General features: G+C 41.2%; 1 protein-coding gene and 1 non-coding gene across 2 annotated transcripts; both read left to right on the forward strand.

The window, feature by feature from the left end:
- Nucleotides 1-36934: 36934 nt before the first annotated feature.
- ARHGEF12 (Rho guanine nucleotide exchange factor 12) lies at nucleotides 36935-98707 on the forward strand. Its single transcript, XM_068989062.1, has 37 exons — nucleotides 36935-36960; nucleotides 37612-37661; nucleotides 41068-41125; nucleotides 43626-43804; nucleotides 45126-45203; nucleotides 45395-45514; nucleotides 47002-47142; nucleotides 52663-52737; nucleotides 54809-54901; nucleotides 56487-56597; nucleotides 56878-56976; nucleotides 62999-63041; nucleotides 63329-63434; nucleotides 63886-64023; nucleotides 64653-64685; nucleotides 64995-65109; nucleotides 65753-65858; nucleotides 67269-67481; nucleotides 74661-74793; nucleotides 75089-75124; nucleotides 75452-75606; nucleotides 76852-76998; nucleotides 78287-78372; nucleotides 81158-81283; nucleotides 82885-82999; nucleotides 84282-84382; nucleotides 86227-86304; nucleotides 87417-87492; nucleotides 87997-88164; nucleotides 89666-89753; nucleotides 90396-90482; nucleotides 90607-90686; nucleotides 90983-91216; nucleotides 93445-93915; nucleotides 95105-95421; nucleotides 96548-96617; nucleotides 97720-98707. The coding sequence occupies exons 2-37, from the start codon at nucleotides 37623-37625 to the stop codon at nucleotides 97728-97730; spliced, it is 4326 nt and encodes a 1441-aa protein (XP_068845163.1). The 5' UTR covers nucleotides 36935-36960; nucleotides 37612-37622; the 3' UTR covers nucleotides 97731-98707.
- Nucleotides 98708-102832: 4125 nt separating this feature from the next.
- TRNAS-GGA (transfer RNA serine (anticodon GGA)) lies at nucleotides 102833-102904 on the forward strand. Its single transcript has one exon. It is a non-coding gene; the product is annotated as a tRNA-Ser (tRNA).
- Nucleotides 102905-144179: the final 41275 nt, after the last annotated feature.

The raw sequence follows: 144179 nt of genomic DNA on the forward strand, positions 1-144179 counted from the left end.
TATGTTAATGTAAATTCTTGTTGGGAAACATCCACATCCCAGGTTAGAAGACCTTTATCTCTCTATCTCATTTTTATTGTCACAAGCAAATCCTGAAAGAGGGTATTGTGAAACAAGGTTAAGATTTAAATTTCTACCTATAATATAAGGGGAAAAATTGGAAGCAGTGACAGATTTTATTTTCTTGGGCTTCAAAATCACTGCGGATGGTGACTGCAGCCATGAAATTAAAAGACGCTTGCTCCTTGGGAGGAAAGCTATGACAAACCTAGACAGCATATTAAAAAGCAGAGACATCACTTTGCTGACAAAGATCCATATAGTCAAAGCTATGGCTTTTCCAGTAGTCATGTGTGGATATGAGAGTTGGGCAGAAAGAAGGCTGAGTGCCAAAGAATTGATGCTTTTGAGTTGTGGTGCTGGAGAAGACTCTTGAGAGTCCCTTGGACAACAAGGAGATCAAACCAGTCAATCCTAAAGGAAATCAACCCTGAATATTCATTGGAAGAACTGATGCTGAAGCTGAAGCTCCAATACTTTGGCCACTTGGTGCAAAGAGCCAATTCATTGGAAAAGACCCTGATGCTGGGAAAAATTGAAGGCAGAAGAAGGGGACGACAGAGGATGAGATGATTTGATAGCATCACCAACTCAATGGACATGAGTTTGGGCAAACTTCAGGAGATAGTGGACAGAGTAGCCTGGCATGCTGCAGTCCATGGGGTTGCAAAGAGTCAGGCATAACAACTTTGCAGTTGACCAACAACAACCCTGTCTAAAGAAAATCATGCATTGACCCTATAAGTCCTAAGATTATTCTGTAGAGTCCAGTTTCTTGCTGATTTTTGTTTAATGTGTTTGATGTTTTGATTGGTGTTGAATGGTATGAGAATACTTAAGTAGTTCGAAGGTCTCAGACTTTTTTCAGGTTTTTTTTAACCCCCTCCCCCCCCCCGCCCTTTTTTGAGTAATTTGAAGTCTTAAAAAGACACTGTAAGTTAATAGTGATACTCATGATCTCAAAGGAAATTTAGTTAGAAACCTTACAGGAAATACTCAGAAAAGTGATAAAGTTCCAGATGATCAATAAAGAGATGAAAGTTTAATAAGCTGTTATTTTCTGTTATGACTTACTTTTCCCAGTTCAGAAGCAACCATTATGAAATGTATAATATCTCTAACAGAGAATTAAAATAATTTAGAATTAACTATTTGATTTGTCAAAGTATGTCCACAAAAACAAGAGACATTTGCCTAGCATCTGTCTTATATTTGAAATTCTTCAGTAAAAGTGGCAGTATACTAAGCTATGTTTAAAAAGTTAATTTGAGATCTTACATTACATTCTAGTGAATCATTTTTGGATCTACACCGAGCTGAGCTCCTTGTTCCTTGTCATGCTGTGGTTTGTATTGCAGGGTCCAGGAGTTTAAAACTAATAACACCATGAAAAATTCTCCATGACTCATCCTGTCAGCTGTAGCTTCTGCTTTAGAGTCTTTCTGATAGAACTAATTATTGTTTTATTGCCAGCTCTGCTAAACTTTTCATGCTTTGGATCTGTATGCTAACAAAAAAGCACAGTGGTAGATAATGTTCAGACTCTTTTTGTTGTCTAGAACCAAAATTTTTAGTTCTTTTAGCAACTCTGAGCTTGACCAGTTATAAATTATAGGTGGCAAAAGTATTTATGACTGGTATTTTGGTTTTTCCTTTTTTTTGGTGGGAGGGAAGTGGTGGTGGTTGTTTACTGCTTTTGGTTCTGTGTGTCTTGCTGTCCAGAAACGTAAAGATTCAGTTGACAGTCGGCTGACGTCGGTACTGTGCTCGGAATCGCATGCTTTTCGGTACTGCGTATTGTAGGCAAACGTCCTTATAGCTTTGTTTATTATTTTGTGAAAAATGAGATAATAACTTGAGCTAACTTGTTCATATTCATGTTAGAGTACTTTCAAAATTAAGTGCTCTGCTTCAGGTTATTTAAATTAGTTTTTAGAAATAGATAAATGAAAAACTCAGTTTACGTCCAGGACACAGACTACCTTAATCATTCTTAATATTTTAAAGGAGATGAGGAAATGCTGGACTCTTTACTAAATGGCAAGTAAAGTCAATGTAATTTCACTTTGTTTAAAAAAAATCACTGATCTTACTTGCCAGAATTAAAAGTTTTGGTTATAATCTGATTTTTTATCTTACCCTGTAGCAACTAGGGAATTTGGTAACTTGAGTATTGACATTAATTTTATATAATATGTCTTGGCAAGTTAAGTTTATAGTTTCATCATAGGCTTTGAACTATGCATTTCTATGGATTTTACTGAGCTAAAAAGCTATTTGAATAATGTTAGTCTTTATTTTTCTTTTCTATTGAATTTGAAGTCATGCCACTAAAATTCAGAATTTATATTTGTTCTTCCTGATTATTGTTGTTCAGTCACTCAGTCATGTCCAACTCTTTGCAACCCCATGGACTGCAGCACACAAGGCTTCCCTGTCCTTCACCATCTCATGTTCAAGCTCATGTCCATTGAGTCTGTGATGCCAGCCAGCCATCTCATCCTCTGTTATCCCGTTCTCCTCCTGCCTTCAATCATTCTCAGAATCCAATGGGTCCAATCCAAAGAGTCTTTTCCAATGAGTTGGTTCTTTGCATCAGTGGCTAAAGTATTGGAGGTTCAGCTTCAACATCAGTCCTTCCAGTGCATATTCAGGATTGATTTCCTTTAGAATTGACTGGTTTGATCTCCTTGCTGTCCAAAGGACTCTCAGAAGTCTTCTTCAGCACCACAGTTTGAAGGCATCAGTTTTGCAGTGCTCAGCCTTTTTTATTGTCCAGCTCTCATATCTGTACACGACTATTGGAAAAACAATAGCTTTGTCTATATGGATGTTTGTAGGCAAAGTAATGTCTGTTTTAAATATGCTGTCTAGGTTTGTCATTGCTTTTCTTCCAAGGAGCAAGTGTCTTTTAATTTCATGGCTGCAGTCACCATCCACAGTGATTTTGGAGCCCAAGAAAATAAAGTCTGTCACTGTTTCCAGTATTTCCCCATCTATTTGGCATGAAATGATGGGACCAGATGCCATGATCTTAGTTTTGTGTATATTGAATTTTAAGCCAACTTTTTCATTCTCATCTGTCACCTTCATCAAGAGGCTTTTTAGTTCCTCTTCGCTTTCTGTCATTAGGATGGTATCATCTGCGTATCTGAGGTCATTGATATTTCTCCCCACAGTCTCGATTCCAGGTTGTGATTCATCTTCCCCAGCATTTCAGGTGGTGTACTCTATATTCCCCAGTGGCTCAGACAGTAAAGGATTCGCCTGCAATTCAGGAGACCTAAGTTCGATCTCTGGGTCAGGAAGATTCCCTGGAGAAAGAAATGGTAACCCACTCCAGTATTCTTGCCTGGAACAATCGCATGGATGGAGGAGCCTAGCAGGCTACAGTCCATGGGGTTACAAAGAGTTGGACATGACTGAGCGACTAATATACTTCTGCATATAAGTTAAATATAAGTTAAATGAGGTTGACAATATACAACCTTGACATACTCCTTGCCCAATTTTGAACTAGTCCATTGTTCCATGTCCAGATCTGCAGAAGGCAGATAAGATGGTCTGGTATTCTCATCTCTTTAAGAATTTTCTGTAGTTTGCTGTGATCTACATAGTCAAAGGCTTTAACATAGTCAATGAAGCAGAAGTAGATGTTTTTCTAGAATACTCTAGCTTCTTCTATGATCCAGTGGATGTTGGCAATTTGATCTCTGGTTCCTCTGCTTTTTCTAAATTCAGCTTTTACTTTTGCGAGTACTTGATTCACAGACTGTTGAAGTCTAGCTAGAAGGGTTTTAAGCATTACTTTGCTAGCATTTGAAATGAGTGCAATTGTATGGTAGTTTGAACATTCTTTGGCATTGCCCTTCTTGGGATTGGAATGAAAACTGACATTTTTTGCAGTACTGTGGCCACTGCTGAAGTTTTCCTAATTTTCTGGCATATTGAGGGCCGCACTTTCACAGCATCATCTTTTAGGATTTGAAATAGCTCAGCTGGAATTCCATCACCTCCACTAGCTTTGCTCATAGTGATGCTTCCTAAAGCCCACTTGATTTCACATTCCAGGGTGTCTGGTTCTAGGTGAGTGATCACACCATCATGGTTATCCGAGTCATTAAGATCTTTTTTGTATAATTCTTCTGTGTATTATTGCCACCTCTTCTTAATATCTTCTGCTTCTGTCAGGTCCTTTTTTGTGCCCATCTCTGCATGAAATGTTCCCTAGGTATCTCTAATTTTCTATGAGAGATCCCTAGTCTGTGCTATTCTATTGTTTTCCTCTGTTCCATTGCATTGTTCACTCAAAAAGGCTTTCTCATCTCTCCTTGCTCTTCTCTGGAACTCTGCATTCAGATGGTCTATCTTTCCTTTTCTCCTTTGCCTTTGTCTTCTCTTTTCTTCTCAGCTATTTGTAAGGCCTCCTCAGACCACCATGTTGCCTTTTTGCATTTCCTTTTCTTGGGGGTGTTTTTGATCACTGCCTCCTGTATAGTGTTACAAACATCTGTCCATATTTCTGTTCATATTTCTTCACTCTATCAGATCTAATCCCTTGAATCTATTTGTCACCACCACATCTGTCCATATTTCTGTTCATATTTCTTCACTCTATCAGATCTAATCCCTTGAATCTATTTGTCACCACCACTGTATAAGCATAAGGGATTTGATATTGGTCATACCTGAATGACAGTTAGTAATGTCACTGCTGCTGCTGCTAAGTCACTTCAGTCATGTCCGACTCTGTGCCACCCCACAGACGGCAGCCCACCAGGCTCCGCTGTCCCTGGGCAAGAACACTGGAGTGGGTTGCTATTTCCTTCTCCAGTGCATGAAAGTGAAAAGTGAAAGTGAGGTCACTGAGTCGTGTCCAACTCTCAGCGACCCCATGGACTGCAGCCCACCAGGCTCCTCCATCCATGGGATTTTCCAGGCAAGAGTACTGGAGTGGGGTGCCATCGCCTTCTCCGTCCTAATAGCTACTAGTAATTAAATGCTTAATATGCGCAAGGCAGTGCTTCTTATTTAATGCTTTTCATTTTATGATTTACTCCTCAAAACGAAGTGGTGAGTTCGGTATTAGTATTATCACTGTTCTACAAATGATTCTTAGCGAGGTTAAGCAACTTGCCCAAGTTCAAATACCTTTTCATTGTAAAACCAAAATATGAACCTTGTGTTTTTTCTGAGGAGTCCTTGAACCTAAGGTGTTGAGATCACATGTAATTCTCATTGACTGTACTATAAACAGTACTTTGGCCACCTGATGCGAAGAGCTGACTCATTGGAAAGGACCCTGATGCTGGGAAAGATCGAGGGTAGGAGGAGAAGGGGGCAGCCGAGGATGAGATGGTTAGGTAGCATCACCGACTCAATGGACATGAGTTTGAGCAGCTCCGGGAGGTAGTGAAGGACTGGGAACCTGGTGTGCTGCAGTCCATGGGGTCGCCAAGAGTTGGAGATGACATAGAGACTGAACAATGACAGGACTGTAACAATACTGGAATAGTCTGTTTTTTGCACTGATGTTTATTATCATTTTATGAGGAACTGAGCCTAAAAATTATCTTAATTGTTAACCTGTTTTGCAGAATTCTTTGTCTAGTAACTTTACTCACTGAAGTGATTTTTCTCTTGCATTTTAATGTTACTAAAATCAGGATGTATGTTACAATGGAATTTTTGAGAATTCTAAATTTAGTAGCTAACATTGTTTGAATGTTAATAAAAGCTTGACCACTCTCCAGTGTAGGAGAAATTTTCTTAACTTCCTCCCCTTCATTTCAGTCATCCATTATTAAGAATCAACCAGATCTCAAATTCCTCATCATAACTAAACCCAGGGGAGAAAAATCTAATATCTTAGAGGAAACAGAATAGGAATTAAGGTTTGCCTGTGATATCCCCATTTCTTCTTTCAGAATGCTTCTCATTGGAGTGGTATCCAAAGGCTAGCTTTTGTCTCACCAAAATCAATAAAAGGAAAATATGATTTCTAGTAGGCTATTTATTACAAGCAAATATGTCGTAACACATCACTTCAGCACTTCCTTGCATTTTTTTTAATCCAGAAGAAATTCTCTGTAATAGTCTTAAAGCTTTTAGGTTTTACCATTTCTCTTTTTAAAAAAATTTATTTATTTTTGTCTGCACTGGGTCTTCGTTGATGCGTGCACATTTCTCTAGTTGCGGAGAGCAGGGACTACTCTTTGTTGAGGTGCACGGACTTCTCATCACTGTGGCTTCTCTTGTTGCAGAGGACGGGCTCAGTACTTGTGGCACATGGGCTTAGTTGCTCCACAGCATGTGGGATCTTCTCAGACCAGGAATTGAACCCGTGTCCTCTGCACTGGCAGGCAGATTCTTTGCCACTGAGCCATCAGGGAAGCCCTGAGTTTTTAAATCTTAAAAACAGTTATGACATCATGTATATGTATATATGTATGATAGAATCATTAAACCTGGCTAAGAAATGAAAGTCTTATTCCAATATATATATTAATTGCAGGTTAGGGTTGTTTAATTACCGAATAACATTTCCCTCTACACTATTTAACATATCGGGAGAAGTGTGAAAATAAAAAATTGGGGGAGGCCTCTGTACCTTGGAACCTAATGATTTAATACTAGAGCTCAGAACTAACAAAGAAAAGGCATCCTGAGTCAAGTGAGTCAATGTATTGTGACATTTAAGGCCCTTGGTTAGGATTTTTGGCATGCAAGTATGCTTAGATGACAGAGGATGAGATAGTTAGATGGCATCACCAACTCAATGGACACGAGTTTGAGCAAGCTCCGGGAGATGATGAAGGACAGGGAAGCCTGGTATGCTGCAGTCCATGTGTGCATGCATGCTGAATCACTTCAGTTGTATCCAACTCTGCAGCTCCATGGACTGTGACCCTCCAGATTCTCTGTCCATGGGATTCTTCAGGCAAGAATACTGGAGCAAATTGCCACGCCCTTCTCCAGGGGATCTTCCCAACCTGGAAATCAAACTCGTGTCTGCCTGTGTCTCCTGCATTGCAGGCGAATTCTTTTCCCACTAAGCCACCTGGGAATCTGCAGTCCATGGGGTCGGAAAAAGTCAGATACAACTTAGGGACCGAACAACAACCAAGGCACCTTATCCCAGTGGCTCAAACTCCTGGGAACCCTTTGGTTTATCTGTTACGATTCTTCATATTGGCACTTTGACTTTGTCATATATCTAGCAAAATACATCTAGACATATATAAATAAACACAAACATATTTATTGTTGGCTAAATGTCCAAGTCATCAACAGGATATTTTCAAAATCCAGACACATTTGATTAACTAGCCACATCTAATGTTATGTCAGCATTCACACACAGCTGTTTCTACTTAAATATCTAACCAGATGAAATTTTAACAGTTTTATGATTGGACTACACAATGGACAGGGACTTGGAAATATGGGATTTTTGTACACCAGAACTGTTTTATCAGCCTAGTGTTGGGATACTATGTTGCTTAGAATATGGCCATTTCTCAGCCTTTAGCCTCCCTTTCTGTAGCATTTAGTACTAGTATCTCTTCTTTGTTGGGCCCTAGGACAGCCCTTTCTCTGTCGTGATTTATCTTCTTTATCTCCTTCATCAGCTCTCACATCCTTTCTCAGTTGTTCAGAAACTAGGTTTCTTTTCCCCAGGATTTGATCCTTGGTGTTTTCTCTTTAGGTGCTGTTTTAAAGTCAGTGACCGTCAGTAGGTTGGTGACACAAATCTACAGCTCTGGCCTCAAGTTTTTCTTTGGGGTTCCAGCTTTCTGCTTCTAGCTGTCTCATTACATCTCCATGTCAGTATCCAGGAGGCGGTAGTGATTTTACAAAACTGTGGGATTCTGTTGGTGATGTTCTTAGCTAGAGCTGGTGGAAGAAGGCCCTTGACTTTGTTACTTACATGCATATACAACGTCACATGCGTATGTACATGTATATTTGTTTGTTTTACCACATATTTTAAAGTGGAATTTGGTGATTAGAGAAAAAGTATTGTGATGTAAATATTTTCTTGAAAAATTTCTTTGTATTTGGGGACTGTGGTAAGTCAATTGCAATAAGGAAGTTGTACTATGAGGTGGCCCTTCTTATTTCATTTTTGTCCTCTTTCCTTTCCTTTCCATTCCCTTGGAAGAGAAAATAGCTCAGGAAACTGGCTTACAATCAGTAGTCTGGGAACTTCCGGTTTCTTTACCAGAATCTCCCTGGATGATGCAGTTTCTGACGCAAGCGGCATTGTCCTGGGATAGGAGTTTTTAATACAATGGTTGTCAGGCCGAGTGGCTAAGGTTGCTAACTGCAGGTATTATCCTTTGCAGAAATTCAGTTGGGAATTCTTTACTGCCAACTTTTATGTTCATCTTTTTTAAAAAAATTATTTTAATTGGAGGATAATTACTTTACAATATTGTGATAGCTTTTGTGATTCTTTCAGTCTAAATCCCATTACCTCCCTCCTCCTCCAGCAAGTAAGGATGGACTACTTAGGAACTCTTATTTCTGAAGATTTTATAATCTTTTGTAATCAATATATTCTTTAGAGAAGTGTCCTCTCTCTTAGTCCAGAACCTCTATTTCTTGTCATGCCTACCTGGGTTGTAAGTTAATATTCTGTAACTTATTAGGGACGTTTTTAGAGTCTCTTTTTTCTTTAGATCAATTTTAATTTATATGGGAATTAAAGGGAATTATAATTAAAGTTATATTTAGACTAAGTTTTCTTTTTAAGCTAAACTACCTCCATGCCAAATAAAATAGTCAAGTATCAGTTTTATGTTTATTTCTTCCTGCCCTTAATAATGTGCTTCCCTGGTGGCTCAGTGGTACAGAATCTGCCTGCAATGCAGGAGACACGGGTTCTATCCCTGGGTGAGGAAGATCCCCTGGAGAAGGAAATGGCAATCCATTCCAGTGTTCTTGCCTGGGAAATCCCATGAACAGAGGAGCCTGGTGGGCTACAGTGCATGGAGTCACAAAAAAAGTCGGACACAACTTAGCGACTAAACAACAACCCTTACTAATAGTCTTAAAAAAATTTTACTGATATTCTTAATAAACCCTGTTCTTATTACCTAGCCTAAATAATCTTTACATGAAATAGTATAGGTTGAGATAATTATAGAAACGACAAAGATGAGAAGAAGAATGGAAGTGTGAGAACATTCCTTTAGACTTAGGTTAGTGTTTATGTATAGCGTCAAATTCTTATCAGGAAGCCTCCAGAAATATTCTTTTAAAAAGACAACCAGGAGGAAAAGTTGTAGTTCTTCTTGCTTACAGAACTGAAAAAAATGTTAAAGTACCTTTTGTTTTCTACTTTTGGACCTTGTTTGTACTAACTAATAGTACTTCAGTTGTAGTTTTTTCTAGATATCTGTTATTACAGAAATAATTGAATGGGGAATATTTATGTTAAACATAAATAATTAAAGATCTTGATTTGATCATGATCAAAGGTTAGACACAGACCAATAGAGCAGTAATCAGGACCCAGATATTTTGGATGGGGAAAGGTGAAGAAGGAACTTTCTTTCTAGGAAAAGTAAATATAATATTTATATTATAATATTTATAATAGTGACATTTTTCTAGCTTCCATTTTTTAAGTCTGTAAAATAGAAATAATATCCTCATAGATATTTTTAGAATTAAAGAATAATATATGTGAACAGTTTAGAATAGTGCTTAGCATCTGCTAAGCCCTCAATAAATGTAGCTATTGCTATTATTATTTGGATTTTTAAAAAGAGAACCCATACTCAGGGACAGCTGATGGTAAATGCACCTGCAATTTAAGATTTAACAAAGTAGTTGACATTAGAAAATGTATCCAGTTCCACTTGTTTGTTGAATTTTGCCTTGTGGAAAAGTTAGTACAAGATTTAAATCCCTTATTCTGGTTTTATAGAATTAATAAACTTAATAACAATCTTACAAGTGAAATAACTACATCTAATCTTTTTGTTTTTTCTTTGTTTCAGGTTTCCCCTCAAAAAACCTATAAGGTAAGTTGTTCAGTTGCACTTCATATGTTTAGGTTCAATGTTACTTAGAAGTGTTCCTTTGAAATTATGGTGTATTTTCGTGGTTTTAGAAAATGTGGATTTAAGTAGTTTAAAATTTCAAAATGTTTTACAAGTTTGAAATATAACAGGTGTTGCATATTTTTTCTGGAAGATGGCATTATTTTGATAACATTTCTAATGTTTTTAATATAAGCATTTTAAAAATTTGTTCAAATTGATACTTAAGGTCACTCCCTATGAAGAGATTTAATTTCAAAATCTTTTGTGGCTGTTTTAAGTTGTGAGTAGCTTGGGGAGTGTAAATGGATTGCCAGTTTTGATGTGTTGTATAACTTGGGTGACTATAACTGCCTTTAGTTAATGAACTTTGGCAAACTGAATTAGTTACCCTAAGAAAGTAAAGGAAAAAAAATCCAAAATGTCCAGATATTTCTGTGTCTGTATCTATATCTTCATATTTATTCATTTCCTGGGATTAAGTGCCTCTTCCTGAGTACTTGTTCTTCAGCATCTCTTTTCTCTCTGATCTTAATTGTCATAAATATTATTTAAAATGTAGATAGTGTATCATTCCTAATTATTATGATACTTTTATCATGTTTTAGTGATGGCATAGTCCAAGGTACCAATGCTCATCTTGGCATTTCAGTTAATTAGTAATGTATGTGTTACAGTAGTGGTCTTATTTGCTACCCAGTCATTATCTGATCAAGTGTAATATGGTAGGGCATAGAAAAAACAATCATTCTAATGTCATCTGGGGCTTGCAAAAAATATGTCTGTGGCACGAACTGTAGGCAGGCTTTAAAAGAGCCTTGCCTAAGATTTTTTTTTTAAACTGTTCTCATCTATGCTGTATTTACACACTGTTTTTGAACCTGACCATAGTAAACACAGGTTTGGGGACTATGTTTAATTACTTTTCAGTACTGTTTTTTTATCTGTTAAATTTGAATAATAGTGATCAACCTGTGAAAACCACTAAGAGATTTTAAGCAGTTATTTCTCAGAATAAAATACACCTTATTACTAAATGCTGTGCTGTGCTTAGTCACACAGTCTTGTCCACCTCTTTGTGACCCCATGAACTGTTGCCTGCCAGGCTCCTCTGTCCATGGGATTCTCCAGGCAAAACTACTCTAGTAGTCTTCCTCCAGGGGATCTTCCCAACCCAGTGTCGAACCTAGGTCTCCCACATTGCAGGCGGATTCTTTACTGATTGAGCCACCAGGGAAGCTCAAGAATAATGGAATGGGTAGCCTATCCCTTCTCCAGGGAGTCTTCCCTACCCAGGAGTCGAACTGGGGTCTCCTGCATTGCAGGCAGATTCTTTACCAGCTGAGCTACCAGGGAAGCCCTTATTGGTAAATACTGCTCATTATTTTAAAGCACTTTTTGTAACCAGTTAAGTAGACTCTGTATTAAACATAGCACAGATGAATTTTAAAACATTTTGAAAAATATGAATTAGGTTTATGAGACCTAAGGTAAACTCATTTATTGGTTTCTCTTTGTAAGACGCACCTGGGATTTTTAAATTGTTTTTGTTACAGTGACTTTTTTTTGGTAGTAAATATTTAATTGCTTTTATTTAACTTAGGCATGGAAGTATTTTGAACCGAGAGTCACCAACAGATAAGAAGCAGAAAGTTGAGCGCAGTACATCACATGATTTTGACCCCACAGGTAACACACTTTGTTCTGCCAAAGAATACTGAGGCTGGTGAAGTTTCGAATAATACACCTTCAGCTACATGACTGCCTGTGACACCCAGGAGTAGCTGTTCGATCTATTTAAGACTTTCCTTCCTCTTCAGCTACATAGTATGAAACCTTTGCACTCAGAAGGAATACAGGCATTTTTAACTTTCAACACTATGGATTCTACTATGGAAGCATCATTGCAGACTGTGTTATATTTTTAAATAATAATGATAATAGAAATAGTTATATCATAATTGGTCAGACCAAGGACTTAGTAGCAAGGTAAATCGTAGGAATGAACAGTAGTATGTTTATGAAACCAACATTATAATCAAGGCTATAACCACTACATATTCTGTAGTCAATTAAAAATTCAGATATGATCACAGTAAGTTGGAGAATTAGATAAAATAATTCAAAGTTAATGATTGTCTCACTTTAGAGTAAGTAGATGAATAGAAATCCCTTTTTCTTCAAAAAGTATTCTAAACTCAGAGCTGTCTTTCAACTTCAGTAGTGTTGGTATTTCCTAGAATTTTCATGCTAGCGTACTTTTGACTATTTATATTCTTAATTTTGTATATAGGTTGAACCCTTCTTGTAATATATAGGCTTTGGTTTTCCCTTGTAAACTCACTCAGTATTTAATTTATAAAAATTACTTGATAAATTTGCTTTTGTCATTTGAAATTTATTCTCTGTGCATATACTGTTTTGTTCACTTAGACATTCCCATGACAAAAGATAAAGTAAGTAAATACTAAGATCTCAGATACATAAATATAAGGTATCTATTTTTAGATATTTTCACTTAGAAATAACTTTTAATAGAGTGTTTTTTGTATCCAAGATGTTTCATAGTTTAGTGTAAACCGCTAGGGCACTTTGAAAAACATAAATATTACCTGGTAAGGGAAGAATGAGAAGTGAACAGCTACTGAACCTTGGGTGGTAGGTTAAAAATGAAATCCCGGTCATCAATTTAGGAGGCTTTGGTGGTGGGAGTATGTAATATGTAACTTCTGGATCTCTTATTAAGAAATAATTCTTTGTTTTTGACACCTCATTTTGATGTCATAGGACTCCAAGGCTTTCATTTATTGATTAGTTTTGTCTTGATAACTAGGGTCACAAAGTTTCTGTCCTGTACTCATCGAAGCCATTAAAGTCTTATTAGATTGACTTACTCTGTATGTTCATCTGTGATGTGCCCATCTCCAAAGACAGATTAGCAAAGTGGAACCCAGTGTTTCACAATGAGATTATTACAGCTTTTAGTGCTTTTGTCATCTCTACAATTGTCAGATAATATATTTTGTAGAATTCTCATGTGTTGTTTTGTTTGAACATATTTTTATTGCACTGTCTTTTCTTCGACAAATCTAAAATGTCATTACCTGTGCTGTTCGTGACTATTCTAAGGGCTGTCACCTGTGATGTTCATACTTTGTGTTTGCACGATTTAACTTGATCATGACTCATTCTTTTTTTTTTCCCCCCCATGAATTTTCCCCCTTACATTTGGTCTCCATATTTTCTATATCTCTCTCCTTTTCTCCCACTCTTGTGCAGATAGCTCCTCCAAGAAGACAAAGTCTAGTTCAGAGGAGAGTAGATCCGAGATATATGGTAAGCTAATGTAGCCAATTCAGCCTTGCACCTTTGGAGCTTGCTTCATGCTGTTTCATTTTTCTTTTTTTAACTGCAGTCTTCCTGTGTCTGCTCTGCATGGCATGACCTCCTGCAGGGAAAGGGAGCCTGGGGTTTTAATGTGGCTGTGATGTGGAAGCTTAAGATTGCTAGAAACTAACATTATAGAGGAAGAACAGGTACACTGCCCGTCTTCTCTTTCATCTTGTTTATGTCAGGAAGGTGATCTCTAAGGTGTTTGGGTTGAGTTTCTCCAAATAACATGAATGAGCTTTGAATTCTTGGCGTTTTCTTCCCGTGTCCCATTGGCAGAGTTTGGATCATGTGGAATTACATCATTCCTACCCGTCTTCTCCTCTCAGTCTAGTACCAGTGTAGTCTAGATGTGTTAGCAGCTCTTCAGAATTTTTATTTTATTTTTATTGTTTCTTTCTTTTTAATTGCCTCATCATCTGGAAGTGCTGTTCTTGTATAATTTATCTACAACAGCAAAAATAACTTAAATGTCTTATTTTTGTAGATGAAGAATGTCTCTGCCTTTCATAAGTCTCCCCAAAGCTTATTCTGAATGGGAAAATTTCAAAATGGCACCTCTAAAAAATAATCTCCACAAAGAGCAGGTTTAACCTGAATGGTCAAGTCTTGCAGCAGATGCTTGAAACGCTAATATTTCCAGGCTGTATTCTGTCTTCCAAAGATAACATAAACCCTGTTTGTGTAGTTCAGACATATTTTTCTTTTTCCTTTGCATAATTTTACCTGTCCTCTTTTCTTGTTTTGGCATCTAATTAGTGTTTTGAGAAAAGTGAATAAGAGAAGCACTGCCTGGAACCTAGACTTCTAAAATAATCTTTGAAAGACTAATAAGTTTTTCTTTTTTAGGAAGATTCGAAATTTGGCCTCAAAGAAAAACCAGGTCTTCTTCAATAGAGCAAAATCTATCAAGTATAAGGTTCTCCAGGTGCAGCTGTTTCCTAGCTTGATTAATACATGAAAGGAAAAAATATGTAAAAATGCCCCCTTTCTCTTTTAAGACACTTGAACACATACTGTCAGATACTGTTTAGTATTATGAGGCCTGTGTTTGGTTATAAATCAGTTAATGCTTCTGTGTTAGGTACATACCCATAGTTCTTTGCTTCGGTTTATGTGACTAGTACATTTTCTGTGCAGTTTAAACCTTTTACATTAGTTCAGCAGGAAATGTGTACCATGCCATATGGCATGTCAGATTCATGTTTTTTTCTTCCTTCCAAAGTATTTGGCTCCTCATAATTTCTTGAGACTCTGTCTTTCTGTTCTATATAAAGAGCTTCCTATGGTTTATTCTCTCTTTAGGAATGTGAACACTCTCTTTATAGCACCATTCTTTTCCAGTAACCTTTGCAGTGTTGTAATTTCATCTCCCCCTCATTTTCCTAGATCTGTGGTATGTATGCTGTTTGCTTTGGATGAGACTAACAATTTAGGAATCCATGGCTAGAAATAGTATACTAATATTTTTCTTACCAGCGATAGGAATACTAACACTAGTTCAGACATGCCATTGGCTTGGTAGTAATAGAAACATTTTAAGTGGTAATGGGGAAGTAAGGTGTGGCTTCTCTGTGTTTGTTTCTTGAGAACCCTTGAAATACCTTTTTTGGAAGGAACTAAGCCATGAGTTCTCAAAAAGCACTTTCGAGAGGGATGACTTGATCAGAACAGAGTTAGCATGCTAACTTAAATCTCGTTGACATTACAAATATTTTATCACCAGTGTGAATAGACTTCTTCAGACTCTGTGCAATTAGCGTGGGTGAAAAGGAGTATCTGGAGAGTTTTGGAAAGTTTAGAAATACTGGAGTATGACTTGAGTAGAATCATAGCAACCGATGACATTGCTTTAGTGTAGGGTCTCTTAAGCAAGGAGATCCAACCAGTCCATCCTAAAGGAAGTCAGTCCTGAATATTCATTGGAAGGACTGATGCTGAAGCTGAAACTTCAATACTTTGGCCACCTGATGCAAAGAACTGACTCATTTGAAAAGACCCTGATGCTGGGAAAGATTGAAGGCGGGAGGAGAAGGGGACAACAGAGGATGGGATGGTTGGATGGCATCACTGACACAATGGACATGAGTTTGAATAAACCCTGGGAGTTGGTGATGGACAGGGAGCCCTGGCGTGCTGCACTCCTTGAGGTTGGAAAGAGTCGGACATGACTGAGCGACTGAACTGAACTGAGGATCTCTTAACAAGCCTACTTTTAACTTTTGAGATTATCTTCTCTTGGGGTAAAATTTGTTAGCTGGATACTTCACACAGATACTCGTCATTCACTTACAAATTATTTATTTTAAATTTTCCTAGCCATTTTTAGAGCCATTTTGTGAGATGGATTTACTTTGCTCATTTTAAGAGGAAATCAAATGTTTGTTTTGTATTCACTTCTTTGTTAAACTTCTGCCCAGTGCAGTAGGTCAATATTTGTTCCTTTTCCCCTTATTTTCCTCTCAGAACATTTTGGAGTCTTTTGACCATATACAGATATATTTTCTGATCTGCAATTTTAATGATATTTAATTTTATGTTTTCCTTACTGTAATGGAGAAATTTTGTGCTGTTTGAGGAATGTGAGAAATTTAGCAAGGGAATTTTGAGTTAAACTACAGCTTCTCCCTGATTTCTGTCTTGGTATCCTAAAAAGATCTCAGCTGATGATATTATGTATAAGAAAATAAGCTATGTCTTTTTGAATCTGTGTTAGTTCGCTGGGACTTCTATAGCAAAACACTAGAGACTTGACTTAAACAAGAGTTTTATTTTCTCAGTTTGGAGACTAAAAATGTGAGATCAGGCTGCCAGCAGCTGCCAGCATTAGTCAGGTTCTGATGAGAGCTCTTCTCCTGGTTTAAAGATGGTCACCATCTTGCTTCGTGCTTGCGTGGTGTTTACATTGGTGCAAGCGTGTGTAGAGGGGGAAAGAGAGAACAAGCTCTTTGGTATCTCGTAAGGATACTAATCCCAGCATGAGAGCCTCACTCTTAATGATCTTGAAAGTGAAAGTGAAGTCGCTCAGTCGTGTCCGACTCTTTGGGACCCCGTGAACTGTAGCCAACCAGGCTCCTCCGTCCATGGGAGTCTCCAGGCAAGAATACTGGAGTGGATTGCCATTTCCTTCTTCAGGGGATCTTATTGACCCAGGGATCGAACTTAGATCTCCTGCATTGCAGGCAGACGCTTTAACCTCTGAGCCACTGGGGAACTTAACCCTAATTCCTCCTCAAAGGACTCATTCATCTCCAAATCCTGTCATGTTGAGGGTTAGGACTCAGCATATGAATTTTGTGGGGGTGACACAGACATTCAGTCCATAACAGAAGCAAATTGTTACTACTTGAAATATCCTGATTTAGATATTTAGAGTGTGATTTTTTAAGTTCATATTTTTTTTCCTGACTTCTCATATCTATAAAATGAGAAGTTCTTGGTTTGATTTTTACTCCCACCAAGTTATCATTCTCTCTGTTTTTTCAACTTTGTAAAGAGCATTCTACACCATGAGGACCATCTGTGTCCTCATAAGTCACTCACTGATTAACTTCTTAAATTCTGACTGCTGAACACATACTCTCTGGGAGGTAAATCAAAACAATCTAACTTGAAAATTTGTAAACTTTTTCTCAGTTCTCACCTTCCCCTTGAGACATTAGGCAGTGATGATACCCTATCTTTGGTGTATATAATATTAGTCTACCCTTTCCTTTTCTCTTTATGTTGGTTTTGTCTTTTCTGTATTTATTTTTCCTTCTTCTAAATTTAGGCATAACCCAAGTTTGTCCCTGGTCTTTTTCTGTTTCCAGTCTCATATTTATAACAATTCGCTGCTTACTTCCACTCTATCCTTCGAATCCAAATGACCAGTCTGGGATTTATCCGTGGTAACTATGGCTGGAGATTGATTTCCCTGTGTCTTCTAGTAGCACCGTCACTTTTCTGTTCGCTTAGTTTCTTAAATCTCCCTTGACTTCTCCCTTTCTCTTTTCCTCTGCTGTCAGCTGCTTGCCACGTTTCATTGGTTCTCCCATCACATTATTTTTCACCCCTTACTGCATGGTTCCATCTTGGCAGCTTTGTTCAGTTTTTCATTATGTCATTAGACTTATTTAATAGGCTAGACTCATAAGTTTCTTTCATGCTGATTTCACATTGATTCACTTCCTCTTCATTTTTCTGTATTCAATCAGATTGGTATCACTGAAGTAAGGATTTAGTCATTCACTTTTTAGGAAAGTGCAAATAGTTATTACGATATGCCGTGATTTGTTTCCAACTCATCATTCTCCATTAATCTACTACTTTTCACCTAAAGGAACCAGACTGTCCCCCAAATTTTCATTTCTTCATATATGACTTGGTACTTTTTCTTTGCTCGTGCCATCCCCATTGTTTTGAATGGTTTGTCTCCTATAACTCCCTGTTAGAATCCTCCTCACCCTTCAAGGCCTGTGTTCAAATACTACCTCTTCCATATGACTTTCCTAAGTTTGCTGAGTTTTTAAACAATTGCTTTTGTTGTCTGACATCCTGTTAACATCCTGCTTTATGTTAAGTTGTTCATATTTATATTCATCTTTACATCTTCCATAATGCCTGACACACTGGAATCACTCATTGAGTGAATGGTTGTTGAGATTGGTATGCATTGTTTTAGTAAAGAGGATTAATGGAATAAAATTGTTGATTCATTTAAATTGGATTCTTCCTTTCTCTGAAAAATTTTAAGGTAGAAGAAAATGTAACTTTGAAGAGAGACTAACTGTTGGTTATAAAAGAAAGAAATTGATATATTTGGAACTTAAGGCCCTTCTTGCTGGCAGCATTGTGCATTTAGAATCAAGAAACTTCTTAATCAAAGGATTATCTAAGGTCTAACTCATAAAACATGTATGTCTGGCAGCAGTTTAAAAATGAGCTGTTTTTATGGGGTTGCACATGGTCTTTCTCCACACCCTTCCCTGAAGCTAATTCTTAAGAGGTGAGACTTAGAGAAGTTTGGTCATGTAAAAAAATCAAAGATGAAGAAAGACTAATGTGCTTTCCCTGAAGTAAATGCAGTTTGAAAGGTTTAGCATGTTGCTTTGCATATTTACACTACGTTTTCATTAATTTTCTATTTGGCAATATAGTTGCCAAGTTTTTCAAGGAATATATTGTAGTGAAACCTCAGAGTACTTTTTCACCTTTTTTAGAATACCTGAAAGACTTCTTCCCCTCCCTATGGTAAACCATTATAAAGACTTAATTTTTTTTCACTTTCAATCCTTGGTATTTAACTTTTGAGTAAGAAACAGTTTTGCATTGGAAAGGGGGATTAAGGAGGTGGAGTAAAAGGATGTGAAGTTCACCTACCCCTAAAAGCACATGAAAAATACCATCTACATGTAGAAAAATTCTCACTGAAAACAAACTGGAAACTGGCAGAACAAGTGTACAACCAAGGCTGCAAGAAAGATTCTCACGTAATTGGGTAGGATGGGAAGAAACACTGAGCTGAGACCTCTGCCCCTAGGAAGGACCTAAGAGGAAGAGGGAAGGAGTGTGGGTGGACACTCACCCTGGGAAGTAAGCAGTTGGAGCCACGGGCTGGGAATCATAGTTCTGGGGTCCTCTGTAGAGGAGGCAAGCCCCCTTGGCTGCTTGGTGAACCAGTGGGACAAAGAGAAAGGCTGGAAAAGCCTGGACTCCACTGTGAGGAGTACGTGGGTACTGGCTTGCTAACAAGAAACACACTTAAAAAGGAACAGAGCCATTTCAAGCCTGACTACCAGGGATTCTGCTCTAGCAACCTGGGAGTGGACCCCACCCCGACAAGGCAACAGTGTCTACCACTGAGAAGAGAGGAAATCCCACCTTAAGTCCTGTGCAGGCCAGGACTAATACCAACCACCAACACCAGCGTGTGCACCCCCTATCAAGGTGATCATGGCTAGCACATCCTGAGGAAAAATGTATCTGGCATCTACATCAAGTTCAGCCTCCACACCAGAGACAATAGGCATAAACAGTCTACATGGGGATGCTGCTGTGTAAAAACATCCTTCAAGACCACAGTGGATAACTTAACACCTAAATTCAGAGACAGAGTTAAGTAAAATGGGAAGGCAGAGGAACTACCCTCAAAAGAGCAAGGAACTACCCTGAAATAATAAATAATGAAACAGAAGTAATCAGTCTACTGGTAAATGAATTCAAAAATTTTATAATAAAAATGTTAACTGAACTAAGAAAGAGAATTGATCTAAGCACAGATAATTTCTAGAACCAATAAAGATCCAATAAAAAATAGATAATTCAGATTTCCACTTGGAACTCTGGTCTGAAGTGTCTAGTGCAAGGCCTCCACATGTGATTCCCTATGAGCACGTGAAACTAGACAAAGCACGAAGGAAAAAAGAACACAGGCACGAGTCATCCCTAAAAAGAAATCAACAAAAACCACTCAATCAGCCTTTCCCTCCAAGGACAAAATCCAAAAGGAAGAAGGAATAAAGCCTGACCTCAAGTGGAGCAAGTTAGAAAAAATGATGAAAAGACAGAAATACAGTACAAATGAAAGAACAAGGTAGAAACTCAAAGACCAAATAAACGGAGAGGAAATAAGCAATCTACCTGAAAGAGAATTCAGAATAATGATAGTAAAGATGCTCTGAAGACTTGAAAATAGGGAAAATGCAAGAAACATTTGACACCGTTAATATAATCACCAAGGACATAGAAAAAGTAAGAAGCAAACAGAGATGGGGAACACATTTACTGAAATGAAAAATACTCTAGAAGGAACCAATAGCAGAGTAACTGAGGCAGAGGAATGGATAAGTGAGCTGGAAGATGGAATGGTAGAAATAAGTGCTGAGGAGCAGAATAGAGGGAAAAGAATGAAAAGAATTGAGGATAGCCTCAGAGACCTTTGGGACAATATTAAACTCACTGGCATTCAAGTTATAGGGGTCACGACTTAGCAGCAGCAGCAGAGGAAGAAGAAAAACAGAAAGGCACTGAAAACATTTTTTAAGAAATTAGATCAAGACCAAGAAGCACAGAGAGTCCCTTACAGGAGAAACATGTTGAGACACACATTAATCAAGCTGACAGAGATTAAGCACAAAGAAAGAATATTAAAAGCAGCAAAGGAAAAGCAACAAGTAACATACAAGGAAAAACTCGTATGTTTAACAGCAGATCTTTTAGTAGAAACCCTGCAGGCCAGAAGGGAATGGCAAGATATATTTAAAGTACTGAAAGAGAAAAATCTACAACCAAGATTACTATGCTTGGCAAAGATCTCATCCAAAATAGATGGAGAACTCAAAAGTTTTACAGACAAGCAGAGGCTAAGAGAATTGAGCACCACCAAACTAATCCTGCAACAAATACTGAAGGGACTTATATAGCCAGTAAACACACAAGAAAGACCTACAAAAACAAACCCAAAACAATCAAGAAAATGCCAGTAGGAACATATGTATCACTAATCACCTTGAATATAAATGGATTAATGCACCAACCAAAAGATACAGACTGACTGGATACAAAAATAAGACCCTACAAGAGACCCACTGCTGCCTAGAGAGACCCACTTCAGACCTAGAGACACATACAGACTGAAGGCAAAAGGATGGAAAAAGATATTCCATGTGAATGGAAACCAAAAGAAATTTGAAGTGGCAGTCCTTATTTCAGACAAAAATAGACTTTAAAGAATATTATAAGAGACAAAGAAGGATACTACATAATGATCAAGGGATTACTCCAAGAAGACATAACAATTGTAAATATTTATGCACCCAACATAGGAGTACCTTGGTACATAAGGCAAACACTAACAGACATAAGAGGGGAAATCGACAGTAATACTATAATAGTAGGGGACTTTGACACCGCATTTACACCAATGGACAGATCATCAAGATAGAGAATCAATAAGGAAGCACAAACCTTAAGTGAAACATTAGACCAAATGGACCTAATTGATATCTTCAGGACTTTCCATCCAAATGCAGAAGAATACACTTTCTTCTCAAGTGCACATGGGACATTCTCTAGGATAGACCACATCTTGGGTCACAAATCAAGCCTCAGTAAATCTATGAAAATTGAAATCATATCAGGTATCTTCTCTGACCACTACACTATGAGACTAGATATTAACTAGGAAAAAAAAAAAAACAGCAGAAAACAGAAATTCATGGAGATTAAACGATACATTACTAAATAACAAAGAGGTTACTGAAGAAATAAGGGAAATCAAAAGATTCCTAGAAACAAATGACAGTGAAAACACAATGAATGACCTAAAACCTATGGGCTCAGCAAAAGCAGTTCTAAGAGGGAAGCTCATAGCAACACAACCGTACCTTAGGAAACAAGAAAAGCATTGAAGAGACAACTTAATTCTACACCTAAAGAAGCTAGAAAAAGAAAACAGAGAAAAGCCCCAAAGTCAGCAGAAGGAAAGAAATCCTAAATATCAGAGCAGAAATAAATGAAAAAGAAATGAAATGTTACCAAAGATTAATAAAACTAAAACCTGGTTCTTTGAGAAGATAAACAAAATTGACAAAACATTAGCCAGACACATCAAGAAAAAAAGGGAGAAAAGTCAGATCAACAGAATTAGAAATGAAAAAGAAGTTACAACAGATAACACAGAAACACAAAGGATCATAAGAGAATATTGTAAGCAACTATATGCTAATAAAATTGACAACCTAGAGGAAATGGACAGATTCTTAGAAAAGTTCAATCTCCCAAGACTGAACCAGGAAGAAATAGAAATTATGAACAACCCAGTTACAAACATTGAAATTGAAACTGTGATTTTAAAAAAACTCCCCCCAAAACAAAACCCCAGGGCCAGATGGCTTCACAGGCGAATTCTATCAAACATTTAGAGAAGACCTAATGCCTATTTTTCTGAAACTTTTTCAAAAATTGCAGATGAAAGAACACTTCCAAACTCATTCTGCGAGGCCGAAATCACCCTGATACCAAAACCAGGCAAAGTAAAAGATGCTCAGTCGCGGCTGACTCTTTGTGACCCCATGGACAGTCCATGGAATTCTCCAGGCCAGAATACTGGAGTGGGTAGTCGTTTCCTTCTCCAGGGGATCTTCCCAACCCAGGGATCGAACCCAAGTCTCCCACATTACAGGTGGATTCTTTATCAGCTAAGCTGCCAGAGAAGCCACGATACCAGACAAATACAACACACAAAAAGTAAATTACAGGCCTATATCATTGATGAACATAGATGCAAAAATCCTCAACAAAATTCTAGCAAACAGAATTCAGCAACACATTAAAAAGCTCATACACCATGATCAAGTCAGATTTATTCCAGGGAGGCAAGGATTCTTCAGTATGTGCAGATCAATCAATGTGATACACCATATTAACAAATTGAAAGTTAAAAACCATATGATCATCTCAATAGATGCAGAAAAAGAAAAGCCTTTGACAAAATTCAGCACCTGTTTATGATAAAAATGCTTCAAAAAAGGGGCATGGAAGGAACCTACCTCAGCATAGTAAAGACCGTATGTGATAAGCCCACAGCAAACATTATTTTCAGTGGTGAGAAACTAAAAGCATTCCTGCTAAGATCAGGAACATGACAGTGGTGTCCACTTTGACCACTGTTATTCAATATAGTTTTGGAAGTCCTAGCTACCACAATTAGAGAAGGAAAAAAATTAAAAGTAATCCAGATTGGAAATGAAGTAAAACTTTCACTGTTTGCAGATGACATGATACTATACATAGAAAACCCTAAAGAAACTATCAGAAAATTACTAGAGCTAATCATTGAATTCAGCAAAATCACAGAATACAAGGTCAGTACACAGAAATCACTTGCATTCCTATATACTGACAGTGAAAAATCAGAAAGAGAAATTAAGGAATCAATCCCATTCACCATTGTAACAAAAAGAATAAAATATCTAGGAATAAACCTACCTAGGGAGACAAAAGACCTGTATATGGAAAATTATAAGACACTGATGAATCAAAAACGATGTTAACAGAGTATTGTGAAAATGACTGTACTACCTGATGCAATCTACAGATTGAATGCAATCCCTATCAAACTGTCAGTGGCATTTTTCACAGAATTTGAACAAAAAGTTTCACAATTCATATGGAAACACAAAAGACCTCGAATAGCCAAAGCAGTCTTGAGAAAGAAGAATGGAGCTGGAGGAATCAACCTTCCTGACTTCAGACTATACTACAAAGCTACAGTCATCAAGACAGTATGGTACTGGAACAAAAGCAGAAACATAGACCAGTGGAACAAGATAGAGAGTTAAACCCATGCACCTATGGGTACCTTAGTTTTGACAAAGGAGGTGAGAATATACAACAGGGAAAGATAGCCTCTTCAGTAGGTGGTGCTGGGAAAACTGGACAGTTCAGTTCAGTTGCTCAGTCGTGTCTAACTCTTTGCGACCCTATGAACGGCGGCACCCCAGGCCTCCCTATCCATCACTAACTCCCGGAGTTTACCCAAACTCATGTCCATTGAGGTGGTGATGCCATCCAACCATCTCATCCTCTGTCGTCCCCTTCTCCTCCTGCCCTCAGTCTTTCCCAGCATTCGGGGTCTTTTCAGATGAGTCAGCTCTTTGCATCAGGTGGCCAAAGTGCTGGAGTTTCAACTTCAACATCAGTCCTTCCAGTGAAAACCCAGGACTGATCTCCTTTAGAATGGACTGGTTGGATCTCCCTGCAGTCCAAGGGATTCTCAAGAGTCTTCTCCAACACCACAGTTCAAAAGCATCAGTTCTTCAGTGTTCAGCTTTCTTTATAGTCCAACACTCATATCCATACATGACTACTGGAAAAACCATAGCCTTGACTAGATGGACTTTTTACTATGCTGTCTTGGCTGGTCATAACTTTCCTCCCAAGGAGTAAGTGTCTTTTAATTTCATGGCTGCAGTCACCATCTGCAGTGATTCTGAAGCCCTGAAAAATAAAGACAGCCACTGTTTCCCCATCTATTTTCCATGAAGTGATGGGACCAGATTCCATGATCTTTGTTTTCTGAATGTTGAACTTTAAGCCAACTTTTTCACTCTCCTCTTTCACTTTCATCAAGAGGCTCTTTAGTTCTTCTTCACTTTCTGCCATAAGGGTGGTGTCATCTGCATATCTGAGGTTATTGATATTTCTCCTGGCAATCTTGATTCCAGATTGTGCTTCCTCCACCCAGCGTCTCTCATGATATACTCTGCATGTAAGTTAGATAAGCAGGGTGACAATCTGCAGCCTTGATGTACTCCTTTTCCTATTTGGAACCAGTCTGTTGTTCCATGTCCAGTTCTACTGTTGCTTCCTGACCTGCATATAGGTTTCTCAAGCTGCAGGTCAGGTGGTCTGGTATTCCCATTTCCTTCATTACCCTGATAGAAAAACCAAAGACACTATAAAAAATTACAGGCCAACATCTTTGATTAATATAGATATAAAATGAATGTAAATACAAAATATTAACAAATTAAAGCTTAAACAATACACAAACAGGATCATATGTTATGATCAAGGTGTATTTATTCTAAGGTCACAGGAATGGTTCAGTGTACACAAATCCATGTGATACACCACAATAACAAAAGAAGAGACAAAAATTACATGATCATCTCAATAGATGCAGAGAAGGCATTTCCCAAAATCAAGATCCATTCATGATAAAAACTCCTATCAAAGTGAGTATAGTGGAAATATGTCTCAACATAGTAAAGGCCACTTAAGAGAAACACACAATAATACTCAATGGTGAGAAATTGAAAGCCTTCCTGCTAAATTCAAAATCAAGGCAAGGATGCTCACTCTCACTGCTTCTAACATTCTGTTGGAAGTCCCAGCCACAGCAGTCCGACAAAAAAATTTTTAAAAAAGAAAAGATATATAAAATAATAGGGAAGAGGGGAAACTGTCACTCTTTGCATATGACATGATACTTTATATAGAGAACCCTAAATTCTGCACTAAAATACTGCTAGAACCAATCAACAAATTGAGGAAGATTGCAGGATACAAGGTTAACGTACTGAAATCTGTTGCATTTCTACTATACACTAATAATGAAATATCAGAGAAAGTAAAAAAAGACAGTTCCATTTAAGATCACGTCAAAATAATAAAATAACTAGGAATAAACCTAAGCAAGGAAGTGAAAGACCTATATTCTAAAAAACTGTAAAACAGTGATGAAGGAAATTGAAGATGATTCAAAGAAGTAGAAAGATATTCCAGACTCTTAGATTGAAAGAATTAATATTATTAAAATAGCCATATTGCTCAAAGCAATCTACAGATTTAAGTGCAATCAGAATACACAAGATATTTTCTGCAGAACTAGAACAAATAATCCTAAAGTGTTTATGGAATAACCAATGACCTCAAATTGCCAAACCAATTCTGAGACAAAAGAACAAACTGGAGGTATAATCCTCTCAAACTTCAAACTATACTCCAAAGCTGTAGTAGTCAGGACAGCATGGTATTGGCATAAAAACAAATGCATAGATCAATGGCAAAGAATAGAGAGCCCAGAAATAAATCTACACATCTACAGTCAATTAATCTATAACAAAGTGGGCAAGATAAACAATAGAGAAAAGATAATCTCTTCAAGTGATCCTGGGAAAGCTGGATGACCATATGTAAATCAATGAAACGATAACATTCCTTCATACCATATACAAAAATAAAGTCAAAATGGTTTAAAGACCTAAATCTAAGACCTAAAACCATAAAATTGCTAGAAGAGAGCATTGAATACTCTTTGACATAAATTGTAGCAAAATTTTCTTGGATAAGTCTCCTAAGGCAAAAGAAATAAGAGCAGAAATAAACAAATGAGACCTAAATAAACTCAAAAGCTTTTGCACAGCGAAGGAAAACATCAACAAAACAAAAAGACAACCTGTGGAATGGGAAAAAATACTTGCAAATGATGTGACAACAAGGGGTTAATATCCAAAATATACAAAGAACTCATTACAATTTAACATCAAGGAAAAAACAATTCAGTCAAAAAATGTGCAGAAGACTTGAATAGCCATTTTTCAAAGGAAATATGTAGATGGCTAACAGGCACGTGAAACAGTGCTCATCACTGCTGCTTATTAAGAAATGCTCATCAAAACCACAATGAGGTATTACCTCATACCTGTCAGAATGACAACCATTAAAAAGTCAACAAATAACAGATGTTAGAGAAGCTGTGGAGAAAAGGGGACCCTTGTACACCGTTGAGGGAAATGTCACTTGGTACAGGCACTGTGGAAGACAGTTTGAGTTCCTTAAAAAACTAAAAATAGAACTACTGTATGATTCAGCAGTTCCACTCCTGGGTATATGGCTGAAAAAACAGAAATGCTAATTGGAAAAGACAATGCACCACAGTGTTCATAGCAGCACTATTTATAATAGCCAAGATGTGGAACCAGCTCAAGTGCTTGCCAACAAATGATTGGATTAAGAAGATGCACCAGTACAGGAACTATGTTCAATATGTTGTAATAACCTATAATGGAAAATAATATGAAGAATAAATATGTATATAACTGAATCACTTAGTTGTACACCTGAAACTAACACAATATTTTGAACCAACTTTTATAAATCATGCTCGTGCTCAGTTGCTAAGCCATGTCTGACTTTTGGGACCCCCATGGAGCCCATGGGACCCCCTGTAGCCCACCAGGCCCTGTCCATAGGGTTTCTCAGGCAAGAATACTGGAGTCAGTTGCTATTTCCTTCTCCAGGGAATCTTCCCGACCCAGGCATTGTCAGGCGGGTTGTTTATCACTGAGCCATCAACTATACTTCAGTTTTTAAAAAGAATATCATGTATGTATACAGAGAGGAATATCATAACACACATCAAAGAATATTATTCAGCCATGAAAAATGAAATAATGCCATTTGCAGCCACATGGATAGACCTAGAAAGCATTATGCATAGTGAAATAAGTCAGACAGAGAAGGGCAAAGACTACATGATATAACTTATATGTGGAATCTAAAAACAATACAGATGAATGTATATACAAAACAGAGTCACAGATACAGAAAACAAACTTTTGGTTACCAAAGGAAAGAGGGAAGGGAGGAAGTACAGATTTGAGGTATGGAATTAATAGATACAAACTACTGTATATAAAATAGATAAACAAGGATATACTCTATAGCATAGGGAAGTATACTGAGAATCTTGTAATAACCTGTAATGGAATATAATCTGCAAAAACACTGTTTAACTATGCTGTATGCCTGAAATTAACAGAATTTGTAAATTAATAGTACTTCAGTAAAAAAGCATTAAAAAAAAAGCCACAGTATTTTAACAGGAAAACATCTCCTTTGTTTATAAAGGGGAAAATATTAGGAGAGGATAATATTTACATAAATTTGATAGACTGTCTACTTTTACTTCATTGATAACATGAAGCATGACATTTATTATCAGCTTCCAGGTGAAATACCATATTCCTTAAAAGACCAGAAATAAAGAAAAACTTATTTGTAACTAGAGTTATTTTAGGGTAGATAGAGAATCAACTTAGTTAGAATTCAGGGCAGAAGGTTAGTGTCTGTATAGGAGTATTTCCTCACTTCACATAGTTTTCAGGGATATGATTTTACTTTTTCTTGAAAAATGACTTGAGTATGATATATTTATAAAATAGGTTCAAATTAGTAAATATTCATTGAGCACCGATTATATGCCAGGTACTATGGTAAGGGATAGATTAAAAGGTAAGAGGAGACTGTTCCTGCTTTCTGGAAGTTCACAGTCGGGCACAGAAGAAACCCTTTTTTGTAAGTATGATAATAGAGATGTGCCCTTGATTACCAGTGCTCCATATGCAGTTATTAATAGTTGTGAGAAAAGAAATCTTCATATGGCACTAAGGATAGTAAGAGTAAAGAAATATTCCTGTGACTGAATCTCAGATTTAGGTTATCATTACCTTACTCATTGAACACTGTCTCTGCCTGTCTTCATACAAAGTACGTGGTTACAGTTCATGTTAAAGTCATTTTGTGACCTTATAAAAACTTGTATTCAGAGATAAACACATTTGTATGGTGATTATAGTTAATAATCTTTATACCAGAGAATAAGGGAATTAGAAAAATAAACCAGCAAACAGCAAACAAACCATGGACAATATGTGTTGTAAGAACCAGAAAAAGTTAACATGCTCAAAGTTTTTTTTTTTTTAGTTAATAAAATTTGGAAATAGACATTCTATAATTAGGAGTCCATTTTTTAATCATCCTTCTTTAATAACATATTGGGCCTGTTGTTTTATCATATTCTTGGAGAAGGCAGTGGCAACCCACTCCAGTACTCTTGCCTAGAGGATTCCATGGGCAGAGGAGCCTGGTAGGGTGAAGTCCATGGGGTCACGAAGAGTCAGATATGACTGAGCGACTTCACTTTCACTTTTCACTTTGATGCATTGGAGAAGGAAATGGCAACCCACTCCAGTGTTCTTGCCTGGAGAATCCCAGGGACGGGGGAGCCTGGTGGGCTGCCGTCTATGGGCCCTATCTGTTTCTTTATTATCCTTCCTCACCAAGATTTTAAGTTCTTTGAGAGCAAAGACTTCCAGTAGTTTTGTGTTGCTCATAACACCTGCAGATTACAGTGTTAAATAACTAGTAGATGCTTAATACAAATTTTCCCAAAAAAGTAAATGCTTTTTGTCAAAAAAGACATTTCAAAAATACGACTAGTTAGTACTGGTGATGTCAGTACTATGGCTTCCTATTTTGTAAGAGTGGTGAATTTGTGAATTTAAATACTGTTTAGTACTTAGTGGAATTTATCCTCTGTGGTGGGTTAAAGCACCTTCTGGTCTACAATAAGTAGAACATTTCAATAATTTGAATTCTATAGATCCTGAATTGGCTACTTATGTATGTTTTCTTTTTTATCGGTGGCCTAGTAATTCTTAGATGTTCAAATATGTCAGACTCTCAGACTGGTAGATGGACTTAAAATAATAACAAGTGGACAGTATAATGGTGTTAAGGAGAAGAAAGAGATGGATATGATGTGCACATTGCTGTTTCTTCTTTGCTCTTTATCTTTTCCTTTCAATGTAGCATCAAAGGGGAAAGTTATCACATGGAATAAATTTGAATTTGAGAATACAGGTGTTCAGTATTCTGAAGTAACCCTAATATTTTTTCAATACTTAGCAGTCTTATTAGGACCCTAAGCATATTTGCTAAAATTAACTGTGTGTTGGTATTTTTTTTTTTTTTATCTCTGATCACCTCCCGTTCTAAGTTTCCATCCATCTCTAGACTCCTGTTGGAGAAGGAAATAGCAACCCACTCCAGTATTCTTGCCTAGAGAATCCTGTGGACAGAGGAGCCTGGTGGACTGCTGACCATAGGGTCACACAGAGTCAGACACGACTGAAAAGACTTAGCAGCAACAGCAACCAGACTCCTGTGTATTTCTGATACTCATTAATTCATTAGCAATTTTAAAAATTTCCTTTTATTCCAGAACATTTACCAGGTCCTGAGATAAGCTGGTAAACAAGGCAGTGCCCCTGAATCCTTAAAAGTATGTAATCTAATAAGAGGATAAATACAAATCACTTGTGACTGGTAAAGATGCTCTGAAAGTAAACAGAGGGTGCAGTGGTAGTTAGGATGGGACACCTAACCCAGTCTTGATATTTAGGAAAAATTTTATAAGAGAAGATGATTTGTTTCCTGAGGCCTTCTTACTTTCTCTCATCTTCTAAAGTTATTATAAGAAGCTCTGTAAAATGTCCGTATTCCGTAACCAATCTCAAAGTAATTTGCTGGTCGATTAAAACAAAATTCAGACAAAGACATAAATGAGGACTGACTCTACTAAGCATTATTTACATTAATGATATGAGTTCGTTGACACAAAAGTATTTTTAAATGATTTTTAATTGATGGCATAGGTAATATATTTCTGAGTAGGAAAATCCAAGGGCAACTCACCCCTAATCATAATAAAGTAATAACTCACATTTATTAGCCCTTAGTATTTGTCAGACATTAAGCTAGAGACTTTAGGTTCATTATATTCAAGTGAAATACACAAATAGAGCAAACTCTTAATGTCCATTACTCCTCTCATTGTGTACAAACACTCGATTTTCTACAGGAACCTGAAAGAGAGTCTGCTTAAGATCAGTGGCTTAGCAAGCAAACATCAATATTAGAATCCTCTAACTCACTGATTTTCAGCCCTTTGGAACTGAGGGGGATGGTTATAGCATGAAAAAATACATATTCAGTGTTGCAGCTCTCTTGACTTCTGATATTCAAAAATTCAAAATAGCTAATTTATTTTGATATTTCAAATGACTGTAAAGAAACTCATCAGATATTTTATGTTTCTAAAGCTAGGTTTGCATTTTAAAAACTTCCTGTATAACATCATTTTCTGATACTTACATTTATTGTATTATGTACTAGAAATTATAATAAAGAATGTCTTTTTCAGTGATTTTATGCATTCATACTCGTTTCTGTTTAGAATTTTTCCTAATTACTTGAAGGAAGCAACATTAAACAAAAATGATTAAATTCTGATCTTTACTCTGCCCACATTACAGTTTCCTATTTTGGAAGCGTGGTGAATTTGTGAATTCAAATACTGTTCAGTACTTGGTAGACTCTAGAATTGAGGTCTCATTTTTTTGAAGTTGAAAGTTAACTTTTTTGAGATCCAATTTACATAAAATACGATGCACTCATATTAAGTATACAATTCAATAAGTCTTGACAGCTACATATTCATACAGCCATTACCTTAATTAAGATACAGAACATTTCCATCAACCCAAAAAGTTGTTTCATGTATCTCATGCAGTCATTCTTACCTCTCCATCCGTCTTGTCCCTAGGCAACCACTAATCTGCGTTTTGTTACTATAGTTGACTTTTTTCCTTGTTCTACATTGGAATCATGTAATATTTATAGTCTTTTGTATCTTCCATCTTTTGCTTAGTGTGATGTTTTTGTGATCCATATTTGTTGCATGTGTGAGTAGTTCCTTACTTTTTTTTCTTGCTAAGTAGTGTTTTATTATAATGGATATATGACTGTTTTTTAAAGAATCTATTTGTCTGTTAGTGGACAGTTGACAGAACATGGTCCGCTGAAGAAGGGAATGGCAAACCACTTCAGTATTCTTGCCTTGAGAACCCCATGAACAGTATGAATAGGCAAAAAGATAGGACACTGAAAGATGAACTTCCCAGGTCGGTAGTTGCCCAGTATGCTACTGGAGATCAATGGAGAAATAACTCCAGAAAGAATGAAGGGATGGAGCTAAAGGAAAAACAACACCCAGTTGTGGATGTGACTGGTGATAGAAGCAAGGTCCGATGCTGTACAGAGCAGTATTGCATAGGAACCTGGGATGTCACATCCATGAAATCAAGGCAGATTGGAAGTGATCACACAGGAGATGGCAAGAGTGAACATTGACATTCTAGGAATTAGCAAACTTAAGATGGACTGGAATGGGTGAATTTAATTCAGATGACCATTATATCTACTACTGTGGGCAGGAATCCCTTAGAAGAAATGGAGTAGCCATCATAGTCAACAAGAGTCTGAAATGCAGTACTTGGATGCAGTCTCAAAAATGACAGAATGATCTCTGTTCGTTTCCAAGGCAAACCATTCAATATCACAGTAATCCAAGTCTATGCCCCAACCAGTAACACTGAAGAAGCTGAAGTTGAACAGTTCTGTGAAGACCTACAAGACCTTCTAGAACTAACACCCAAAAAAGATGTCCTTTTCATTATAGGGGAGTAAACACGAAAGTAGGAAGTCAAGAAACACCTGGAGTAACAGGCAAATTAGGCCTTGGAGTACGGAATGAAGCAGGGCAAAGGCTAATAGAGTTCTGCCAAGAGAACACACTGGTCATAGCAAACACCCTCTTCCAACAACACAAGAGAAGACTCTACACATGCACATCACCAGATGGTCAACACCAAAATCAGCTTGATTATATTCTTTGCAGCCAGAGATGGAGAAGCACTATATAGTCAGCAAAAACAAGACTGGGAGCTGACTGTGGCTCCGATCATGAACTCCTTATTGCCAAATTCAAACTTAAATTGAAGACAGTGGGGAAACCACTAGACCATTCAGGTATGACCTATATCAAATCCCTTATGACTAACAGTGGAAGTGAGAAATAGATTTAACGGTCTAGATCTGATAGACAGAGTGCCTGATGAACTATGGATGGAGGTTTGTGACATTGTACAGGAGACAGGAATCAAGACCATCCCGAAGAAAAAGAAATGCAAAAAAGCAAAATGGCTATCTGGGGAGGCCTTACAAATAGCTGTGAAAAGAAGAGAAGTGAAAAGCAAAGGAGAAAAAGGAAAGATATGCCCATTTGAATGCAGAGTTCCAAAGAATAGCAAGGAGAGATAAGAAAGCCTTCCTCAGCGATCAATTCAAAGAAATAGAGGAAAACAACAGAATGGGAAAGACTACAGATCTCCTCAAGAAGATTAGAGATACCAAGGGAACATTTCATGCAAAGATGGGCTCAGTAAAGGACAGAAATGGTATGGACCTCACAGAAGCAGAAGATATTAAGAAGAGGTGGCAAGAATACAGAAAAACTTTATAAAAAAGATCTTCACGACCCAGATAATGATGATGGTGTGATCACTCACCTAGAGCCAGACATCTGGAATGTGAAGTCATGTGGTCCTTAGGAAGCATCACTATGAACAAAGCTAGTGGAGGTGATGGAATTCCAGTTGAGCTTTTGGCAAATCCTAAAAGATGATGCTGTGAAAGTGCTGCACTCAATATGCCAGCAAATTTGGAAAACTCAGCAGTGGCCACAGGACTGGAAAAGGTCAGTTTTCATTCCAATCCCAAAGAAAGGCAATGCCAAAGAATGCTCAAACTACCACACAATTGCACTCATCTCACAAGCTAGTAAAGCAATGCTCAAAATTCTCCAAGCGAGGCTTCAGCAATACGTGAACCGTGAACTTCGAGATGTTCAAGGTGATTTTAGAAAAGGCAGAGGAACGAGAGATCAAATTGCCAACATCCACTGGATCATCGAAAAAGCAAGAGAGTTCCAGGAAAATATCTATTTCTGCTTTATTGACTATGCCAAAGCCTTTGACTGTGTGGATCACAATAAACTGTGGAAAAGCCTGAAAGAGATGGGAATATCAGACCACCTGACCTGCAGCTTGAGAAGCCTGTATCCAAGTCGGGAGGCAGCAGTAAGAACTGGACATGGAACAACAGACTGGTTCCAAATAGGAAAAGGAGTATGTCAAGCTGTATACTGTCACCCTGCTTATTTAACTTATATGCAGAGTACATCATGAGAAATGCTGGGCTGGAAGAAGCACAAGCTGGAATCAAGATTGCCGGGAGAAATATCAATAACCTCAGATATGCTGATGACACCACCCTTATGGCAGAAAATGAATTAAAGAGCCTCTTGATGAAGGTGAAAGAGAAGAGTCAAAAAGTTGGCTTGAAGCTCAATTCAGAAAACTAAGATCATGGCATCCAGTCCCATCACTCCATGGGAAATAGATGGGGAAACAGTGGAAACAGTGACTGACTTTATTTTGGGGGGCTCCAAAATCACTGCAGATAGTGATTGCAGCCATGAAATTAAAAGACACTTACTCCTTGGAAAGAAAGTTATGACCAGCCAAGACAGCATATTGAAAAGCAGAGACATTACTTTGTCAACAAAGGTCCGTCTAGTCAGGGTTACAGTTTTTCCAGTAGTCATGTATGGATGTGAGAGTTGGACTATAAAGAAAGCTGAGTACCGAAGAATTGATGCTTTTGAACTGTGGTGTTGGAGAAGACTCTTGAGAGTCCCTTGGACTGCAAGGAGATCCAGCCAGTCCATTCTGAAGGAGATCAGCCCTGGGTGTTCATTGGAAGGACTGATGTTGAAGCTGAAACTCCAGTACTTTGGCCACCTGATGCAAAGAGCTGACTCATCGGAAAAGACCCTGATGCTGGGAAAGATTGAGGGCAGGAGGAGAAGGGGGACAACAGAGGATGAGATGGTTGGATGGCATCATCGACTCAATGGACATGAGTTTGGGTAGACTGTGGGAGTTGGAGATGGACAGGGAGGCCTGGGGTGCTGCACAGTTCATGGGGTCGCAAAGAGTCGGACACGACTGAGCAACTGTACTTAACTGAGTTGTTTTTAGTTTTTCACTCTTAATGAGGAAAATTGCTGAGAACATTTTTTTTTTTTACCAGCCTTTATGTGGACATGAGCTTTCATTCCTCTTAGGAGTGAAGATGTTGGGGCATATGTAATTATATACTTTAAGAAATTTCTACCATCTAACATTCCCACCAGCATTGTATGAGAGTTCCAGTTGTTCCACACCCTTTCTGGTACCTGGTATTATCTGTCTTTTCATTTTTAGCCATTGGTTAGTATATAGTGGTGTCTCTTTGTGTTTTAACTTGCATTTTCCTGAAGACAGCAGATGTTGAGTACCTTTGCATGTGCTTATTGGCCACTGATGCATCTTTGTGTGTGATGTATTTTTTCAAACCTTTTGTCCCTTTAAAATATGTCTTCCATTATTGGATTGTAGAGTTGTTTTTTTAAAAAAATAAGAATCTGGATACAAGTGCTTTATCAGTAATTTGTATTACAAATATTTTCTCCCAGTCTGTGGCTTGCTTTTTCATTTTCTTATTACTGTCTTTAGGAAAGCAATTATTTAAAATTTTGAATCTAATATCCTGGGTTTTTCTTTTATGATTGGTGCGTTTTGCATCCTGAAAGTGCTCTGCCCATCCTAAGGTCTTGAAGATTTGTTCCTATGTGTTCTTATGAAAAGTTTTAGCTTTTATCTTGAGGTTCATGGTTTGTTGTAAGTTAATAAATTAAGGTCTAAGATTCCTCTTTTCCATTTAGGGATCCAGTTATTCTAGTTTGTCGTCTGTAGTAGGCTCATGTGTGCTGTGCTTATTCACTCAGTCGTGTCCGACTCTGCAACCCCATAGACTGTAGCCTGCCAGGCTTCTCTGTCCAAGGGGATTCTCTAGGCTAGAACACTGGAGTGGGTTGCCATGCCCTCCTCCAGGGGATTTTCCCAACCCAGTGCTCGAACCCAGGTCTACCTCATCACAGGCAGTTTCTTTACTGTGTAAGCCACCAAGGAAGCTCATACTTGTGTCATTTCATAGCAAGAACTTTGCACGTATATTCATTAACATGCAGTCTTTAGCACTTCCTTTGTTTTGTACATCAAACTTATTTAAAAGATCATGCCTCTGTATAAAAATATTAATTTTGAAGTAGTTTTTATTTGCTAGTCATCATTACACTTGTGTTATTTTTGTATATTGTTTTTATATATTTATTTTTGGTGAAGCATTTGGATTCTGTAAAGCTGGAAGTATATATTAAACCTTTGGCTAACACAGAATTCAGTATCTCCCGATCTTGCTCTATGATAAAAACAGCCCTGGGCACTAATCAGGGTTCTGTTTTATCCCTGTTCCTTTGGTTGTGGTCTTCTTTCTCTCATCTTACCTTGACAATTTTTGTTTGCTGTTTAACTGGAAGGAAAACAAATTCTCTGTAGGAATCAGGTAAGTATATGAAAGAAAGAAAAGAGCTGGTTAAGCTCACAAGTTCTTTTATCTTTTCTACTGTATTTTCTTTTTATTATTTCTGAAGGCCAAAGTGTTTCTTTCCTTTGGACTTTTCAGAAGAGCCACAGGTACTCTCTAAGCATTCCTTTCTTTTTAATGGTCTGTTTTTCTGAATATGTGTTTTTGAGAGTAATACTGAACTTCTCTAGAGTTTACCATGGGCTGCTTCTAGCCTAATGTCCCAGAAAGTTCGATTGTCTTGGGTTTAAATACCATTTAGAGCACTTAAGAACACAATGAAGTGGGGGTAGAATTTTATATTACAAATAAATTGCATAGACTTGAATGGGCTTCCGTCTGTCTCCTCTCTAATACTTTACCTTTTCCAGTTCGCCTTAGCTATTTTTAATCCTGGAGCAATTCTACTCTACCTTTCCTTTGAGAAACCGATATATATGACTCTGTGATATTCTTGTGTTTGTTTTGCTTATGGGGTTAGTGCTCTTTATTTTTGACATGGGTTTCATGTGCTACTTTGTGTTTCTCCAGGTTCATTACTAATAATGTGATTATTGACTTTTTTTCCCCTCTGTTTTCTCTTTCCTTCTCTCGCTATCCTGTGGTTCTTGTGCAGGTCTTGTTCAGCGTTGTGTGATCATCCAGAAGGATGACAATGGATTTGGGCTGACGGTCAGTGGAGACAACCCAGTGTTCGTACAGTCTGTCAAAGAAGGCAAGGCATTTTTAAAAAACAGTCTTGTCACTGGGAGCAAACAGAGTAAGAATAGAAAAGCTTAAATAATGTCCATTGCTTAGAATAAAACAATCACATAATTATAGGTCATATGGCCTTACTGTACTAGATTTGTTTTCAGTGTTAGTTATAGGCGCGAATTTATCCTGGTTGACTTCCTTTTGCATTTTATGGAAAGAAAAAAGTTCTTGTATGTTTTAGAAAAATCACATGACTCTTCAGTCATGATACTGTAAGCATCATTACTTATAGAAGTTTGTATAATTTTTTTTCTTCATGGCACCGGAGATATTTAGGTAGTGACAGATTAAAGAAATGGTCGTAGGCTCAAAAAATATGTCTTTTCCCCTCAAATGACTGTAATATCTTATACTACTGCAATATTACCATAATATTGAATACTTTCTTTATGTTAGTTGCTGTAATTTGAGTGAGATACTTTGGTACTTTTTAATCTCCATTTTACAGGGGATATTGAGTCTTAGAGTGAGAAAAAAAAATAAAATAAAATCTGACCATGGTCACCCAGCTAGTGAGTGGCAGAAGCAGGATTGGGACCTTGTCTGTCTGACTTTACAATCCATGTTTTTAACTATTTTGTTACATGCTTCTCTTTTGAGAAGATTGTCAGTGAATGTAAATGAATTACATTTTAAGAATTAATTTCTATTACAGATGGAGCAGCCATGCGGGCTGGAGTACAGACAGGTGATCGAATCATCAAGGTAAGGAAAAGACTGCTAGGAAGTTTATGATAGAAATATAAAGCAGCATATATTAGCCATATTTTAATTTTTTAGCTTGAATTTTTATTAAAAGCTACACATTATAGATGATGGATTTATTGACTATAAAACATTATTTCATTTATCTTAATATTAATGTTACCCTTTACTGTAAAGCATAATAAAAGTTTTGAATAAATAGAGTCACGTGTGTTCTTGGGCAGGAGAGTAGCTCACTGTTATAAAGATCTTATTTCTCCAAGGTAATCTCTTAGCAAGAAGTTGTCATCATAATATATTAATAAATTTGGGAGGTGTGCCGTTCCTTGTCAAACTTCCAAATGACTATTTCTTCTAAACAAATTTTGCAAAGCTATTATGGGAAGAGGTAAGCGGGAGGTGAGATGGTGTAGATTAATTTGAAGCAAGTGACTGTAGTATAAATATGGATCTCTCTGTGGAACACAATAGAGGGTCCAGAAACAGGCCTTGAGTCTTGATCAGTAGAGTAAGTATGGATTAGTCACTAATTATTAGGCAACTGACTAATGTGATTACTTAAAATCAAATTACTGTACAGGAAAAGACATAACATATTTACAAAGAACTATCTGGAAATACATATTTGAAACGTATTATAGACTATAATATAAAGAACACTTTTAAATTACTAACAAAAGAATAAATAGTCTAATAGAAAGATGGGCAAAGAATTTTATCAGGCAATTCCCCAGAGTAATTGAAATAAGTAATATATCAATGAGGATATGTCCAGTCTCACTGATAGCAAAGAAGTAGAAATATATTTGGTAAAATAGGTAAAAATATATTTGCTTGTCAGGAATTTTAAAGACTGCCAGGTACTCCTTGGAAGAAAAGTTATGACCAACCTAGATAGCATATTCAAAAGCAGAGACATTACTTTGCCAACAAAGGTCCATCTAGTCAAGGCTGTGGTTTTTCCAGTGGTCATGTATGGATGTGAGAGTTGGACTGTGAAGAAAGCTGAGCGCTGAAGAATTGATGCTTTTGAACTGTGGTGTTGGAGAAGACTCTTGAGAGTCCTTTGGACTGCAAGGAGGTCCAACCAGTCCATTCTAAAGGAGATCAGCCCTGGATGTTCTTTGGAAGGAATGATGCTAAAGCTGAAACTCCAATACTTTGGCCAGCTCATGTGAAGAGTTGAGGAAAGACTTTTCATTGGAAAAGACTGATGCTGGGAGAGACTAGGGGCAAGAGGAAAAGGGGACGACAGAGGATGAGATGGCTGGATGGCATCGCTGACTCGATGGATGTGAGTCTGAGTGAACTCCGGGAGTTGGTGATGGACAGGGAAGGCCTGGCATGCTGCCGTTCATGGGGTCACAGAGAGTCGGACATGACTGAGCAACTGAACTGAACTGAACTGAACTGAATATACATTTGATATAGTTTGGGAATGGTACCATGGCTACTCTTATAAACTTGTGAATATAAATTAGGTAAAACCTATTTGGATGGAAATTTGTGAATATATATCAAAAGTTACATATTTTTAGAAAGTATATAAACTTTGACCACAGTTTTGCTTTAGGAACTTGTCTAAGGAAATGGTGTTCAAATGTGAAGTGATATGTGTATAGGAAAATTTACTTAAGCTTTATCACTTTGAAAACTTGTAAACAATCTAAAAATGCATAAACTGAGGGCTAGAGAAATAAATTGAAGAAGAAGATGGCAACCCACTCCAGTATTTTGCCTGGAGAGTCCCAGGGACGGAGGAGCCTGGTGGGCTGCTGTCTATGGGGTTGCACAGGGTCGGACATGACTGAAGCGACTTAGCAGCAGCAGAGAAATAAATTGCATTACATCTCCAGCTCTTAAAAAGAGTAGATTAGGTCTGTTTGTACCTATATTGAAAGGCATCCATAATACAATAAAACAGTATTTTTTTTATTTGCAGAAAAAGACAGTTATAATGTGTGTGTATGCTTGTCTGTATATCTGGTGTGTGTATATTAGAATAGCATCTCAAATATTAAGCATCATGCTTAATAGTGATTGTCTCTGGTGGGCATGACAAGTGTACTTTTGCTTCGATTTTATACCCTGATAAATTTGAACTTGTAAAAATTAGTATTACTTGCCTCAGAAAAAATAATGTTAATATTAGATCCATGTTTGATATTTTTACTTTAATTTCTCTGGCTTAGTGGAAATTCTGGAGAATGCTTCCTACATTTAGCCTGTCTGAAAATTTAATTTTCTCTGTAAAGATTAGGATATGATCAGAAAACAAAAAGTAAATTGAATATTATTGTAGAATATTGGTTATTCATCTTTTGAAAAATGTATTATGCTTTTGGAAACCAATGAATTTGCATAGCGAGCTTTTCTATTTGCAAGGGTTCTTCACTGTGAAGGATTTGTGTATCTGTTGCGTAGTATATTTGATCATTTTTCATGGTGAATAAGCTATAATGTCCTTTAAATCAAGGCCTTTTTTGGTGCTCAAGTTCATTTTGTTGCTGAGTATACCTTATAGAGGGCTTCGCTGGTGGTGCTAGTGGTGAAGATACTGCCTGCCAATGCAGGAGACATAAGAGACAGGGATTTGATCCCTGGGTCGGGAAGATCCCCTGGAGGGGGACATGGCAACCCACTCCAGTCTTGCTGCCTGAAGGATCCCGTGGACAGAGTAGTCTGGCGGGCTGCAGTCCATAGGGTCACACAGAGTCAGATACAACTGAAGTGACTTTGCATGCATGCACACACATATACCTTGTAGAATAGTGGTAAAAGTGAATATTGAAGCAGATATATACACGTTTTAATATAGGCCTGTTTCAGTTCAGTTCAGTCGGTCAGTCGTGTCCGACCCTTTGTGACCCCATGAATTGCAGCATGCCAGGCCTCCCTGTCCATCACCATTTCCCGGAGTTCACCCAAACCCACGTCCATCGAGTTCGTGATGCCATCCAGCCATCTCATCCTCTGTCGTCCCCTTCTCCTCCTGCCCCCAATCCCTCCCAGCATCAGAGTCTTTTCCAATGAGTCAACTCTTCGCATGAGGTGGCCAAAGTATTGGAGTTTCAGCTTTAGCATCATTCCTTCCAAAGAAATCCCAGGGCTGATCTCCTTCAGAATGGACTGGTTGGATCTCCTTGCTGTCCAAAGGACTCTGAAGAGTCCTCTCCAACACCACAGTTCAAAAACATCAATTCTTCGGCATTCAGCTTTCTTTATAGTCCAACTCTCACATCCATACATGACCGCAGGAAAAACCATAGCCTTGACTAGACGGACCTTTGTTGGCCTGTTCACTATATTATAATTGGTTGTATTGTGTATAACAATTCCTAAAGTCAGTTTATCCATTGTCTCAATTAGAATGTATTTGACACACACTGTTTTCATTTTTTTATAGGTGAATGGAACTCTGGTGACTCATTCAAACCATTTGGAAGTGGTGAAGCTAATCAAATGTAGGTGAATGTTATTCTCAGTTTTGTTTTCTGAAACCCTTAAAGCAAAGATCAGCAAACATTTTCAGCAACAGGCCAGATAGTAATTTTTTTAGGCTTTGTGGGCCAGATAGTTTGCCACTTGACTCTCATTATAGTGTAAAAGCAGGCATAGACAATACATCAGTGAATGGACATGGCTGTGTTTCAGTGAAACTTTATTCGCCAGAATAACCTGTGGGTTGAATTTAGTCCTTCGGCTGGAGTTTACTGACCCCTATGTTAAAGTCTGAGGTGAAAATTCTTAACTTACTAATAACTATCTTTAGTCTCTGGTGGCTCAGACAGAAAAGAATCCACCTGCTATACAGGAGACCCAGGTTTGGTCCCTCAGTTGGAAAGCTGTCCTGGAGAAGGAAATAGCCACCCACTCCAGTCTTCTTGCCTGGGGAATTGCTGTGGACAGAAAAGACTGGCGGGCTACAGTCCATGGGGTCACAAAGAGTTGGGCACAGCTGAGTGACTAACACTTTGGCTTTTTTTCACTTCATCTTTAGTCCACTTCATATATACGGTTGATTATAATGTCCCTGTCATTCTTGGTTGTATTGAAAACATTTGAAAGAAATGGATGAGTTGACCTGAAAGAGAATAGGTTAAAAAATCAGACACAATGGCTGGATGAACTGAAATGGAACTTCAAGTAACATAGTCATATTCTATCAGATAAGTAAATGATTAAATAATCCAGAGGAGTGATCTTCTCTTGGAAATCCCCAGGGTTAAGAATTTATTATCTTCTGTATCAGACTATTCCACGGGATGGTAGGCTACAGTTAAGAGACAGGTGTTTGTGGTCAAGCAGAAACACTACTTCTTTATTTAATATTACTTCTTTTCAGTAAGTGGACATCTTTAAAACAAATTTAATACACTGGAATCTTTCTTGGCCTTATTATTGCTTAGATAAATTACCCCGTGAATTCCTTTACGTTTTCATCAGAGTACTAGTGCTCTAAATCTGTCACTTTGTTCTTAGTGTCTAACTTTAGTACATTTTAAAAAGAAATGGGAAGATCAGAATTAGATCCTCATACTTGAATAAATTTGGTTACTTAGTTAATGAGACTGTGACTTTTTTAATGTACAATATAAATATGCACTAAATAGTGCATATTTGTATATAGTATTAGTACATATTTATATACTAAATAAAATATATAAATATAAATTTATAGTAAATTTTTATGTACTGTATAAATACTGTTTATGATAATAAATATATGCCTGTTAACTGTGTTCCAATATCAGTTTTACTTAAATCCTTGGACTATAGCAGTAGATTACTTATCCAATAACAAGAGCCTAGCTGAAAACTCAAAATAAGAATAAAACAGTCTAAGTATTGAAAACAGATATAAATTTGAAATGCCTAAACCCTGTGTACTATACTTGTAGCAGAGTTCCCTCATGTCCTACTTTTCAGTGCAGAAAAAGTAGGACATGATAAAGGTGATTTCAAATCAAACTTGTTTAAAAATATCTAAAGAAGGAAAGGGAAGAACCAGGAAGCTTTGAGAGACAAACATGGATAAGTCAGCAAGATACATCAGATGACTTTGTGACAATCACAAAGTGTTTTTGATTGAAAAACTTTAAAAGTGTATAAAGTCTCCCCCGTATCACAGCATTAATGACTTAAGTGTAAAAAAAATTTTTTTTAGAACCAGAAACACTGAAATAATTGCCATTGAGTTTCATGGAAGAGTAAGTGGAAAGAAACACTATGAAATACAATTTAAAGTATAAGAGAAAAGTTTTGTCATTAAAGATCAGTTATCTAGAAAAGTTATTTATTTGGAAAGTGTTATTTTTGATTCTAGATAAATAATGAATATCTGTGGTTGAGTCTCTGGTTATGGGTAACTTTGCTTTCTATAGTTTTTTCCCTTGTAAAATACCTACTCAATTTGTCTTTTCCTCCAAATTTTTAAAATGAAAACTTACTGCTTACTTTTTGTGGCTTTTTTCTCTCTCTCTCTTTTTTTTTTTTTTTTGTCACACTCATTTTTTAAAGTTAACTTAAAATTTCATCATTACAGAGTTAGTTAAGCCTTGCCTAATTAGTGTCATCTTAATATGGTGATTTTTTAAATTTCCATTTGAGAAATTAAACATAGCCATTAGTAGATGGTTGATAACAACTCATTCATATCTAAATTTTAAAAAATTATTGGGGTTATAAATCTTACTTGCTTTTAAGTAATATCCCATCTTACGAGTAATAATTTGTTATCTGAATTTTGCATTGTCCTTTTAGATTTGTAGGGGAGTCATAAAAGAGATATGGCAGATTGGATTCTTTTTCTGTCGAGAAATGATTAGCCAGCAGATGATGAAACTTTCTCACATAACTAGATCTTTTAGAACTATCAAAGATTAAGTAGTAAAATGCTGTAAAATTTTTTTTGACAATGTTACTCCCCCTTTCCTCCCCTTTCTACCTTCTCTCTCCCCGAAGCTGGTTCCTATGTAGCTCTCACTGTTCAGGGACGCCCACCTGGGTCGCCCCAGATTCCACTTGCTGATTCTGAAGTAGAGCCATCAGTCACTGGACATATGTCTCCCATCATGACATCCCCTCATTCACCTGGAGCATCTGGGAATATGGAGAGAATTACTAGTCCTGTGCTCATGGGGGTAAGAGTGGGAAAATGTCTCTGTAAATGTCCAGTTATATAATGAATGACGCCTTTGCTTTATGTTAATAGTTTCAAAGTGTTGAATTGCTAAACAAAGTTTAAGATTCCAGAAAATAATTTGCTGATGATAAAAAAATTATATAATGATTGGAATGATTGCAGAATATTGGGATGGCAGATTTAATTCAAGTACTTACCATCTACAATACAGTGTACCTCCCACAAAAATATAATTAAGATATCTGTGGTCAAGGTCCTTTGTCTTCTTAGAATATATATTCTAAGAGGAAAGGGGTTTTTTGTTTATTGTGTTTCCCCAAAGTTTGCAATATTGCTTGGCATATGGTGCTAGATACTTAATAAACCTTTGTTGTTTGCGATTGAATCAAGGGTATGCAGGTAATGATACTGCACAGGCAGAATGTTGACATTATTAGAAGGAAAATATTAAGTTCTGTGAGGTTTCAAAGAAGGGAGAAAGCACATCCAGTTGTGATAAGGAAGGACTTTATGGAAAGCTGTTATTTGAAATGAGCTTTGAAGAGCAGTTAACATTCAAGTGGTGGCAGTGAAGGTCAGGGGGAGGAAGTCAACCCAGGTAGAGAGAGTAGGATAAACAAAGGTAAAGAGCCAAGAAAGCATCAAGTATTGGGGAGAAATAGCCAGGATTTTTGTTTGGCTGGTGCTTGTTAAAGATTTATATGGTAGGAGACAAGCTTGGAAAAGTAAGACTATTTATTTTGAAGAGTCTCAACAATGAAGCTAATTTACATGTAACTGGATCATTAAGGATATAGTACATATTTTTTGACTGATGTGATTATAGCAAGATTTTAGGAAGACTAATTTGATAAAATATTATAGGGTTATAAAACTGGGAAAAATGGCAGGAGATGAGTTAGGGAGTGGTCTTAATACTTCAGGTAGGAAATACTGGGAATTTGAGCCATGCAAGGAATTTGATAGTAAAGATCCAAAGGAGGGCAAAGTATAAGATAACTATTCTTATATTTAAGTCAACTTCATTTCTCCAACTGATATTAACATTTAGTGTTTTTTGAACCTGATATTAACATTTTAGTGTTTTTTATCAAAAGTGAGATAGAAAGGTTGAAATTTCCCTGTAACCTTTTATCTTCAGTGTCATGTCTGAAAGCTTGGTGTCATAACCACCGGAAATAAAGAAAATCCTGATAGGTATTGAAAATTGGATCTGAAATGTAACATTGTATGAGTCATTTTCAATACATATTTTAGCTTCACTTTCCTTGTATTGATTCTTGGTTTTTGGTTTGTTTGTTTGTTTTATCTTTTTCTAGGAAGAAAACAATGTGGTTCATAACCAGAAAGTAGAAATTCTGAGAAAAATGTTACGGAAAGAACAGGAACGGCTTCAGGTACTAAGTTAGAAATGGGACTGTTTACAGGCCAGTAAAAACATGAGTGGGCGTAGTTGAGTTGGTACTTATCCTAATCAGACACTATTGGTAATCAGTGCCGTCAGCTGTTTTATTGATTGAGAATGGACTTTTCAGATACTTTCTTGACATAAGTAGTTAATTCCTGAAACATTTTTCTAACTTCTCAGCTTCTGCAGGAAGACTACAACCGAACACCTGCTCAGAGATTGCTGAAAGAGATCCAGGAGGCCAAGAAACACATTCCTCAGCTGCAAGAGCAGTTGTCCAAAGCCACGGGCTCCGCTCAGGTGACATCACTGTTAACAGTGCTGCGCGCCATTTTGCAGGAGAGTTTTCTTCTGGGAGTGAGTCAGACGGTGTTGCAGTTGCCCTTTTTAAAGGTTTTTTTTCCTAGTATAGGCCAACAGGATGTCCTGTGTAGGATGTTACAGAAATAATGGTCAACTAAAAAAAAAGTGAAAAAAAAAAAAAAGAAAAGAAATGTGGGCCTCTGATTGTTTGGTCATGATATCATGCTTCTTTGTTCCACAGTAATTTTAGAATGAATTGAGTGTTTTTGCTTTGATAATGACAAATTACTGAAATGTATTTAGATACATTTTGAGGTTTATTCTGCCATTTGGAAACAGACCGGCAATTATATTTGAAGTGGGGATATATAATTTTTCTTACTTAATCTGCAGAACAACCCTCTGAGATTAGATATTACTGTTGTTTCCCCTCATTTTACATAAACACTTAAACTTGGATAAGTTAAATAACTTGTCTGTGGTCATGTAGCTAAATGGAACTTGGAACTGGAATTTAAACTCAGTCTGACAAATTTAAAGCACATTCATGTTCTTAATGACTATATTTTTATTTTAATTTAAAAATGGATTTGCTATATAGGTGTAAGTTATGAAGATGATGGTCTCATTAGAAGAATAACTCAACATTATATGTCAACCAGATTTATATTCTGTAATGTTTAGATTTGGTATATGGAGAAATGAGCTGCTTATTTGTTATTCTTCATGAGTTAGATCTGTAGGTGCACACAGAAATCATCTATCCTAATCTGCTCATTTTAAAGTTAAAAAAAATCATGCCATGGTTGAGAAGACTAGGGCCTAAATTGGTTAAATGACTCATACAAGATCACACATTTTTAAGGCCTCTTGACTTCCGGGTTCAGTGTACTTTTCATTACACATTTTTTGTTTGTTTCTTTTAGTCCCATTAGCTATATGAAGTTTTGAGTATTCTGCCTTAGTAATAATTGACATAAGTAATGTTTTATGTTGTTGTTACTACTGAGCAAAGACAATCTTACTCAGTTCCAAGAGTAAAACTGTGATTCCTAATTTAAAAACTTAGAATAATTTGCAGTATAGCACTGCATCCCAGAATTGGCAATTTATTGAAGTTGTAGAGTGTTGGAAGGCAATTAACCACAAGTTATAGTGTCATAATCTTTACTAACAGGCAGGGAATATAAATTATGTAAGTTAAACTATTTTATCTTTTTGCTTTTATTTGGAAGTTTGAATATTTATTCTCTTTATTGAAATATCCCTGTCTTCAAGGTCATGCCATTTTAGAGCCACAGAATTAGTAGTTATTTATGCCTTTGACTTTTAGAACTTTTAGAGCATTCTTGATCGCATCAAACTGGCCAACTTTTTACAGTCTCCATTGAGGTTGCAGTGTGACTCTTTCTTTATGTGGTCAATAATGAAAGAGTTTTTTTTTGTTGTTTGTTTTTAATGTATGTGTGCCTAATCTGTTTTAGGATGGAGCTGTAGTTACATCCTCCAAGCCATTAGGTGATGGGCTAGCAGTCGGTGAAGGAGAAGCAGATGCTGGTGATGGGCCAGGCAGGCTTGACTATGGCAGCGGAGACGCTTCTCGGCCTAGGAGTGACAGTGCCGATGTAAGTGTTCTGCACTTTTATTTTGTTGTATTTTTCTCTACAGCCCCACTTCCAGATACGATTGTAAGTTATAGGAACTACAGGTGTTCTTTTTACTTTCTTTTTATCGCCATCATCTTTTTAATTAATTAATTTAATTGGAGGCTAATTACTTTACAATATTGTAGTGGTTTTTGCCATACACTGACGTGAATCAGCCATGGGTGTACATGTGCCCCCCATCCTGAAACCCACCTCCCACCTCCCTCCCCATCCCATCCCTCAGGGTTGCCATCATCTTTAATATAGCAATTTGATGAGCAGAAATTCTGGACCCTGTTGTATATGAGCTTTTAATTCCAGAGTTCACTTTTTCCCTTGGACACCATTGCCAAATGTTTCTTTTAAGGAGATGGAATTTCCCAGCAGGCGTCTTGTTTGTGGGTAGAGAAGTTAATAATGCCGGTGCTTTCTTACTGAACCGAGAGGCCAACTGTTGATATCTTTAAGAGCATGTTAATATTCCATTTGTGGTCAGAGTGACTCAGTCTTGAATCATGGGGCACTTTGCCATTTCAAAGAGGAAAAGCCTTAGTCCTCTTAGACTTCAGTTAATAGCCCATGTTTAGTAATGCTTTCTTGATTAACCCAAAAATTGCCAGATGAACATGGATAATTGTTAAGATGATAAACTATTTTAAGCTGAATATGATGTAGTGTCACAGTTATATGAATACTTAAAAGCTAAGTTCAGTGTTATATACTCAGCAATACTTTGTAAGTAGTATGCAGTAATAGGAATAATTACTTCAAAATAGATCACCCTTCTTAAAAGTGATGAAGAAAATAATCTGTTGTAAGTCAGTGTTTTTTTTCAATGTGGGTCATAAAATCAGTTTAGTGGGTTGGGGCCAGTATTTTTTTAAAAAAAGAATAGAATAGGAAATAAGAGTGCTTTGCATGTAGAGGAGGTAAGTGTTACTTTTTGTGACTTTTGTTGTATACACACATGCACACATTGTGTACATTTGTACACATGAATAGCCGTGTGTGTGTGTGTGTGTGTGCACACGTTGGTTAATAATGTAAAATTTCTCTTAGTGGAGGTTGTAAAAAAAAATTGAAAGCCACTGGTCTAAACCACTATCATTTAGGGTATCTTGATGCTTAGGCCCAGTGACTCAGTTCCTTGTGCAAGGAACATTTGAGGATATCTTTATTTTGAAAGATATTAATAGGAGTTTTATGATTAGGTAGGCTAATTGTCTTGATGAAAGATTTCAATTTTGCCTCAAGAAAAGAATTATAGTAGCTTACATTTATTGAGCATATGTATTAATACCATCAGCTATAATAGGTGTTACATATTTTTTATCTTAGTTAATTCTCAGAACAGCCTGATGAAGTAGTACTATAGTTATTACTTAAACAAAAGAAAAAACTGAGGCCAAAGCGAGTTAGCTAACTTGCCAAACTTACTCAGCTAGTAAGTGATTGCCTCTACCTAATTTCAAAAGACCAGCACTCGAAGGCTCCAAGGTCTGAAAATGCATTACATTTTGGGAGAGCCTTGAACATTTTGCAGGTGTACTAGGATTATATTAATAGATAAAATGGCTGGGCAGAGTCTTGAGTTCAAGTTATAACTTGAACTGCTTCTGGGAATCCTCACATCGCTTCTGTTGGATTCAGTGCTGCATCTCCTCTCTGTTTTCATGGCTTATCTCTCCCATTAGATGTTTCTAGTGGTAGGTGTTTCTAAGTTTAGATGTCTCTAAACTTGCTCTCAAAGCAACACACCCATCATATTTGACTTTATATCTACGACGACAGTGAGATTGTAGGAATTCAGAACAAGTGATACAAATGAAAAACTTGAATTTTATCTTATTTACAGAAATGTTAACCATAAAATCTGTGGCTTAGAAATATCACTTTATGAAATACAGAGTGAACTGGCAAGTGTAGAAACAGGCATTCCAGTGAATTCAGACTGTTCGACATGTGTCTGGTGTTGAATTGGTCTTTGAACAAGAGTGAATGAGTAGAGTTTGGGCTGTATCTTGCATGCAGAAGAGAGGCACAGCCAGAAACATGTCCGTGTCGAAAATGAATTGAAGTGAATAGACAGGGAGATCAGTAAGAAAAGAAGACTGCTTGGCCTAAGAGGAACTTGACAAATGTGTGTTAAGTAGCTGATAAATTGTCACCATTTATTGAATACCTACTTTGTGACAGTACATGTACCTAATGCTTTACAGTTACTTTTTAACTCTCATAGTAATCTTAAAAAAGCAGATGTCACCGTTTTATAGATGAGGCAATTGAGGCCAAACAAGTGGATGTCGTGGAAATCCACAAGAGACAACACAGTGAAGACTATTCACTGAACACATAACAAACTCATGTCATTCCTGCAGGTGTCTTTTTGAAGCTAGAGATTTGCTGCTTTTAGCTTACGGATTTCAATGTTTGTCTCAGTTGTACTGTATTAAGATTGTAGGAACCAATCAGTGCCTTACATTTTTTCCATTTTCTGCTCCTTCTTATAGAATAATCTCCTTATTGTGTTTGTGATATCATTAGCATTGTGAAATTCCCTGCTCTTGCTCACCTCAGAGAAGGCTTTAAAGAATACTCACATGCCCATGGATGTACTTCTCATAAGAGAAGCTCAGTTCAGTTCAGTCATGTCCGACTCTGCGACCCCATGGACTGCAGCATGTCAGGCTCCCCTGTCCATCATCAACTCCCAGAGCTTGCTCAAACTTGTGTCCATCAAGTTGGTCATGCCATCCAGCCATCTCATCCTCTGTCGTCCTCTTATCCTCCTGCCTTCAATCTTTCCCAGCATCAGGTCCTTTTCTAATGAGTCAGTTCTTCATACCAGGTGGCCAAAGTATTGGAGCTTGAGCTTCAGCATCAGTCCTTCCAGTGAATATTCAGGACTGATTTTCTTTGATCGCAAATTATCATCTAAAACTTAGAGCATTTGCCTCTTTGATTTTCATTTTGCAGCTGACGTTTAATTTAAAAGTTACTTTGAGGAATTTCCCTGGTGATCCAGTGGTTAGGAATCCACCTGCCAATGTAAGGGACAGAGGTTTCATCCCTGGTCCAGGAACTGAGATCCCACATGCTGCAAGGCAATTAAACCCACGTGCCACAGCTACTGAGCCCATACTCTAGAGCCCGCGTGCCAGAGCTATTGAGCCCACATACCACAACTGCTGACGACTGTGTGCCTAGAGCCCAAGCTTCACAACAGGAGAAGCCACTGCAATGAGAAGCCTGCTCACCTCAATTAGAGAGAAGCCCCCACACACAACTAAAGAAAGCCCACGAGCAGCAACAGAGACCTAGTGCAGCCAAAAGTAAATAAATAATTTAAAAATAAGTTATTTTGAAAAATTCCAAACTTACTCAGAAATAGACTAAGATAATAAACTCCCGCATGTACCTAATCACCCAGCTCAGAGTCATCAACAAGTGCTTAAACTTACTTTTGTGTGTATTCCTTCATTCCTCGTTCTCTCCATATACTGGATATTTTAAAGTAAATCCAAGATATTATTTCGTTAACATGCATCTTTGGGAGGAAGAAAAGACTTAAAAAGTTAGAGCCATAGTGAAGTGAAGTGAAGTCGCTCAGTCGTGTCCGACTCTTTGCGACCCCATGGACGGTAGCCTACCAGGCTCCTCTGTCCATGAGATTTTCCAGGCAATAGTCCTGGAGTGGATTGCCATTTCCTTCTCCAGGGGATCTTCCCAACCCAGGGATCGAACCCAGGTCTCCCGCACTGTAGACAGACGCTTTACCATCTGAGCCACCAGGGAAGTTATCAAATCTTCATTAATATTTTCTTAATATGCAATGTGATTCGCCTAATAGTCTTATAATAATCTTTTTACAGTAGGTTTATTTGAGTCAGGATCCAGTCAACAGCTTCAGTCTTTGGTGGATAAATCTCTTAATTTATGATTGTTCCCTCCTCTTTTTTTTTTTTCTTACAATTTTTTTTGTTAAACTGGGTTATATGTCCAATAGAACTATCCACATTCTAATTGTATTTTCATGGAGGTGTTTAGCATGTTTCTCTGGTATATATTTCCTGAAAATTGATAGTAAGATCTAGAGTCTTGAAAAGATTAAGGATTGAGGGTTGTTGTTTGGCAAGAACAATTCATGGGTGGTACTGTGTATATCCTGTTACATCACATTAGGAGGAGAATATCTGGTTGTCTTTTTACAATTGTTAAGTTTGTATAAGGTATGCAGATTAAATCAGCATAATTCCTTCCTTATAAATTTCTCCACTAAGTTTTTATCTGACGTTTTTACTTCCATTGTTAGCAAAAATACCTGCATCCATTATTTAATAAGGGATTTCAAAATGATATAATTTGTCATTCTTCCTGTATTCATTAAATGGAATTATTTTATAAAGAATTTTCCCTTCTAGCTTTTAAGTTGCTGTAAAATATAGCTTATATGGGAAATTCAGAATAAATATTTGATTATTTTCCCTTATGTATCTGTTTTCAGAAGAATTGGTGCCCTGACATACTCTGAAGGTCACTAAATATGGGGATCTTTACACACGTGTGTAGATGTGTAATATTTTGAATTCATAGATTTTTAACCTGTTTCTTACTGTATTTCAGTCCATTACAGTCATTTTTCTTTTTGATACTTACTAAATTGTCCCTTTTGAGGGGACTAGTGCACTCCTTCTTAAGTTGTCTTCTGTGTTCTTTAGACATGACTCCCCAGTAGCATAGGTTTCTTTCTTTTCGGTGTGATAAGATTATTCTAGCTTGATCTGTCCTACCTGTTAACCTAGAGTCATCCATTTCTCCCAGCTGGGGCTTATATTTGAAATTACTGTTCTCTCTCTCTTATACGTGTTATATATACAGATAGCATATATCTTCTGTATAGGCGTTCACACAAAAATCTCTTGCCTCGCATTTTCACCTGCTCTGAAGAATGGCTCCCATTGCTTGGAGTGTTCCTCATCTGCCAGAATTGAAGCTCTGTGTATCATATAGTGTGTATTTTACATTAGGTCATCCCAAACATACCATGTAAATTTTATAAGAATCCATAAATCAGTTTACATAAGGTGGTAACATAAAAATAGAAGCTCATTTTCCTTCATATAAATAGGCTAAAATGCTTTTAACTTGGATAGAAAGAATAGTTTGGGACAGAGGGATTTAGAGGAAGTAGAGTTTGATTTTGACTTAATGAGCTTGAAATATGTAATATATCTGATTAGAATTACTTGATAGAAATTAACCCGCAAGCCTGAAGATGAAATTATTTTATAAACATAAGACTTAAAAGCCTAATGAATAAGTGACTTGCCAAAGTCAGGTAAAAAGTAGCAGAGCCAAGTATTATATGAAAGATATTTAATAGTTTCAAACACAGATGTGACATTCAGAACATTATTCTTTCACATTGCTCTTTCTTATCTCCTTTGGTGGGCCTGTTGAAATGAACACGTCATTTTTTGGTTTTTTAATTTTCATTAGAGTCCCAAGAGTGGCTTGAAAGAGAAGATTTATCTAGAGGAAAACCCAGAGAAGAGTGAAGCAGTTCAGGACACTGTGAGTATAAAATCAATGAAATGATAGTGACTTTCCTTATACTTAAATGACAGACATAACTGATATGTGTGTGTATATGTTTTTTTTTTTTAATTTGGAGAAAAAGCTTAAACTTATTAAAGGAATTTAATAAAGATTGGAAAATAGCCTCTCCATAGTTAGTATTATGTGGTTAAATTTTTGTATAGTAAAATACAAATAACATAAAATATACAATTTAACCATTTTTAAGTTCATTTTGTCATTAAGTTAGATTCACATCATTTTGCAACCATCAGTACCTCTATCTCGCAAACCTTTTCACCTTCCCCAACTGAAACTTGGTGTCTACTAAACACTAACTTCCATTATCTTCTCTCTCCAGCCCTGGCAAACCCATTCTACTTTCTGTTCCTTCGAATCTGACTGGGAACCGCATAATAAGTAGAATATGTAATATTTGTCCTTCTGTGGCCAGCTTATTTCACTGAGCATAATGTCTTCAAGTTTGATCAGTGAGTTAGCATGTAGCAGAATCTCCTTCCTTTTTAAGGCTGAATAATAATCCATTGTGTGTGTATACCACATTTGGTTTATCCAGTCATTCATCAGTGAACACTTGGGTTGTTTCCACCTTCTGGCTATCATAAATAATGCTACTCTGAACATGGATGTATAAATAACCATTTAAGTTTTTCCTTCAGTTCTTTTGAGTATATAATCAGAAATGGAGTTGCTAGATCTTGTAAATCCCTAATTGAATATTTTTAGCATTCTGATTTTATTTTTTTAAGATTAGGACTTGTATAAAGTTTTATAGTAAAAGATTTAATAGCATATTATGATTCATTTGTTAGTAGCAACATAAGAACTGTTGAAAAATCAGAAACCTCAAGTCTGCTGTAAAATGAAAAGTTGTCTCACTAATACTCTAAACAAATAAAATTTCTGCTTCACCTGATTTTTTAAAAAAATATTAAAGCCTTGTGGTTTTAAAAGCAAGAGTACAGAAAGGCAGAATCAAGTTTAGGCAATGCAAATACTTAGAGTTGCAACACACTTAATGAAGAAAAACTGCAGCTATGTGTTTATTAGTCACTTAATTTATAGCTTGTGGGTCCATGTACATAGTTTCAGCTGTAACTGCTGTACAGATAACTCCCATGTCACCATAGCCTCACTCCCTTTGCTCAGCCCCAGATCCTGCAGCATTCAACTGTCAGGTTTGAGCCAAACTCATTTTTTTCATATTTGCTCCAAATTTACTGTTTCTGCTAGTACTGTATGATCTTTCATTTCTGTATTTGTGGTATTCAAATATCCCATACTTTTTGCATTATACACTAATGTTCCAACACTCCCCTTTTCATGCTAAATCCAAATGTGTAAGTGAATTGACACGTGGATGATCTATTGCATAGGAATGAGGGCTGCCAGCCTACAATTTATTTTTACAGTCTTGTTACCATCGTTTCTATAGCAGTGTTTGTGTGATTACTTGAACATTTTATTGCATTATGCCAATGATTTTCAACCAGGAATGATTTTGTCCCTCGGGGCACATTTGGCAAGGTCTGGAAACATTTTTGATCGTCATGACTGGGAGGCTGCTCCTGGCATCTAGTGGGTGGGCAGTGGCCAAGTATGCTGCTCCGTACCCTACAGTGCATAGGACAGCCCCCACAATGAAGAATCGTCTGGCCCAAAATGTCAACAGTGCCATTTTTCCTTTGTCCTGTTGCCTTCATTCACTGTTAAAAATTGTAACTGTTTGTGTAAGCCAGTTTAATTTCTTTCTGTACCAAGGTCTAAATATATATGAAACAATAAATGAAGCCTACAGAGAGGGATTAGAACCGGATAAACAAGGGTGTATAAACAGAGGATGTTTATTATTTCTAGGGGAAGTGTTTTCTCCCCCTCCCCTTGACCAAGAAACAATCAATACTGGTAAATTTGAGAACCACTTTGAAAATAAAATACCTAAAGAAAAGGAAAAGAAACCCAGTCAGTTTAGTGAACCATGTCTTTTTCTGTCTCTGAAATTGACCACCAGGCAATTTTTCTGTCCCTTCTCTATGAATGTTTCCAGGACACTCAGTCACTTGTTGGGAGTCCCTCTACCCGTGTGGCACCTCATATTATTGGAGCAGAGGACGATGACTTTGGTAGTGAACATGAACAGGTGATGACTTTTTCTTTCTAAAAAACAAATTATTAATTTTCTAAGATGTTTGATTTATTGCAAAAATGAACAGTTTCTGGAGATTGAAATTATATTTATAAGGATTTGAAGCTCAAGTCTTAGAACTAAGATTAATTGTTCAATTGCTTGGGTTAATTGCTTATTTTAGCTTTGACCAATAGAAATGGCCTTGCTCTTGAAGCTGATAAGAAGTCATTGATTTTTACCTAAGTATTTTATCTTTGGAGAAGGGGGATGTTCTTACAAATTAAAAAAAAATTTTCAAATTCTTGTTGTTGATTGATGGTATATAGGAATGTGATTGGCTTTATTCTTGTCCTTATTAGTAAGCTCACGTGATCTTTTAGTAAACCTACTTCAAAGAGGTTTTTAAAATAACTTCTTAAGATTTTTCTATGTAAATAACTGTGACAGTTTTTATTTCCTTGTTTCCCAGAGTTTATCTTTTATTTCTTGTTATTACCTTTACTGCGCTAGTTAGGATATCCAGTATAAGGCTGAATCACTATGGTGAGACAGGGCATCCTGGCCTTCTTGGCCTTATTCTCAATCTTAGGAAGAATGCATTCAGTCATTTATTATTAATATGATGTTAGCCATAGGTTTTTGTAGATACTTCTTTTTAATTGAGGAAGTTTCCTTCTATTTTTAGTTTGATAGGAGTTTTATCATGAATAGAGGTTGAATTTTGTTGAATGACTGAGATCATCATATGTTATTAAATTTACATTATATTAATGTAGTTTACGTGTAACTAAATATAATGGTAAATTACATTAATTGATGTCATTAGCGTTTTGAAACAGCTGTTCCTGTTTCATTCCTGAGAGAACCCCAATTGGTCATAATTTATTTTCCTTTTTCCAGTATTGCTGGATTCAATCCTATTATTTTGCTGAGGACTTTTGTGTGTGTTTATTGGGGATAGTAGTCTGTAGTTTTCTTTTTTTATAATATCTTTGCTTTTGATAGTTGGTTGATGCTGAGCTCTTAGATCTGAGTTGAGAAGTCTTAGTCCTCTTATATTTTCTGAAAGAGATTGTGCAGAATGGGTGTTACTTGTTTAGATTAACTTACATGATTCTAGGTTAAGGTCAACTCTTGCTGCTTTCTGTGTTCATTGCAGTTTGGAAACATACAAGTATTCTAGGAGTTGTCTTATTTAAAATCACACAACTCCATTTCCTACCACCATCTCTGTGATGAGCCTAAAAGGAAGACACCTATTTTGTTATTAGGCAAAAAGCCTCCCTTTACATTTTTAGAAGTGTTATTAACCTGTTTTTTTCGTGTACTGATTTGTGTGAGCTCTTTGATAATTATATTCTGGACTTGCATTCTCCCAGGATGGTCTTTCTTCTAACCTGTTCCCAAGAGATTATTTTCAGAGGAAGAGATTATATAGCCTATGTTGCTTATAATAAATTCTAGTGAAGTTTTTTTAAACCTTGAATTTTTTAGGAAAGGTCAAAGTGAAATTGGGATAGTCATATTTAACTGAGATGACATGACATTTTGCATTTATGTGTTGGTGTTACTGATGTCTATTTATTTATTTTTCTAGATCAATGGGCAGTGCAGCTGTTTTCAGAGCATTGAACTGCTAAAATCTCGCCCTGCTCACTTGGCTGTCTTCTTACACCATGTAGTTTCCCAGTTTGACCCTGCAACATTGGTAATGTATTTCATGATTTAGCCAGTTTAGAGTTCTTAATTGATTCAAATACCATGAAAGTTTTCAGTTTTAGCAAGATGGGTAGATAGACTTCTGTCAGTTTTCTAAATTAGATATCAAAGATGATTGAAATGTTACTAATTTATTTTTTAAAGGCTTGGTTATATGGTGATAACTACGTTGTTCATGGTGACCTGCTTGTTTCAGACATTTCTACTCAACGAGGATCTAGCAGAGGACATTTTTCATGATTTCTTCCCCATTTCTTTCTCTACTACAGCTCTGTTATCTCTATTCAGACCTATATAAACAGACCAATTCCAAGGAGACCCGTCGTGTCTTCCTTGAGTTCCATCAGTTCTTCCTGGATCGATCTGCTGTAAGTTACCAAGTTAATATTACAACCTTTGCTTCAGTACACTGAATTATTGGCCTCTTACTTCCGGTCTTCCCTCCCATGTTTTTGGACTTTATTGTGCTTTCTGACGTCTGTATTATATATCAATTATTGATTACTCATGACCGTTATTTTTTTATCATTTCTAAGTTAGTTATAGGCATATAAATTCTCAAAATAGGTTTTAAGGGATATATATATATATAGGTTTATATATATGCATATTTAGGATAACGGAATGAAAAAGAGAATACAATATATATGTATATACATAAATATACATATATATTAAGATCCAAAGGTTCGTACTTGTATCATTGGACTCTGGTTGGCCTCTTTGAAGTTTGGAGGCCCAGTTTAACTAAAAAGGGATGGAAAAGATCTTACTCATATAAATGATGGTAGATAATAGTAGTGTTTTATTTTACCAATAGAAATCTTAATAAGGTTTTTAAACTAATGCGTTTTATTATTAGCCTTGCTCTAGGATAAATAACCGCCCTTAATACGTCTCTGATAATCATGCTGCATGTCTCTAGTCCTTTCATATTTGCAGTTCTCTTAGTTGACTGTTTCACACCTTCTCTCTTTTAAACTCTCCATCAATTCCTCTCCTGTTCTTTTCTCAACTGATGATCTTGCTGTTTTTTTTGAGAAATTTAAAGCATACAGAAGATAACTTCTACCAGAGGTATCACCCTACCTCTGTCATACCTTATGCTTGACCCTCTCTCCTGATGATATGTAGGAATTTTTCTACTTTTAGTTCAAGACTGCCTGTTCCCCTATTTATCCAGATCGTGTTTTCTTATACCTACTCAAAGGCGCTACTCTAGCAAACGTACCCCTTCTCTCCTGCATCATCAGTTCTTTTGTTTTCTACTGAATCAGTCCTGTTAGTGTGCAGACATGGTTATTTCTCCCATCTTAAACAAACTCACACAGAAACATTTTGGCTCCTCCTCTTCCTCCAGCACTTGCCCTGTATTCTTTGTATTTTATTACAAAGCTGCCTCTACATCTCAGTTCAGTTCAGTTTAGTTGCTCAGTCGTGTCCGACTCTTTGCGACCCCATGAATCGCAGCACGCCAGGCCTCCCTAACCATCACCAACTCCCAGAGTTCACTCAAACTCATGTCTATCAAGTCGGTGATGCCATCCAGCCATCTCATCCTCTGTTGTCCCCTTCTCCTCCTGCCCCCAATCCCTCCCAGCATCAGAGTCTTTTCCAATGAGTCAACTCTTCACATGAGGTAGCCAAAGTATTGGAGTTTCAACATTAGCATCAGTCCTTCCAGTGAACACCCAGGACTGATTTCCTTTAGATGGACTGGTTGGATCTCCTTGCAGTCCAAGGGACTCTCAAGAGTCTTCTCCAACACCACAGTTCAAAAGCATCAATTCTTCGGTGCTCAGCTTTCTTCACAGACCAACTCTCACATCCATACATGACCACTGGAAAAACCACAGCCTTGACTAGACAGACCCTTGTTGGCAAAGTAATGTCTCTGCTTTTTCACATGCCATCTAGGCTGGTCATAACTTTCCTTCCAAGGAGTAAGCGTCTTTTAATTTCATGGCTGCAGACATCATCTGCAGTGATTTTGAAGCCCCAAAATAAAGTCTGACACTGTTTCCACTGTTTCCCCATCTATTTCCCATGAAGTGTTGGGACCAGATGCCATGATCTTTGTTTTCTGAATGTTGAGCTTTAAGCCAACTTTTTCACTCTCCTCTTTCACTTTCATCAAGAGGCTTTTTAGTTCCTCTTCACTTTCTGCCATAAGGGTGGTGTCATCTGCATATCTGAGGTTATTGATATTTCTCCCAGCAATCTTGATTCCAGCTTGTGCTTCTTCCAGCCTCACGTTTTTCATGATGTACTCTGCATATAAGTTAAATAAGCAGGGTGACAATATACAGCCTTGACGTACTCCTTTTCCTATTTGGAACCAGTCTGTTGTTCCATGTCCAGTTCTAACTGTTGCTTCCTGACCTGCGTACAGGTTTCTCAAGAGGCAGATCAGGTGGTCTGGTATTCCCATCTCTTTCAGAATTTTCCAGTTATTGTGATCCACACAGTCAAAGGCTTTGGCATAGTCAACAAAGCAGAAATAGATGTTTTTCTGGAACTCTCTTCCTTTTTCAGTGATCCAGTGGATGTTGGCAATTTGATCTCTCATTCCTCTGCCTTTTCTAAAAGCAGCTTGAACATCTGGAAGTTCACAGTTCATGTATTGCTGAAGCCTGGCTTGGAGAATTTTGAGCATTACTTTACTAGTGTGTAAGATGAGTGCAATTGTGCAGTAGTTTGAGCATTCTTTGGCATTGCCTTTCTTTGGGATTGGAATGAAAACTGACCTTTTCCAGTCCTGTGGCCACTGCTGAGTTTTCCAGATTTGCTGGCATATTGAGTGCAGCACTTTCACAGCATCATCTTTCAGGATTTGAAAGAGCTCAACTGGAATTCCATCACCTCCACTAGCTTTGTTCGTAGTGATGCTTTCTAAGGCCCACTTGACTTCACATTCCAGGATGTCTGGCTCTAGGTGAGTGATCACACCATCGTCATTATCTGGGTCGTGAAGATCTTTTTTGTACAGTTCTTCTGTGTATTCTTGACACCTCTTCTTAATATCTTCTGCTTCTGTGAGGTCCATACCATTTCTGTCCTTTATCGAGCCCATCTTTGCATGAAATGTTCCCTTGTTATCTCTAATTTTCTTCAAGAGATCTCTAGTCTTTCCCATTCTGTTGTTTTCCTCTATTTCTTTGAATTGATCGCTGAGGAAGGCTTTCTTACCTTTCCTTGCTATTCTTTGCAACTCTGCATTCACATGCTTACATGTTTCCTTTTCTCCTTTGCTTTTCGCTTCTCTTCTTTTCACAGCTATTTGTAAGGCCTCCCCAGACATCCATTTTGCTTTTTTGCATTTCTTTTCCATGGGGATGGTCTTAATCCTTGTCTCGTGTACAATGTCAGGAACCTCTGTCCATAGTTCATCAGTCACTCTATCAGATCTAGTCCCTTGAATCTATTTCTCACTTCCACTGTATAATCATAAGGGATTTGATTTAGGCCATACCTGAATGGTCTAGTGGTTTCCCCACTGTCTTCAATTTAAGTTTGAATTTGGCAATAAGGAGTTCATGATCTGAGCCACAGTCAGCTCCCAGTCTTGTTTTTGCTGATTGTATAGAGCTTCTCCATCTTTGGCTGCAAAGGATATAATCAGTCTGATTTTGGTGTTGACCACCTGGTGACGTCCATGTGTAGAATCTTCTCTTGTGTTGTTGGAAGAGAGTGTTTGTTATGACCAGTGCGTTCTCTTGGCAAAACTCTATTAGCCTTTGCCCTGCTTCATTCCATACTCCAAGGCCAAATTTGCCTGTTACTCCAGGTGTTTCTTGACTTCCTACTTTTGCATTCCAGTCCCCTAGAATGAAAAGGACATCTTTTTTGGGTGTTAGTTCTAAAAGGTCTTGTAGATCTTCATAGAACCATTCAACTTCAGCTTCTTTAGCATTACTGGTTGGGGCATAGACTTGGATTACTGTGATATTGAATGGTTTGCCTTGGAAATGAACAGAGATCATTCTGTTGTTTTGCATCCAAGTACTGCATTTCGGACTCTTCTGTTGACTCTGATGGCTACTCCATTTCTCCTAAGGGATTCCTGCCCACAGTAGTAGATATTATAGTCATCTGAGTTAAATTCACCCATTCCAGTCCGTTTTAGTTCGCTGATTCCTAGAATGTTGATGTTCACTTTTGCCATCTCCTGTTTGACCACTTCCAATTTGCCTTGATTTCATGGATGTGACATTCCAGGTTCCTGTGCAATATTGCTCTTTACAGCATCGGACCTTGCTTCTATCACCAGTCACATCCACAGCGGGGTATTGTTTTCTCTTTGGTTCCATCCCTTCATTCTTTCTGGAGTTATTTCTCTACTGATCTCCAGTAGCATATTGGGTACCTACCGACCTGGGGAGTTCCCCTTTCAGTGCCATCTCAGTTTACTTAAACTTTCATCCCCCTTGCTTTCTGTCACCTTTCCTGTGTTATTTTTGTCCACAGAATTTATATTTTTTTCTTTATTTTATCTGTCTATATTCCTGCTCTTCTGCCCTGAATGTAAGCTCCATTAGGGCAGATGTCTTTTGTTCTGTTTGTTCACTGCTGTTTCCCCAAAACTGAATAGATCCTGACAGAGTGGTCACTGAGATAGTTGCTGAGTGGATTAGTTAGGGTTCTGATTATAATGCCATTGTTTAAAATATTACACATTATATTTATTAAGATGATTTTCTTCAATGAAGAAATGACAGTATACTGGTTTATATAAACTTGACATTTCTTAAGAGCATTCCATGCTAAGGCACAGAATGTGCCTTTAGATCAGGTGATTTCTTATATTTTGCTGCTCGTGGTCTATATAAGCTTATTAACATCAAAGTGTAAGAACCCTGCTAGATTAATTTCCTAATTATTCTTTTATGCTGCCAGGGGGAGGTGATCAGTCTCCAATCCTCAGCTCAGGCTGAGGGCCCTTCGACCAGATTCCTGCGTCCAGGACTGGGGGACTAGAAAAACAGGGAAGGATAGGAAGTGTTAAGGAGAGGAAAGGGAGAGGGAAGGGGAGAGAAGTCAATAAAGTCTCTTGTTCCTTACCGTTCAGGGCACTCTGGCCAGTTGTCCTCGTCAGGAAAAGACCAGGGAGAAAAGGGTCCCAGTTGTGGCCGCTGGGTCTGGTCCACTGGCAGGCAAGCTGGCCCCTGAGTACCCCGAGTGGTCAGGATGTCAGTCTCAGCCAAGAAAAGTCCCATCTGGGTCGCCATTTCTTGCAGGAAGGAGGACCTCTTCCAGGGCCCGAAACTGGGCTCTTGTCTAACACTTGGAAATGAATTGTCTGAGGAGACACATGTGCTGACAAAGCAAGAGATTTTATTGGGAAAGGGTACCCGGGTGGAGAGCAGTAGGGTAAGGGAACCCAGGAGAACAGCTCTGCCACGTGGCTCTTTTATGCCACAGGTGATATTATTTCATATAAATACCCACATACAGAAATGAACATATATATACTTTCTTACATTTGTGCTAGAAGTACTTCTGGAAAGTTGGCTTGAGCTACTTTATGGCAACCTCAGATAAAGAGAAAGCTTTGAAATTCATTTTAACTGCTCTTCAAATAAATATTAGAGCTCTCTTAATTTTTAGCAGTAACTTATTTTCAGATGTAAAACTTCAGATCTTACATTAATTTTTTTTTTAATGAGACATTTCCCAAATTAACAGGAGAAAATTATCTGGTAATGGGCTCACAGACTGCAGTTGTCATGTGAAAAAACATAGCTAAGAAGAAGTTAATTATGACATGGTCATCTTATTTCAGTAGTAAAAACTGCAGATGTAAGAACTAGAGATTTGAGACTCCAGAGCTTCAACATTGATATCCAGCACTTTCTCGTTGGGAACATGACTTCTTATGAGGGTTCTTTAGCTTTATATACCAATATGATTGGGAATATCATGGTCTTCAGTGTGAGTGTCTCAAATACAGTGAATAAAATTGTTATACATGAGTAAATTTTTCATATGGTAATCTACATATAGTTTAGGTTTTTACCTATATTGATTCAAACAGTGTGTGACCAATTAGCTTAACCAGTGATTCTCGAAAGCCCAACCAATATTCATTCATTCTAGAAAGCCAAAGCCAACAGGAATAAATAAGGCACAAAAGCATTCAGTCATCTAGTAAAACAGATTTTAGGTATTTCCTTTATAACATGATCGTTGGGGAGTGGGCTTATTTTCAAGTTCAAACCATAGACTATTCCAAAGCTGGGAAATTTAGATGGGTGGTACCCCAAAAATGAGCTTATACATGAATATACTTATAGGTATTCAAGTTTTTTCTCTTTATTTTGTGTAAGTACTGATATGGATCCTGAAAGACCCTTAGTGCTATTTCACTTTTTGTTTGCGTTTTTGTTTTAGCACCTGAAGGTTTCTGTTCCTGATGAAATATCAGTAGATCTAGGTAAGTCTGGAGCACCAATGTGCTAGAGGATTGCATCTCTGTAGATAGGTAGCTCAGCTCTTCTCTAGAGGTTTTACCTGTTACACAGTGACTAGTAGGTCATATGAATCACAACAGTAAAAGAGCCTATAATACATGTAAGAGTAAACAAAATGTGAGTTCTAAGATTAAAATACTTAAAATATATTATCTCTTTATCTTACTTCAAGTTAAGTTGACACCAAGTAGTGCCAGTTACAATGCACAGAATGTGCCTTTAGATCAGGTGATTTCTTGTATTTATGCAGAAAAAAGACGACCAGAGCTTATTCCTGAGGATCTACATCGCCACTATATCCAAACTATGCAAGAAAGAGTCCACCCAGAAGTTCAGAGGCACTTGGAAGATTTTCGGTAAGCCTTGTGGGTCGACAGAAGCTGATATGGTTGTCCTGAATTAATTTTCTTTTTAGGTAGGAACAAGTTATACATTCCTTGGCATAACATATGGTCTCTGTCATTACTAAAACCTAATGAACTTCTGGCGTCGAAAGGTTGGCATGGTACTGAGAGTGCATGGTCCCCTTTCCTTATGGCTGGCAGGAATTGAGCTTAGTAGCTGTCTGTGCCAAGTGTGTCCTTCAAGATATGTGTTCTGTTGAGTGACTTCCTCTAGAATTTTCTTCCTCCAGTGTCCCAGGTGACATGGGCCCCCACACAGAAAACTGTGACATTTTACCTGTTGCTAGAAATTCATAACTATGGAAACTCTGATGAAGCATCTCCAGAGGGAGATAGTACCCTCTAGGTAACTCAGGAAATTACCCTCTAGGCTACCTCAGGAAATTTCTCCTATTCCCTTTAGGCAGAAGCGCAGCATGGGGCTGACCTTGGCTGAAAGCGAACTGACTAAACTTGATGTAGAGCGAGACAAGGACCGGTTAACTTTGGAGAAAGAACGGGCATGTGCAGAACAGATTGTTGCCAAAATTGAAGAAGTGTTGTAAGTAATAGAAATACATGTAGAAACGCCCTCTCTACTGAGATGATAATTTTGTGTAAAGTACATTTGAACAAATTTAGAAGGTCTGTCAGGTTGTTTATGTAGAGCCGTTTGCCTTGTGATAATACTAAAGTTTATGCTGATATCGTAGATGACATTCTTGTATTTCTTTTTCTGGGTATTGCTAAAATGAGTAACTGTAGAATTTCTAACTGATCAAAAACAGGTCGAATACTTACATTGGCTTTAATTCACAGGCTTTGGAAGTATTTCTTGCTATAAAACATTTATAGCATGTTGATGATGAAAAAGTGATCCTTCAGGGATCACACTTTTTCTGATACATCATTCCAGGTGACAGAGACTTAGAGCGGGTCCTGAAACATTGACTGCGCCACAGGGGCTTCCCTGGGGGCCCAGATGGCAGAGAATCTGCCTGCAGTGTGGGAGACCTGGGTTTGATCCCTGGGTCAGCAAGATCCCCTGGAGAAGGGAATGGCTATCCACTGCAGTATTCTTGCCTGGAGAATTCCATGGGCTTGACTCTGTTTTGTTGATCAGTTGTCTGAGTTTAGTAACAACTCTTTTATTAAACTGTAATATTTCATTTTAAATGCTTTTATTTTTAGGATGACTGCTCAGGCTGTAGAAGAAGAAAAGAGGTAATGAAACAATTTTTTCCTAGAATTTTAAGGACCAAAAAAGAAACTGTCTTTTCTCCTGTCCTAAATTTAGATTTATTTCTTTTAACTTAAAAATACAGACTGTTTCTAGTGGCTTGTATTTTATGTGACTAATATTCTAGTATCTGAGTAGAATCTTTACTGGTCACAGTAAATGGATAGCTCTTTATTTTTCACTTGATAAATTCTAAGACTTTCAGCATGGGGGTTTTGGAAGTCATTTGATATCTTTATTTACCCACTGTCCCTTCCCAGAAGTCTTATTTTACTTAATCCTTTCTCCCCAAGTTCGACAATGCAATATGTTATTCTCATGTATATGAAACATTTGGGAGTAAAAGTGAAAGAACCTCGAAATTTGGAGCACAAGCGAGGTCGCATTGGATTCCTTCCAAAAATCAAGGTAAAACTGGAATAATAATAGTGTGTTCAGGTTGCCATGCTTCTTATATCTGACTGCAGGGCTTTCCTTCTTCTTAGTGTTTATTTTTTCAGCAAGTTAGTGCTAAGCATGCCAGCAGGAATGAGATACGGTCCCTGTTCTCAAGAAACTCAAAATCCAGTGAGAAATCCAGACGTACGAACTGTTAGATGATATGAAAAGTGAAAACAAGAGTTTACACAGAGAGCTATCCTCAGCTTTGTTTCGACCCCGTGCTTTACTTTTACGGTTCCTCTCAGTGTTTATAATTGTTTATGTTGGTAGATTGTAGAGCTGGATGAAGATAAGGACCTCCTTCGTTGTACCCCATCTTTTAGCATAGTGCCTTCAGACATTATTAGTTTAGCAAATATTATTCAAGAGATGAATGAGTTACTTAAAACAAGCTCCCAGTAAATGTGTTATAAAAATACCTTTTACTTTCCAAAATTGTCAGCTCTGGAGGGTTTGAAAAGGCGTCTTGAGTTTGAAGTGTACATAGTGCTGTGTGCCAGCTTCCAACGAGTGCCCTTTGTGTGTCTTTCATTTACATGTGGCCAGTTTCTTTCAACTTGACCACTAGAATTATGTGTCTCTTACCTCTTTGATTGTACCTTGATTCCAGCAAAGTATGAAGAAAGATAGAGAAGGCGAAGAAAAGGGGAAGCGAAGAGGATTCACCAGCATCTTGGGACCCCCTAGGAGACCAAGCCGCCACGACAACAGTGCAAGTATGTTGAAGTCTGAAATGCCGCATTCCCACCATTCCGTGCCGTCTTCTTATCAGAGGCTTATTCAGCTAGGCAGGGTTGCTGGAGAAGGATGTTCTAGAAATGTTTCCACTGAACCTCCACTGTTTCTATTCAGTGTCATTTCTAACGGAACCCCCGGTGTTCAGTTAGACTTCACAGTTGTCATAAGTGTTTAATGGCAGTAGAACATCCCATCAGCTGTTCATAAGATAATTTACTCACCTCTTCTGATTTCGTTGCATTCACTTTCTGATTGTTAAATTTATAAAACAAAATGTACATGAACTTCACCTTCATACTTTGTCTTTTTGTACATGTGTGACTCATTTTCGCCATACTTAAACTGGTCTCCACCTCTCCACTGTGCTTTATTTCCTGCTGTCCCTCCACGCTCAGGCCTAATGGAGAGTTGCTCTCCTGGAGAGGGCTACAGGAGAAGTAGAGGCGGTGCTGTGGGAGAGAAATTAGGTCCTGCAGTGGTCCTCACACTGGGCAGCACCACATTTGAAGATACTGGCACAGCTGGAGTTGGGGGCAGCTGTTGTGATCCAGCAAACCTGAGTGTCCCACCCTGTGAAGAATCCTCATTCAAATGTCAGTGGTGCCCCTTGTTGAGAAACACTGAGAAGAAGAAGGAAATCTTTAAAGAAGAGGTTGAGGAGAATGGAAAATTTAACCATCTGTTAAAGGGATTCAGAGGAAGAATTGTAGGAGTTCGGGAAGGAAGAATTTTAGGATTAGAGATGTATACAGCTATGTGAAGATGTGCACGGCTATGGGGTGCTTCTCATGGTAACTGATGTACACACTGGTAACAGGCAGGGTGGGGATTATTCTGCATGGTCTCTGAGGCATGTCATGATGGAGAAATTGTGAGTGTTAGGGAGGAGTGGCGTAGGGGCTTGCTAAGAGTTCACAGAGCCAGCGGGCTTCATCTTCACTCTGACAGAGGAATACAGCTTTGTGGTGTGTCCATCTCTGTCTGTCGGTATCCCCTCCCCGCTCCCCCCCCCCCACCCACCCCCCACCGGCCACCCATTGCTGGTCTTCTCAGCTCCTTTTCTCATGACCCTTCTTCCTCTGCCTCTTCTCTCTCCCCCTCATCTTCTACCATCTCCCACCCTTTACTCATCCTCCTCTTTCAACCTCCCCTGCCTTTCTCTCTCTCTCTCTCTCTCTCTACCTCCCACCTCCTTCCTTCTCTTTCTTTCTTCCTTACTTTTTTTTCTCCCTTCCTTCCTATCTTTATCTATCTCTCCCTCTCTTCCTCACTCTATGTAATTTATGTTATATGTTTCTAAGGCCCACCATGTTCTTTCTAAGCTCTTTTCATCATCTATTTTAAAGCTGTTTTGCCACGTGATTTATTAACCATTGCTTTCTGTTCAGTTGGCAGAGCCATGGAACTACAGAAGCAGCGCCACCCTAAGCACTTGTCCACGCCCTCATCTGTGAGTCCTGAACCTCAGGATTCTGCGAAGTTGCGCCAGGGTGGATTAGCAAGCGAAGGAGCAGACATTGGCTACCTGCCAGCCAATTCCACGTCCTCCATGGTTTCAGGGGCCACTCTTTCCCAGGAAGGAGGGAAAGAGAATGATATGGGTGAGCTAATGCTGTCATTCGACTTAGCTAAGCATCAGGATTTTAAAACAACTATACTAAGAAATAGAAGGGCAGATTATTTGAATCAGGACTGAGTCACAGTTTAAAGATTTTAGTATTCTATAACCAGTGACAAATCTACTCTGAATGGTAATTTTGAGTTATTATCCATTCAGAAAATATTTATGGAGTTTTCTGTCAGGCATTATCTCTGTAGCAGATGTTATCATGTGATTATTGTACATAGATTTTTGCCACATGCAGCTTAGCCTTCTGGGGAAGTAGTCATAAATATCATAAATAAAATATTCAAGTTGTGGGGAGTGTTGAGAGAACTGATCAGAAGTTAGAAGCATATACGGTAGGTCCTTGTTGTTGTTTATCTATTTTATATATGCTGCTAAGTTGCTTCAATAGTGTCCGACTCTGTCGAACCCCGTGGACTGCAGCCTGCCAGGCTCCTCTGTCCATGGGATTTTCCAGGCAAGAGTACTGGAGTGGGGTGTCATTGCCTTCTCCTGTAACTGCATAGGGATATACCAATTCAGCTTACTGCTGTGGGGGAAAAACACCATTTAAGGAGACATGAAGACAAAGCACAAACCCGACTAAGGGCACACATGGTGTGGACCACAGCACGGCTATGACCAGAGCAAGTGGCCGGGGGACCGGGAAGGGAAGATGGATGGGTAAACTACAGCCTTGGGTCTGGATTGATGACGACTAAGCAGACGACAGGATGAGACAGGAAATCAAAACCAATGGTGAAAGCAGACAAACCGCCAGAGCACTCCAACAGCAAGGAAAACATACAGAACTGTTCTTTCACAAATACTCGGACAGAAATCAAGCAAGAAACCGCAGAGAAATCGTCAATGAATTTTAAATATCAGCTAATTAGCCAGTGATGCAAATTATAAAAACAGTGTGTCAAAAGACCACAAAATGGACTAGTTACTTCACAGGCTGCTAAAATGATTCACGGTTAATTTAATTATAAGCTGACTAACCATGCAGCTAATATGAAATGGGTGGTAACAGAAAAAAGAGATAATACAAGTCCAGTAACAAAGCAGAGTATTGTACACGTGATTTCATGGGGTAAATAGCAATGCACTCACAAAACCTAAGCTAAACACGCAAGAAAGCTGGAACATGTGCTTTAGAGCTGCACACTGTGTCACCAAAAGCCCTATTTTATATATGGTAGTATGTATATCAGTAATAATTATTCTGTATTTAAGAATGTTATCAATATAAAATTGATAGAATAAAAACAACAAAAAATAAGAAAAGTAAAAGTAAGTTAGAGGCAGATATGTTTATATAGGGTGCATCTAAAGAAGACTTTTAAAAAATCTGAGATACTGGGTTTGTTTTTTTTTAATACTAAGGGGAAGCCAATTGAGAGAAAGAGGTTAAAAATGTGGGAAATGGACTGTATGACCAATAGAAAAAAGTTTTGAGAAGGAGAGAAGCAGTGCTATGCAGAGTATATGTGAAGGGCAAGGTTATTAGCTGAGAGTGAGGATTTAGTGAGAAGGGCAAGAGGATTTAAAGAGTAAAGAAAGATAGGAAGTAATTGTAGGTAATTGAGAAAAGAGCTTATTACCGTATTTCTTCATACTTGTTATAATTGGTTTCTTAAGCAAGTGAGCTGGGAGAATTAGGTCCTTGTATTTGGAGAGGGAAATACCCGTTTGTATTGGTGATTTTGGAAGCAGTTCAATTTCTGGTATGACAAAACCAAGAGTGGATCTGTGGGAGTGGTCACTGGGGTGGCATAGAGGGGGTTACTAGTGATGAAGCAGGGGAGGCGCCAAGGAGCCAAAGGTTTAGATATGTTTATAGACTTAGATTTTGTGGTGGCTGCGTTTGATAATAGCATGGAGAGGAAAATTGTGAGCCAGCAGCCAAAGGTTCAGTGTTGCTAGACGGCTCTTGGTAATGACAACGTGACATTATTCAGAGAGTGAGCGCCTCAGTGGAGCAAGGGGTTTTTATAACAAAGTAGGATAATAGTCTAAAAGTAGTCCTTAGGAAAAAGAAGAGTCGCTGTCTCATCACCCTGCAGTACATAGTGTATGACAGAAACATCAGTCTCTCTTTGAGGGACCTGAAGCAGAAGACAAAGAAGTAGCGGTGATATTTGTAGAAAAGCCTGGAGGTTCAGTCTTACATGGAATTCTGAAGATGTTGGACTGAGTAATGCCTTAATTCATGGCTGTCGTGTCTCACTGAAATAAAAGAACAGTAGATAATGAATAAACAACAAACAAAAAGAGAAAAGAAGCCGAGGAAGAGAAGGTATTCTTATTCATAAGAGATTTCCACAAATTTGGGGGAGATTAATGGGCACGAGTGGTTTGGTGGATGAAAGGACATAAAGGAAGTAGGAGCCCATAGTTCGTGTAAGGAGTCCAAGGTGGGAGCCAGTCTGTCCATTGGAACCCAAAAGAGAGTTGTCATATGAGTCACAGAGTGCATGAGGAAAAAGTAAAACTGAAAATGATGAATTCACAGAAGATCTGTAATCAGAACAGTTCTTTCAGCAACTTCTGATTCTTATATTACAGAATATAAGCAGTCGTTCTTGTATCAGAAGAAAATGAATATGTTCTTTGTTCAGTTCAGTCGCTCAGTCGTGTCCGACTCTTTGCGACCCCGTGAATCGCAGCACGCCAGGCCTCCCTGTCCATCACCATCTCCCGGAGTTCACTGACTTACGTCCATCGAGTCAGTGATGCCATCCAGCCATCTCATCCTCTGTCGTCCCCTTCTCCTGCCCCCAATCTCTCCCAGCATCAGAGTCTTTTCCAATGAGTCAACTCTTCGCATGAGGTGGTCAAAGAACTGGAGTTTCAGCTTTAACATCATTCCTTCCAAAGAAATCCCGGGGTTGATCTCCTTCAGAATGGACTGGTTGGATCTCCTTGCAGTCCAAGGGACCCTCAAGAGTCTTCTCCAACACCACAGTTCAAACACATCAATTCTTCAGCGCTCAGCCTTCTTCACAGTCCAACTCTCACATCCATATGTGACCACAGGAAAAACCATAGCCTTGACTAGACGGACCTTAGTCCTTTGTTACAGAAGTTGAAATCAGACTGATTATATTCTTTACAGCCAGAGATGGAGAAGATTATACAGTCTGCAAAAACAAGGCCTGAAGCGGGCTGTGGCTCAGATCATGAGCTTCTCATTGCAAAATTCAGGCTTAAATTAAAGAAAGTAGGGAAAACCACTAGGTCCTTCATGTATGACCTAAGTCAAATCCTTTATGGTTTTACAGTGGAGGTGATGAACAGTTCAAGGGATGAGATCTGGTAGACAGAGTGCCTGAAGAAATATGGACAGAGGTTCGTAACATTGTACAGGAGGTGATGACCAAAACCATCCCAAAGAAAAAGAAATACAAGAAGGCGAAGTGATTGAGGAGGCCTTACAAATAGCTGAGCAAAGAAGAGAAGCGAAAGGCAAAGTAGAAAGGAAAAGATATACCCAACTGAAAGCAGAGTTCCAGAGAATAGCAAGGAGAGATAAGAAAGCCTTCTTAAATGAACAGTGCAGACAAATAGAGGGAAAACAATAGAATGAGAAAGTCTAGAGAGCTCTTCAAGAAAATTGATGATACCAGGGGAACATTTCATGTAAAGATGGGCACAATAAAGGACAGAAACAGCAGGGACCTAACAGAAGCAAAAGCTATTAAGAAGAAGTGGCAAGAATACACAGAAGAACTATATTAAAAAGTTATTAATGACCCAGATAACTGTGATGGTGTGATCACTCACCCAGAGCCAGACATCCTGGAATGTGAAGCCAAGTGGGCCTTAGGAAGCATTACTGTGAACAAAGCTAGTGGAGGTGATGGAATTCCAGTTGAAATCTTTCAAATCCTAAAAGATGATGCTGTGAAAGTGCTGCCCTCAGTATGCCAACAAATTTGGAAAACTCAACAGTGGCCACAGGTCTGGAAAAGGTCAGTCTTCATTCCAATCCCAAAGAAGGGCAATGCCAAAGAAAAGTTCAAACTACCATACAGTTGTGCTCATTTCATATGATAGTAAGGTAATGCTCAAAATCCTTCAAGCTAGGCTTCAACAGTATTTGAATCAAGAACTTCCAGATACACAAGCTGAATTTAGAAAAGACAGAGGAACCAGAGATCAAATTGCCAACATCCATTGGATCATAGAAAAAGCAAGGGAATTCCAGAAAAACATCTGCTTTATTGACTATGCTAAAGCCTTTGACTGTGTAGATCACAACAAACTGTGGAGAATTCTTACAGCGATGGGAATATCAGACCACCTTACCTGAAAAAGCTGTATGCAGGTCAAGAAGCAACGGTTAGAACCAGACGTGAAACAACAGACTGGCTCAAATTTGGGAAGGGAGTACATCAAGGCTGTGTATTGTCACGCTGCTTATTTAACTTATATGCAGAGTACCTTATGCAAAATGCGGGACTGGATGACTCAAGCTAGAATCAAGATTGCTGGGAGAAATATCAGCATCGTCATATATGCAGATGGTAACTACCGTGATGGCAGATAGTGAAGAGGAACTAAAGAGCATCTTCATGAGGAGGAAAGGAGCATGAAAAAGCTGGCTTCAAACTCAGCATTCAAAAAACTAAGATCATGGGATCTGGTCGCATCACTTCATGGCAAATAGATGGGGAAAAAGTGAAAACAGTGGCAGATTTTATATTCTTTGGCTCCAAAATCACTGTGGATAGTGACTGCAGCCATGAAATGAAAAGATGTTTGCTCCTTGAAAGCAAAATTGTGCCAAACCTAGGCAGTGTATTAAAAAGCAGACACATCACTTTGCCGACAAAGATCCATAGAGTTAAAGATATGGTTTTTCCAATAGTCATCTACGGATGTGAGAATTGGACCATAAAGAAGACTGAGTGCTGAAGAAAGACCGATGCTTTCAAATTGTGGTGCTGGAGAAGACTTGAGAGTCCCTCGGACAGCAAGGACATCAAACCAGTCAATCCTAAAGGAAATCAACCCTGAATATTTACTGGAAGAACTGATGCTAAAGCTGAAGTTCCAATACTTGGCCACCTGATACGAAGAGCTGACTCATTGGAAACCAAGACACCGATGATGGGAAAGATTGAGGGCAGGGGGAGAAAGGAGAGACAGAGGATGAGATGGTTGGATGGCATCACCAACTCAGTGGACAAGAGTTTGAGCGAATGCGAGAAGACAGTGAAGGATGGAGAAGCCTGGCATGCTGCAGTCCATGGGGTCACAAAGAGTTGGACATGACTTGGCACAAGCTAAGTGAATTGTGTAGGGCCATGGTACACAGTTTTCAAGTCCTCCATGGTATTAGTGCCCTGAAGCTCACCTTAGGGGACCTAAAGCCTGGCAGTAAGCATGCCAGGGGCTTATGCCACTCAGAGGAGCGTCTAGCTGAAAGGACCCTTCTTCTACATAGCAGAACAGGAAAGTCAAGTCAGCTGCTAAGTCTTGCATTCTTACAAATGTTCAGCATTACTCACTTTTGGCAGAAGTTATTAGAGTCAAGACCTAAGATAATACATACCACCAAATCTATTCGGGCATAAAGAAGAAAATACAAAAGAAACAGAAAAACTGCCACTAGCAGAAAACAATTTAGGGAATAAGTAAGAACTTATAAAAATACCTCCAAATTAGACAGTATTCTTGAAGAAATTAAAGAGGTTATTATATCTAAAGCAAGAATTGCATGTTATGAAAAAGGAGCAGAGACCAAGACATCTTAATATAACTGTTGCATATAATAACTGTTTTATTAGTTATCAATTGCTTGGTGACAAATTATCCCAAAACTGAATGGCGTAACACAAAAAAAATATTTACTACTTCACATTTTTGGTGCATGAGGAGCTCAGGAGCAGCTTAGCTAGGCAGTTTTGGGTTGGACTCTCTCATAAAGTTGTAGTCAGGATGTCAGCCAGCCATCTAAAAGCTTAACAGGGCCAAGAGACCTGCTTCTGTGCTTCCACAGGTGGCTGGTGACAGGAAGACTTCATGATTGAAACATGAAGCAAACAGTGGTATAATCTGAAAGTGACTGGTGGAGTGTATGACTTTAATGTAATAAACATTCAATTTCCAGTGACCTAGGAGTTGTATCATTGGACCAGTAGAAAAGAAAACATGATCGTAACCTAAGATGCCTCTTAATCTGGCAAGAATAATATGTATAGGGTATGTTGTATTACAATATGTGTAAGGTCACAGTAATGTAAGTACACTATTTTTTTTTCAGACTCTTAGAATCAAACTGTTAGGCGAAGCACAGAATATTTTTAGTTGTGGCTGCAGATCAGAATGGAAATGTAAAAAATCCTCTTAAGGATACAAGTAAAAATGAAAGACATGAACTGAAGACATGAAAGGTAAAAGGAAAGAAATACAGTTAAAGAGAAGGAAGCGGACACAAATACCTAATGTGACATAGAGGAAAGTTAAGACACTTGACGCCTTGTTGGAACAAATATATATATTATATATATGTAATTCCATCATTTAAACCTAGGGAATAACAGATAACCGGCCTGGAGAATCCCAAGGACTGGGGAGCCTGGTGGGCTGCCGTCTGTGGGGTCGCACAAAGTCGGGCACAACTGAAGTGACTTAGCAGCAGCAGGAATAATAAGAGTGGGAAGAAAAAAAGCAAGGGAAGTGAAAATGGGACGAATAAGTGAGCAAACTCTTCAGAGATGAGAAATATGAAGTTATTTGGAGGTAGACCATCATGATAACTAAAATTTGAATGAAGAAGATTGGTACTTGGAGTAAAAGAGGATATAGAGAGTGTTTCTCCATATCATGTGCTCTTCCTAGTGGTTGCCATGTCTTATGTTGATTTTTTTAAAGCTGCGTAAAAATGATGGACAGGAAAGCCTGGCATGCTGCAGTCTTTGGGGTCACAAAGAATCAGACATGACTGAGCGACTGAATTGAACTGAACTGAAAAATGATATTCCAGTTTATTTTTTAGTGCATGTTAAAATTTTATGTTAGAATTTTATTTCTAGCTAACCTGCAGTTGTTTAAATAAGAATATGACCATGGGTGAGGCTGAAGCTTTCTGGGGGACTGATTTTTTTTTTTTAATCATTGTTCTTATTAACAGCATCTGAATGTCTGACTTTTGTCTTTTCAGGATCAAAACAAGCTGGAGAAATGCCAGCATCTGGAGACTCCTTGGATGGCACTCCTCGTACTCCCAACACCATCTTTGATTTCCCACCTCCTCCATTAGACCAGGTGCAGGAGGAGGAATGGGAAGTGGAAAGGTAATTCAGTGGTGTCTTAGGGGTGTTTAGGACATTGCTTGAAAGTTTCTCACTGTATATACTTAGTAATGTTTTTTTCTGCATGCTTTTTTGGGGAAAGAAATAGAATTTATTGGTAGTAAATATTAGAAAGGTACTAAAATATTTTTTAATTTATTTGATATTAAGTCATTGCAATATCCAGAAGAATTATTTATCAGTCACTGTGGTTTAACACAATTTTGAATATCTTTGTCATCAATTTTTTCATCACAATTGTATTTGTATGTTGACTGTCTATTCTCCATTGTTTTAGAGTGACTGAACATGGGACACCAAAGCCTTTTCGAAAGTAAGTAAGCCTAAAGTAGCTTTCAGTGGGGTATATTTTAAGAAATATATCTTTTTTCCCTAAAGTCCTAGTTTTAAAGGAAAAAAAGCCCCATGCACAAATCTGTTAGATAGTATAAAAGAAATTTCTTAATAAACATAACTATTTAAAAATTATTGGAGGTTTTTATAACACATGTAAGCTATTTTGTAAGGGAGGATGATGTTTCAGGCTCTGCTAAGTAATACTTCAGAAATCTGACTGATTGACTGTAACATAAAGACTTGTGCTGTCTCCCATTGTCCGTGTGGTGTCCTGAAATAGAAATCATTATTTGTTCTTCATTAGGTTTGACAGCATAGCTTTTGGAGAAAGTCAGAGTGAGGATGAACAGTTTGAAAATGACTTAGAGATGGACCCACCCAACTGGCAACAGCTCGTCAGTCGAGAAGTGTTATTGGGACTAAAGCCTTGTGAGATCAAAAGACAGGAAGTAATTAATGGTGAGTTTAATTCATTTTTGTTATTCACATAAATTGAGTTTTATTAGAGTTAAACCAACCCCAAACCTTGGAGTTTGCTTCAGAGTTTATGCTCACTGTTTGTTTTGAACAGAGAGGAAATTAATAGATGATCCCTGTACTTTCCAACTTAAAAATGCAAGTGATTGTATGATTCTTATTGATAATTTAAAAGAAAAATGTGTTTAGCATTCAAGTTATTTAAAATTCATATCATCATAGATCTTAAACGTGAAGAATCATTGAGACAACACTTGTGCCCTGACTTTACTTTCAGGCTCTGTTATTTTCTTGTGCATAGATTGTAGATGAGAAAGACAAGGCTCAGACTAATTGTAGTCAAGATCATGCAGCTGGTAAGTGATGGGAAGAAAACTAAAATCTAGGTCTTCCTCTATCCTTGTGTAATGTGCTTTATTTTACCCTGGCGTATATGACACAGAAGCTGTGCCTATTACTATCTTTTAAGTTGTGATTTGAATAAATATACTTCCTGTCTCTAGCAACATTGAGACATGGTGAAATTAAAAAGTTTGGCCTCAGAAATGAGAGTCTATAGGCAGGACTTCCCTGGTAGTCCAGTGGTTAAGAATCCACCTGCTAATGCAAGGGACATGAGTTCAGTCCCTGGTCCCAGAAGATCCCACACGCTGTGGGGCAACTAAGCCTGTGTGCCACAACTACTGAAGCCTGCTCTCTAGAGTCTGGGCTCTGCAACAGAAGAAGCCACCACAGTGAGAAGCCGATGCACCGCAACCCGAGAGTAGCCCCTGCTTGCTGCAGCTAGAGAAGGCCCACGGGCAGCAGCAGACACCCAGTGCAGCCTGCTTAATTACTTAAAGAGAGTTAATAGGCAAGTTAGATAACATAGAATGCTGTTACTTCTGAAGAGGGTTCAGTTCAAAGACTATGTGATATTTGGACTTACAGTTTTCTAACGTTGTTGTTCTGATTGGTTGGTGCTGGCAACCAATGGATTTCGGAGTACATTGTTATCTTGTAAGTAGAAAACAGTTTTAAATGATACTTTTCATTTAACAGTATTCAACTCTTAGAGCTAGTATATAGTAGAGTTTCATGGAATTAAGTGACTTCAGAGATACCATATCCTATCAAAACTATAAATAATGATTATATTACTCATTTGGTTCTTAATTTCAGCCAAAGCCTATGTCTGATCTCATTCTAAGTAAGGTAACATTTTATGTTTCCCATTTTTCTACTTAGAATTGTTCTGCACTGAAAGAGCTCATGTTCGAACATTGAAGGTTCTAGATCAAGTGTTTTATCAGCGAGTGTCCAGAGAAGGAATTTTGTCACCTTCAGAACTACGGAAAATTTTTTCAAACTTAGAAGATATTCTTCAACTTCACAGTAAGATAAATTGACTCTGATCTTTGTTCCTAACATTTCCAATAGATAAAAGATTGTTGGTATAAAAAGGCACCGTAACAGTAAAATCTTATAAATAAATGTATCCATGTTGACATTCCTGAAAATTCCATAATTATATATGAGCATAAGATGAAGAAATAATTGGATCTTTGAATTTCTCCCCAATTCCTTACTTCCACCACATCAACTTTTTTTTCTTTCAGAGTATTAACACAGAACTTAGGGCCCAAAGTCAATGCCTAAGACAAAAAACATAAATAGTTAAAATTACCCTTGGAAATTCCTGATTGCTTACATTATATGTGTTTTTTAAAATATATACTCTGTATAATATATGTATAAATATATTTTGTAGGGAGTGATATATAACATAGAATCCAAAACATTCAGGAATTAAATTATTTTATGGTTTTGTTGCTTGGAATGCTTGAATGAATACATTAAAAATCTGTCTCTGGTTGTAGTCATCTTGGGCTTTGGAGACAGTAGTATCAGTTCCTCTCTTTTTAAGTCACTGTTTCTCCAGGACCCTTACTTTTAGTCTTTCTTTCATTAACCTTGTCATCACTGCCTAGCAGCACCCACCCACCGAATAGTTGCCTTTTGCTCCTGTGTGGGTGATGCTGAGTCTCACCAGTGTGCGTGACACATTCGAGCATGCTGATGTCCATTGCCTGGGAACACACGTTTTGAGAGGAAGAGTGGGCAGAGTCACTTGTACAGTTGAAGTTTGTTTTCTTACAAGCATGGCTGGTTACAGATGAAATCTTGAGGTTAAATGTGTATTTGATGCCCCTGTACTGCATATAATGTGCTAGTTTCCACATTATTTTATGCTTTGGCAACTGGTTTTCATATAGAACTAAAAATATGTAGATGTGTAGATGTATAGGAATTATGTCCAGATTTATATTTAAGGCAATTAGAAGCTATGTGGCTTAAATCGTGTCCGACTCTTGCAACCCCATGGACTGTAGCCTGCCAGGTTCCTCTGTCCATGGAATTTTCTAGGCAAGAATACTGGAGTGGGTTGCCATTTTCTTCTCCAGGGGATCTTCTGGACCCAGAAATTGAACCCGGATCTCCTGCATTGCAGGCAGATTCCTGCATTGCAGGCAGATTTTTTACTGACTAAACTATGACGGAAGAAGCTATACTACTCTGAAAATCCTTTTGTTTTTAAATTTAGATTCATGATACTACCAGTATCTCAGCCTGAAATGAATGTATGCTTAATTTTTTTTCATTGTTTTTTTCCCCACCTTAGTTGGATTGAATGAGCAAATGAAGGCTATTCGGAAGAGGAATGAGACCTCTGTTATTGATCAGATTGGGGAAGATTTGCTGATCTGGGTAAGGACATTGGCGATTTCATTTAAAGATTTTCATAGGCATTTGATCAGATTTAAGGTTAAACTGCTAACCTTCCCAAGTATGCAAATTCATTCTTTAATGTAAAGATAAAAAGGGTCCAATTAACTATTCTTAATTAGTCTTCTAATAAGTGCCCATTCAACTGCATGCTCTTTTCTCATCAAATTAAAGATAGTAGTTCTTTGTGTTTTAAAGAATGTAGAGTAAAATGGACCTTGATAAAAATAATTTAACTGATGTGGAATTTTAACTGTCTTTTGTTGTCAAAATCTCAGAAATGTACTGTAAAACACTGGACAATTACAGATTGAGAGCTACCATCACAAAAGCAGAAAAGTAAAAATTACTTTACCTTATTTACAGTATAAGGAAAGAGAGTTCAGAGACAATAGTAGCTGCTTGGCAAATTGCATTTATCTTCCTGGTGACTCTTTGTCAGCATATACTCACTGTTCTAGGTGCTGGGGATACAGTGGCAGTCAGAACAGATAAGGCTCCTGCCCTTGTGGAACTTATAATCAGTAGGGGGAAAAGAATAGTCATTATTTCAAGTGTGATTAGTGTTACAAAAAGGGGAGAATACAGGTTATTTTGGAAATAGATAGCAGGGACACCTAAACTGGAGCATACAGAAAATCTTCCTACAGGAAAGTGGGTTTGATCTAGATGCTTAAAGAAAGTCCTATAGTTAAGCCTATGAGTGCTTTACATGAGTAAAACATGTGACGTGGTTCCCAAAATTTTAACACTGGTTGAACAGGAACTGTTTAGATATGCCAACAGATACTAATTTCAGTATGTAGACTGCTTGAGGAAATGCCAAAAGATTTTGGTAATTTTACAATGATAACTTTTAAGAAGATTAAATACTGGAAAGTTGACCAAAACAACCTTCATCTTACTCTCTTCACTGATGGTGAGAACATGACTTTATTAATAGATCTCTTCTTAATAATTAGCCCCTTGACATGTAAAACGGGATCAGGGAATCCTAGTCCAGTCTCCTTGCGTTTACTGAACTTTCCAGAGCATTTTCTCCTTAGACCCATGCTGGCATTATTGTTGTTAAGGAGACTTAACTTCCTTGAAAATTCAGCTTATTCTGTGGCTACTCTGTGATCGTGTGACTCATTTTGTTTCTTGATCTCTGAGTTCTGTGGGCTTGGCAGCACACTACCAAACTTGAAATAGAAAATTTGTAGTATGACATAGCGTAGCATCAGTTTTCTTCTCCATTTGGATTAAAAAGTTGTGAGTCATATGGACTTAAGATATCAATCTTGATTCTGAAGCAGTTTAGTTTACATCTCATATAAATAATGTTTAACACCAAGTGTCAAGTGAGATTCATCATTAATAAAGTACAAAAGTACAGTTGGTCCTCTTATAATAGCCCTTTGGGCTATATAAATATTACATGTGAAATGAAGATACCTCTTAAAAGTGGGACAGAAAATTTATTTTAGAGCATGTAAAAAGAATTGTATTCTTGACCAATGTGTTTTGCCTATAAGAGATTGAGGAAAAGCAAAATGGACTAACCAGTTTGGTTAGTTGCTGCTAGGTACAAATGGTTAATTTAGGGCAAAGCATTGGCCAGAAATATTAAAAGCAGAAATCGTAAATAGGTGTCTAGATTTATTTTATCTTTTAAAAGTAGTTTTGGAGAGTATTTTTCCAGTATTGGCCCCATGAGATCACCTTATATGTACTTTTGCTACTAGTAAAACCACTGTAAAACTGCTTGAGGCTGGGGCGTTATTTTCTTTTGTAAACCCAGCTGCTGTTAGTAATTGGCCTGGTACCTAGATTGACTAAAATACCAAAAATTCTGCCAGTCTCATCTCTAAATATGATGAATGTCATATTTAAAATAAAAATAACAGCATTGGTGCAACCTGTTAAAACATCACTTTGTATGCTTCATAGTTGAAGAGGAAAGTACTGAGCGTTTACCTACAAATGCCCTGTGCTATGCTGTGCTTAGTCACTCAGTCATGTCCGACTCTGCGACCCCGTGGACTGTAGCCCACTAGGCTCCTCTGTCCGTGGGGATTCTCCAGGCCAGAACACTGGAGTGGGTTGCTATCCTCTTCTCCAGGGGGAATCTTCCTAACTTAGGGGGTCAAACCTGTATCTCTTAACATCTCCTGCATTGGCAGGTGGGTTCTTTACCAGTAGCACCACCCGGAAAGCCAGTAAAAAGTATAATTTTTAGTAAAAGAGGTTCATAGGCTCATGAATCTTCCCTAAGAGAAATTTAAGGGATGGAGCTCCACCTTCTGCGTAGGTGAAGCAGAGGTGATTAATTTTATTGTGACCCAGAGAAGTTATGACCTGCCCTGGATTTCATAAGTAAGAAAGTAAGCTTGAATCCCAAGGATTTTCTTTCTACAGCAGTAAGACAGTAATTTTTGTGAAGGTGTCAGATTCTAAGAAAATCAAATTTTAATCTCAGTCTTTAAGCATTTTGTGTCTCATATTCCCTAGGTGTCAACCTTTCTGTCAGATTTAGAAGTGGGATAGACTGAAAAGGTAGTAAGTTGTGGTAAGCTATGAACAAGAAAATACTAGACAATGATCAAAAAAGGTCTGGATACATCAGAGTCAGAAGTTTTTTAGTGGAGAATCCTTGATAATCCACATTAAATATGTAGATTTCTGCTGCTTCTGACTGGGATATTGGAAGGATTGTGGCTGTCTCTCATTTTGCCTAGCCTTGTATAAGCTCAGTATCCCGTTCTCTGTTGTGTTCTTGGCACAGTTCAGTGGACCCGGGGAGGAAAAGTTGAAACATGCTGCTGCCACCTTTTGCAGTAACCAACCCTTTGCCCTGGAAATGATCAAGTCTCGCCAGAAAAAGGATTCTCGATTCCAGACTTTTGTGCAAGTGAGTTGAGTGAGTCATATAACCAAAAAAAAAAAAAAAAAAGCAGTTTTTTTTGGGATCAATTATGGAATGAACCAGGGGGATTCTAAGACTAAAATTTTGCATAAGGGTTATATCTGTGTTTACATTTTTAAAGCCATACATAATCTCTTAAATTACTGGAGGATATAAAGGTGATACTGTAATGGTGAATTATAAAGAATACATGATGGGATTAAAATATTTGACATAGAAGTTCACATTGCCTTGGAGATATTGGCAGGAAATGGCCATGCACACTATTGAAATAATACTGTCAAAACATGAGAAGGGCCTTATAGCCAGCCCAGAGAAGAGTCAAACAGCAGTCATGCTTACTGGGCTTTATATTGGTATAGATTACCATCAGTAAACTAGAGCCCATGGGCCATATCCAGCCTCTTCCCTGTTTTTATAAAGTTTTATTGGAACACAGTTTATTTTGTATTGCTGTAGACAAATCACCACAAATGTTGCAACTTGATGCAGATGTATCACGTCACAATTTTGTAGTTTAAGAGTACAAATACTGTTTATCTGTGTCCTTTCTTCATGCCTTCATCAGGCTGAAGTCAGTGTATCACTTGCAGCTGCAGTTCTCATCTGGGACTCTTTTAAGCTCACTAGTTGTCAGCAGAATTCATTTCCTTGTAAATGTATAATCGAGAACCCTGTCTTCTTGCTGTTGTTGACTAGCAACTGCTCTGGGCTCCTAGCAAGTGCCCAAATCTCTTTGCTACATAGCCCCTGTAGGCAGTTTATAAGATGTGTTCTTCTCTTCCAGGCCAGTAGGAACGTGTCTCTCTGACAGAGCTTGCTTTTAAAGACTCCTCTGATTAAGTCAGCCTCGCCTAGAACAATCTCCTTTTTGATTGACTTAGAGTTAACTGATAGTCACCTAATCACAGAAGCCATCATATTGATAGGTTCTGTCCACACTCAAGGGCAGGGCGTGGATTATACAGATTGTACACCAGAAAATTGGAATCTTGGAGGCCTTCTTAGAACTCTCCTACACAGAGCCAAGTTCATTCCTTTAGGTATTGTCTCTGGCTGCTTTTGTGTTAAAACAGCGGAATGGAATAGTTGTGACAGAGACTGATGACATTCAAAGCTATGTTGGCATATTATTGAGAAGTTTGCAGACCTCTGTTACAGCTGAGCTGATATATCTATATTTATGATCTACTGTACCTACTTGGAGTGGCAGATAGCAGATTAACTGATTGATTAGCTTTTGGTAGGAAAGCCAATCATTGGAAAACATAACTAGATTTTCTTAGTATGTAAAGATAAAACTTCTTTCACAAGAAAGCAATTCTTAGAGATGATTATGGTGTTCTCAATCCTTGCTTAAACAGATAGCACAGAGCCATGTGCTGAGTGATAAAGGCTACATTATATGATTAAAGGAGAAAACAGAAGTGGAGTGTGCCAGTGACATGTCCTGGCAGGTTTTAAGTCTTGATTTAATAACCAGAACTGTGATGCTGAAGACATTTGTATGATGAATATATGGTGTGTATTAGGTAATTATAGTCCTAATAAGAATTACAGATTCACTTATTTGCCTTTAATTTTAGGATGCTGAGAGTAATCCACTGTGTCGTCGTCTGCAGCTTAAGGATATCATTCCCACTCAAATGCAGAGGCTTACTAAGTACCCTCTTCTCTTGGACAATATTGCCAAATACACAGGTACAATAATTCTCACTGAAATTAAAGAGCTTAAGAACACCAACAACAAAAACACATTTTGCTGAATAATCTCACAGCATCCTGGTGTCTGGCACTTTGAATTTCCAAGTAGTATGGCAAAATATTCTAGCAAGATTCCAGTTGTCTTCAGGCTATTTGATTTAATGTGCTCCATTAGTAGCTCAAGCACAGGGTTTAAGCAATCTATGGATCATGCTTAAATCTGGCTCACACATATTTTTGTAAGTAAAGTTTTATTGGAACATAAATCAGCAAGTTATGGTCACTTGTTGAAATATTATCTCTTGACTACTTTTGCTGTACAACAACAGGGTTAAATAGTTGTGGCAAAGACCATTTGGCCTATAAAATATACAGAAAAAGTTTACCAATACTTCCTCTAGCATGGATCATATTTCCTTTGGTGAAGGCCTATACCAGGTTGAAGAGATGTTTTGTATCTATGGACATGTACTTTCATTAAGTTCAATCAGTGTATTATCACTCCAACTCTCTTGTTTTAAAATATGAAGTGAATCTGAGTTTCTCAATTGAGCTTTAGATTCTTATACTTACTTAGTTCTCAATACTTCTGTGCAATTTAAATGCCTATTTGTTATGCCTGGGAATTTGAAAATATTCATACACATTAATTTCTGTACTTTAATATATTTATTCAGTATAATTGAACTATTGTTTAGAGGATTATAATTTCAAGTATTCTGATTTGGTATTTACCAGAACATAACTTCAACACAATCTCAATACATTTTGGTGAATTTCATCTTCTTTTAATGATAACAAGTATTGTAAGTTATTTTCTTTCTTTAATCCCAAATTTAAAGAAACTTATTTTGGAGCTATTTTTAATTATTTTATCACTCAAAAATGTTGCCTAACTAGTCAGCTGTACATAATCTTGTAGGCTGTGCATTTTGAAATTGCAAGGAGAAAGGAGTCTCGTTTATATAAGCTTACAATGTGAATGAAACCCGCTTCTTGGGGTGGGCTTGATACTTGATATAAAGCATTACTCCTCACATTTGATTTCATTTTAAAAATTAGTGTTTATGCTTAAAGACTGTGATAAGAAGTCTTACCTGTCCCAAGACTACCTAAATTGAGATTCTGCTGTAGGTTTTTTATCCTGGTATAAAAATATTCAGGGTCTTAGTATGCTTTCATACTGTTGAAATAAAGTGGTCTCATATATATATATATATGCTTATATTCTTTTCTGATTTCCTCCATTTTACATTTTGGATTTTTTCACCATATTTAGAGTGGCCACCAGAAAGGGAGAAGGTGAAGAAAGCTGCAGATCACTGTCGTCAGATCTTAAATTATGTGAACCAGGCTGTTAAGGAGGCAGAGAACAAGCAGGTAAGAAGGAAAAAGCAAGAAGACACAGGTTGACAGTGAGAATAAGAATGTTAAATTAGTGTTACCCAGAGCCTGTTCAGTAACCCTTGTAGCTGTTATTACATAACTGAAGGGCGGAACCCGGGTTACCTATTCATGTAGTAGGTGGGTCCAGAGCAGTTTGTGGTTGGACGTCAGAGTTGTATTTGGCTCTTGAGCATCTCTAGCTGCTTGTTTGCTCATTCATTCAGTCTGTTGGTAAAACTTTGGAAAAATAGGAACTTGGTTGTTTGTAATGTAAACTGTTGTAACCCTAGAGGGAAAATTAGAAATTTATATCTAAATTTACAGAACACATATTCACATGTTCATTTTTTGATCCAGCATTCTCTTCTTAGTGATCTACCCAAGAGAAATGAAGATATATGCCCATAGACTTCTACCGGAATGTTTGTAGCATAAACCAAAAGTAGTATAGTCATAAGCTAAAGTGATACCAGCAATAATGGGTGAATCTCACAAACATTATTCTGAGTGAAAGAAACTGGACACAAAAGAGTACACATACATATATTCTGTTTAGTGAACTTATAAGACCTAGCTAAACTAATTTACAGTGGGAAAAAATCAGGGAAGTGGTTTGTCACTGAAGATGTGGGGACAGATCTTAGCTAGGAAGAAGTATGAGAGGGCCTTCTGAAGTGATGGCCATATTTCATATCTTGATAGGAGTTTGATTGCATAAGTATATGCATTGGTAAAAGCTCATGGAAAGGTACACTTAAAATGTGTACATTTCGCTGTATGTAAATTTTACTTTGAAAAAAACAACTGTAAACAAATATTGAACTCCCGTTAATGATTTTGAGCTCTTGTTAGCTCTGTTAATGATAAAATGTTTAAAGTGTGCTTATATCTGTAACTTATTTTGAAATACATCCAAAATATCAAATGGATTGATGAACAGATAGAGGGGTGAGTAGATGGACAGATATGTGATAAAACAGATAGAGCAGATGTTAATTGTGGAATGTAGATGAGTTAATGGGCATTTACTATATACATGCTGACCTTTCTATTCAGAAATATCTTATAATCTTGGGAAAAATGCATGTACCCTTTAATCCAACCATTCTTCCTCTGAAAGTGGATCCTAATATACATGTCCATTAGTAAGATGTAATTCAACTATAGTTTTTTCACAAAGTTGAATACCACACAGCCACTGAAAAAATGAGCCCACTCTCAATTTGCTAATGGAACCATTACCAAGATATATTGATATGATGCACACACAGAAATGTGTATATGACTATATTGTTATTTTTGAATAAGTGATACACATATGAAAATATTATGTTACCATATATTTCTTTTAAAAAGGGTATACTACACACAGCATGCAGAGAGGCAAGCTAACTTATATCCATATGTGTTATTTTTTGCTTAGAATTTTCCTCATAGGCTACCCAAGAAATGGGTGATTACTTCTTAAGAGAAAACTTGGAGTGGGGAAAGTGTGGACAAGCATAGAGGGAGACTTCCTGTTTTTTGTGTGCCTTATATTACTTTCTGAATTTTCTACCATGTACGTGATTTGCTATTTAGAAAGTAAATACAAGCTAGTTAGAGGCCAGAGAGTTTGAAAAAAAGATTGGAAGCGCTGAAGAGGTGGAAGGAAAACCAGGAGAGGGTAGTGTCACCACAGCCGAAAGAAGGGAGTGTTTTAAGAAAGAGTGAGCTGTTGCAGAGCGACGCTGCAGAGCGCTCAGTAAGTGCAGGGGGAGTGTCTGCATTCGGTTAAGAAAAGGGAGGTCATTGATCTCCAAAGGAGTAACCTTAGCTCCGTCCTCTCTGATTTTCAGCGCTTGGAAGATTATCAGCGTCGCCTTGATACCTCTAATCTGAAGTTGTCAGAATACCCAAACGTTGAAGAGCTCAGGGTAAGAGATGGTCTAATCATTACTTAAAAAATAAAATTTACTGAAGACCTGGCAGATGATTAACATCTCGGTGGGAACATACATGATCTGAAGGAGTTCTTACATCATAGATTGTCTATACTAAGGATTTTTTTCTTCCTTTTAAATGTCTTGGTCTGTGTGTAAAGACTGCTTTAGTCTTTCATCAGAGGAGTATTTTGTGTGAAACTAACTTTTTGTGACAAGAATTTGTAGGAGACTAAGGAACCTTCCTTATTGTTAAATTTAATTTTATTGTACTCTATAGTTTGAGTAAGAGTAGGGCTGTTTACTGTTGGAACTTTCCAGATTTTTTAGTTAAGTAATACAATTATTTTTCTATGAAGCTCTTCCAAAGCATTAAAGTTGAAACTGTTACTGGAATGATAGTAAAATACTTATGAATTGCTATTTCTAGTAAATGGAGTTTTTGTATTAATTAACTTCTGTGGATTTTAAGTCTTCCTTGTACTGTTTCACTGGTTCTTTTGGCAGATTTATTTGGTGACTATTAAAATAGACTTTATGTCCTACATAACAGCTTATCAAAACACATGCTGATATGCTGAGCTTCCTTCCAGAAGACTTCCAGAGACTTAAGATTTTTCTAGAGCTGCTTATACTAAAAGATAATTCTCTCAAGTTATTGATATTTAGAGCAAGCCTGAGTACTTCCTAGACTTCTATGAATGCTGTCCTTAGAGCTTTTTTTGGAACGAGAGCCTAGAACTCGGAGACTTCATATGCATAAGCCATGATCTAGTTAGTTATGCATAGAAAAAAATAAGGAAAGGGGTTGAGACTCTAGGGACTGAATGTTTGCTTCATTTTTATTAGCTGTTGTCATCTGTTTAGAGTGAGATTGGGAAGATTTTACTCTTGGGTGTTTTTCTACAAGATGCATTTTCCTTTTTAGAATATTTTATGTAGCTTACTTTAACTGGATTTTTATTCCATTCTCAATAGCTTACAGATATCAATAATAGTGAATGTAAGTGATGCCTTTTATATTAGGAATTTCTTGAAAGGAGACACTATGGAATATCATCTAAGTGCTTGGAAATAATTTGTATATAATTCTCCTATTTTGGCAGAATTTGGATTTAACAAAAAGGAAGATGATTCATGAAGGCCCATTGGTTTGGAAGGTGAATAGAGATAAAACTATTGGTAGGTGTACTGTCTGCCAATTTGGGGGAGAGCAGAGAAAGAAAAAGAATAGGAAAGTTTCCTTATGCCAAAGAGAAAAGACATCCACTCACATTTTTCAGTTACAGCAGTTAGCAGTGGTACTTTGTGTTATTTATACATTTACAGAAAATCTGCTTATATTATTTTTTTACATGTGAAATGTGTTACATATTTACTTAGGAATGAAGCAGAAAATTTTGTCATTATCCAGTCCTGTCTCCATCTTTGTATGCTGATCAGGCAAAGCTTCTTTTAAACTTCTCTATCTCAAACTATCTGTGGTGAAGAACCATTGTTTTTTTATTTGTTGTGATACTTTAAAATGAATTATTAAAAATGAAATTAAAAAACATAATAGCAAGTCCATTTTTAAAATTTACTAGATTCACCAGAAATCAGTTTTCTATGTCAAATTGTTATAAAATTTATAAAACACGTCTCAGTTTCTATACTAATCACCTTTTCCTACATTTTTATTTTTAGATCTATATACATTGCTGCTGGAAGATATTCTTGTATTGTTACAAAAGCAGGATGATAGACTGGTGTTAAGGTGTCACAGTAAGATTCTGGCATCTACAGCTGACAGCAAACACACATTTAGCCCTGTCATCAAGTTGAATACGGTGTTGGTTCGACAAGTGGCAACAGGCGAGTATGTCCGCTGAATGACACTAATCTCCAGGTGCATCATGACATTGCATAAGACACTCAGTGTTGTCTAAGCTGCACAGCTGACGTGGAGTTCTGCTCCTTTTATATTCTTATACAGATCAAGTGAAATGCATTTTCTGCCTAGAATGTGAATTACGAGTCTATATCCCTAAATTATTTAGGATGCTTCGATTCTCTGAATAATTTTTCTCATTTAAAATTTTTCTGCATATTACTCTGATCTTTATTTCATGTTCAAATCAGTGAAGATGGTGAATTGGAGCTAATGCCATTGAAAAGGCTTTCATTGTTTTGTTAGTTTCTTTAAAAACCTCAAGAGTTTATTTGGGCAAAAATTTATTTGGATTGGGCAGCATCTAATATAGCAGACAGACTTATTTTTTTAGATTATTTTTATTTATTTTTTTTGAGAAGATAAAATATTTATTTATTTATTTTAAATTATGAAAGTATGATAACACCTTTACCAGAGACTTGGAAAACACAAAACAAAGTTACATATGGTTCCACCATATATTATGATTATTTTTTTAATAGATAAGGGTTTTAGTTGGAGTTTCAATATCAAACTCTGAAAAATTAAAAGAATGAACAGACAGAAAAGTAGAAGGATACAGTAGACTGGAAAAGCACTATGACCCAATTCAACATAATTAAGATTTATATAATTTGCACACAACAACAGGGTAGAAATTCTATTCAAGTTCCCACAGACTATAAACCAGGAAATACTGGAACATATCCAAAGACATATAACTGGGTGTAAAATATATGGTCTTAAGATATTGAATCATACAGAGCCTGTTTTCTTATCACTGTGGCATTATGTTAGAAATCAATATCAGAAGATATTTGAAAATAATGCTCATATTCTCAAGTGCACTGTGACATTTACTAAAAGAAATATTGAATTTAGCCATTGACAGGGCTTTCCTCTTCTGATATGGTGGGGAAAAAGCAAAAACAGGAGAAGTGGGTGTGGTTTAGGTTTTTAAAAAATCAGTTTAAGTTAGAAAGTTACACATTAACAGTGCTAATAATGAAGATCCCTTTTTAAAATTTTTAATTCCATGGTGGTAAGATACATTTATGACCTCATTTCATCAACACCTACTGAATATTACCAACTAGCCATTTAGCAAAAGGGCAATGTGGAATAAATGCAAAAATAATGTTTAGTTCAATAATTTAGATAATAGACACTTTTTTGTTTTTAATAAATTACTGTGGAATTAGTGTTAGCTTTTATAATCTTTATCTTATTAAAGTATAATATATATATAGTATAAGATAAAATAATTTGCAGAATTTTTAAGTTGTATTTGATGAGTTTTTACTAAGTGAATGAGCGTCTACAGAGTGATCATGTGTAACCTTTACTTAGATTAAGATACACAATAGTACCAGCACACTAGAAACATCTTTCACAGCTTCTGTGGGTCATATCATTAGAGTAAATTTGTCTTTTTTTTTTCAGATAACAAAGCTTTATTCGTCATCTCCATGTCTGATAATGGAGCCCAAATTTATGAATTGGTGGCACAGACAGTTTCTGAAAAGACTGTGTATGTACTGGACATAGCTACCTTGTTCTATTGTGTCTTCTTATTCTGAATATAATATTCCACAATCTTAACCTTGCTTTTGTAATAGGACTTTGAAAACCAAAAACTGAATGGAAACAGATACTTCCTCTGTATTCTCTGAGAGGTGTTCTTTCAAGAACTTGTTCTTCTAGATAGCTTCTAGATAGCTGTCTCTTACTTGGGCTTCCCAGGTGGCGCTGGTGGTAAAGAACCCACCTGCCAATGCAGGAGTTGTAAGAGATAAAGGTTTGGTCCCTGCGTGAGGAAGATCCCCTGGAGAAGGGCATGGCAGCCCACTCCAGTATTCTTGTCTCTTACTTGGAAAAGTATCTTTTCTAAAGAAAAAATTCTACAAGTGTCATGTGAAGTTTTTTTAATGGGTAGTGTATCCATAATGTTGTTAGGTTTTTCTTTAAAGTATAGAGTTTTTATTATCTCTACTTAACAGTATGTCTCCAAAATAAAGATAACCTCTGGCAGAAATAGGGTTTTTTGTTGGTTGGTTTGGTTTGGTTTCTGGTATAGTTCGTTGTTTTTATTTCTGCTGTCTGAGTATATTTAAAATGTGTTTCGTTTTCCTTTCCCTTCTGTGTGTATTTTGTGCTGTTTTCAAACGTGCAGCTGGCAGGACCTAATATGTCGGATGGCCGCATCCGTGAAGGAGCAGTCCACAAAGCCGATCCCACTGCCCCAGCCACCGCCGTGCGAGTGAGTGTGCCTCTGCTCCTGAGTGGCATCCGAAAAACGATGGATGAGTCTTAACATTTTGTTGCAGTGATCTTTAGGCACCTTGTGAGGCTAAAAGATTATTTATTTATTTTCTCTTCTGTAGAGGAGACAATGATGAAGAAGAACCTCCAAAATTAAAAGTGGAGCATCATGACATTTCAGTCACTGGTCTGCAGAGTCCAGGTAAGCTGTTTTGCAAAGTTAACCTGGAAGAAAGTAGTCTACATGTTAGTTAATAAAATGTGAAGAGACTCTTAACTGCTTTGGTTTATGCAGGTTCTGGCATCTGCTGTTCACTTTAACAGACTTAGCTCATGCACCTTCTGTGTGCCATCATAATGCCACACTAAGTGCATGCATTTTACTTCTTGGACAATCTCTGTAGCTCATGTGGTTATTTTTTTCCAAATATTTTTCTGGGTGCTTCACATTAAAAGTTTTGCTAAGATGTATTCTACTTTCTCTGTTCCATTGAACAGACAGAGATTTGGGATTAGAGTCTCCTTTAATGTCATCAAAACCTCAGTCTCATTCGCTGGGTACCTCTGGGAAGTCGGAAGTAGATGACCTCTTTGTGGCTGAGAGACAGTTTGCAAAGGAGCAGCATGCAGACGGGACACTAAAGGAAGTCAGAGTGAATTATCAAATCATAATCCCAGATCCACACTTGTCTGTCTCAGAAGAACGGTGGGCACTGGATGCACTAAGGAATTGTAAGTTCTGTTCATACAGTAACACAGATAGACTTATTAAGCACCAGAGTTCTATAATGTACTATGCAACCATTTAGGGAGAGTCAAGAAAGTATAAACTATGAATTTTCCATTCAAGAATCTTACAGTCTAGTTTGGAAGATGACAGAAAACTTTCCCCTACCTTCTTAAGTAGATAAGCTTAATAGGTATGTCAGAATTGATCTGGTTTGAGTGACCAGAGAAGGGAGGCATTAGAAAACAAGAGGGCTGTGATTACTGCCTTGAAGAATGGGTAAGACTCAAAATAGGTATTTATTAATAGGAGAATAAATAGAAGTCATTCAGATAAGAAGAATGGTAGGACCAACAGCAAAAAGGCTAAACCTCTGAGGGTGTTCAGAGTGCGGTGGGTAGGGCAGCTGGCCTGTGTGGGAGACCACACAAGCTAAAGGAGCTGTGGGGCAAGGTTAGAAAGCTGGAGGACACTTTGTGGAGCCCAGCTGTTGTGGACCCTGAAGACTAGATTGAAGGGCGGCACCCCACAGGGTTCTGAGGACTGTTTCAAGCTACAGATATTCTTCTGTTTTTCTTGTGGATACTGTAGTGTTCTTCACCACAGCCCATTCTACACAGACACACACAGACACAGACACAGACACACACACACAGACACAGACACACAGACACACACACACACACACACACACACAGGTGCACGACTGGGTGCCCCTTGCCACTCTCTTAGCTATCCCCCCCACCTTTGAGAACCACTGGTACAGACAGGAGTGCATCATATGTCTCAGGTGTACCGGAGGAAGGGAAAAAGGCTGGCTGCAGAGAAAGAACCATTTGAAGTTTTTAAGCTGGAGTATATGTATTAGTAATGAAAAAGAATACTCTGGCCAAGAGCTGCAGAAGGATTTGAATGGAAAGAGGATTGGTGTGGTCTGGGCTTGAGGCTAAATGGGTTTGGACTAGAATGGTGGAATGGTGTTAGAGAAAAAAAAATGAAGTGAGGAACCAACAAATACTTAAAACAATTGACTTCTTTGAATGTGAGGACAAAGGAAAGGGAATATTTAGAGAAAATTTTAGTTTTCTTGTCAGAAATAAAAATTAGAAAGGACTGCCACTGCCCACTGCTACACTTTATTTTCTCCTTCTTTCCTTTGCCATAGATTGTGGGCTCAATTTTAAAACATGTTGAGATGTAAGTAATGAATGGCAAGCCGTTTAAGAGGAAGGATGAGCAGGAGGTTGGAATTTTAAGACGGGAATTTTGGAGGAGGTTGGGGAGAAAGATGGCTCTGAGTGTCAAAGCCATATGAATTCACAGCATCTCTCAGGGAGTGACTGCAGAACAGAGAGACAGAGGATCAAAGACCCAAACCCGTGTGGAGATTTTATTTAAAGGGAAGACAGAAATCAAGGTAGTTGAAAGTAGGGAATTGGTCCAGTCATTTAAGACTTACTTTATTCTAGACTCATTGAGTTAACAGTGGTAACGATTTCTGATGGTTTCACTAATATTGCTCCACTGACCCTCTCATTGAGTGGCCTCACATCATACACTGGCCCATTTAAAATTAAATTGGTTCTGTTTTTAGCAACCTAAGGAAGCTGTGTTACTTAGGTCATTTTTAAAAACTAATAAATATTTCCTTATCCTTTGAAATTATGCATGGTACCAAACATTGGAATTAAATTTACAGGCCAGCTTTGTTTTCTTTGTCACCATTTAAGGAGATTCTTTGGGTTATTATAGATGATAAAATAAATGTTCTGTGTCTCTAATAAAATTAGAAAAAATGCCTATGTAAATAGTGTGGGCTTCTGGAAAAAGCAGAACTTTTTAGATTCTTTTGTTTAGGTTAATACAGCTTTTCTACATCCCTTTAAGAAGTACCTTGGGGGTGGTATTCCAGTTATATGGAAGAAAAAGTGGAGGCAGGCATGGTATTGGTTATTTAACAGTTTTAAATAGGAGAATAATGGGAAAATCTCCATTGAGAATTCTTCAGGTTTTTTTTTTTTTTTGTCTAATTTAATCTTAAATTTTCTCTAGATGGTGTTTTATTTCATTTTTCAAACCAAACAAAAAATGATAGTGTGAAATTAATGTTTTCTATTGTATGTTAGTAAAAAGGTACTGGCTTTAAGAGAGAAATTATAATTCCTCTAATTTAATTCTGTCTGTCTGAGGTTATGTGAATGCATGTGTTCTCCCCACTTCCTAAATCTTCTAGTGGGTTTGTTGAAGCAGCTGCTGGTACACCAGCTGGGCTTGACTGAGAAGAGCACTCAGGAAGACTGGCCACATTTTCCAAGATGCAGGACAGCCTCTCTGGGGGTGCAGGCAGACAGTGGAACCCAGAACCCTGAAAATATTAAGGCCTGTCATCCTGTTGAAGCACAGATGCCCTTTAGAACTGGAACTGGTGACATTTCAACTTGTTACAGTCCACGGACTTCAACTGAATCTTCTGCTCCACGGGATTCAGTAGTACTGGCATTCCAAGAGAGCCAGGCAAGTGACATTTTAGTAATGGACCACATGATTATGACCCCAGAGATGCCTCCCTCAGAGCCAGAAGGGGGTCTTGATGAGAGTGGAGAGCACTTTTTTGATGCCCGTGAAGCACATAGTGATGATAATCCATCAGAAGGTGATGGAGCAGTTAAAAAGGAAGAGAAGGATGTTAATTTGCGCATCTCAGGCAAGTTCCTTTCACATTTAAACTTTGATTTCGATCGTCGTTATTTGTCCTATGTGCTGAAATCGATGTTGCTTGGATATCCAAGCGTTATCTCATGTATGTGTCTGTGTGTCTGTGTATAGTGTCTGTTCTTTCATGCAGTAAATACTGTCTCTACTCTATGCTGGACCCCATCCTAGGTCCCGGGAGATGTAACAGTGAATAAAACACAGAAAAATCCACTTTTCTCATGAAGCTTCACCATCACTTGGGGAAAGAGTAACAGTAAATAAGTTACCAAATAAATAGATGTCAGATAGTAAGGATGGTACAGAAAAGTAAGTCATACTGAGCAGCGCAGACAGTAAGGATAACGGACAGGGTGGTCAGGGAAGAAGGCCTCTCATGAGGTAGCACTTGAGCAGAGACCCAGGGGAAGGGAAGGGAAGGAAGACGCTGTGTGGGTGTCCAGGAGTAGAGTGTTCCAACAGAGGAGGTGAGCACACAGTCTGCAAGGCCAGAGCAGGCATTCTGTGGTTAAAGAGCACAGGCTGTGGGAGGAAATGGTGAGAGATGAGGCCAGGTAGGTATTTGACAGGGAAAGTGGTCGTAAGATCATATAGGGACTTGGTAGTTTTCAGCTTTTAACTTGTAAAATGCTAGCAAACATGAAGTTATTCCGGAATTACCAGGAATGTTAGCTAAGTGTAGCTTTAATCTGAAGTAAGAAAATTCTGATGTCCTGAAAATGTAACTTGGAATTTGGAACTTAATGGCCTTTCCCCCTCTTTAATAGCTTTGAAGCTATTTCAGATGTTAAAGAATCCTCTGGCAATGCAGGAGACCCCAGTTCGATTCCTGAGTCAGAAAGCTCTGCTGGAGAAGGGATAAGCTACCCACTCCAGTATTCTTGGGCTTCTCTAGTGGCTCAGCTGGTAAAGAATTTGCCTGCAATTCGGGCCACCTAGGTTCAATCCCTGGGTTTGGAAGACTCCCTGGAGAAGGAAAAGGCTACCCACTCCAGTATTCTGACCTGGAGAATTCTGTGGACTGTATAGTTCATGGGGTTGCAATGAGTCAGACACGACTGAGCGACTTTCACTTTCACTTTTCAATAGCTTTTAAAGGTGTCAGCACATCACCCCACATTATTTTCCGATGTGTTGGAGGTGGTACTAACCTCTTTAACCTGTCCTGTCTCTGTCTGTAGGAACCTATCTGATCCTTGACGGCTATGACCCGGTGCAGGAGAGCTCCACAGACGACGAGGTTGCTTCCTCGTTCCCCCTTCAGCCCGGGGCAGGCATCCCCTCTCTGGACTCTGGACACCAGCAGCAGCCTTCTCCCCAGAATGCTCATTCTGATGGGGCTGTTTCACCATTCACCCCAGAATTCCTGGTCCAGCAGCGCTTGGGAACTATGGAGGATTCCTGTTTTGAGATCCAGGGTCCCTCTGCTTGTGCTGATTCACAAAGCCAGATCATGGAGTACATTCGTAAAATAGAGGCTGACCTTGAACACTTAAAGGTACCTCGGACTTCATCCTTAGGAGTCGGATATAAGAAACACATTTAACAGAGAGGAAGTGTAGAATGATCAACATGCTGATGTCAGTAACCTCACTGAGGGTCTAGGTTTGTGTGTTGTCTCTGACCATTGTCTGTGAGTAGACCTGGATGAAGAACTAAGGTCAGCATTGTTTTATCTGGTTACACATCACAAGAACAGAAAAAGTTGTACTCTATAAACTGTGTGTGTGTGGCTTTCAAAGTTTAAGGACCTGAATACATTTGGGATGATGGGCTGACCTCCATGAGAAAATGGGAGCAATAAGCTGAGATAGGTGGAGTTTGTGTAGTTAGGAATCTAGGCTGGGAAATGCCTTAACTTGCCATCACCTATTAATTATCTGTGAATTGTAGCGTGATGTTGATAGTTTCCCAGATGCTGTGACAGAGAGAAATGGTCTCCAGTGGCTCCAGTGGTAATCTAAAGACCTGCCTATGAGTAGGGGTTCTGTAAATGGGCAATTGAAGATGTCACTGTGTGAGCCATCACTGCAGAACTGACCTGTGTGGTCCTTTCTGACAGCAGGACTCTGAAAGTTTGCCATCCGTAGGCATAGGTACCAGAGCCCAGATGTTTTGTCACGACATTACTTAGTAGAGGTTTTGGGGGCAGAGTTCAAAGTGTTCTTAGTCTCTTAGCTAAAGATTGGTCTCCCTTAGATTTTCTTTCACCTTCATGTGATAGGTTTTCCTTTCTTTGTAGGGTTACATATAGGGATGTCCTGTGGCTGGTAAGATTCTCAGAGGCCATCGAGGGCACATTGGCTCTAACTTAGTTCATGCCACATATGGGATCATTTTCAGGGTGACTCCAGGGCAGGAGGGAATAATCACTTCTAATAGTTGCTCTCTCCTCTACTTTCTTCGGCATGGGAACATTTTAAGTTATTCACTCAAGGGAGAAGCAGGTAAATGGAAATGAAATTTACTTCTTTTTTTTCCTATTAACAAAAAATGTTAATAATTTTAATGTTAAATTTGACAGCTTAGACCTGTAATATACAAAAGCCTTCGTTCCTATTTTCAAAATAAAGGTTTTTTTTTAATGATGTTTGAATGAAAAACCTGTGGGTTTTATTTTACAGAAGGTGGAGGAAAGTTACACCATTCTTTGCCAAAGGCTGGCTGGATCAGCCCTCACAGACAAGCACTCAGGTGTGTGAATGCTGTGGGTTTCTGACTCAAGAATCATCCTGCCTGAACAGTCCATTGAATGAAATGATTTATGAAAGTGAAAACCTTGTGAGAGTCTATTTCATCTCTTGTCTTAAAAAAAAAAAAAAAAAAGACACCTGTTTCCGAACATCATGCATCAAGCAGAGGCCACCGTCTGCTGACTCGGCTCTTCCTCTCGAAGAAGAGCTGCAGTTCTCAGTCCCCACGGCACCCGCGCGTTCTGTCTTTCTTCGCATTTGCAAAAGCAAAAGGCAGAGCTGCAGCGAGGGGAGTAAACCGAGGCCGCGTAGCGGTGGAAGCAGGCCCTGCTCGGGTCCTGCCTGTGCTTTCCTGTCTCCCGGGGACCACAGATGGTTCCCGTGTTCAGTGCAGCAGTCTGTACTTACTTGCCTTCATTCTTTTGAATGAGGCTATTCCGATCCAGAAACAAAGATGTTAACAAGGTCCCCAGGTTTCACCTGGTAGCTCAGAGGTTAAAGCATCTGCCTGCATTGTGGGAGACCCGGGTTCGATCCCTGGGTTGGGAAGATTCCCCTGGAGAAGGAAATGGCAACCCACTCCAATATTCTTGCCTGGAGAATCCCATGGATGGAGGAGCCTGGTGGGCTACAGTCCACGGGGTCGCAAAGAGTCAGACACGACTGAGCGACTTCACTTCCCTTCCCTTCACTTCACTTCACAGATTTCAAATGTACTCTCTGTGTTAATTGTATTTTTATTTAAATTCATGTGTGTATATTGGCTGTGCTGGGTCTTCATTGCTGCAAGGGCTTTTCTGTAGTTGCTGCAGCGCATGGGCTTCTCACTGTGGTGCCTTCTCGCGTTGCAGAGCATGGCCGCTGGGGTGTGTGGGCTCAGTAGATGCCGCGCGCGGGTCTAGAGCACAGGCTCAGTGGCTGTGGTGCACAGGCTTAGTTGCTCCTCGGCATGTGGGATCTTCCCAGATCAGGGATTGAACCCGAGTCTCCTGCATTGGCAGGCGATTTCTTTACCACTGAGCCACCAGGGAGGCCCTCTCTGTATTAATTTGAACGCATTCTTTCTCCTTAATTTGACCTCTACACCTCTTTGTTCTTCCCAGATAAAAGTTAGAGCCGCGTGTCCTGGAGGTGACTGCAGGTTGTTGGATTTGAGCACCAGCCTTGTCTCACCATGTCCTGGCTCCAGTGTGGACGCTGAGAGAGAGTGTGACGTGTGACAGAGGATCTGCCTGCAAACACCCTGGGGGAGCCATGCCCCCTGGGGCCCAGAGCAGGACTGGGTCTTCACAGCCTGGCAGCTGCACAAGTCTGTCCGCGAGGGGACATCCGTGCTCTCGCCCTGCTCTTCTCACTCTCAGAAATCCATTTTGATTCAGAACAGAAACCAAATGTATAGAGCTTTGGGTGTAGAATATGAAATTTTACTTAGACTTAAGAAAAAGAGAAAATCAGATGTATTTATTTGACTTCATTCCGTATTTGAAAGCACATTTTAATTTTTATTTTGCCATGTTTTGTTTTAATTGAGTAGTGAGAGTTTTAGCCCTTTGTATTTAGTACACCCAAGGATTGACTGCTCCTGAAGCAGAGAGTTCAGGATGGGGTATCAGGAGGTGGCTGGAGAGGTGAAGAGGGGGAGGGAGTGGGCAGAGGAGGGAGGAGCATGAGGGCTCTACTGGATGATGTCCCGTGCCCTCTGCTGTCCCATAGGCTGCTTGTCTGAGGGTCCCCTCAAAAGCGTACCCCAAAGTCCTCTGCCGCGACTCCTACGAGCAGAGGACTTGAGCTTTGTGCTCCCAGGTGGGGGGCTTCCTCCCACCCGAGGCCAGCACCTCTTCTCTGTAGCTGGGATCCGCTCCCGATGAACAGGAATCCTCAATGTACTAAATAGCAGGCACTTGAAAATGGGTGTGTTTTCTTCTATCGTCTCCTTTTCTGTTGAGGGTTGGGATTTGGGAGGGAGAGGAAAGCAAATTTTATTTTCTTGACTATAAATTCGTTATCCTTGGTATTGTTTCATTTTTATAATTTTACATTAGACCTTGGCACTTGTGTAAAATAATCCCTGCCAGCTGAGCAGGAAGCGAAAACAAACAGAGATGCTTCAGGTGGTGGCAGGGGTGGGGGCTGCTGAGGAAGGGTGGGATGGGAGTGGGTGAGAGTGTGGGAAGGTTATGTAACTGAATCACTACTGAGTTGAACAATGGCTTTCATGAGCCACGGGTACTGCTGATTATAAGGCCAGTAAAATTTTAGTACCTGGAGGTTTGACTCTGATTTTTGCACTGATGGTGCCAAAGGGCTCTTAGAGTTTGAAAAGAGAGCCAAGGGTCGAGTGGAGAAGGATGCAGTGGAGAAGGCAGAGCTGCTCCAGCCAGTTCCAGAAGCACACCCTCAGACTTCACTGCTGGAGCTTTTTCCACACTGGTGCATGACTGACCTTAAAAATTGCAGACCAGAACATACACTGGATACTGCAGGCAAGGCGTTGGGAGCTGCCTGCTCTAGAATGAATGGTAGCCCTGGCAGCACCCTCCAGAGGATAAATGTTTCAGAACTGTAACTTGAGAACTCCCTTCAGTTCTGTTGGCTTTCTGTGGTTTTCTTTGTGCATCAGGTATATATTAATGTGTTTTGAAGTATTTTTGCCGATCAAAAACAAAATCATTTGTCAAATATTACAATTCTGTTAATACACAAGGAGTTGATGCACTGCTCATGTCTTTCAGTAGTACCCTCTGAACTCTGTGGGTAGTTAGGATGTAATTTTACTCTCCCCTGCATCCCCTCACCATCTGCCCAAATATATATATATATATATATATATATAATATATATATAAATTTTCCCCCCATCATAAGTGGTAAGGATTCCCAACTGCATTTATAAACACCACTACAACTTAGCAAAACTCATCTGTGTCCAAATTCTTGTTTCTGTCTTTCCAAAAGTGATCTGTGTTTTTAAATAGACCAGCTTGGATCGTTGGACCTCATCTATAAATTAGAATTTTATTTTGATTTATAGCCCAAGTATAAATTAAAATGGGATTAAAAATTTTAGAAGCAGAAGCTAATATATAAGTAAAGCTTGGGACTTGAACTTTCTGTATCTCTTAAGAGAAACAAGTAGAAACCAAATGGTTACATTGTGCTGCTGGAAATAATGTAGTCACTCCCAACTAAAAGGGGTACCTGTAGTTACTTGACACTAATACCATCAGTGGGCAGTTCATCAGAAGAAAGGTAAATACAAACAGAACTTTCATCTTAACTTCAGATAGTACAAGGTCATTGAATAATTCCCTAGCACTCATTTATTTAAGAAGGTTTGTGCGTTAGCAGAGTTTTAGTTTCTCTTCTGGTTCAGCCAACCCCTTGTCCTTAGCAACTATTTGCTTTTCTTTTTCCTGAAGTTTAACCTCTCCTTGGAACAAAAACAGGGCTAACTGGAAAAATATTTTGACCGTTGCTCTAGTACCTCCAAATAAATTCGTATCTAGATCTTCAAATGAAGCCCCCAAATGAAATCTAATTCTGAAAAGATTCCACGATTTTGAGTTTTCTTTGTTATCTCACCAGCCTCATGTCTTCCTTCTCCTCCTCATCCCGGCCTCCCATGCTCTCCTTTTATTTTGTTTTCCTTTTTGTCCATTATAATCACATCCATCCTACTTTGATACTATTCCTGGCTTTCAGGACAATGGAATTAGGTAATCTCTGTTTTGGGGTGAGACTGATGACTGTCAGAGACGTTTTCTTGAAGTTGGTGATGTGGAAAGATCCAAGGGCGGTGGACAGAGCCACCTTCCCAGAGCAGGAGAGCTGGTTTTAGCTATCGTGACCTGCCGTGACCCTGTGCTCTTTCCAGTGGCCCTAAGGGCTCCCTTGCTATTAAGTGGCAGATTACATTTGAGGTGTCTCTTTCGTTTTCAGAGAACAAAGTTCAGCAAGGCAAATCAATAAACCCCAAAGTGCTGTAATTTAAAATCATGGTCACTGCCCTAGAAGTCGTATATTTTGTGTACTTTAAAGCCAGCTATGAATAACTCTGACTGCTTGGGTTCTCTTTGGCTATTAGGACCTAAACTGTAACTATTTATTATAATACGCTACCAAAAAAAGGTGCTTTTTTGCTTTCTTTTCCCTGAAACAACTTTGATCGACCGTTAGACAGCATGAGTCCCTCTCAAAATTTTTTTTTGTTAATTTTGTCCTTGGAGGAGGGTGGGGAGCTAGTGTGCTAGTAGAGGAGAAAAGCCCACTGTTCCCTTATTTTTGAAGCTAAAGAAAATAATTACGCCTACTGTGAGTTGTCTTTCGCTCGCATACTTTTTTCTTTCTGATATCATTAAATTCAGTGTATTATGTGGCGCTTCTGTATTTCAAACTGGAAGCTGTCTTCTTTGAAGGTGGGATATGATGTAATTTTGAGCTACAAGAGCTTTGATCAGTCTTTCCTTCCCTATATATCACAGGGGGCAAGGTTCAAAACTGTACAGAGGACCTCAAGATAGAAAATTAAGCAGGACCTTCCAGTCCTCCTCCTGCTGGCTCACTTTTTATTCCCTAGAATTACAGTTCCTGTTTTGTAAATCATGGTTTGTTTTTTTTTTTCCCTCTGACTCCTCCACCACTTTTCAAAGTGATCTGCATAATTATTCTTTCCTCAAGAAAAGAGTTCCTTTGCCTTGTTCTTCTCCACTGGTACTGATGGTTTTGAAAAAAAACTGGTAGGAAAAAAAAGTGTACCTCCTAGAAGGAAGCCCTGCCCGCCATTTCCAGGTGCCAATGGCTAAGCAGGTGTGCCTCAAACATAACTGTAACTTGTGCACACTGTGGGTCACTCTTAATCAGCCTCTTCCTACTAGAGCGTTTTATTTTCCTTGTTCACCATACAATCATGTACTACTCTTTAACAGAAATTACTTTTAAAGAAATCTGGAACTATCTTTAAAAAAAAAAAAACTTTATTAATAATCATGTATTTTTACTGATCACATTTTGAAATGCCTAAAAGACTTTATTGTTCTAATTATCCAGATGTACCTTTGTAAAATAGCTCTTTTATGAATTAGCTGATAAGGCTGTATGTTTCTGGAACAAAATATTGGTCATCTAAAAACTGTTTTCTGGGGTCTGGGAAAATAGAAGAATGAGAATTCAAATATTAAATATGCTTAAAGGAACCAAGTATGTGACTTTTTATTTGCATTCCTGTTGATTTGTCTTATTCAAGTTATCTTAGAGAAGTTTTGACACCAAGGAGGCCATAATTAATCTCACTGGTGGTGACTGTCAAACATCTTCCTGCTGGTCAGAGCATCTTTACTAGTGGGACCAGCCAGTTGATCTCTGTAACATGTAAACTTCCATGGGGACACTCAGAGTGGAATTGCCCCAGCATCTGGGGCAGCATTTTTTTTTTTTAACAATTTTATTGGGATATAATTCACTTACTGTACAATTTACTCATTGTACAATGATTTGGGGCCTATTACATTATTATTTTTTAATGGTAGTACAATATATATAACGTAAAAACTTTAAATGTACATTAGTGGCGTAAATGGAGCAGCTTTTATGGCTTACTTAAAGGTAACTTTGGTTTAATGCTACCCTAAATGAAGTAAGATGTGTTTATTACCATTCTTATCCCCGGTGTTGGACTTTCTAAACTACCAACCATTTCTATGCTTTTATGGATCCCATTTCAACTTTTCCATTTCAAACCCTTAAGTTTTAGGCTTTGGGTATGTTGGTTTTGACACAGAGGTGTAATTTGACTTGTTCTTGAGATATTTTAGTTTCCAGTCATTTAGCGTGTGTTTGATAGATCTAATGAACATCATAATAATTAAAAAATGCTTCAGTGGAGTTGTTGGTGGCATAGTGGTTAGGATTCTGGCTCTCGCTGCAGTGTCCTGGGTTCTGGTTCAGTACCTGGTTGGGAAACTGTGATTGTGCAAGTCGTGTGATGCTGCCAAAAAATAAATAAATAAAAATGCTTAGTGTTTCATAGATCCTTTACTTAAACCTTAAAAAAAAATTAAGTCAGATGTACTTTGCAGAAATTAACCTGTCTGTACTCTTAGCTCTGTTTATAAACATAACTGATAGAAGAAATAGATACCCATACCATCTTACAGGAATGGAGAAGGTCAAATTCTTGTCTTTGCATGTGAGCATTTACTTCCACTTTTTGACTCGGACTTCCCTGGTGGCTCAGAGGTTAAAGTGTCTGCCTGGAATGCAGGAGACCCGGGTTCGATCCCTGGGTTGGGAAGATCCCCTGGAGAAGGAAATGGCAACCTACTCAGGTACTCTTGCCTGGAGAATCCCATGGAGGGAGGAGCCTCGTAGGCTACAGTCCATGGGGTTGCAAAGAGTCAGACACGACTGAGCAACTACACTTTTGACTGGTTCACCAAAGTTTTAATGCCAGCTTGAAACATAAGAGGATCTGTCCTCTTAAAAAATTTACTTTTCAATTAAAACTTTATATCTTCCCGCTATGACGAAAGTCATGAAACATTACAGATAATTAGCTAGATGTAGGTGTTTTCCTTTTTTTTTTTTTTTCTGTAATGTCAAGTATAATTCTAGAGGCTAATTAAAAACACTTCCTTGATTTTAGCTGTCAGGGAATATGATTGTTTTGCCACCTATTATTACTAGTGAGACATCATCATTCTCTGGGCATTAGCCAAGGTCTTGGTTTGAAATTACTTAAGGTAGGTAGAGCTCTTTCTATTCCAATCTTTCCCTCTCATTTGATTAGGGTGCTATTGGAACTATAAGACTTCCTTTACAGAATTTTATTTTAGAGGATCCCTGTTTTTGTATATGTGACCACAGGAATGGGGCTTCCTGAATACATTCTGATCAATAACAATAATTAGGGTACATATTGGTGATCTTTTTTATCTCTGTATAATTTAAAATTTATTTTAATTGAAGGATAATTACAGTATTATGATGGTTTTTACCACACATCAACATGAATCAGCCATAGGTATACATGTGTCCCTTCCATTCTGAGCCCCCTTCTCACCTCCCTCCCCACCCCATCCCTCCAGGTTTTAAGAACACCAGCTTTGGGTGCCCTCCATCATACATCAAACTCCCACTTGGTGATCTTTTTAAATATTTTGGAGAAATGTCAATACAGAGAAATTTTTCTGCTGTCTTATTATTTTAAATATTGAAGGCAGCAGGATATAATGTGGCAGTTCGCAATCTTTTTGATCTCAGAACCACTTCATATGCTTAAAAATTACTGAGGACCTTATGGAGGAACTTAGGTTCAGGTCGATTATTATAGCTGTCAATATTTACTTTATTAGCAATTAAAATGAGAAAATGTATAATTGAGAAAAGTAGGAATAATTCATTTTAAAATAATGATAAACCCATCACGTTTTTATGAAGAATTCCTATATTTTCCATAATAAAATTGTAAGAGCATTTAATCTCTTAAGATCTGCCATAATAGAAGGTAACTGAATCCTAGTATCTAGATCTCTGTGCAGTCTAGTATAATACATTGTTTTCATTGAAGTAGATGAAGAAAATCTAGCCCCACCCAGACATATAAAAGGGAAAAAAAATAGCTTTTTCAGATAATTTTAGATATTCTTTTTTGATAATACACTAAAATTTGATAAGTAGTGATCTTTTTTAAACAGCTGCAGTGTGGAGTCTGAAGTCCTATCAATGAAATTGTTATACTTTGTTATGCTCAAATCCATCAATCCATATAATACTTTAAATGTGTAAAGAATGGAATGTTTTCCCATGCATCATTTTGTAATAGCCTGTATTGATCATTTGGAAAATATTGGTTTACCACATTATTCAGGTCTTCAAATGTTAACACATTTTCTTTCTATATGTCAATCACATTTGTTAACAGCCAGTCTTGTCAGAAAAGTCTCAGTTTCCAAAGTTTTTATTTTTGCTTGAAAGCTCGCATTTATCATTGGCAACAAATACAGTTGTTTTCCTCCCAATAACAGGCTCACATTTTCATTTTTGAAAAAATATCTGCCAAATATACAAATCTAAATAGCCAACCTGTCATTTTTTCAAGTTCAAATAGTCGTCCATTTGGGGAAAAAAAAAAGTGGCTTATCTAGCGTCCAACTCAAACAGTTGCACAAATCCTAATACTTCTCCAGGCACAGTTGTGGTGCTTTTGTGTGTGACAGAGGAGCTTTATGCGTTTTTCTCATTTGTCAAGAGTTTTCACAAGGTTTTCTCAAGGATTGTGATTTCATAAAGTTTTAAAATTGTTAACTGCTTCATCAAGGGCATTCCAAAGAGAAACTGGCAGTGTTAGTACTGTACATGAGTGGCAGGAATGCAGTGATTCTTAGTAAAATCAAGTGTCACTGCCTGGATTTAGGCTAAGACCACCAGCAGATTCATGCTCCATTGCTTCTGCACCATGAGTGCAAAGTTAACATAGTGAAAAGGCAAATGGTGTCTTAGTAGTTTCATGAAAACAATTTTGATTCCCTGGACCCTGTGAAAGGGTCTTGGAAACCCCTAAGGGCTTGCAGACCATACATGCAGAATTGTTGATGCAGTAGAAAGGGCCCGGACGTAGATGATCTGGGTTCATTTCCAGCTCTTCTCCTTACTTGCGGTACGATCAGATTACTCTTTCAGTTTCCACTTTGTAAATTGGGGTGGGTAAAACTTATCCTGGGCTGCTTTCGTGGCTCGGACGGTAAAGAATCTTGCCTGCTATGCAGGAGACCCAGGTAGGATCCCTGGATCAGGAAGGTCCACTGGAGAAGGGAATGGCTGCCCACTCCAGTATTCTTGCCTGGAGAATTCCATGGACAGAGCAGCCTAGTGGGCTACAGTCCATGGGATCGCAAAGAGTCGGACACAACTGAGCAACTAACATACAACACTTAGCCTCAGAGAGTTGTTAGAGGAATTGGTAAATGAGAAATTATCAAATATGTGATTGGTGTCTCTCCAATTTTTTTTTCATTGTAGAATTTAGTTCTTAAAGCTGGAAAGGTAAAAAATGATAAATTTAGAAAATGTAAATATATTTTACCAATATAACCATATTTCATGTTTTATAATGGTTTTGTGTGTCTAAACCCTAGGTTCTTAAGGTGTGTGGTATGTGTGTTTATTTTTAAAGAATTGGTTGCTGACCTCTATAATAATATACTTATTTAATCTAATTCTAAATGTAAAGAAAGAAAAACTGCAGTTTTAGAGAAACCTATTTATTGGAAGCCTGTATATTATGCTGTTTTGATGCTCCTATTATAATGGGGTGGATTGTGGTGGTATTCCACAAACTTCAGTAATCATACGGGATTAGTGGTTTTCATCTTATCTGTTATATGCAATGTGCTAGGATTGGGGTTAGGGTTACTACTTGGGTTTATCTTCCAGTTAAAGCTAGATCTTGGTGGTTTTGAAACATGTTTATTCTCTTAAAAATATATGAGCTGCTTTCATTCTTTTTAATTAATGAGAGACTGAGTTGTATTGTGGTTATTGAATGAGAGTCTTATGTTTGTCAAAAAACGCACTGATGGCCATGTCTAAAAACCATGGATGATTTTCACATGAAAATCATGATAGTACTTTGAGACGAACTTTCTGGAGAACCCAGATCCTATACCCAGACATCATGGCCACAAGTCCATGGTGTGGCAAGGTTTCTGAGATGTCTCTCTACCTTTCGTCCTATCCTTAAGGAGAGGGCCATACATACGGCCAGGAAGCAGGACTACGGCAAACTTGAGTTCTCTCTACTCCCTGCTCTATTAGCTGTTTGTCTAAGCTAGAATAAGTCCTTACCTTATCTGGGCCTCTGTTTCCTCAGCTTGCGCTGAGCAAGTCTGTGAAATGGATTACACTGAAACATAGAGACAGCTTACCTCTTGCTTACTAGCTATTCTCAGGGAAGCGCTATCCTTTCCCCGCTGCATGTTGTTCCAAATAAGAGTATAATTTTAGTATCATTCACTGAAGTCTGTCCCTGGACGTTACTTTTTCTTCTGTTCTTTGGAGTATTTATCTTGTTATTTTGATAGCTTCCTCTGGTTCAGTGTTACTTATAGTCTGATGAAGTGTTATCATTTTTATTTTGTCCGGATCTTGCTACCAGTTGATGATAAATTAGGGGCTTTTCTCTGAAAGAAGATCTGACATTCCCAGTTCAGAGGAGACTTTCTGAGCAGGCTGAGGGGAGACTGATAAATCTTATCTCCATCTCAGCTCACGTCCTGCTGGTGCTGCTGCTGCTAGGTCGCTTCAGTCGTGTCCGACTCTGTGCGACCCCATAGACAGCAGCCCACCAGGCTGCCCCGTCCTTGGGATTCTCCAGGCAAGAATGCTGGAGTGGGTTGCCATTTCCTTCTCCAATGCATGAAAGTGAAAAGTGAAAGTGAAGTTGCTCAGTAGTGCCGAACTCTTAGTAACCCCATGGACTGCAGCCTACCAGGCTCCTCTGTCCATGGGATTTTCTAGGCAAGAGTACTGGAGTGGGTTGCCATTATGACTTATTCTGGGAAGCTCATGAAACTTACAGAATTTTTAAAAGTTGAGTGCCCATAACATGAGCTAGCTGGATTGATAATTCAGCAAGCAAATGTACTATCAGAAAAACTGGTCCAGCCAGCAATGATGAGTCCCAGAGAACTTGGAAGCTTTCATGCAATCTAATATTTATAAACTAACAAGGATGAAACTGTTCCTACGCCATGCCACCTACTGAAATTAAAAGAGTCAAATATTCTTGACTCTTTTTTTTTACCTTTTAGAAATTGTATACTTTGGGATACATTCTAATCTGCTTGGCAGTCAGTGACATTTAGCTGCAATACATATAGAGCCTGATGTTTGCTTGTGGGAGCAGGGGGAGGGGGACAAGTATCTGCATTCTAGGAGGAGTGTGTGTGGAAGGCTCTGAATCTTCAAACATGAGTTGTGATTGATTAACTGATAGTCCCAACTTTCTTCTTCCTCTTTCGGGAAGATCTGAGCAGGAATCTTTCTACCCTGAGCCAGAATAGCTAAAGAGTTGATTGATTAATTGGTGAACTTAGTCCCAGCTTTGTTTCAGAAAACAAAGACTTGGAGGAGCAGAATGTTTGACATGGCTTCAGGAAAAAAAGCTAGGCCTTAGGGGAGGGAGGTTAGGGATCAAGCTCATTTATGGTATTTGTTAGGGGCTGTGATTTTTTTCCTTTCAAAATATCTTTTTTTTTTTTTCTTACACATGTAAGAATTAAAGATTTTAAAATTAAAAAAAAAGAAAAGAAAAAATAAAAAAAAAGAAAAAAAATATCTTTTTTTTTAAAGATTTATTTGGCTGCATTGGGTCTTAGTTGTGGCACACAGGATATTTGTTACATGATATGGGATCCTCCACTGTGAACATGCTCTTTAGTTGTGGCATATGGGCTCCAGAGCCCATGGGTTCAGCTGCTGCACAGCATGTGGGATGCTAGTTCCCCCATTCCCCCACCAGGGATGGAGCCCATGTTCCCGGCAGTGCAAGATGGATTCTTAATCACTGGACCACCGAGGAAGTCTCTCAGAATGTCTTTTTGATTTAGCCCTTGCTCTTCTCCCGTTGTGGCCAGCTCACTTTGCCATGCGTGTGAGTGTCTAAAAACACTGTGAGAACCACCTTCTCATGCTCTCCCATCTGCCACACACAGCTACCCATGTGGTTTTCCAACACCACTACCCTCATCGCAACACTTAACCTGCCCAAGAGACTACGATGGCTTTACCGTTACTGCTGTACCGAGATTAAACTGCTTAGTGTCTGAGATGTCCATGGTTTATCCAGCTAACCTTATTCCCCTCTACTGCCCGCAATAAACCTGCTTCTCCAGGAAGGTTGGCGTCCTCCCTGTCTTCCTCATCTGGCATCCAGGTCCTGCCTTCGCTTCATCGTCTGAAATGCACCTGGTCCTCCTCTCAGTCTGTATCTTCAGCTCCCTCTTTTCAGTTCCTGAAACTGCTAGTTACCGTCCCCTTCCCCTAACTCTTCCCGAGGTTGTGGTTTTTCCCTTGTATCCACCTGCCCCCCGCCCCCATTTCCAGTTAGAGGATGTGTATTTTCAGGAGCCAGATGTACAAACATAAGGGTTCCACCATGAATGTGAAAGGAGTAGCTACAGTTTATTAGTACAAACTATGGGATCAGGTGGGCTTCCCAGGTAGCACTAGTGATAAAGAATCCACCTGCCAATGCAGGAGATGCCAGAGACACAGGTTCAATCCCTGGTTCGGGAAGGTCCTCTGGACAGAGGAGCCTGCTGGGCTACAGTTCACAGAGCTGCAGAGAGTGGAACACAGCGGAGCAATTAAGCACATGCATGTGCTCACAGGATCAGGTGCCGCACGCTTTACGTATGTTACCCTAATCTTAACAGGCACCCCAAGAGCTAGGTGTTTCTCTCCTGTTTTAATAGGTGAGACAACTGAAGCTAGGTGATTGTGATGTTCCCAGAGGAACAGCCAGAATTCAAGGCAAGATCTGCCTTCCACCAAACCTTGTCTTTATCACCCCCCGCTGTGGAAATAACTTTTGTCCTTGAAAGTATTTACAATAAAACACTGAAAAGACAAATACATGAATATCACTTTTCTATCTTTCTCCCTTACTAAATTGTGGTTACTTAAATTGGACTAACAGGTAGCATTTTGCATGCCATTTAAGGTGTTTGATCTTGGCAGTGGTTTGGACATAGCTGAACATAAAGATGAATTCAGCAACTGAATTACAGAGTAATACCGAGTAGAAAGGGAGAGTTAGGAGTCAGACTAGAGGAAGGCTACTGCAATATCAACAGAGACTTCAAGTTGGTTAACTGAAAGAATGGGGAGAAAATGGTATAGTTAAGGTAGAATTTATAGCTGTTGGTATGTAAATTAATAAGAAACATACAGGAGAGGGAGAAGCTTTTTTTTAAAAAAAAAAAAAAACAGTTTTGAAAACTTATGGTTACCAAAGGGGGAAGGGAGAAGGATAAGTTAGACGGTTTGGATTAACATATATGCACTACTATATATAAAATAGGTAAGCAACAAGGCACAATGGTAAAGAATCTGCCTGCCAATGCAGAAGACACAGCAGACATGCATTCGATCCCTGGGTCAGGAAGATCCCCTGGAGCAGGAAATGGCAACCCACTCCAGTATTCTTGCCTGGAAAATTGCATGGACAGAGGAGCCTGGTGGGCTACAGTCCTTGGGGTCACAAAGAGTCACACTTCTGAGCAACTAAGCATGCAACCAGCAAGGACCTACTACTGTCTAATAAAGGAAAATCTACTCAATATTTTGTAATAACCTAAAAGGGCCAAGAATCTAACTGAATCATTGTGCTGCACACCTGAAACTAACACAATATTGTAAATCAACTATGCCTCAATTTTGAAAGAAAGAAAAAAGGGACTTCTCTGGTGATCCACTGGGCTAAGACCACGATTCCGCTGCAGGGGGCGCAGTTTCGATCCCTAGTCCCAGAACTAAGATCCAGCGTGCCGTGTAGTATAGCCAAAATAAAATTTAAATACACACATTAGAAAAAGGTTGTTTGGGGACTTCCCTGGTGGTCCAGCGGCTGATTCTCTGCTTCCAATGCAGGGGGCCCAAGTTCGATCCCTGGTCTGGGAACATGCCACAACGAAGACCTGGTGTAGCCAAATAAAGAAGTAAAAGTAAGTAGTTTTTTCAAAAGACTGTTTCATGGACCTACGAGGTTGGTATTGCCCTCAACAGAAGTCAGGACTCATGGAGGAGAGGTTGGCTTTGTGGGGAAAATTTGTTTAACTTGGCTGCACTGAGTTTTAGGCAGGAATATGTCAACTAGGGGATGTCCACCAAGAAGCTGCAAATACAGTCCCAGAGCTGAATTGAGTTATCCGTGTGAGTTGTCCCAGCTGGATTAAGGGCAGGAGCCTTGTGTTCATAAATTCTCAGAGTGGAAAGTACTGAGTCCGTCAACTGATGAATGGATAAACAAAATGCCGTATCCGTACGATGGAATGTTCTTTAGCCACAAAAAGAAATGAAGTATTGATAGATGCTACATGACAGACTTGAAAACACTATGCTAAGTGAAGAAATCAGTTACAAAGGACCATATATTGTAGGATTCATTTATATGAAATGTCTAGAATAGGTAAGTGCCTAGATATCGAAAGTAGATAACTGGTTGCCAGAGGCTGAGGGGTCGGTATAATGCTAAGGGTATGAAGTGGTTAAAATATTCTACATTTCTGGTGATGAAAATGTTCTGGGAGTAAATAGTGGTGATAGTTACACACCCTGCAAATATATGAAAAACCATTGAATTATACACTATTTTTAAAAAATTTTTATTGGAGTAGAGTTGCTTTACAGTGTTGTATTAGTTTCTACTGTACAGCAAAGTGAATCAGCTCTATGTATATATATGTGTGTGTGTGTGTGTGTGTGTGTGTGTGTGTGTGTGTGTGTGTATCTCCCCTCCTTTTTGGATTTGCTTCCCATTCAGGTCACCGCAGAGCACTGAGCACAATTCCCCTTGCTATACAGAGGTCCTCACTAGTTATCTATTTGATGCATAACAGTGTATACATGTCAGTCCCAGTCTCTCAGTTCATCCCACCCCTCTTTCTCCTCCTTGGTGTCCATACGTTTGTTCTCTACTTCCGTGTCTCTATTTCTGCTTTGCAAATGGGTTTGCCTGTACCATTTTTCTAGATTCCACATACATGTGTTAGTACACGATATTTGTTTTTCCTCTTTCTGACTTATTTTACTCCATATAACAGTCTCTAGGTCCATCCATGTCTCTGCCAACGGCACAGTTTTGTTCCTCTTTAATGGCTGAGTAATGTTCCATTGTACATATACACCACATCTTCTTTATCCAGTTCTCTGTGGATGGGCATTTAGGTTGCTTCTGTGTCCTGGCTATGAATTGTACACCTTTAGAGGGTGAATTTTATGGCATGTGAATTACTTCTTTTAGAAAATGGAAGGAAAAAAGTGTCTTGGAGGTCATGTACCCTGTCTCCACACTGAGTGGTTCAGTGTCTTCATCCACCCTCTGCTTACACTGGAGATGATTAACCATCTCCTGTCATAGGAAACTTTCTCACAAAGTAGCTCAGTCCGTGTTTTTGGAGAAACAGTGTCAGACTTTATGTTTGGGGGCTCCAAAATCACTGCAGATGATGACTGCAGCCATGAAATTAAGACGCTTATGCCTTGGAAGAAAAGTTATGATCAACCTAGATAGCATATTCAAAAGCAGAGACATTACTTTGCTGACTAAGGTCCGTCTAGCCAAGGCTATGGTTTTTCCAGTAGTCATGTATGGATGTGAGAGTTGGACTGTGAAGAAAGCTGAGCACCAAAGAATTGATGCTTTTGAACTGTGGTGTTGGAGAAGACTCTTGAGAGTCCCTTGGACTGCAAGGAGATCCAACCAGTCCATTCTGAAGGAGATCAGCCCTGGGATTTCTTTGGAAGGACTGATGCTAAAGCTGAAACTCCAGTACTTTGGCCACCTCATGCGAAGAATTGACTCATTGGAAAAGACTCTGATGCTGGGAGGGATTGGGGGCAGGAGGAGAAGGGGATGACAGAGGATGAGATGGCTGGATGGCATCACTGACTCGATGGACGTGAATCTGAGTGAACTCCGGGAGATGGTGATGGACAGGGAGGCCTGGCGTGCTGCGATTCATGGGGTTGCAAAGAGTCGGACACGACTGAGCGACTGAACTGAACTGGTGTATGTGACACAGTGACTAAGGAACACAGACTCTGGACATTGGACAGTCCTGGTTCTGCCACTTACTAACTTGCGTGGCACCGGGCAAGTTAGCTAACTTCACTGAGGCTCAGTGTCATCATCTGCAAGATAAGGAAAATGATAGTGCCTGCCTCGCAGGGTTACGCGGAAGCAGTGACCCAATGCACGGACAGTGTAGGACACCGGTGCAGAGTCAGCCCTCGCTGACTGGTAACACAGCTTTTTGTTATTTCTCACCTGCCCTTCATTACAGCACTGAACACCTAGCAAGAGCTCAGTGACTACACTTACAGACTTGGTGGTCCCATAGCCCCAAAGTCTAGAGCCCAAGAGGCCATGACACTGTGGGAATAAGCTGTGAAAATGGCTTATTGGTAGTTTTGTTTTTTAAAACTTGAAAGTCTCTTCTAACGCCTTTACTGTCAGTGAGTCAGTTTGCCAGGAGTTTTGTTTTTCCCTCATGAAGCACGTTCACAAGGTGGCCAGAGATCTCAGGGGTCTGGGGATCTAAACAACTGCTTGGTGACCAAACTAGTTGCCGGGGGAGCTTGCATTTAATTCTCCCCCAAAGACCCAATAACACTAAGGAGCTGACAGCAGTGCTCTTTAACATAAAGCAGCCGACCCAGACCTTCCCAATATCCCTACGCTCTTTGGCAACTAAAAGACATACACAGAAAGACAGTTGGTTAAGCGCGTGAAAGCAACGAGGAATTGTTCCCTGGATCCTGGTCCTAACCTCAACCTTCTTATCCTTGTTTTGGCGAAGGTTAGACAAGTGCTCTGAAATGATGGGACACCAAAAGTCAAGACAGGAGAAAATTTATGCTGGTTCCATCCTCTAGAAGATTTGGTAACCTTTTACAAGTGGTTATACTACATGTCTAGGGTGCTAGCTGAAGCTGTCTGGGTCATCTCCTGTATTGCTTCATAAAATACTGTAATAAACCCAATAGTAGCTGCTGCAATAGCTTTGCACCAAGAGAGCATGACTTCCCGCCTCTCCTCTCTGCTTCCTACTCCCCAACCCCTTTTACACTCCCCCAACCAGGCAGCTGGAATAGCCAATTGCCAGTGTTACTTTCAGACAAATAAATCTTCCCCACACGATTTTTTTTTAAGATTTCTAAAAAAAATTTATTAGAGTATAGTTGATTTAAATTGTGTTAATTTTCACTGTATAGCACAGTGAATCAGTTGTATATATACATATATCCACTCATTTTAAGATTCTTTTCTCATATAGGTCATTACAGGGTATTAAGAGTTCTCTGTACTGTACAGTAGGTCCTTCTTAGTCGTCTGTTGTACATAATGGAGTGTCCCTGCCTGGTGTGTTTTTTACTGGTTTGTTTGTTTCCAGATGTCAGGAGTGTGAAGCACTGTCCCAATCAATGTTTTAACCTTCTTGTTGATATTTATTCAGCTCTGTTGAATATCCTCTATTAAACTGAACTCCATGGATGGGAAAGTAAATTTGAATCTTTCTCTGTTCTCTGGAGACATCATAATATTTTCTATTATCTGAGGTTATTGTTTTGCTGGGATATTAATGAGCAGTTCCCCTGCTGGAGTTATCACTGCTTCTTCCTGCCTTCAGCCCTCAAACAAACAGTTTTGAATTAACATGGAAACCAAGCTTAATTTCTTGACTCATCTCCTCTATTTTGAATCTCTTTCTCCGTTTCATGCCGCTGTGGATAATTTGACTCTCCCATCTGTCCATTTCCTCTGACCCTGGTACTGATAATGTGATTAAACCCTCTACTCTGTTGCTTTTCATTTACTTCTCAATTATTTCTGATCATGTGTGCTGTATTTTCTTTATTTGGATCCAAGATATAATTAGGAAAGAGAGCTGAACGGAAGATGCCTGTTTTTTTCTTTCTCTCACTGTGGAAATGGGTGAAAAATGCTGTCCAGCACGTCCGGTGGAACACCAACTGCTGTGTGTCTTTGGTAGCACTCCAGGGATGTGTGCAAGTCCAGATGTGTGACGGCAGCTTATTTACCTTACTTGGTGCTTAACGAGATGTTCAGATACTGTTACTTTGAAGCACTGCATCTATTTTTATTATCTAACATTTATTAAATGTCAACCATATGGTTTGTTAAACACAAAGAAGAACATAGTTTTTCTGCCTGGATGAGGAATCTAGAGTGCATGTGAGTTTAGTTTTAGCCCTAATGGCCAAAAAATTTTTTAAAAACATGTGTAGTGGGCAATCTATGTCCTCTTAGGGGAGGTTTTCCAAGTATTTCCTATTAAATTAATAAGCATTAACCCCTGCCCCCCTGGGGATGACATATAGAAATCAAGGTATGAAATAAGAAAGAGAAATAAAATACACTGGGAACTTGCTTTAAAAGTAAGATTGATTTAAAAGAAAGATTTTACTTTTGCTCTTATTTCAAGTGATGGGTTGCATTTTCCAGCTATTTTGATTTCACCTACTTTTTTCATTCCACAAAGAGTGTTTTGATCTTTTCATCTGGCCCAAGGCAAAATTGGTGGCTTGCACTGTTAACAAGGGAAAAACCTGGAACTTGAAGGAGAAGGAGTTTGGATTGTAGCTCACTTAAACAAGAAGTGGCTCAGCTTTGTCATTTACACTGTATACCCCAGGTTCAGGTGTATTACACGATGAGGGCAGAATGGATTTAAAACTACAGTAAGAAGAAAATTTTTCTGGTTTAAAATCAGAAAATACAACTTGGGGGCTCATGATTTGCTACCAAGCGGGTTCCTTTCCTGTCTTTGAAATGGAGATAACATCATCACAGGGCTGAGATGAGGAACCCAAGTCACAGCGGCCATGAAAACAACTCGTAAACAGGAAAGTGCCATACAAACGTTAGTTGCTATGAAGAGTGATGGTGAGAGGGACTAGGTACCTAGATGATGACGGAATTGGAAAGTATTCATCCTCAGAACTCCTACTGTCTATTTGTATATGCTTATGTACAAGAAATGTATCCAAACACACTTACTCTTGCATTCAGATTTATTTCGCTTTTAATGAGGAAGGTGCCAGGGCAGCAGTGTTGAGCAGAGGACCAAAATGAGTGGGTCGACCCTCTGGACTCAGGGCTGAGGGAGCTCCTGGAAGGCGGGACTTGTGTGTCCCCAGCCTCTGGGATGGGCCTGGCACCTAGTAACCACTGAGCGATAGTCCACCAAACCCAGCTGAAGATTGAAAACACATCCTCAGCAGTAATCTGTTACTTAATAAATTTTCTTCTGCCTGCTTCATCTACTGCTTTATCCAACACTACCATAAACCAGATCCTTATAGCACTGGAAAAGTAAAGATCTTATCCCTGGGAGTTGGGAGAGGGAAGACCTACTCTCTGCTTTGGGAAGACTTGCTCTCTTGCTTTGGTTATTGAATGTCCAAGTATTTCTGTGTAAGCATTTCTGCTTGGGCCTACTTTTTTTTTTGGTCTATTTACTTTCTCTATTCCTCTTTCCCTATCAAAAATTTTTAATTAATTAATTAGTTTGGCTGCATCGGGTCTTAGTTGCATCATGCAGTTTCTTTCACTGGGGCACATAGACTCTCTTGTGGCACACCAGCTAAGTTGTTCCGTGGCATAGTTCCCGGAACTTATAGTTCCGTGGTCTTAGTTCCCCAACCAGAGATCAAACCTGAGTCCCCTGCATTGCAGGGAGGATCCTTAACCAGTAGACCACCAGGGAAGTCTCATTCCCATCCAGATTTTAAGTCAACTGTATCACCTCCACGGTGGGCCTAATTAATTAGCATTTGAAAAGCAGTGCAGCCATCAGACTGGGGGAAGGGTGACTTGGAATCAATTTGTATTCCGTAGAACAAGGTAGAACAAGGTATTACTGTGTATGCTGAGCTTCACCCAAGTGCTTCATGCTTGAAAATGCATGAAGAAAACCATCCTTCCTCTAGCAGGAGCTAGTCTGGCTTGGAGGCTGAAAAGCAGTTGATGTATTGAGATACTTTTTCACTTTCACTCCACAGTTTGCATTCCTGAACGTGTATGCCTGTGTGTGTATGTTATAAGGAGTCATTTAAAAACCAAGCACAGTGTTCATCTATTCAGATTGGTCTTATTTTGGAACCATCTTCTTTTCATGTAAATAGATTCCCTTTTCTTAACAAGGCCATTAGTGCTATTTACCTAGTAACACTTGAGTGTGTCAATAATATTACTTTTGTCAAGAGAGCATTTAAGTAATTACTGCATTTTCTAGTATTAAGTGTCTTCACTGCATTGAAAGAAAAGTGCCCATGCATCTAAAGAGAAACGCTCAAACACACGCAGCGTGCTTTTACTTCCAACAATAAGTGTTACATGTCTTCAAAGATTGAAACTTCCTTTTAGCCTTGGGCCAAGGAGACAGACTGAGAACCGAGAATTTAGAGATGGAAGGTAGCTCATTCAACCTTCTAATCCAACGCTGGAATACCTTCTATGCAACCCTGGCAGATGGCCATCCATCTGCTTGTATACTTCCAATGCTGGGGAGCTCATTATCGCCTGAGGCAACTCATAAATTCTTTCTTATTTGAGCTAACATCAGCCCGTAACTTCTATCCATTGGTCCTGGTTATGGAGCAACATAGGAAAGCTCTTAAGTATTTGAAGACAGCTGCCACAGCTTCCTTTAGTCTTTTCAAATTAAGATGACTAGAGTCTTCTAAATTAAGACTTTTTCTGAAATGTGGAAGAGCAAGAATGAAATGATTGTTACCTCATGCAATACCCATCACAATACTTCGGTTGTAATTGCAGCTAGCAGGTAGGCATGTCTTCTAGTATTTCAAGCTTGGGCTGAGCGTACTCTGCAGTAGTTTCTGAATGTAACCCATGCCTTGTTTAGCTAGGAACAGTAAGAAATCTGTCCCTGGTGAATAGAAAACCTGCTATCTTCTTCCTGTTGCTATTCGGAATTCCTTGAGAGAGCACAAGCTGCGAAAAACTGCTCTGAGATAAAATTTAAAGGTTTTCCTTTAGAAGGGAAAATTAAATGCACCCAAATATAAACTTTTTGAAAGTAGAAACTCTGTTTAATTTTTCTTTCTGTCCCCTATAGTACGTAATATCCTACCTGGCAGAAAGAAGCTGCTGGATGAATTGCTATTCTGTTGAGCTGAAAAAAGAAAACTGCTCAATCTTATGTTGAAATATGTATGTATCAGGGAAATGTATATATATACACACACACATATATATATACTATATGTGAAATACATATATATTCATATATGTACAGAGAGACACATATACACATACATATGCACACACACACATCCTTTTTTTTAAACCTTCAATTACCTTTATAATATCCTGAAGTCATTTTATAATAATTCATAGGAAGACTTAATGCCACTGTTCAGACAAAACTGTTCTCTGGATAAACTATAAATCCCAAACACCTGGGGGAATATGAAAAGTGTCATCTTATTTTTACATCCCGAGGCTGCTGCATGGAGAAGGCAGAGCTCTTTTCCCCCTGTTTTCCATTGCTAAAGTGATTCTGCTTTGCTCCCGGGTAGAATATGCCACCCCCCTCCTCATCTTCCTGCCTCTTCCTCCTGTTCAATTGTTTTGCTTCTTCAGCTGCCCTAGGTACTGGAGACTGAGAAGGAGAATAATGAGATGGTGAAAAAAATGCAACTGCTTTAGCCCTTGCTGAACAGTTTACCCAATTTGGCTTAAATGTTTAACATCTTCTCACAGTGACTTTTGACCAGCATCGTTCATGCAGCATGCTGCTTTCCTGATGCCTGAAGTCCCAAGTTAAAAAAATTTTTTTTAAATTACTGATTTATGTAAATGGCTGTGCTGGGTGTTAGTTGGGGTATGTGGAACCTTCAGTCTCCGTTGAGGCATGCGGGGTCTTTAGTTGTTGCGCGTGAGATCTTTAGTTGGTGGATGTGAACTGTTAGTTGCTGCATGTGGGATCTAGTTCTCTGACCGGGGGTAGAACCTGGGCCCCCTCCATTGAGAGCACGGAGTCTTAGCTGCTGGACCACCAGGGGAGTCCCCAGAAGTACCAAGTTTTAACCTATCTTTGCTACTTCCTCGCTGAGTGATTTCTGTCTATCACATGGCATGATGGAAGCTGGGAGTCGTGAGGAGAGGTGGACATGGAAAATCCATCCCAAGCAAAATGCTGCTTTTAGACGTGAGTATAGTAGCTGGACATGACTGGAGCGACTTGGCAGCAGCAGCAGCAGCAGCAGCAGCATAGTAGCCTTACTACCTTGGGACTGGTTACGAGCCTTTACCTGTGCTATAGATTGCCGGTCCCCGCTTCCCACCGAGCCACAGCCTCCAGCTACAGCACAGATCTGTAGGAGGCCCAGGCTGGGAATTCCGGGTGTGGACACAGCCAGTGTGTGCTGGGGGCCCTCAGTCCCACCTCTGGAGTTGCCATAAGTCACATGCCCCGGCAGTCTGCTCCCTACCCCCATCCAGTCAGCCAACCTAGTCCATGGCCATGTAACCGAGTCAACTGTATGTGAAAAATCATACAGAAAATGCCTGACGATAGAGCGGACCGCAACTGTTAGAAGTAGAGCCTTCTCCCTATACCAGATCTTTCACTTGACTGTGAACTGCCAGAGGTCAAGCCCTGGACTGCTCTTTTGCCTTATTTCCTATTTTGTCTCCAGTCTCTATGCATAATAGGCACCGATGATTTTTTTAAGAACTAATTGCCACGCAGTTTATCTCCTCTGCTGGGTGGTAAATGGAAGCTAAGACACGTGGTGGGATGTGTTAGGGTCTCCCATTAGGAAGAGAGCGTGGCTCAGGATGAGAGGCACATTGCATTCTGATCAGGGATGACCCAAGTTTTCATTTTAATTTCAGTGTGAGTGGTATTCTGCGGGCACGACTGAGTGACTTTACTTTCACTTTTCACTTTCATGCATTGGAGAAGGAAATGGCAACCCACTCCAGTGTTCTTGCCTGGAGAATCCCAGGGACAGGGGAGCCTAGTGGGCTGCCGTCTATGGGGTTGCACAGAGTCGGACACGACTGAAGCGACTTGGCAGTAGCAGACTTAAAAAATTGAGATAAGAGGCATTGGGGGAAGGGAGATGCGTGAGCATGCAGTTGTCAAGAGAAGGGGAAAAAAATTTATTTGTTTTCCTCCATATTCCAACTCGTTTAGGTTTATTTATTTATGCATGTATTTGGCTGAGCTGGGTCTTAGTTTTGGCATGCGGGATCTTTACTTATAGCATGAAGGATCTAGTTCCCTGACCACTAATTGAACCTGGGCCCCCTGCATTGGAAGCACAGAGTCTTAGCCATTGGACCACCAAGGAAATCCTGAGGAGGGGAGGTGGCTTTTTAACATTAGATGTAGCCTTTGCAGCCAGGTAGGCTGAACAACATGCTGCAAGGAGGCCAGGAGGCTACGTATATCTAAACACACATGCGTGTGTGTTTGTTCTCTGCCAGCGCTTGGCCATAATGTTATCAGGTGGAAGCACTACTTGCTGCACCCGTCGAGGCATGAGTGAAAATATCTACGTCAAGTCCAAGAACAGTCCTCTTTCTAATTTCAATTTTGCTCTTAAACTGGTCCTGTTAGATCATCCTTTATCCCCAAATAGGTGGCAAGAAGACACAGAGGGTCACTTTCATTTAATCCCGAGTTCGAGTGCAGTACTCTGATGGGATGGCTGCATTTTACTACTGTGTGGCAAGAAGGTTATTCAATCAGGATGTTGCTTCCTTCAACTTCATTCCCCCAAATGTGAACCCCTAATTTAGATTAGGTTTATAAAAGCTTCAACTTACCAGGGACCAAGGCTTCATATTGCCAGTTAGGTCATTTTATCTGACTCATTTGGACTGACCACAGAAGGCAATTTGATTTGCCTGAACTGCAGACCCACTAACTCTTACTCCATGTCTGTGCATTCATTGAACACATTTACTTGCATCTACCGTCCCAGGCATTGTGCTGTTAAGACAGCTCGGTTTTACCAGAAACTGGTGATGAGCTTTCAAAGGATCTTAGAAAAGAGATGGCAGGTAAACTTAAGATCAAATATTCTTTGTGGATATACCTGAAGCAAATACAAAAAAGGAAGAAGCTAAAAATAAATCCAGGGGGTGAAATTCGTAGCCTCTTAGTGAAGGCAGACATGAAACAAGGGAGTAGCCATAAGCTCCAATAAGCGCAAGCGAAGTCCAAAAAAGGGAGTAATTAATTCTTTGAGAAGGGACTAGACTGCAGGTCAGGAAAAACCTCTAGCAGAAAGAGATTCCTGAACTGAATTTGAACTTGTCTAGCTGTGCGTGGGGTTGAGGGGAGGGAATGTGGGAATGGGCTTTGGGCGAAAGTCAATGTGTTAAAGGCAAAGAGGCGTAGCATGGGAGGACCGAGGACAGAGGACGTCCCTGGTGGTCAAGGGGCTAGGACTCTGTGCTCTCAATGCAAGGGGCCCAGGTTCGATCCCTGGTTGAGGAACTGGACTGTGCCACAATTAAGACCCGGCGAAGCCAAATAAACATATAATTTTTTTCTTTTTTTAAATGAGAGGACCAGAGAACTGACTACAAGCATTTGGTACTGATGAAGTCTGAGAAGGGCGGTGGTGGAAACTGGGCGGTGGGACAAAAGTGAGTTGAGAGCTTTTATGTTGTGCTAAGAAGCTTGGGACTCAGTTTTACCTTAGAGGCCATCTCGAGTCACGAAAGGATTTTAAGCTAGGGATGAAGTAGCTGAAATGACAGCCATTTGTGGATGTGTTGGAGGGAGCCAGGGAGGTCAGTTAGACGACTGTTGCAATAGTTTCTAAGAGACAGTGATAGAAGATGGCATGTACCCCTAAGCAAGTGACAAATCACATAGTCATTGTGTGCCCGAGTTGGCCCCACTTATGCAATGGGTTCATTATGAACTTGGGATGAACCTTCAAAGGGACCTCTGGAAAAGACAGGTTAGTAAATTTAAGATCAGGAATTCTTTGGGGATATACCTGAAGCAAATACAAAGAAAGAAGGTGCTAACATATCTAGGAGAACAAATTCCTTTCCATAGGCTTCAGTCACCAAAGCGCTTGAATCCACTGGGTTTAACCATGAGGCCCTAGCACACGGAACGCTGTCTGTCTAGCACAGCCCAGCAGCTGGCTGTCTGGGATGCTTCAGATGAGAGGTTCCAGGGGAGGGACCACCATTTCCAACCCTTCTCCTATCTCATTCAAGGCTGCAGCCTTGGAGATAGTTCAGCTGAGCCAGCCTCATTCCCCTCCGACATAGCCCTGCTGTGGGATCCAAGATTATCTGGACCAGCCTCTCCACCCCATTCCCACCCACAGTCAGGCCTGGGAACTTAGCTTGCCTGGAATTAAACTTTGATTGACAAGTGACACTGATTTTCAGGAGTAAAGAAAGTAGACACGATCTTCCCTGGTCGTCTAGTGGTTAGGACTCCACGCTTCCACTGCAGGGGGCTTGGGTTCAATCCCTGGTCGAAGAACTAGGATTCTGCATACTGCTTCAAAAAGAGGACAGCAAGCAGCGATCACTCAGAACTCTGAGGTTAGCAGCAGAAGGAAGAGACAGCAGGTGGGTGGGGGACAGCCAGGGTGAGGCTGTAGACAGGTTCTCTGGCATCACTGTTCACCTTCTGACTGCTAGCGGGCCTTGTGCTTTAGGAGACAGAGGCCTTAAGGAAGGGAAAGAAGGTCAGATTCATCTTTTCAAGAAGGGGAGAAACTGGGGTCCTCATTAGACCACAGTCAAGACCCATCGGCAATTCCGTTGCTCTCGCCAACAACTTCTCCCCCTCCCTGCCTCCAGTTATCAGGAGACAAAGGAATAAGATGAGACATTTCACACAGATAGTACTTTTCCTCCCAAACACTTAAGCCTCTATGGTCTTGCTCATCTCACATCTCTCCAAGAAAAGGCCCAGGATCCAGGATCAGCCTTTCAGAGTTTGAAGTACCTTTAGAGAGTATTCAGTCTTCTTCCCTCATGTCTAGGGATGTGAACACTGAAGGGGAGGGATGTGAAGTCCCCTGCCCAGAGTGGATCCCAGGAATGCCCCTTGCACCTCCAGTGTGCTATCTGCTTGGTCCATGCAGCCATGTGTCCACTTGGCAAATGAGGCCCTGCGTGAGAAGATGGAGGAGCTGGAACTAGATGGTTCTGTGTGGCTGATTCATCCCGGGTGTGGCTGATTCTCCCCCGGGTGTGGCTGGTTTACTGGGGGTATCTTAAGCTTTAGCAGCTTTCTTATGTGAAATGGGATTAGGGTCATCTTCACACATACCTTGCAGAGTTGATGCAAAGGTTCCTGAAAACCACACCTGTTGAGCCGGCACCCAGTAGCAGTACTGGTGTTTTCCCTAGAGAGCATTCGCCATGCCCAGCTAGCGGAGGTGGGCATGGGAAGCCAGCACTCTTGTGACCCCTGTTCATCCCTGCAGCCCTGGGTGGTCGAGAAGTGGTAAGAGTGGGGTGGTGAGCCTGGGGAACGCAGCATCATCGTCCAGGTTTCAGCTTTTTATGCCCAAGACCCAACCCAGGACATCTGGGAACAAACCCTTCTCTGAGAACTGACTACCTTGTGGGTGGGCAGAGCGTTGAGCGCGGGCGGCTCAAGCCGTTGACGATGGCAGGACTCTGGGATGAGTACCTTGTTTGTCCCAGATAGAGATCGTGTGGGTGGGAAAGGAGGAAGTCCCCCTCTGAGGAGGTCACATGTCCTCGGATTTCCCTCCTCAGGATCCCCGATTCCCCAGCTCCTCCGGAGGACAGCGGTGATGTAGTACAATGAGCCATGGCGGCATGTCAGAAAGCTTTATTGCCCCCCTGGTCCTGATGCTCACTACCTCGTTTACCTGGAGCCCAAGGCTCCTGGGCTGGGATCCTCATCCGTGGCATGAGGATGACGGCCCCTCCAAAGATGTTTGTATTCAGAAAATAGTGCCCTGGAACTACTAAGTGCAAGCCGTCTCTCTCCAGCCTCCTGGAACAAATTGTTCTTTTCTCTTCGCGGACTTCACACTCCTCTCCAGCCTAGCCACCACCGAGGCCACAGTCTCCAGAAACCAGCACGCTCTTCCCTTGCGCTGTTCCCCAAGAGCCCCACCAGGAGGCGCCCTTTGCCCGCTGAAGCGGGCCGGGCTCGAACTCCTCCGGGCCGGGGTGGGCACCCCTTTGCGCAGGGCGGTGCTGGGTGCGGGTTGGGCCGGGGTCCCCCGGAGGTCGATCCAGCGCAGCGCCCCCACCGCGTCCTGCGGCCGCTTGGTCGCGCGCGTCCCCCGCGACCCTGCCCGCAGCTGCGGCCCCGGCCCCGCGCCTCTCGTTCGGCCTCGGTCCCCGGGGCGGCGGCAAGTTTGCTCACGGTCGCTCGGGCCCGTCGCCGCCGCTCTCCTCCGGCGCCTGGGCCCCGAGCGCGCCGGGTTAGAGGGCTACGAGGGCGGGCGGGCGGGCGGCTCGGCGCTCGGGCCCCGAAGGGGCGCCCCCCCCGGCCGGCGTGCGCGGGCCGCCGTAGTTCCCTCGCTGCCCGCCGGGCGGCGCCGCGCACCTCGGCCGCGCTCCTCCCGCGCTGCCGGCTCCACGCTCGCTCGCAGCCGGACACAGACTCTGCCTTCAGCTGCCGGCGGATCGCGCTGGAGCCGCCGCGGCGGCTGCGGAAGAAGGGAAAAAAAAAAAAAGGAAAACAACAGCCCGGCGGCCGGCGGAGCAGCGCCCGGCCCGAGCTCAGCCCCCGGAGTGCGGAGCCGCCCAGGTAAGGGCAGGGCCCGCCGCGGCGCCCCCGGCCCGCACCTGCGCTGCCCCCGCGCCCCCCGCGCCCCCCGCGTCCTATCCGCGCGGAGCCCCGCGCGCGCCCCCTCCCGCGCCCGGATTCCCTACTTCTGACGTCTCTGCCTCTCCTGCCCTCCGGGGCCGCGGCCCCGCACCCCGCCCCCGCCCCCACCCCCTTCCCGGCGCCCTTCCCTCCGTCTCCCGCCTTCAGCCAGCCTGTCCCCTGCACTCCGGTCTCTGCGTCTCCCGATCGGGCTCCGAACCCCCATCGCTCTGCGCCCGTAGTTCCTCCGGTCTCCATCCCCATTTCCCTCCCTCCGCATCCCTTCCCGGGCTCACCGTCTTCCCGGTCGGGTCCTCCCTCTGCCCCCGTGCAACTCCCAGCCCTGCCTCTGCCCCCTGCAGGGATGACGGCCCCTTCCCCACCCCGGCGCTTCTCCCCCGCACCTCGTCACCCTCCGCTTCTCTGGTCGTCTCGGTCCCCGGCTACAGTGCCCCATCCCAGCCCGGAGCCCACGAAGCCCCCTCCTCCAGTCCTCGCTGCCATCTGCCTCGACTGCCCCCGGCCCCTGCCCAGGACTCCGGCCAAACCCCCCCCCGCCCCAATCCTTCGCGCCGTCTCGCTTCGGGGAGAATAGCGTCGTATCAGAAACGACCCTCTTTTCCCCGGACTACTGAGGTTCCCACCCATCCCACCCTAGTTCACCCGAGTGGGAAGTGAGGGAGAAACTCTAGAGACCTGCATTTGGGCGTGTGATGGGGGAGGGGGCTGGGGCGGAGCGGGGGGGAGGGGAGCTGAAAGCGAGCTCCTCTCTAGTGAGGACTGGCGAGCGGTGAGCGGCTCAGACCTGGCCGGAGGAGAGGGCCAGCTTGCGACAGCTGGGACAGGGGTTTCTAGGCTCCGGAAGCACCTGTGTCTCTTTCGCTGGCTCCCTTGAGCTGAGGAAAGTGATGGGGGAGGAGTTGGAGCCCAGGGAGAGTTGGCGAGGGCCTTTGGGCTGGGAAGGCCCGCAACCGGGAGGACCTTGGCCCTCTGGGCTGCCGGGCTGGCAGTGGCCGGGCAATGCGGCCAGCGTCTCCCCCACCGGACCTCGGGCTGCACAGCTCTTGGCACCTCTACTTCATGCTGCCATCTTCCTCCTGGTGCTGTTGTCTGGTGATGCCACGAGGTGCCACCTCCCTGCCTCCCTCCAGTGGCTCTCCTGGGCATGTTCTCCCAAGGGCCTGGGTTGTCTGGAAAGCAGAGGGACCCCTGGGCTGGGCTGGGCCCCGGAGCCAGGCAGTGGACGCCAGTAAGGACCAGACGGAGACATCTCGGGACTGGCCAAGCGCCCGGAGCCTTGCCAGGGACAAGGAGAACTGCCTTCATCTAAGCTCCCTGTGGGTCACCTGGATGATGGGGTGCTTCCAGGAGCACCTGCCAGTGGTGGGCGTGGTATCCCCTGGGAGAGAGGCTGTCTGGGTTGACAGTGGGCCGCCAGAGAGAGGACTCTGGTCCTGTTTGCTCCCGGAGTGTCTGTGCTCATGTGATGGGCGAGGGCTGGGGAGAGGTCCTCTGTGCTCTGGTCCCACTCCGGGAGGAACCCCGGGAACTCCGCTGGGCGTTGTCAGGCTCTATTTGCTGAAGCTGCAGCTCGTGCCTCTTCATTAATCAGGTTTATTATTTTCCTCACTGGCTGGATGTGTTCCTCAAGGTCACGACCCTTTGGAGAGTTAATCTAATATGCACACATTACAGTGTCTGGGTTTGTTTAATTTTCCGTATTTTGTTCATTTCTTGTGGAGTGAGCCGTCCATGGAGCTGCGGCCCGGGCTTGCCCATCAGCCTCCAGCCTGCCTCTCCAGCTGGACCTGCCAGCTGAGACCAAAGATGAATCTGGCTCCTGGAGTTCTTGGGAGAGCCTGGTGAAGGAGGGCAGGGGTTAGGGGAGGGGGGTTGAGAGGAGGTTCTGATTTTCTGTGTTTCCCCATTCCCCCCTGCCCACCCTCCTAGGCATCTTGATCATTGGCTAGCATTTTCCCCAGCACCTAAAGTTCTTCCTAGAGACTGGCTCTGCTGCTTGGTCTGGCTCCCCAATGTGGTTTTCCCTGCGGATGGAGAGGGAACTTTGCCTGGTGGCAGAGAAGTGGAGACTCTGAGGAGAAGGTCCCAGCTTCTGGAGCATAGGATCTCCTGGACAGTGGGCCTCAGCTGTGCCTGGTGTGAGTCTCAGCCCGACTGAGAGGCAAGAAAGGAAGGAAGAGGGCAGGATGACCTGTCCTGGGAGATGAGGAAAAACTACTCAGAAAACAAGAGGAACATCGAATGTGAAGCTGGTTGCCGTGCGGCTGGTGCGGGTGGGCAGCAGGCAGAGAATGCGTGTGGGAAGCAAACGTCTCTTGCTGCTTCTGCACAGTGCAAGGTGAATCCCTTACGTGGTGATTGAGTTCTGCAGTTTTCCAAATGCTTTTTAGAAAAATTACTTGATCTGAACCAGACAAGCGTTTTGTTTATACCAGTGCCCTTCGGGGAGGTGTTATTGATTCCCTGAAAACAGGCTCGAAGAGGTTAAATGCCTCGTCCGAGGCTCTGCAGCCACACCTGAAGCCTCCGGGCTCCCCGCCCAGCTCGTGCTATTGTATGGGTGCTCGGTGACTGCAGCTGTGTCCGACTCTGCGCGACCCTTTGGGCTGTAGCCTGCCTCTCTCCTCTGGCCGTGGCTGTCTCTCAGGCAGGAACACTGGAGTGGGTTGCCGTGACACCTTCCCGACCCAGGGGTCGAACCTGAGTCCCTTTTGTCTTCTAGTATTGGTAGGTGGGGTCTGTACCACTGGTGCCACCTGGGAAACTACTTGTTGCTTTCTAAGTTCTTGCTGCTGTTCAGCCCTCCTTCTCCACATCCCAGGCTTCAGCCCTCACATTCGCCGGTGTCAGCTCAGCACCCCTTCTTGCTGGGGGCGCTGGCTCCCCACCCCTGCCCTGGTCTGCAGCCTGGCTGGTCCGGGGTTCTGCATTCTCCCTGCCCCTAGACTGGCTGCACTGGCGCCCTGGCTGTCCTTCCCCCACCTCCCCAGCCCGTGGCTTCCTGTGGACCCCCGCCTGCAGAGTTCCCAGTTCTCCCAGGCACACGTCCTGGGGGCCTTGCATTCCTCAGCTCCCCCATCCCACCCTCCTGCACCTTGTCTCTCAAGCCTTGGTTCTCTGGGACACTGCTGGTGCCCAGCCTGATCTTTTCCCCTGGCTACTATCCCATGTGGGGCTTCAGCGGCCCAGCCTTGGGTTATGGTAACATAGCCTCCTCCCTGGGCAGGCTGCAGGCACCTGGCCTCCACGCCTGCCTTCCGGCAAAGGATGGTGTTTGGAACATGTGATCGGGTCTTCAGAGCATCAGTGGTCCCCTTGGGTTCCTGGATGGAGTTCCCAGACTGTGGCCTGGAGTTTATGGCATCGACACGCTGGTCCCAACTCTGTGCCTCTGGACCTGACCCTCTGCCCTCTATCTGCCTGCCCTCCCCCGAGGCACTCTATGCTTTGCTTTGTCCTTTCCTCCTTCTTTCTGCCCACCCACACCCTCCCCAGCCTTCAGGGTGCCTCTGGAGCCACACAAGGTATAGCCTGGGAAGGAATTCCCTGCTCCCACCCTGGCCTTCCATCCCCAAAGTGTGACAGCTTCAGCAGCTCGTGTCGGGCAGACCTGGGGTTCATATTCTGGTGTCACTCCCTGGGCGTGAACAAATTGCTTAACCTCTCTGAGCCTCACTTGCCTCACCTGTAAAATGGGAACAGTCTTTTCTGCCTGAAAGGCTTGTTGTTGGCATGAATGTGAGCAGAAGGGACTGTGGTTTGTCAGCCTAGGAGGTGCCTGGGGAGTGTCCCCAGGTGGCTCCTCCCACACAGCCTCTGTGGTTTAGCTCCCAGCATCTGCCTGCTGTCCCTGCTTGTCTCCCACCTGGATGGCCAGTCCCCTAAGGAACAAGGCCTTTGGTGCCTTGGCACATCCTCAACTCCAAAGGAGCAAGCCCTGTCCTTCAACATCCCAGAAATTGGCCCCTGCCCCTAGCAGGAATGTGAGAAATAGTTGTTTCTTGATTATAATATATGGTTACATAAAATAGGGTATGCCTTACCTGTAGCAAATCCAATAGGAAAAAACCATTTTAAGCCACAGTACCAGCTGAGAGACATGGTGGGGAGGAGGTAGAGGCTCAATGTAATGTATTGCCTGCAAAGTTGGTTCATTTCTCTCGGTCACCCCGGAGACCCCGTGAATTAGATCTGATCATCTCTTACAGATGAGGAAGGGGGCCCGCAGAGGGCCCTGCGAGGTAGCCTACAGCTCAGGGAGCGCTCCAGAACCCCACTTCCTTCCCCTCGACTGAGGCCAGAAAAGGGGAAGAAGAGGCTGTTTATGAAAAGATACATCGCAGGTTTTCTTTCAGCAACTGAGCGTCTCTGTCACCTCTGTGCAGCCCAGCAGGGATTGGGGGGTTACCAGCACCTCGGGGAGGCAGGACCCCTTCCAGCAGGGTTATGAGCAGGTGGAGAGCACAGGCGGGCACATGGCGTGGTTGGTGCGGTTGGCATGTGCAGCATGGGCATGAACCTGCAGTGGCCGCTGGCTGAGCCAAGTGTTCACCCAGGGCTGGAGTGCAGGGATGCACAGGCCGAGTGGGGACGGGGGTGCCCTGGCACCTGGGTGATGGGCAAAAGAGATGGGACAGGTGAGGCTGGGTCCTCTCGGTGGGGAGGAAGCGGGGCAGGGCTGGGGCAGAACTAACTGGAGTCTGCAGAACCCTGAGAGCCAAAGAGAAAAGGTTCAGCATCCTTGGGCAGAGGCAACTGGGTGCCCAGAAGGGGTGAGGGACCGGGATGAGGGTGACGGCAGAAAGGGGGTGCACTTGAGTGACATTTCCAAGGAGCGGCAGACGTGCTGACAGCTTGAGTACACAGATGAGGGAGCAGGAAGTGTCGGAGGGAACTTCGAGATTTCCAGCCTGGTTTTCTTTCAGGAACAAGGGAGCCAGGAAGGTAGGCAGGTCTGAAGGAGGCTGGGGAGTGTGTGCCCAGAAATGCTGGGAGGAGAGCGATGGGGCTTTTAGGGGTCCTCCCGGGTGGCTCTGGGGTCCTAGCTTGCAGCTGAGCAGTCTTTTGCAAAGATGCATGCCTCCCCTGGTGGCTGCTTCTAGGCATTTCTGATGCCTGAATTTCACCCCCCAGCCTGCTGGGCACCCTCTCGGTCCTCCTCTCCTGAAAGTGGGACCCTTGTGCCCAGCACCCCCTCTGCCTGTCACCTCCAGGGGACCATGCCTCGCACAGAGCAGCTCTGAAATAAATATCAATATTTGTCTTATTTAAGTGGCCTCAACTCGTGTTTAACAAATGTCTGTCACGGAGACATGTTTGTGGAATATGGTGGGTGAGGAGGGCAAAGGAAGGCTGGGCGGGCCTTCAGCCTCCGGGAGCTGGGGCTCCTCCGCCACTCGGGGCCTCGAGCTCTGTGACTCTTCCCACCCTTTCTTGGCCCCTACTTGGTCCTGGACCTGCCTTTTCCCAGGATACGGGCATGGAACAGGGGTCTGGAGGACAGTAGGCCACCCTTTGTTGCTCAGTCCCGGGGTTGACATTGGCCTGCCCCTCCCCGGAGGGGTCCTGCTTACCCCCTCCTGCCTTCTCCTGCGTTTCTCAGGGGGCAGTTTTCAGAGGAAGCAGGGAAAGCCAGGTGGCGGTGGAATTTCTGCCAGGGTGCACCGGGGGTATTTTGGCCAAGGAAAGGCTGGCTGTGCACAGACTGGCAGGGACATCTTTGTGCGTGGGGGGGGGGAGGGCGTATGCTGTGGACCCGCGGGACAGAGCCAGCTTGGAAACGGGAAAACCAGGCTACTGATTGCCTCAGTTTCCTTTCTGTAATCTGGGCTGTATGATAAGGTCGACCTCACGGCTCCCAATTCAGTGAGATAATCGTGTGAAGGCTCCTTGGGGGAGGGAGTCGAGAAGGGTGTGACCCCCTCAGGACAGAAGAATGATTGTGAAGTAAACACATATTTAGAATTGGAGTTTAACGGCCAGAGTTAAAACAGAGAATTTAATAAAATGAGAAATCAATAGCCCAGAGGATGTTAAGTATAAGTGAGAGGCTGGTTACAAGGGACACTTAATAAAAAAAGAAAAGCTTGAGACGCCTAGGAGAAGGGACGCTGGGGTGGCGTCTGCCCTCAGCCTGGCGGGGCTCCCGAGTGGGCAGGCTGGGTTGAGCGATGAAGGGCTGCTGCCACCTCTTGGGGTCTGCTGTCTGTTCCTCTCTGCCTGAGCAGGGCACCCTGTCTCCCTTCCAGAGGCTGTGGGGGGCGGCAGGGTCTGCTCCTGGATCAGACTGCATGAGATTCCAACCCCAGCTCTTCCAGTCCCATGCGGAACATGATACCCACCTATGACCGTCTCAGCAGGTGCACCAAGCGCTTGCTAAATGGTCACAGTTGTTCTTGTTAGAAGTATGATCACATTTTCCTCTTTACAGAGTCTCCAGCCCTGTTCAGTTCCGAAGATGTTACGGAATACCATCCCTAGTCAGGTCGGTGAGAAATGGGGAAGCCTTATTGGGAGGCAGCACGGGTGTTTCTTAAGTCATCAGAGAAGTCTAGAGGGAGTTTAGTCCCAACCCAAGGCAGAGGAGGGCCCTGAGGTCCAGGGAGCTTAGGTTAGTTGTCCAAGTTATAAGGCAGGAATCCACCGAGCTGAGGCATCCTTTTCACTGGGCTTTGTGGCCTCCATGAGGGAAGGAGAAGGGTGGGAGAGAGAGACTCATAGTCATTTGGTCCCATCCGGGCATCCCAACAAAATCAGATTAGAACTAAAAAGGAGAAAGGTCTTGATTAAAAAAAATTTTTTCTTTTTCTTGGCTGCACCACGAGGCATGCCAGATCTGAGTTCCCTGACCAGGGATCAAACCCACGTCCCCTACTTTGGAAGCATGGAGTCTCAACCACTGAACCTCCAGGGATGCGCCTGATCTTGATTCGTTAAGGCAACAGTCTGTGAACTCCTTGAGGGCGGGGATACGGCCTTAGATTTTTGACTCTAGCACTCAGCTGACACATAGTAAGTACTCAATAAATACTTGTTAAATGGACAGATGACTTCATGACAATGCCAATGCCAATAATAACAGCTAATGTTCATTGAGTACTTATTGTGTGCCAGGCATGATGCAAAGTGTTTTCCATATAGGATCTTAGTTCATTCTCTTAATAACTTTAAGGTACTATTATACCCATTTTACAGATGAGAAGGCTGAGATTCAGATCAGGTGATGAATTAGCCCAAAGTTTCATAGTAAGAGGTAGAGTTGGAATTTATACCCAAGCAGTCTGATTTCACACCCTGGGGGTAAAGTTTCTGTGTGTGCCTGTGTGGGTGCATACACATGTACGCACACAGGCACACATATGTGAAATATGCGCTGACTCTCCCCTGATTTCCTAGACTCCCCTCCGGCTCCCTCACTCCCCTGTGGGCAAGGCCAGGCTCGGAGGAGGTGGCAAACTCTTGATGTACTCCAGTGCTTGTCTTTCCTTAGCCTGATTTCTCTGACCCCTGAGTGAAAGGCCACTGGCAGCACTGGGGAAGCAAAGACCACCCTCAACAGAGCTCCTGCAGGGGTAGCTGATTGTGTGCCAGTCTTACCCAACACAGAGGCTGTCCAAGTGAGGACCTGGCCTGGGTGCTGGAGGAGGGAGCCACATGAAGCCTTAGCCAGACTCTCTCGTGAACCCAGAATTTTGAGCTCAGATGAGACGGGGCCCCACAAGGTCCTGGATCCCACTTGGCCCAGACCAGCAAGGGTCTGTGTGTTCACCATCCCCCCGGGGCCCGGGGTCAAGCTGCCATGCATGGCTGCAGAATATGGGGAGCGGGTCTAACTGGGGTATATTGTACTCTCAGAGGCATGACGGGACATCTCTGGAGGAAATCTGAGGTGCCCTGCTCTTACAGTGTGGTTGTTAGGAATCTTTACAGCACCTCCCTGATCTAGTACTGTTTGTAAGGTTGCCGAAAAATGTTCCCAGCAAGGCTGGTGACAGGATTTCTCTCTGGAGGTAACATAGACTTTTTCAAAGGTAGCGAAGACTAAAGTGGATTTAGGGAGGGCCAGAAGACCCTCATGGAGTCATTTCCTAGGGGAGTTATGGGTGAAGCTTGTCACCGAGCCCACCCCACCCCCAAGCTTCCATCAGTCAGCACAACCAGCCCATCGCTGAGGCTGCCCATGCCAGTTCCTGGTGTGTATCACATATTCAGAGGCTTGTGATGTCTTGCAGATTTCTTCTCTCCCAGGTATCTCACATGGCCTCAGACCTGAAAGGTAGACGCGACAGGTAGGAATTATCATCCCGCACTTTCAGAATTTCAGTAACTGGTCAAAAACAAGAGTTTATGGGTTGAGAGATTGGATCAGGATCCAGGCCTGCTGCCCCTTGCCTGGGGCTCTGTCCTATGCCTCAGACCTATTGAAGGCCACCGCAGCCTTTGCAGATGGTGGAAGCAGTGCTCTTCCCCAGGCTAAGAATATTGCACTGAATAAAGCAGCATTTGTCCAAGAATGATGATGCCTATTTTATTGCTGGGAAAACTGAAACACAGGGAGGTTAAATGAATCACAGAATCTTATTCCTGGAAGGAACTTGAGATCATTCAGTCAGCATCCTACCTGTGGACATCCCATTTTGTGGACGGAATCTCTGCTGGCTATTTCCCAGCCTCAGCTCACCCTCTTGCTTCCCTCTTCTCCTCCTCTTCCTCCTCCCCACCTTCTGAAATCTAGCTTTACTAAGCACGTACTGTGTTACAGATACTTTTATGTATGTTTACTATTGTTTATCATAAGGTAGTGACTGTCATTCCCTGTCATCGTGGCTTCCCTGCTGGCTCAGTTGGTGAAGAATCCACCTGCGATGCAGGAGACCTCGGTTTGATCCCTGGGTGGGGAAGGTCCCCTGGAGAAGGAAATGGCAACTCACTCCAGTATGCTTGCCTGGAGAGTCCCATGGACAGAGGATAGACAATAGTCCTTAGTCCAATAGATAAACAACAGTCCTTGTTGCTTATCTATTTTATATCTAGTAGTGTGTATCTACTCATCTCCTGCTCTCAACTTAACCCTCTTCTTCCCCTTTCTCAACCATACATTTGTTTTCTGTGTCTATGACTCTGCTATGTAAATAAGTTCATTTGTACAATTTTTTAGGTTCTGTATATAAGTGACATCAGATGATATTTATCTTTGTCTGACTTATTTCACTTAGTGTGATAATTTCTAAGTCCATCAATATTGCTGCAAATGGCATTATTTCATTCTTTTTTATGGTGAAGTGATATTCCATTGTATCCTCTTTATCCATTCATCTATCGATGGACATTTAGGTTGCTTCCATATCTTGGCTATTGTAATTAATGCTGCCGTGAACACTGAAGTGCATGCATCTTTTCAAATTAGAGCTTCCATCTTTTCCATATGCATGCCCGGAAGGAGGGTCGCTGGCTCATATGGTATTTCTGTTTTTAGTGCTTTAAGGAACCTCCATAGTGTTTTCCTTAGTGACTTTTCCAATTCCCATTCACACCAGCAGTGTGGGAGAGTTCCGTAGATGCTCTCGAACTATTACTTTGATCTTCCAACAACCCTCAGAGGTAGGGACTGTCGTCTCATTTTATCAGTGAGTAACCTGAGGCTCAAAGAGGTTGCATAGCTTATCCAAGGTATAAACTTGGCAGTCTCACCCATGCTCTTGACCTCTCATGAGGCAGGCTGCTCCTCGCCAGGTAGCTGTAAACGAGGGAGCGTGTGGGAGCACCCAGCACACTGCCTGGCATGCAGAAGGTACTCAGGAAATGCTAGTGATTCTCTCCTAAAAAATATCAGAACGCTTTGCCTTATACTGAGCCAAATCTACTCCTCACAAATCCTTGTTCTGCACCCCTCCTTGGAGCCCTGTAAGGTACTTCTACCCTTCTTCTCCTTCCAGTCCTGGGGGTATGAAGAGCCCTTCTGAGCAAAAGGCGAAGCCTCCTCCTACCTGGGTTTCCGCTCAAGACTCTTTCCCACGGAGACTTCCCTGGCAGTCCAGTGGTTAAGACTCCGAGCTTCTGCTGCAGGAGGGCACGGCTTTGATCACTGGTCGGGGAACTAAGATCCTACATGCTGTGTGGCGTGGCCAAAAAAAAAAAAAAGGCTCTTCCTCAAACTAGAGTAGCCTAGCAGGAAGATGATGGCCTGGAGTGGAGGGGGCGGGGTGCTCTGAGAAGCCTACAAGGCTGGCACTGGCCTGGAGGGCAGGTAGGCGCCCAATCCTTGGTCACGTCCGTTCCTAGCACACACTTCTCAGGTGCCTCCTGGGTGCCAGGTCTGGCCACAGGGTGGGCTTCCCTGCCCCCGGGGCTGGGAGCACAGATATCTTCTGAATCTGTCAGAGTCTTGGGTCCTGGGGACCGGGGCCTGAGGACTGAGATGACAGCCTGCTCCCGTGAACCTCTGTGAGGCCACGTGAGGCTGCAGACACCCCAGGGAAGGCCAGAAAGTTCAGGTGACCCAAGTCTCAGGGTAAGCAGCTGGGTGGAGAAAGCTCACCCAGGTGATCTGAATGAAAACAGCACCATACCATTCTCCTTTGAAAAGTAGGTGTCTTGCCAGAGTCCAGAGTAAATAGTCTGGAACGTGAGATGTGCCAGGTAGGGTGCAGACCGGAAGCAAACAAGGCGATTGCACCAGGTGAGCCGTGGAAAGTCAGCTGAGGATGTGCGTTTCCATCAGCACGAGGCTGGCTCTCCCCCTCAGCCCCTGGAGGTGGTTAGCGGAGGGGGATGCTCCGGGCGTGACCTGGGCCTCAGAAGCTGGAGTGGACCTTTGTCCCGTGTTCCTGGGTCAGGAATGTTGCCCCTCTTGTCACGTCTCCAGTGTCCATCCTCAAATGTTCCGGCAAATCCTCTTTGCAACTTACACCATAGGGCTCACTGGTTCCATTTGACCCAGGAGATTACAGATACTCCTGGGTAACCTGCAGCCACACAGCTGGACCATGGCATCGCCCCTTTTCTCTGTATCTGTGTCTTCTCATGGTGGCCAGTGCCTCTCCAAGGACCCAGTAGCTGTCTCTGCTTGAGCCTCCAGCCCTGGCAGGGGAGGAACTTAAACAGCCCACCAGTTGCAGAGGGTCCAGGGCAGGAGACTGTGTGGCCAGATGCTTCAGGAAGGTCAGCAGAGGTCATCATCTGTCTCCCCAAGAGATGAGCTCCGGTGGCACAGGGGCTGGGTCTGTGTCTCAGCATTGCCTCCCCAACAGCTTGGATGGTACCAGCTTCTAATAGACATATTTTTGAAAGAATAGCTTCTTCTGGGAGCCCCTTATGTGCAGAGGCCCTGGATGGTGGAGTCTGGGGCTAGCAATGAGCCTCGGCTCTGGAAAGATGGGATTGGCAGCTTCAGCTCACAGCGTGTGGATCCAAGGTCCACCTGGACCGTATCCCTAGGCGCCTCACTCCCTCCTGGCATCAAGGGCCGAGGGGGACTGGTCGAGGGTGTCTGGTGAGAGTGGGGGTGGCATGTGCGGTGAGAGCTCTGACTTCACTCCCGTGAGTCAGGAGGGGACTGGGGAGCAGAGGCCCGAGCCCCAGGGGTGCTAACCTACACACACGCGGTATGAGCCTGGGATGGTGTGCCCCCAGAATTTCATTTCTTCCTGGTAGAATTTTTGTGGGAGGGTGCCAGGCAGGTGGGTGTAAGGACTGTGGGGGCAGAAAACCTGGGAGAAGACTGCCTTTTGTGGGGATGGAAGCCCCAGGATTCGGGGCGTGAGCTGTGGCCCTGTCTGCCCTTTCAGCCCCTGGATCTCAGGGCACAGTCTGGCACTGAACGTGGATACAGAGTCCCAGTGACGCCTGTTGCTTGGTGCCAGTGTGTTCAGCAGTGTCTGCTGGGTCTGCTCCTTGGCCCACTTCTGCTGATGGGCGGTGGTGCCTGCAGGGTAGGGTTGAGAGGGGTCTGGGGCCAAGGGTGGGCTCCCTGGGACAGAACTTGGGTTGACTTGGGATGTCTGCCAGGGGCCCAGGGTATAGTAAATTTGTCCAGTTGGATTTAGTCCAATCAGCTCGTTGTTTTTTCCTAGACTTTACCTTATCTTTAAAAATTACTTCTTGGTTTATTTTTGGCTGTGCGGGTCTTTGTTGCTGTGCGGGCTCTCTCCAGTTGTGGTGAGTGGGGGCTCTCTCTAGCTGCGATGCTCGGGCTTCTCCCTGCGGTGGCTTCTCTTCTTACGGAGCTCAGGCGCTAGGCCCATGAACTCAGTTGCTCCCTGGTGTGTGGGATCCTCCCAGACCAGGGTTCGAACCCATGTCCCCTAACCACTAGACCACTGGGGAAGTCCCCAGTCAGGTCATTTTACAAGCGAGGAAAGCAAGACCCAGAGAGAGGAGGGAGCTGGCCTGAGGTCACATGACTTGCAGCATCAGGATTTGAACTGGGGGCCCCTGGTTCTTCCTTGTCTCCCAGCTCTCACTAAACTGGCTCTCCAGGAGCCTCCTCTCACAGCAGGGGAGCTAGCACCCTGCTCCAGTGACCCCTCCTGGCTGGCCCGATTCATGGCTACTCCCACCTTCCCAGCTGCTAGCCCACCCTGTGTGTCCTGGGCAGGGCAGGGAATGAGCCCTGGAGTAGGCCTTGGCCTCTGGGACTTGTGACCCCAAGAGGTGGGTGGAGAAGAGAAGGCAAAGATTTTGTGCAAACCCACAGGAGTGAGTAAACACATCCCCCCCAAGGGACAGGGATATGTTCAGTCAGCAGTATGGTAAGACCCCCCAGTGTCCAGGTTGCAATGGGCAGCAGGGGGCAGGCAATCCCAGGAGGCTTCCTGGAGGAAGGGGTTCACCTCCCCCCCCCCCCCCGCCACACACACACACATTGTTAGGGGATGTGGTCTAGTGTGATGTGTGGGATGTAGCCTGGTGTGGTGGAATAGTGACAGGAGAGGGCCTTGGCCAGCCTGGAGTTGGCAACCCCACCTATTCACTTCCTGTGTGTGCGTGCGTGCTAAGTCGCTTCAGTCAGGTCTGACTCTGTGTAACCCCATAGGCTATAGCTGGCCAGGGTCCTTTGTCCATAGGATTCTCCAGGCAAGAATACTAGAGTGAGTCACCAAGCTCTCCTCCAGGGGATCTACAGCCTTGGACAAGTTTGTTACCATGTCTGACGCCTCTGTTTGCTCAGCAATAAAATGGGGGTAATAAAAGAGCTAATCTCCTCAGCCTTGGGGAAGAGCAAATTGGATAACATCTATGGAAGGGCTTCTTAAGTAAGGTGCTTTCAGTACGTACTATACTACTTTATATATAAGATTCGAGAACAGGAAAATAAATCTCTGGTAACAAGTCAGGATAACAGTACCCTCGCAGGAGGCATGGGGGTGCAGGGGGCTCTATGATACTGATAATGCTGTCTCTTGATCTGAGAGCTGATACCTTGGGAAATTCATGGAGCTCTACACTTAATGTGCACTTTTCTGTATAAACATTACACTTTGATTTTAAAACTTTTTCTTAAAAAAGAAAAAAATTTGGGGGGCTCCACGGCTTATAGGGGACTTCCCCAGCAGGACAGTGGTTAAGATTCTGCCTTCCAAAGCAGAGGGCATGAGTTTAATCCCTGGTTGGGGAACTAAGACTCATATACTGTGTGGTGCAACCAAACATTTAAAAAAGAAGAGAAAAAAAAAAAAAGTGGTTAGAATGGCCAGACACTTGGCAGAGTGTCCTTGAGGAGGCCTGGAATGCTGTTGGTAGAAATGGCTGGTTTCTGTGGAATGTTCCAGGCAGTGTGTTACTGGTTTCACATGCACTTCCTCCCCTAATCCTTCCAACAGCCACGTTTTACAAGGAGGGAAAGGGAGCCTCAGAGAGGTTCTGTAAGTTGCCCAAAGTCACACAGCCAACTTGGGGCAGAGAGGGGCACAGTCCAGGTGTGACTCCAGAGCTGCCCTCTTGGTGAAGCATGAAGGACCTAAGTGTTGCCCTGACCCTTCCTCAGCTAGCTGGAGGGTGGCTCCTGGGTCTGTGTTGTCTTTTTTGACTCTGATGATGCCAGGGTTCTGCTGGCTTGCAGTTTGTGGTGGAAGATGCAGAAGGGCGCTGCTCCCAAGCTGGTCCCAATCTGGAGATGCCCTCAGCATGGGAGTAAGGGGGCAGCCGGAACCAGATGGAAGCACTTGTCTGGAGAGCTGCAAGATCACGCAGGCAGGGTGGGGTGGGTGGCCTCTGAGGGTCCTGGTGGGGAGGGTGCTGTACAGGGCAAATGATGCCTAGCTCAGTTTGAAATCTCCAGGGCAGATCCCTGCCAGGTGAGAGGGGAATGGCTGGAGAATTTCTCCTCCCAGCAGCCAGGGGAAGTGGGGAGCTTTTCTGCATAATGCGAATCCCCTTAGCACCTCTCGAGCCCCAGATGGGGGATTTGCATCTTCGCTGGGCCTTACTGCTCCCCTGAGGAGCCTGGGGCATGAGTGCAGGCACTTTATTTGTTGCCTTTATTCTTAGCCCAACTCAGACTAAATGGCCCTGCCCTGCAGCCTTGTCTAGAGGGAGACAGATTCCATTGTGTTTGCCTTTATATGCAACTGGCAAAGTAGATAAAGCCTTATTGTTGTCCAAAATTTCCAATCAGATGGGAAAATGAGGGCTCCTGGCATCATTCAGGTGTGCCGGAGAGCAGACAGCAGAACTCCTCACCTCCTCTGGGAGGCCTGCCCTGATTAACCCTTTCAGCTCTTGATGGTTACAGCCCAGCCCTTAGCAAGAAGGCACATACTCTGATTAGAGTAAGCACAGTAGCGAGTTCTGGTTCTTTGTGAAGGTTTATGTCTAAAGTCTGTCTCCAGTTCATTGATCCTGTTACTACCATTTGACTGGAGGTTGGCTGAGGGCAGGACTGTGAGGACCCTTCCCCTGGGCCTCCCTTAGAGATTCCATCCACATAACCAGTGCCAGTCTGCAGTGCTGGCTGCAGTTTCCCAGTGCAGAGTTGACTCTCTGCCTCAGGACCTTTGCACGTGCTGTTTAGCTGCCTGGAACCCCTTCCGCCACCTCCTCTCCTTTTGCTTCTTCATCCTCTTCCGGGAAGCTCTTTGCTGTAACCTGAATGGGGCGCCTCTTGCTGCTCTGGCTCCTCCCATGCTCCTTCCCACTGGAGCACTCCCCAGCTGGCACTGTAACTGCCTGTTCACGGTGGGCACTGAGCTCTGGGGAGCCAGGGATGGGATTGGGCTGTCACATCCACTTCTGTGCCATAGCCCGTAACTCAGAGGATCTTGCTGAATGTTTACTGAAAGAAGTGAGGCCGCTGAGCACTGAAGAGAGGAGTCAGTCCAGAGCTGCTCTCTGGGCGCCCAGCTGCCCTGGAAGGAATGCCCGTGGCTGTGACTCCCTCTAGCGGAGTCTGAGACCTCAGACAGCTATAGAGCAGGAGCCTGGAGCCCAGTGTGGGTACCAGTGGCTGCATCTGTCTTGCTCAGTGCTGAGCGTCTGACATCTGCCTACAGGTGCTGCATCCGAGTGTCCCATGGATTTGCCTGGAAATTCAAATGTGTCAGCCCCCTGCGGGGATTGGGGGTGACTAGGAAAGGAGATGCCCATCCTTCATCCTTCTAGGGAACTGGGTGGAGGTGGTTTCAGCAGGCCTGGCCTCAGCCACTGTCCACATTGTGTGCAAATGGCTTATAGGAGTTTCGCATCCAGTTTCTCATTTATTCCCTCCAGCAACCCTGGGAGAAGCGTGTTATTGGCCCATTTTACAGATAAGGAAAAGAAAGTTCAAAGTGGTTAAGTGGGCACAGCCCAGGTGACGTAGCTGGTAAGCAGCGGAGCTGGGATTCAATTTGTCTCTTTCAGCATACAGCGCCTCTCCCCACCCTACCCCCTGCCCCTCAGCTCTCCTTCCTCTTAGGTGGCTCAGTGCCTGCTCAGGAGCCAGGGAGCCCCAAAGTGTGAGTCCTCCGAGCACCCCCCATCCTTGCTTGGGACCTGAGAGTCCATGACCTTGGAAGGTCCGTGTCCTGATCACAGTGGGGAGGAAGTCTGGCTTTGACAAATAGCCCTGTGGTCCCAGGACAGGCAGGGCTAATTCAAGTGCAAACCGTGTATTAGTATTTATTCCTCATGCTCCACTGCTAATAAAATTTGAGTTTTAAAAATAATGGTGAGCAAATGAATTGGTCGATGGCCTGTGGGGAGAAGATGCAGAAAGCATATTTCATGGAGACATGTGACAGGGGGACTAAGCCACCGCGGGTTCCTTACTGGGGTGGGGGTGGGAGGGCTTATTTTGGGGAACAGCTCTCCACTCCTGGTCCAGTTTGAGAAGTCGTTAATCTGCATGTTAAAATTTGTTGAAAGTACATTTGCCAACTGCGGCAGTGTCTCCAGGCTGAGGAGGTGGCTGTTGGCTAGGGAAGTAGCTCTCCAATGTCTATTTCAGTTATCTGTGCTTAAAATCTGTAATTTGGAAAGCTGCTTCCTACAAGGTCCCATGACTGCCATCCAGCGCGTGCCTCCGTTTCTGACACCTGAGTTATAGAGCTGGTCAGGTTCTGCCAGGCAGGGCAGAGACCTAAGAAGGTTCTAAGAAAAATGTAGGGACGTATCATAGGTTCCATGATGCCTGGGAATTAGGAAGAGAGAGAGGGGGCCCCGGCATGGGAGAGGGGATTCAGACCCACCCCCCTCCCCTACAATAGATAGCACCTCTGTCCCTGTGATTCATCGGTTCCGCTGTGCCTCAGGAGCATCACGTGCTGTAAAAAGCATAGTTTAAGAAAGATAGGACCTGCTACTGTGTGACTTTGAGCAAGTCATTTATCCTCTTGGTAATTTAGTTTCCTCATCCATACAAAGCGGGTGATGAGAACTGCGGGGCTGGCTTCATAGGATCCAGAAGGAAAATTAGGACTGTGTAAGCAGGGGGATATGACAGTCCTTCAGGTATTAGCAGACAGGCTCCTGCTTCCCGCAAGAAATTGCTTTGCTTAAAGCTGGGCTTTGGAGGGCTTAGAGAATGTGAGGGGATTTGGGATTTGTGTGTCTAGGTAGTACCTGCAACACCTTTCAGATTTCATCCATCAGCCGTGATGGACAAGGAGAGGCATGGCCCTCCCTGCCCCGCCCCCTTCCCCCTCCCTGTCCCCACATGGGCGTCAGCTCTGTGGCACTGCCTGAAGGATCGCTGAGACGTCAAGAGTGCCCGCGCTGTGGACTCAGCACTCAGCACACTGCTCCCCAGTTCTCAGCCGACCTTGAGGTGGGCACCAGTATTAACCCACCTTACTGGAGCAGGAAGAAACTGAGGCCCAGAGCAGTGAGGGGTGCCGCCCGAGGTCACGGTTAGATCTGAGCTCGGCCTGCTCCTTCAGCATCCTGCCGCCTCGAGGTTCTGGCCCACGCTGCCTCGCCAAGGTGGGGTCAGTGACCTCGGGGTGTCCCCGTGGAGTGGCTGCCATCCCCACTTCCTCTCTTTTACCCCCAAGTGGAGACTCTCCTCCTGCCCCAGCATCCAGCATCTCAGGATGCCCTGAGCATGAAGAAAGACTTCAGTGTCCCTGGCAGGTATTTTACCGAGTACCGTGAACTCCAGGGAGCAAGACTTCCAAAGGGCAGGCTGGGGTCATGGCCGCTTGGACCCTGGGCTGCAGATGCAGAGATGGTTGCCTGATTCTGATTCTGACCTCTGTGAGTCCTTTGAGGCTCCTCCCAGTTCCAGAAGTGGCCTGGCCCTGCTGCTCTCAACATCCTTTCCCCGCCCTGAGGCCGGACTCTGAGTGTCCACGCAGGCCCACCCTTCACCCCCCGCATCTTTTGATCTGGCTGATCCCGTCCATGGAGTCTGCCCCAGGCATCGACTCTGTGGCCTGGTGGCCCTGTGATGTTAGCAGGGGAAGTCCAAACAGCTGGGAGGCCTTGAATCCGAGACCTTGGCAGTGGGGGGAGTGGGTATTGTTTAGACATTTTGTGTAAATTAGTATTATTGTAGCTGTTAATTGAATGTCCATTGACTGCCTGTCAGAGGTTTGATTTAATCTGTCCTTCCCCTCTGAGTCTCGGTCCACTGCTTAAACAGTTTGCTTGATTTGTGCTCATTTTTCTTTCTCTAATGTGGTCTCCTTCCCTGCATCACAACCTGAGTTTCATCTCATTGGCTTCATAATGAGCATCTTCCGTTTTCTGGCACTGACTTTGGCCTCCATGTGGCCCCTAGTCCCTCCCAAGTGGATTCCCAAGACTCAGTCCTTAATTGGAGACTCAAGACAGACATGGAGTCAGCCTGTTTCTTTGGGGGCTGTAAGTGCTTTGAGATGTTTTCTGGAAGGGAGTAGAAAGGGCAGTGGCCGGGAGACTTAGGGGACAAGCCATGGTTTTGCCTCATTCATTCATTCAGTGAGACACCAGCTCTCTGCCAGGCTCTGTGATCGGCACTCAGGGGACGAGTTCCTGCGTTTAGCCCTCTGTAGGAGAGACGTGAACAGCTGACCCAGTGCAGCATGATGGTCAAGGCAGGGGGCCATGGGGACACTGAGAGGACATTGAAATCAGATGTGGGCAGCAGGAAAGGCTTCATGGAAGAGGAATAGTGCCTGCAAAGCAGCTTGAGCTCTTCATTCAGAAGACAAGGAGGAGTTAGCCTGGCAAAGGGCACCCCAGGCTGAGGAAGTGGTGGGTAACGGCGGGGTTCCCAAAGAGGTAGCTGAGAGGGACTGATAATCGTTACAGTGATGATAATATATTGAGACTCACTGAGCATCAGGCAGTGTCCAGGGGCTTTCCTTGGATTATCTAGTTTAGTCCTGATAACAACCCTACACGCAGATGCCATTGGCATCTCCTTTAATGACTGAGGTGTGGAGCCCGGATCTCACCTGTGCTAGTGAAGGAACTCGAGCTGTGGACTCAGGTATCTGATTCAGGGCTGCTGGCTCCTTCAGCATTTTGCTGCCTCTGTGTCTGTCCCAGGGATGTCACACCAAGGGTTGGGTCAGTAACCTTGGGGTGTCCTTGCTGAACCAGATTGTGGAGGGTCTTATGTGAGTACATGGAAAAGTTTTACCTTTATCCTGAAAGCTACAGAGAGCCACTGAGAAATTTTAAACTGAGGAATAGCTGGATTGGGTTTGTTTTTAGAATTTATCACTCTGGCTGCTGTGTGGAGGATGGATGGGGCTTGATCCAGAGTGCAGGCATGGAGAGCAGTTGCTGAGTGGGGCCGTGACCCTGCGAGGAGGGCTGAGGGCTGGCTCAGGCGGGGGAATCGGGGAGCACAGATGAGCATGGGCTCCAGAAGCACAAGGAGGCCGAATCTGCGGGACGCCTAGGGGTTGCTTGGATGAGGGCGAGGGATGGTGGGTGAAGGCAGGGTTTAGATGATTCTGAGATTCCTTTTTTTTTTTTAACCAAAGGTTGCAGAATTTTATTTTTGTAAAATCTCACCGAAAGTTAAATTATTGGGACTCCGCTGGTGATCCAGTGGTTAAGACTCTACGCTTCCAGTGCAGAGGGTATGAGTCCAATCCCTGGTCGGTGAACTAGATCCCACATGCCGCATGGCATGGCCAAAAAATAGGAAAGTCAAATTATTACCTATTACAGTTCCTCTTTTGGTGTTCCAAGGCAAATTGCCAATGTGTGCAGGAGGGGTTTTCCGTCATAGCACCAGGCAATTCTCAGACATCAAAAGGGTATTCAAGAATTCAGCTCAATCCTGACACCATCTACCATAGTCTAGAATCAGATTCCCCAGGTGAAGGGCTCAATCCCCGAAGAGCATCCTCCACTTCAGATGCCGGCATCACACCCAGGTAATGACCTGTGCTTCTGACCGACTGGCTAAAGGATGGAGGGTCCTACCACTGCCTCTAACTCAGGATGGCTGATGGTCTATAAATCAGAGGTTCCCACCACCTCCTCCCTGGGGTCGATGATTTTGCTAGAGTGGCT

This window comes from Capricornis sumatraensis, chromosome 16 (assembly GCF_032405125.1).
Source record: "Capricornis sumatraensis isolate serow.1 chromosome 16, serow.2, whole genome shotgun sequence".
Taxonomy (NCBI): Eukaryota; Metazoa; Chordata; class Mammalia; order Artiodactyla; family Bovidae; genus Capricornis; species Capricornis sumatraensis.

Excerpts from the sequence above, each read along its gene's own strand:
- ARHGEF12 (XM_068989062.1), top strand. The coding sequence starts at position 37,623 with ATGCGGGCTGGAGTACAGACAGGTGATCGAATCATCAAG. Across the intron at positions 43,805-45,125 it reads CTAGTCCTGTGCTCATGGGG|GAAGAAAACAATGTGGTTCA; the intron begins GTAAGAGTGGGA and ends ATCTTTTTCTAG. Across the intron at positions 47,143-52,662 it reads CTAGGAGTGACAGTGCCGAT|AGTCCCAAGAGTGGCTTGAA; the intron begins GTAAGTGTTCTG and ends AATTTTCATTAG.